This window comes from Liolophura sinensis, chromosome 11, assembly GCF_032854445.1.
Source record: "Liolophura sinensis isolate JHLJ2023 chromosome 11, CUHK_Ljap_v2, whole genome shotgun sequence".
Classification (NCBI taxonomy): domain Eukaryota; kingdom Metazoa; phylum Mollusca; class Polyplacophora; order Chitonida; family Chitonidae; genus Liolophura; species Liolophura sinensis.
Genome location: NC_088305.1, coordinates 22390570 through 22534748, shown reverse-complemented (window position 1 = coordinate 22534748; position 144179 = coordinate 22390570). Strand labels below are relative to the sequence as shown.

At 41.1% G+C, this 144179-nt stretch overlaps 7 protein-coding genes across 8 annotated transcripts; 5 read left to right on the top strand and 2 right to left on the bottom strand.

Moving 5' to 3' along the window:
* The first annotated feature begins 1320 nt into the window (after positions 1-1320).
* LOC135478073 (uncharacterized) lies at positions 1321-40209 on the top strand. Of its 2 annotated transcripts, XM_064758341.1 has the most exons (9): positions 1321-1460; positions 10081-10301; positions 19847-20092; positions 21941-22033; positions 26198-26572; positions 28418-28605; positions 29142-29271; positions 33822-33845; positions 37194-40209. In XM_064758341.1, exons 2-9 carry the CDS (start codon positions 10253-10255, stop codon positions 37277-37279), a joined length of 1191 nt encoding a protein of 396 aa, XP_064614411.1. In that variant the 5' UTR covers positions 1321-1460; positions 10081-10252; the 3' UTR covers positions 37280-40209. The 2 variants fall into 2 exon arrangements, with proteins under 2 accessions (XP_064614411.1, XP_064614412.1); XM_064758342.1 differs by lacking the exon at positions 33822-33845.
* A 6197-nt stretch (positions 40210-46406) lies between these two features.
* Positions 46407-58161, top strand: LOC135477983 (polypeptide N-acetylgalactosaminyltransferase 5-like). Its single transcript, XM_064758218.1, has 12 exons — positions 46407-46483; positions 47425-47998; positions 48645-48798; positions 49360-49526; positions 50714-50878; positions 51261-51474; positions 52214-52331; positions 52777-52962; positions 53434-53562; positions 55702-55806; positions 56815-56940; positions 57376-58161. The coding sequence occupies exons 2-12, from the start codon at positions 47512-47514 to the stop codon at positions 57526-57528; spliced, it is 2004 nt and encodes a 667-aa protein (XP_064614288.1). The 5' UTR covers positions 46407-46483; positions 47425-47511; the 3' UTR covers positions 57529-58161.
* Positions 58162-68806: 10645 nt separating this feature from the next.
* On the top strand, positions 68807-72245 carry LOC135478197 (putative ankyrin repeat protein RF_0381). Its single transcript, XM_064758469.1, has 2 exons — positions 68807-70192; positions 70417-72245. Exons 1-2 carry the CDS (start codon positions 68902-68904, stop codon positions 72243-72245), a joined length of 3120 nt encoding a protein of 1039 aa, XP_064614539.1. The 5' UTR covers positions 68807-68901.
* A 3419-nt stretch (positions 72246-75664) lies between these two features.
* LOC135478070 (uncharacterized) lies at positions 75665-79841 on the bottom strand. Its single transcript, XM_064758336.1, has 7 exons — positions 79708-79841; positions 79366-79385; positions 78690-78822; positions 78185-78207; positions 77226-77358; positions 76157-76173; positions 75665-75879 (listed from the first exon to the last, which is right to left on the bottom strand). Exons 1-7 carry the CDS (start codon positions 79823-79825, stop codon positions 75754-75756), a joined length of 570 nt encoding a protein of 189 aa, XP_064614406.1. The 5' UTR covers positions 79826-79841; the 3' UTR covers positions 75665-75753.
* A 2227-nt stretch (positions 79842-82068) lies between these two features.
* LOC135478196 (uncharacterized) lies at positions 82069-89863 on the bottom strand. Its single transcript, XM_064758468.1, has 8 exons — positions 89848-89863; positions 88662-88801; positions 88026-88051; positions 86471-86606; positions 85126-85148; positions 84658-84790; positions 83372-83394; positions 82069-82125 (listed from the first exon to the last, which is right to left on the bottom strand). Exons 4-8 carry the CDS (start codon positions 86592-86594, stop codon positions 82069-82071), a joined length of 360 nt encoding a protein of 119 aa, XP_064614538.1. The 5' UTR covers positions 86595-86606; positions 88026-88051; positions 88662-88801; positions 89848-89863.
* A 2720-nt stretch (positions 89864-92583) lies between these two features.
* LOC135478195 (beta-1,3-galactosyltransferase 9-like) lies at positions 92584-93663 on the top strand. The gene has a single exon (XM_064758467.1). It carries the CDS (start codon positions 92584-92586, stop codon positions 93661-93663), a length of 1080 nt encoding a protein of 359 aa, XP_064614537.1.
* Positions 93664-96366: 2703 nt separating this feature from the next.
* LOC135477428 (methylmalonyl-CoA mutase, mitochondrial-like) lies at positions 96367-128553 on the top strand. The gene is made up of 19 exons (XM_064757523.1): positions 96367-96531; positions 97704-97838; positions 98835-98966; positions 100273-100379; positions 102062-102245; positions 106462-106596; positions 107870-107987; positions 109297-109376; positions 109766-109897; positions 116953-117129; positions 117876-117959; positions 118277-118382; positions 120365-120501; positions 122028-122153; positions 123294-123395; positions 124591-124731; positions 125333-125460; positions 125613-125701; positions 126541-128553. Exons 1-19 carry the CDS (start codon positions 96487-96489, stop codon positions 126621-126623), a joined length of 2241 nt encoding a protein of 746 aa, XP_064613593.1. The 5' UTR covers positions 96367-96486; the 3' UTR covers positions 126624-128553.
* Positions 128554-144179: the final 15626 nt, after the last annotated feature.

The following is a 144179-nucleotide window of genomic DNA, read 5'->3' as shown; positions in this document are numbered from 1 at the left end:
GTTTTGTACACTCTACAATATATTTAATTACACTCATGTGTTTTGAGTGGTGCTAAAATATATTATGTTGCTGTTAAATGTAAGTGATGTGACAGGGAAATAACAGCAATAATTTGACGGGGATATAACAAAAGTAATATGACGGGGATATAACATAAGTAATGCGACGAGGATATAACGAGAGGAATGTGACGGGGATCTAACAAGAGGAATGTGACGGGGATAAAACATAAGTAAAGTGAAATAAAACAGGGATATAACTAGAGGAATATGTCAGGGATATAGCAAAAGTAAAGTGACGGAGATATAATATAAGTAATATGACGGGATATAAAATATATAACGTGAAAGACATGACAAAGTGCGGATAACATGGCAGACATATGACATAAGTAACTTGACAAACGTATGACATAAATAACCTGACAGACGTATGACATAAGTAACTGGACAGACGTATTATACTTTCGAATACTAAAACAAGGGGATTATTGTTTTGGCGTAGATTGAAAGCCGTCCATGTTCGAGGCAAAAGGCTGCCATGTACGTGTAGTAATTTGAAGTAACTTATGTCAACTTCCCTGTCATTCTTCGTCATAACTGTGTTAAAATATACAGTTCTGTGTTTGTGGAATATTATACACGTAAATTGTTCTTATGGGGCCATCAATAATATAAGTAACATCGTTTATCGACTAATACTGATTACAGCTTAGCAAAAACCCTTCCGCGTTTTTTAAATTTATAATTCATTTTAATTATACCTTTGGGAACAGGCACTATATTATGTATGCTGGCTGTGCATTTCGTATACAAGGCTTGTGATAAATGCATATGTATACAACATGCGGTAAGTACTATGTACCCAGTAACATGTACAGCTGTCACTTATAACGTTATATTTAGGTGTTTATTATAGCAAGGGATGCTAATGTCCCTGACGTTATTCCATATGTCCACCATCTATTACATTATTAAAAAAAAGTTTATTAAATTTATAATCTCTTTAGTTAATATCAAGTGTGAACGAGAAACATAGTTCTAAATTGTTGGCCACTTGATGTTTCGTGCTCCGATGACGAGGCCATAGTGAGTGAATCCGCCTGCAAGCAAGGGTGAATTGCCCGGATGATCTAATGACTGGGATAGTGTTTCCTTCCGCCACAATGAAGCCGCAACAGCCGACCCCAAACTCACGAGCTCCGATCTTGTGCACCAATGCGCCGGAAAGTGACACAAGCTCGAAACTAAAAATATTTGCAATAAAAATAGACAAGCTTATCTTCACGTCACATGTTACTAGTCACTTTTAAATCGGTCACTGCTACAGTCGAAGGTACATATACCATTTTCCCAGCAGTTGAAGTTGGACTGGTATATAGAAAGTTTCTGACATCCACAACTCTTGATCTCAGTACAAGCCAGCACGCTCTATTTCTCCTGATTGCAGTCGGCATTTGGTAAGTTTGTAATTTGTGTTGTCCAGTGTGTTCAGATAAAATCTGAAAACTGAGCACTACTGTTTTTACTCAGCGTAATAATATGAATTGTGGTCGGCACTCTGCCTTTCTGTCGTGCGGTACAGGGCCTTTCCTTTAAGTCCTTCGTATTCTCTTCGATTTGATGGTTTTACCCGTCCATATAATTGAAGGATAAAGACGAGAGCACCTACATCACATCAGCCTAAGTACTCATGTTAAGAGGTTGTATCCGTGTCACCATTTGGGAACAAGCACTAAAAACACCAGTCTCTGTTTATATCTTACATACATAATACTGCGGACCTTTAACAGTTTTATTATCGCTCTACTAAGTCTTCGCCTTATTTGAAAACACATATTCTTTTTGTTGACGCAAAAATCGATTTTTGCCCCTAGCTATGGAATAACGGTAATAATGATTTTAACATTCTGTGTTCAAAGGATTTTCCTTTAAATTAAGTTGCACATGTATACTATGACTAAGTGTGTGGCTATTTGGGGCACTCGGGAGTAATATATGAGTGAGTGAGTGAGTGCTTGGGGTTTAACGTCGTACTCAACAATTTTTCAGTCATATGACGACGAAGGAATCATTAGGGTGCATGCACGTGTAATGTGCCTCCTTGTTGCAGGACGGATTTCCACCGCTCTTTTATTTAGTGCTGCATCACTGAGACGACTTACCGAAGGCAAGTAAGCCGCCCCGCCCGAGCCATTATACTGATACGGGTCAACCAGTCGTTGCACTATCCCCTTCATGCTGAACGCCAAGCGAGGAAGTTACAACTTCCTCTTTTAATGTCTTAGGTGTGACTCGACCAAGGATTGATCCTGGATCTACCGGTCCCGAAGCGGACGCTCTAAGTAATATATGAAGCACAGAGTTATATATTTCATGAGAATCACAATTTTTTTCCATTGTTACATGCAGGTCTGTACGAGTGATATATGTCGCATAGTGGAATTTACATGGATTTATTTCATTTGGGCCGTAAGTGGGGAGGTCTGTTAGCAACCTGCGGATGGTCGTGGGTTTCCCCCGGGCTTTGCCCGGTTTCTGCCCACCATAATGCTGGCCGCCGTTATATAAGTGAAATATTCTTGAGTACGGCGCAAAACACCAATCAAATAAATAAATTAATTAATTAATTTGGGTTTAACGCCCTGCTCAAGACTTCTTCATTTATATGCATTGCCGCGTTGAGATTTATGGGCGGTAAAAACCAGAATACTTGTGGTAAAGCCAGCACATTCGTCAGACACCTGCCAAATTTCCTGACTTTAAGCTGGGCAGACGAAGCAGCCAGAGCTAGATTGGAACACGCGACCTCATTGACCATGGGCCTGATAGTCGCGTCCTGCGTCGTTGACTGTCTAATGGAGAGACATCTCCCCGCCCCCCCCCCCCCACCCCGCCCCCAAAAAACCTCCTAACCCCCAGTGACGTACCATACACTCAGATTAACCTATATGTGACACCGGTGACAAATGTATACATCAATCTTCAATAGTTCCGGTATCCAGTCCGGGTCAAATCAATGGTCAAACAAGCTGTTTTTAAATATCACAGTCGTTTGAACTTTTATGTCCATGTTGTCCGTCGAGAGTGTAGTGTTCGACATGACAAATCCCACCACACAATCGGACCTCGTGTCACCTCTGAACTTCCAGCGCCACCTGTTGCATGTCGCTCTATATATGTACCCATGTACAACATAGAGAGTTCATTGCTTCGCTGTGTAGTAATTTATTCCTCTTTAATGGAGAGCTTATAGGCCAGCCATGGCCGGGATAATAGCCATTGAAGGTTGACAATGAGAAAGAGTCATCTAGCCCCCCTGCAGCCGGGGCATGTAACAAACGATTGTCCCTCAGCCAGTACGCTCTGCAAAACGCTCAAAAAGTCCCCTGCTAACTTTTTGTTATAGATGGGACCAGCGTACTTATAATGCACATATATGTGTATGCAGTTTGTAGCTGTAAGTATTACAAATGTTTCAATTGCACTATCACTCGGTTCCCCCCCAAAAGTAACTTTAATCTATCCCCCCACCCCCACCCCGCGACCCCTACCCCGACCACCACCACCACCAGGGATCATCCCAAAATAACCCCGCATCATCATATAGTAATATACTGATTAATGCTTTAGTTCTATGGTGGCCATTATGGACTATGTCATATCGATTATTTTGAAGGCCTGTAATGTAAAAATAAACCGTTGAACTTTTATTTCGCCTTTGAAAGAAAGTGTTTGTTGGACAGACGTGCACTACAGCTTGATACTTCAGCACTAAAGTGAAAAGCGTGTGCGATATCACAAAACTATAAAATAGTCCAAAACTCTAACCAGAGTATTCAAACGATATCAGGGTTAGTCGTATACAGTAATAAGTAAATGAATAACTAATTGAATGACTAAATGAATGAAGAAGTAAATACATATTTTTGGAGTTTTGGATATGTAGTTTCAATGGTGTTTCCCCTGACGCTTACCTATTTTGGTGTATTCAGTCGTTTTCTACAAGGATTGCCTGAACGTGTGTGTGTTGTTTATCGTCTGATCTCGCGGATTGTTAATATGTAAACTATGTATGTTAACCGAGTAATTAAGACTCTTGAGACTAGTTTAATTCAAACTGTAAGACAATGTGGTATATGTGCAACACACAGCGCTATGTTATTACAAAAACACTTAAAGTCTGTAATTTTACCTTTTAATGTAATGTTGTTGTTTTTCTTTACCCAGTAACGAAAATTACAACAAACGATAGAAACAGTTGCTTCCATTCTTCCACTGGCTTTTATACACACTAATTAGTTTGTTACAGTCGTTTCGTATATACAGTATAGGTCTACCCAACGCGAGGTAATGACTGGCGTCCCCTTGTCAGCGGTGTAGGAGGGGAGGGGGTTAACACGTCGACATACAGGAATGTGGCAATACGCACGCGTCGTGCACTTGTAAAATGAAAACCTCATTTTCATTGAAGTGTAAACTCATTTTTGCATTTACCTAGTATGACATATCCCAGCGAGACCACTAAAGAAAGCCCCGGATATACATACATACATACGTACGTACACGTGACTATATCGGAGGTGTGGTTCTCGGAAATGAGCTCATCATTATGTACTTATCTCACTCCATATTAGGGCAATCTCATGTGTGCTAAGGACAAGTTAGGACCAGGTCGCGTCATCGTCATTAATCACGTGCAGTCTAATTATATCTTCTTGAGAAAAAGCAATGAGCCTTTATTTTTACTAATTTTCATTCACACCTCCTTTTTAAAAACAATCAGTTTTAAATCCCACAAAAATCACTATGGTCTGCCAACAAACAAAAAAAAACATTTCTAAAACTGCAAGTATATTTATTTATTTGATTGGTGTTTTACGCCGTACTCAAGAATATTTCAGCTATATGCGGACGGCCAGCATTATGGTGGGAAGAAACCGCGCAGAGCCCGGGGGAAATCCACGACCATCCGCAGGTTGCTGTCAGACATTCCCACGCACGGCCGGATAGGAAGCAGCATGAGCTGGACTTGAACTCACGGCGACCGCATTGGTGAGAGGCTCCTAGGTCATTACGCTGCGCTAGCGCGCTAACCAACTGAGCCACGGAGCCCCTCCCCCCCCCCCCCGTAAGTATGTGCTGTAAATCGTATAGGCTCATACGTGGTTAATACATAGCTCGAAATTCTGAAATTGGAGCGGCGCTGTTGCTAGGTGTTATGACTGGTGCCGTATTTGATGTATGGTCAAGTGTCTGGTGTTCTAAGAAATGACGTTGTATCTTGACGCAGCGCACTATATATGACGTTAACTGGAGGACTCTTCCTGGTAATGAGAATTCACCATTGTGATACAATTAAAACAAATTGGAAAGGTATATGGGCCAAAGCAATAAATGAATTAGTCAATCTAGAAATAACTAATAAACGAATGTTAAGGGAATGAAAGCAATGCAATGTATCATCGCACAATTTTGGTGAAAAAAATGTAGTTAGATGCGTTGGCAAAGACAGTTATACAAGCACTGGGAATGATGGTTACAAGCATTGGGAATGATACTTACAGGCATTGGTAAAGCGTGTTACAAGCAATGGGAATGATGGCTACAAGCACTGGTAAATGTGGCTAAAACAATTGGTAAAGGTGGTTACAAGCCTTGGTAAAGATGGTTACAAGCATTGGTAAGGAATTTTACAAGCACTGGTAGAGATGGTTGTAAACATAGCAAAAGATGGTTATACAAGCATTGGTACAGATGGTTACAACGATTGATAAACTTGGTTACAGGTCTTGGTAAAGATGATTACAAACACTGGTAGAGATGGTTACAAGTGTGGTAAAGGTGGTTACAATCACTGGGAATAATGGTTACAGGCATTGGTAATGATGGTTACAATCACTGTGAATGATGGTTACAAGCGCTGGTAAAGATGGTTACAGGCATCGGTAAAAATGGTTAAAAGCATCGGTAAAGATGATTATACAAGCATTGGGAATTATGGTTACAAGCATGGTAAAGGTGGTTACAAATATTGGTAAAGATGGTTACAAGCATTAAGAATGATGGTTACAGGCATTGGTAAAGATGCTTACAAACATTGGGAATGATGTTTACAAGCGCTAGTAAAGATGGTTACAGGTATCGGTAAAGATGGTTATACAACATTGGGAATTACGGTTACATGCATTGGTAAAGGTGGTTGCAGGCATTCGGAAGGATGGCTACAAACATTTGCAAAAGTGTTACAAGCATCGTTAAAATGGTTATACAAGCATTGGTAACGATGTTTATACAAGCATTGGTAAAGGTGGCATTGGAAATAATGGTTACTGATGCTGGTAAAGATGTTGAAATAACTCTCACGATGAAGATAGGCTAAAAAGCCCAAAAAAAAAGGACGAAAAATACTTTTCATATATCCTATAATGTGTGTAATGAAAATGACAACTGTCACGCATGAGAAGGCCTAGATGACATACAGTTCAGTTACCACGACCTCTGCCATCAGGGTTTTGAATCAGCTATACGCTATGATCTGACAGTTTTTAAGTACACGCTTAACTAACACTTCCACACCTTCGACAAGCGACGCCAGGTATTGGGACTTCTTTTACAGATTTCCTTCTGTGCGCTTCACAAATGGGTATCATGTTATTCTACATCATGGTCACTGTATATATTACCACTCTGTTTTTATCATCCACCACTTACAGCGTTTTCAGAAAAGCAACATCTTAACAAAGTAGAGGGGCCTACTCCCCTTTGGGCGGACAAATTCGAGAATGAGCTGTGTTCTAAACACTCAGGAGAGGGTAGATACTGGGTACGTTTACTTGCTTTACATCGAGCTGTACGTTCCTGTCGCGATGACGTCACGCTAGATTGCGTGTCAGTTTGCAATTATATGTGTGCAGAACACGTGATTTAACCTTTTGATCTCGGTCTTTATGTCGGTAATGAGATAGTTATGGTCTCATTTGGCTACAAATGGTGAGGAACAGAGAAGCTAGCCCGGTGTATTCAGATCTCTCATATTCATGTTGAATTACTGTTAGTTTAGGTACAGAGGTGCAAGCTCAAGTCTCAAAGTTACATTACGTAAAATTATGTTATACAGCCTATATACATATCATACCACACGTCAGCATATTAGTGAAGCGTACAGAAGCTGGGTGAAAATAAATAATTAAATAAATAAATCTTAACGCCTGTAAACGGAACAGAACTATGGCCAAGTATATCAAAGTGCCGATCATCCGGACACATAATCTTTCTCTTATGTCCTGCCTTTCCATAACAGCTCAGCTTTACAAAATGCATACAATGGCATGTGTACTGCAGGTCATATACATGTAGCAGCTGTGCTCAGACCAACAGCTTGAGATAACTGAGAAGTGGCAGAACCGTGACAACCCTCCCTCTATTGCCCCCACCCCACCCCACACAAATTACCACCGCGTCGCCCTTCACCTTTACCGCACCATGTCGATTCGTTCTCCATGGTTGCTATAATTTATAATTATTCTGTAAGCCTCAATCCTCATTTAAAAAACATTTTAAGAAAAATGGCCTATCAGTCAAATTCAGAACGTCCGATTATGTTCATATATTTCAGTTTAGAACTTATTTGACTGCAGGGGCCTCCGTGGCGGTTAGCACGCCGGAGCGGTATAATTACCCAAGAGCCTGAGGTCGCTGCGAGTTCAAGTCCAGCTCATGCTGACTTCCTCTCCGGCCGTGCATGGGGAGGTCTTGCAGCAACCTGCAGATGGTCGTGGGTTTCCCCTGGGCTCTGTCCGCTTTCCTCCCAGCCTAATGCTGGCCGTCGTCGAATAAGTGTAAATATTTGAGTGCGTGAGTGAGTGCTTGGGGTTTAACGTCGTACTTAACAATTTTACAGTCATATGACGACGACGGAATCCTTAGAGTGCATGTAATGTGTGTCCTTGTTGCAGGACGGATTTCCACCGCTCTTTTATCTAGTGCTGCTTCACTTCCTTCGCCAAGCGAGGAAGTTACAGCTTCCTCTTTTAACGTCTTTGGTGTGACTCGACCCAGGATTGACCCTGGATCTACCGTTCAGTAAATATGTGATTGTTGTATAACGCTATTCTGAAGAATTTTTTTAACTTGTACGATGATGGTGTTCAGTTTATGTAGCGTGAGCTATATGCAAGTTGTCCCTACATGTGTGTTTTGTGACAGTAGCTGTGGATGTCTGACCTATGGGACAGCTCATGGGTGACCTTTATTTGGGGAATTGACCCGCCACTGACAATATATATGTATATATAGTATAATAGACTTTTTAATGCATGTAGATTTACTCAGATGTAAACTATATATAACGTTTGTGCGTGGACGCTATGCTCCAGCTCTCGTCTTTCTATTCTCATTTAGGCGTCTACCGTCAGTTTTTACAGTGAAATCATTCACTAGAAACAAATCAATTATTGTGAAAGGTGTACTTATATCTACATGACATGGAATGATCGAGGTTCCACTTTTATATAGAATCTACTCTTCAGGAAAGCAATTGGAAAAAGTTTTATAAAATTAACCGGCGTAACCATATCCAAAATTCACACTTTAAATTCAGCTTGCTATACCAAAGAAATAGAATTCAATTTTGATCGGATATATTCACAATGGTATAGATACATGTCATGTATGTATGTTTGCCGCAAAAGGAAAACGTATAGTTTTAATTCTGCAAGCCGGTAAAAATATGTGCATTTGTGAATGTGTCGAATTTGTATAATATCATATAGGTATGCAAATATATCCACGGATTTTAGTCCTACTTCTATAATCTATAATCCACTGATTTAAACGATAGTTGGATGTCATTACAGTGAACTTGACTACAGTTTTTGAACTCCACGGGGCGCTTGCACAAAGCCATTGTATAGAGTAAGCTGACTGTAACTACCATGGCGACAAAAACCTATGTTGCCACTGCGTTTATAAACAACTTATAGCTGGGCTACGATTTCTTTGTGCCAGAGGGCCCTGGTCAAAAAAAATTCCGCGGGAGTACTTTAACTCGTCCTCAAGTGAAACAAAGTGGACAAAAGACTAAATATTTTAAAAACTTGTGTATAAGAGGTATATAAAATATAACATGTCTAGCAGATAATTAAAGATTACTGTGATTCCTTAACATTTTCGCAGGTTTGCAAGGTGTTTATTCTGTATTTATTTATTCTGTTTATTAAGTATATTCTGACGGCATTATTCCGTGTTGACTGATAAAAATATACTTTTATGAAGCCCTGAAATTGGCCAATCCAACCAGTGTAGCTTTGTCTAAAAAATCTAAATACAAATCTGCATAAACTGCATATGCGAAAAGCTTGAGGAATTTGGGTATATACTGTTTCATCCAATACATTTGGCGAAGACAATTTAAACGGGAAAAGACTGATATCCTAGAACTACCATCACGTCCTGGTCCAGGACACGAGACAATAACAAGGTTTCCTCTTATACATATGTAATTCTATATTGTACTCCGTGTTTCTTGTCCTATTTCTATGGCACCATCATTCCCCTTTGTCATAGAGGCCTTAGAAGCTATCTGCTGTTGTCAAACAAAGCTGAAATCAGTTTTGTACGCTTTCAGTCAAGTTGCAGTTTGGTGTAAGGGCAAACAGGCGACATTCGTCATACATACAATTCGCGAATTCACTTTTATATCCGTATATATAGCAACGATTTTTTTTTATTATTATTTATTTTTTAGGTAGGCGTGAATAAAAAAATATGTAGGCGTGAATTAGAAAAATGTGAAATAAACCATTACTCAACCGGAAAGGTTTATTCATAACCTCCCTTTTTTAAGTAGACACTATGCGTAGTCACAGGTAATGTTGCGCGTTTCAGGCCACGTAACACAAAGTCCAGTTTGGGAGATTAAAATCCTATTGCCTGTGTTATTCTTGGACTCTTAAAGCATCTCAGCTTCAAGAAGACACCTAACCACAGTCCGGGGGGCAAAGGACCCCCTGTGGGGCTTACGTGGGCCCCGGCAGACCAGTTTTACAGCTTGATACCTTTGTCTACCTTTTTCTGCAGGTGCAAATCGGAGTTCTTTCGATAAAGGAGGTTGAATTTGTCCCGCGCGCGGCGTGACGTCACTCGTGACCCAAGCTGCCAGTCCTGTTTGGATAGGCTTCTCCACTGCAATTTCGCCGGTGCTACTGTGGAAGGATTTTAAGGGGTGGTTTTAACGGGAAAGAGACGGACGATGGAGAGACTCGGAGCTTTACTAGTGTGCGCCTTTACGCTACAGACAGGTGAGAATAAATTGGTTCATTTTGTTTAGTTAGGAGAGCGGTGTGTAAGGATTTAGACAGCAAGAAAATCGCGGTGGTTTTGCTGAGTGATCTGCCGGTATGCCATGAGCACGCTGTGATTATGGCGGTGTTAGCTGACCTCCACAACTCATCACATCGCGCTGAGAATCCTGCTCCAAAACCTCGCCAGCCATGGAACTGGCCAACAGGTTTCATTCTAGAAGGCAATGCTACAGCCTGTTGGCGAGTTGGTGCGTCAGAAATACGACGTGTTGCGGTGTTTCTAAGCTCAAGGTGAGCCGGCAGTATACGTGGGTTGGGCGTAGGAAGGTTTAGCCGCTACTTCTGATACAGTCCGTGCCCGCCAAACGCTCCCGGCGTCTCGCTGTGTTTAACATGGCTACACAACCAGACTATACAGAATCACTCAAGCGACCGGTCTCTCTTACACATTGAACATCTGAATTAAAACTCTGAAAACCCTAGGAGTAGAAACAGAATACTATACTATTAGTACATGTCTAGGTCGAGCTTCTTAAACCAACACGAAGTCGTGGGAGTATAGCGTATTATGGAGACGGCACTTAATACATTTGAAATGGTATACCTGACCTAGGTGTGTAATGTATTTGTGTACCTTTATTTGTTGCACAATCTCCTAACTCTGATTTTGATTTTGCCCTGTCTTTTTTGCTGTTGCTGTGTAAACTCTGTATTCATGCTCTGGTGCTTCACATCATTGCTCTGGCTCAGCATATATAAATATTAATTGACCCAGGCTGTTTGTATGTGTGCACTCTGCTTGTGTGCTCCCCTGATGTACATACTCGTCATGCCCCGTGGTAGGTAGATCACTGCGTGTGTGTGTACATATATTGATTACAGTCTAGAATATAACACATTGCAGATAGCACACAAAACTAAACACAAGGATATTGTACCTTCCATACAGTAATAACCGGAAATAGTGATATTTGCCAACAGATGAACAGACAAGTGTTGATCCCACGGTTTGGGGGGTGGGGGGGGATGGGTGATTGAAACAAATATTTTTTGTCCGTTATAATGGTAAAGTACAGAGTTAGCTGAAGCTAAACAATACCCCTAATTAACCTGTAAGCCCCACCTTTATGCTCTCTGGTTAGATGAGTCAAACATCTTGCTTCATGTGATTTTGTCATGATACACTGGGAGGTAGCCTAGCACAGTCTGCTTATTAAGATGGGATTCAAAGAAGTGTCCCTGGATGTAGGCAGAAGGATCATTGCACAGTCAAGTTCTTCTGCAAGATATCTTATAATCCAATATATGACACACTGTAATTTTTTTAGCCTTTCATATGTCTCCATGTTTATTCAAGCATATTTTGAGGGCTGTATTTTGTGTAGACTGTTGGTGAATCCCTGAATTTAACTCGCCCAACCCATGTAGTTTTGTCTATAAAATCAAATTAAAAAGTAGGTGAAATTTGCTACTCCATGTGCAGAAAAGTTGAGTATAGTGTGTAATATTTAGAACTGCTTTATGGTGGACAACAAGAAGGCCAGTGTGAGGGTAGCTGACTTGGATACATGGACAGTGGTAGTAAAATGAATGAAGAGATAAACAATAGTTTCGGTATATGGCTATGACAACTGCTGCTTCCCTTGTTCATTTCCCCTTTCCTTTCCCTTTTACTTGTCCACCTCTTTCTCATTCACAACTTTCTGGCTACGTTGCTTTTTTGCTTTCTTCACCCCTACTGGCTTCAGTATACCTATTGTTAACCAGCAACACTACTGCCCCCCCCCCCTCAACACTACTGTCTCCCCCCCCTTTTTTTTTTTACATGCTCTTCTATATACACCCCAACCCCCCACCTCACTCCAGGCATTAAACACCCCACCCCCATGATTTACCTTATCTTTAAACCTTATCATTCTATTCATGTGCACCATCTCTGCCCCCTCCCCCCACCCCCCCACCCCCCACCCTCCTCATCTTGTGGTAATATTCTAGAGGTTGCAGTTGCCTTTAGCAGTTGTGATTCCTTATGACCTTGAAATACCCAGCTGTTGGCACACTTCTGGACAATGGGGTACTGCACAATAGGCCTAGCCCCACCTCACACCCTGTTACTCCGTCATTATGTCATACTGATTTATCCTCTCCTCCAATAAAGAAAGCGAATAGAGTTGGACGGTCCACATTCCTAATAGCACTGTTCCTAATTTGCAAACTGTTAGCCTTTTGGTCTTGTTAAGTGTGGGACCAGGAAATATGTCAAACTGAATTAAATTTTTCTGTGTGCCTTTGTAAACTGCATGACCCCATTCATAGGTGTAAAATAGTAACACAAACTGATGTGTAAACAGGTCGAATTTGCACAACTGGGCCAGCACCAGTGTTTATTTCAATGTAGTGTTTACATTGTAACACTTTTCATCACACAGTTTACTTTGTAACAGTTTTTCACAACACTGTTTACTTTGTGAGACATTTCAGCATTTGGTAAGTAGAATAAGCACTAAGTTGCATTTCCCACATTCCTGCTTGGTTGTACCCTGACTGTTGACTTGCACTATGTTGCTGTGTAAAATCAACATTGTTCTTGCAGTGGGAGTTTTATTAGATTCATATCTCCACAGACTGTTACTATAATTAGGTAATTGTTGAGCTAATGTGACTTGTGTTACACAATGTTTTACATATTGGGAAAAGATGTAAATATTGAATGCAGTGTGCTTACAGGATGTAGATATTTCAAGTATTAAAGAGAATAAGCCTCTTTAATTAGTGTTTAAATTTGGTTATCATTGACATGAAATTGCCACACATGCACTCGTAATCATACAGAATCATGCTAAGTTTGTGGATGTTTTGAGGGACTGTATAAATGTGTATGTAGATAATATAAACATAGAAAATCAGGAGGAGGTGAGGGGTATTTAGGCCAGAAAATCCTAGAAATTGAGTGTACAGACTTAATGTGAGGTACTGTTTAGACACAGTAGGCTGATGCAGTTTTGAGGGAATCTATATTTCAACATTTTGAAATATTTGAAATCTTTCAGCTGTGTGAAAACTTGTATAAATTAACTATTCTTAAGTCTAGCGCTTTGAAATTTTGAAAATTTTCAGCTGTGTGAACATTTGTATAAGTTAACTATTCTTAAGTATAGCATTAAACACTAATGAAATAAACCAAAGAGCTCATGGATGCATGCCCTTACCTTGTGCAATTGGTTCATTAAACCTTTTAGCTCACTTACTATGTTGAGGAGGCCACCAACCAATTATTTCTTCGATGTGAACCAAACTAATGATATTATTACATCTCTACCTAACCAATCATTCCAAGTTCTGGGCGAATAAATGTCATCTTCTAACCCCTTCCTTCAACAATTACTGCTAACATGACTAGAGGGTCAATCGAGTAAACTGCACGTTCATCTCCTGCTGTTCAACACATCCAGCAAGAAATCTGTTCATGAAGCAATTAGGAATTGATTCTTTTAACCAATCCGTCATCAGTGTACCTTCCATCCGTGTCTTCATTAACAGCATGTATTTCACATGCCAACCCTCCAACAATTTTGGCCAGTAGAGGATTAATTTCAGTGCCATATGTAGAATCACTTTGGTTCTGGAAAACTTTCGGACTCACAAACTAGACAAGGAGTATTAAAACTAACCAGTAAATTAAAACAAGAATATGATGGATTACATACAGAAAAGTAAAGTTTTCATATAAATTTCTTTCATTCGCAGACTTAAAAGATCTTAGAAAGCATCATTTTGAGTTGCATTATTTAAAGTTTCTTTATGCACAGTCACAATGTCAGCATTATAGTCTAGGATCAGAACCTTACCTGTTTTTCTTCTTACGGCTCTGAATTTAGATGCAGTTTAATAACTCATAAGATTTTGAAGGCAAATATCTATTGCTAAGATGGGAACACATTCATGTATGTGGCTCACAGGAATTAAGAAATAGATGAGACCACATTTGTTTAATTTGTCAAAGTTTGTACTGTTTTTGTAGTCTAATTTGTGGAGGATTTAGGGTGGATATATACCCATCCATGTGGACAGTGTGAGTAGGAGGTCTGTGTTAGCTACTTAAACTCTCTTTACAAACAGTTTCAAGAGGGAAAAAGATGGAAAGATACATTACTGAAGTATGGACACACAACTCAAAGAAAAGTGCCTAAAATTGGGAGGGGAGGGGAGGGGGGGGAGATTGGACACCATCTGGCCAAATGATGAATTGGATGTCCAAGTTATGGAAAGCATTAGGAGAGAGCTGAAGCAAGGTTGGATCCCTGCTGAAAGATAGAATTTCAGGGGAGCAAGTTTGAACAGGGATATTTACGGATATAAAAAAAGAATGATGTGTTGATCCCAAAGGCATTTATGGACACCCTATATGTGTATTGATGGAAATGGGTTATATGGATACTTACGTTTTGTATTGATGGGAAGGATATTTTTGGACACCGTGAAGTGTTACTGTTACTCTCTTACATAAAGCCCTGTCGAGGTGTTATATAAGAGTTGGGTAAAATTTGTGTGCTGTTTGTGACCTTGGACTTATCATTCAGTGTCAGATATTGCCAGTAATGTGTATGACAGATAAGACAGTAAATCTCATCAGCTGTTACAGCTGGTGTTGTATCCAGTGCGTACCTTATCATTTTGATCTTGTCCCATATTAAAGGATGCATACATGTGATAACTGCAGTATAGTTGACATGCCAGGAATTTTGAGCTGTTAGGAATGTCCAAAAATTATACTGAATAAACTATGTTACAGAAACATGGGAGCTGATTTATTGTCAATACATATGTTAACATACTGAAGTACACCACCAGCATCATAAGTAGTACACACTGCTATATGCAGACATGATTTTTTTCCGCTTTTTAGCGGAATTCCGCTTTTTCTTTGTTCAGTTTCGATTAATTTACCTGTTTTCCGCAGATTTTTCTAGCTTTTTTCTCATGTGCATATCATTTAGGTTATTTTTAGCCTTGATTTGGGGTAGACCCCTTCAGTAGCCTAATGGTTAGAGCGTTGGCCTCAAAGTCGGGAGACCTGGAATAAACCCTCCGACAGGGTCATACCAAAGACTTCAAAAATGGTATTTGTTGCTACCCTGCTTGGTGCTAAGCACTTAGAGGCTAGAGCAAGGAAACAGGACTGGTTGGCTGGGTGTCAACTGGATGGGGTGTCATATCTGGTGTCTTTGGCATGATACTTCAGTGGCAGCAGCACTTTGGCAGCATGGACTCATCCTGCCACAAGAAAACACAATATGTATGTACATGTATGTACACACACCTAATGGATCCTCGTTGTCATATGACTGAAAAAATTGTTAAGCATACTGACATACATACACTGATTTTGGACCTTTGTACTTGTGGCTTAGGTTACGCAGCAGATCAGATAGGCTTAATGCAGTCCGAGCTGAAAAGGGTAGTCATGAACTTTAGATAAATTATTGTATTTATCCTAAAAATCTGACCACCCAAAGAAAAAATTACTTTGGTGTTAAAAACCTTTTCAAAGCAGTTAAGATATCGTCTACAGTGCACCTTGCTCGTAAATCTCAAAATACCCTTCTGTGATCAGGAAGACTCTCAGCATAAGTATCTTAGTTATGAACAAAATTTTACAGCAACTACAAAGTATTAAGAAAAACCTGCACTTCCATACAATTGTAACAACTGTGACACAACCCTGCAGTGTGGCTGTGTGTGGGGACTATGACCTGTGTATACAGACCTGTCATAGATTGTACATACCACTGGGTAATTACAGCCTGAGAACAGTCATGTGGTGACAAAGGTTAAAGGTCAGGTAGATGCTAGTGCTGGTTTAATGTGCTGCTTAACTTCAATCATTATGCAGTTAACCCCTGATGCCGTTTTCACCCTGGCCTTGGTCCCCCTGTTCACACTTCCTAGCCTACAAGTCTCCATACCAACCAGCCTGCCTGCAGGAATGTCAAGAGTTGTGGCCAAACACTTCATTAATTAATGGGCTAATTGTCTGTGGGTGATGCTTATCACTGCATACATCATGGCAGATGTCAAACAACTCTTGTGGGAGTTATCTCCTCTTGGCAGGACAAAGTAGGGTTTTTTTCTGGAGGTTTTATACATATATGAGAATGTGTGTGCAAAGGCCTAACTGCATGGTATGGGGTGAAGGTGTGAGGGATAGTCTAGGAGCAACTTAGATATTTTAAAAATGTTTGGGTTAGTTAAATTACAATGTGCCTGTGTTCCTGTTTTCCTGGTGATGTTCAAAGATCTATAGATTAAACCTACTGGCTGATTTATTCTCAATATAATATCATCTTGGGAGCTTAAAGAGCTACTTCGGTGTCAAAACATCTGTGTCTTAAAAGCAAGGTGAATTGATAAAGACTGGGATAGTCTGAATTGCTTTCCTAAATTGTGAAAATATTGCAGTGAGTTAAAACTGATATTGTACATTTCGTCAGAGTATACGGAAACAAAATATTTCTGTCCCTTCCATTTTGCCTGGTGTGACATCACCCACGAACACATGGCGTCATCAATTGCTGACGTATATCCACAAATGACGCTGTCCTTTCAAACGCTCTTTGACGTCATCCCAGCATAAAGGCCTTACTCAACGTCACATCTGTGCCAGATTCAATGTCATACAGGGAATACTATCATGTCACATCAGGAAAATTTTACTGACACACCCGAAGATTTTGTTTTTCAAGGAATCTTCAGTTAAATAGAGTTAAATAGTGTTATTCATCAAAATCCTATTGAAACATATTGTTAGGCTTACTCCGTAGGATTGCTTTCATATCAGTGTAATATTTCTACGCATATTTTCTACGTATTCTGACCAGAATTCGTCTGTCCGTTAAATAACTCCAGTAAAATCCATGAGTTGTGGTTTGTTACATGCATGTCCATCGTATACACAACAGGTCAGAATTGTCATTCAATTGGTGAATATATGAAAACATACAAAGTGTAATGGAGATAACACCACACATTGTGATTTACGCCATTCTCAAACAGCCAGCATTCTGGTGGGAGGAAAGTGAGCAGAGTACATGGAAAACAATTGCTATACCAATATCTGTATTATAAGTGAATATACTATGTACTAAATAATCAGAAACCTGATATACAGGTTGCCTACTGTAGGAAAATGTGTACAACTACCTAGGGGGGAAAAGGACGATAAACTCAAGTCTCCACTTATTACAGAAATGGCCAGACTCAACTAGTGCATTCACTATGCTACACAAGGACTTTAATTTACCTTTCATGGTGTGTCCATTGTCTGTGATTTTTGCATTTGATACGGATTGATATATTGCTCAGTACAGGAAATTTTAGTGATCATTATCAAGTCCATGCAGCTCATGCTGGTTTCCTCTCCACCTGCAGTGTAATGCTTGATGGTTACACCTCTTGTGTCTTTTCTATGACTCTTACAATGAGAAAGGAGCATTGTGAGCACAAACAGGGTTGAATGAGTGCTCTATTGTCATTTTAGTATGTACATTATTTTATTTATTTGATTCGTGTTTTACGCCATACTCAAGAATATTCCACTTATATGATGGCAGCCAGCATTATGGTGGGAGGAAACCAATGACCATCCACAGGTGGCTGACAGACCTTCCAACGTATGGCTAGAGAGGAAGCCAGCATGAGCTGGACTTGAATTCATAGTGACCTCATTGGTGAGAGGCTCCTGGGTCATTACACTATGTTAACCCAACTGAGCCACGGAAGCCCCCTATGTACATTATGCTGGGTGCACTTTGTTCGCATACATTCAGTCTTTAACCCAATCATGCTAATGGTATCTGGTGCACGTGTGGAACCCATATTACTATCTGTGCTGAATATGCTGAGTAGGCAAGATTTGTTCAAACAGTCTGGAGTAATAAGGGTACAGTGATTTGTTTCACTTGTGAACTTCATGGAGTTTAAATATTTGAAATTAAACTCAGGTGCATGAACATTTATGCTGAGCATTGTTGTGAAGTAGAGATAGTCCAAAATATGTCCAACTGAAATGTATGTGGTTGAATTGAATGTAAATATGCGTAGATACTGATATAAATTGCCCAGGTATCTTGAGTTATCCAGACAGCTTTGTGCTATTTTCTAAACCTTGTAAGCTAGAGTATTTGAATTGGACTTGCTTCATTCATAACCTGTCATTGTGGAATGTTACACTAGGTACATGCAAACCTTGCCCAGGGTAACAAAGATTTTCCAGACTTAAGTCAGGTTTAGATGTAGTCTGAACTTGTGGCATTGCTTACTCCTCAACTACCAGGCCTCCGCAATCAAGAGCGGTAGCACGCCAGCATGTCATAATGACCAAAGAGGCTCTCACCAATTTCAAGTCAAGCTCATGCTGGCTTCCTCAACGGCTGTTTGTGGGAAGGTCTGGGTTTCCCCCGGGCTCTGCTTGGTTTCGTAATGCTAGCCGCCATTGTATAAGTGAAAAATTCAATCAGATTGATAAATAAAATAAATATTCTTGAACTTAGATTTGAATTTAAATGCTTATTTTCAATTTCATCATAAAATTTACAAGACCTTTCTTAATTAACATAAGAGAATTAACATAATACTATAAATATGTACCCAAGGCCTGTAACCCTTTTAGCTCAGTGAACTGTTAAGAAGTTGAAACTATAAAGTGTGTCTTAAGTCAACTCTGTTATCCTGGGGCTTGGTGACACTGTAGGCTTAACTTCCATGACCCTGGATGCTAATTAGTAGGTAATGTCAGGGTGTAATATACATTAACTTTGTGATCCGGGCCAAGTGACACTGTAGACCCTAGGTGCTGATTAGTAGGTGATGTCATGGTGTAATATAAGTCGACTTTGAGAACCTGGGACCAGGTTACACTGGAGGCCTACCCTAGGTGCTAATTTGTAGCTGATGTCAGCGTGTGACCACAGGTATTCTCCTAGAGCTGCACCTGTTAATGGTGACAATCAAAATCCAGGTTGTCAAATGTTCTCACCTATACATACCAGCCTACTCCCCCTTACTCACCCACTAACGTTTGACCCACACTGCACCCAGTTGCCCCTGGTCTGCTCTCCTACCACTGCTGTGTAACATAGTCAACATTCACATGTTCAAGTTCCTCTATTTGCTGAATTAAGAGGTTCAGTTTGGCATATAGTTTAAAAGAACAGACAACTCTGGACAAAATGTATAGGCATGGCCAAAGTACCCCTTTTAAAGTTTTCAGCAGCAAACATTTTTATTTTGTGATGCTTCTTAAGAATTCTAGCTTAGAATTTAATTTTTAGAGTTGTATGTACGAAGTATGTGGAAGTCTTATGTATATAATCGTGTTTCCAGCCCTGCTCTGGTGTTGAATCAGTTTGATGAGTGTGTTGAAAATTCTCTGTAATTGTGCATCTTACGATGGTGTTTTCTGTAACATGTAGTGTTGTTTTCTGTTACAGTAGCGGCTGTGACACTATATATGTGTAACTTATGATGGTGTTTTCTCTTCACAGTTGTCGCTGTAACGCTAACGTCCAGTGGCTCAACCGAAGCAGGTGTGGGAGGGAACGCTGTATTCACCTGTCGAGTTACAGGACTTTCACTTCTCAGTCAGACGGTAAAATGGGCAAAAGTGGACAACAAAGACCCACGAGTTACAAAGGAGATCAGCAATCATATTAGTGTTCATGACACTGTTCATCACTCTATAGAAGCGACTCAGGAAGGCGGTGATTTCGTGTACAAATTCACCATTAAAGGTAAATGAGTATGGCACCTTTCCAACGACACATATCCAAGCATACATATTCACTAGTACAGGTAACAGAATGTACTCCATCAGAATGCCATATCATACAGTATGCACCTTTACAGTGCCATGTAACACAGTATACACATTTACAATCCCATCTAACACAGTACACAATTACAAGGTCATATAACAGAGTATACACGTTCACAGTACAATATAACAGTATACAAAATTACAATGCCATATAACAGAGTATACACCTTTACAATGCTATATAAAAGTATACACCTTTACAATGCCATATAACAGTGTACACCTTTAAGATGCCATATAATACAGTGTACACTTTGATGATGCCACACAACAGTGTACAGCTTTGTAATGCCATATAACAGATATAAAAGTGTACATCTTTGTAATGGCTTCCAACAGAGTGTACACCTTTACAGTGCCATATAACACAGTATACACCTTTAGAATGCCATGCAATATGCACATTTACAAATACCATACACCAATATACATCTTTACAATACCATACAATAATGTACACCTTTTCCGTTGCATATAACAGGGCATACACCATTACAGTGCTATATAACGGGATACATCTTTGCAGCACCATAAAAATGGGTATACTCCAGTACAATTGCTTGTAACAGAGTGTGAGCTTTTATAATTACAACTCTGTATGCATACAAGTATTCAAAATTACATTCAAGAGTCTAAAGATTCTTTAATTACTGATAGCTATGTGTAAAGGCACATGTTCACAATTAGAGGTAATCAAGCATACACCCTTTGGCTTGTTTACCTGTCAATTCACCTGTAATACTAAGGATAACTGATTGAACACCTTTAACACTACAGGTAAATGAGTACACACCTTCACAATTACCCTATTTCCTATAACTTTTGGGACACTTGGTCTTTTCATCTTAGCCAATGTATATGTAATTGTAGAAGGAATGTTGAACAACATACTCATCTCTTTTGGCTGGTAATGATATGGTAAAGAAATGTAATATTCTACTTTCAACACTACTAATATCTGTTCCAAAAGTTAGAATTAGGGTGAAGGAAACGGAGTACATTCATCAATCTTGGCGTTTGCACCTGTAGGCCATGATGGTAGAAGGTGCTTGCCTTGCAATAACCATGACACACATGGTACAGGCTCAAAACTAGGCCTTGGACAAGGAGAAAATTTGTAAATTCTCCCACTCTAGCTGTACATTGGTGGTTGGTGACAGAAAGTAGTTGATGACAGAGGCGTGGCCATTTTAGGAGCCTTAACATTTGATAGCGACCACTTGTGTTACATTAAACTGGTGTGCATATCTGAAAGTCACATATACATGTGGGAAAGTTTGTCAGTAACCTGCCAAAGGTTGATAATTTATCCAGTTCACTCAAGTTTCTTGCATCTGTAAAACTGACAGCCATCTTATAATAAGTGAAAAACTGCTTCAGTATGGCGTCAGGTAATCAAATAAATTATCACCTACATAAGTCATCCTGTATGTAACTCCCGGCTCTCACGTTGGTCAGACCTTGACCAGAGTGCCTCTACTTGGCCACAATGTCTGTCTATCCCACACTTGCTTGATCCAACAACCTCAGGTCTGCCAGCAGCCTACACAAGATCATGGGTTTCCGCTTTCCTCTCATCATAATGCTGGTCGCTGTCATACCAATGAATTGTTCTTAAGTACAATGTCAGGTGTAAGGCACCAGTCACATGAACAAATAATTCAAACAACCGACATATACGTAACGTGAAGTACCTGGAGGATATGTTGCTTTTGTATCCCTGCGCTGTCCATAATCATTAAGATGTTCTGTTACTTTGTAGATGTCCAGAAATCTGATGATGGTGCCTATAAATGTTTTGTGGAAGAAAAGGAGAAGATTGTAGCAGAAACAAAGGAGACTCTGACTGTTAAGCGTAAGTTTGTCCGCAGTGGGTAAATTTTTGGCTAACAAGATGTTAGTAAACATTGCAACAGAAACAAAGGAGATTCTGACTGTTACACATAAGGTTACCTGCACCGAGTGAATTTTCAGGTGACAAGATGTTAGTAAAGCTATGACAGTGGGTTTTTAGTACATTTATTAATGTATTTCATATAAAGAGCATCAAGTAAATCTGCACTTTTAGAAGCACCTGAAGATCTTAAGTGTTACCTTTGATGCCAACATTTGTATTTTGGGAGTAGGAAATTACTAAAACTTGACGAGGCCCAGTATATACGGTGCATATATCAACCAGAATCTAGCAAAATACATAACCTGAAAAGTGTCAAACTTTGGATGATACACAGTAAGCAGTTTGATTTACAGGCATGGGAATTTTCTGTCTTTAGACGTAATTCCGTCTTTTTTTTGTATGAAAATATCGTTTCTGAGATTCGTATAAATCAGGTGAGAAAATGGGGGGGGGGGGGTGAAGAGCTTGAATCTGACCTGAGCAAGAGTTTCAAACCTGCATTGACTTTATTTAATATCTGTAATCTTTTACTTCATCTGGTCTTCCGACTTCCCGAGTTGCGCATATCGGGCATTCGTGTACTGCCGTAAACTGAAGTGATATTTGGTTGTCGCAATCCGGACAACCCCATTCCCATAAGACACGTACAGAAATGATACAAATAGAAGTGGGGATTGACCTGCCTTCGAGAGCGAGTACAGTTTTCGGTAGTCGTTAAACCGGAAATCGCCAACCGCGTGTGCATGAAGGTCGGTCCGTGAAGGTCATCGTCGTCCGGAAAGAAATTGTATCGATCGATCAAAGATAGATGTGAGTACTCCCTGAATTTCAAATAGTCAGAAATATATCTTCTTTATAAATGTGTAAATGTAACTTTTGTGTGATTTTCTGCGTGTTTTACACACAGTGAAGATAACATTTCTAAATCTGTCTCCTCTGCTTGATACTGAGTGAACTTCTCCAAAGTTGTCTCCCCTGAATATCGGATTACGAAAACAGCAGGCTTTTGAATTGATTGATCAAGACAACGAAATATTTTTATTCAACAAATCTGAGTATTTGATTTATGAATAGTGAGACAGATTACATTATAATTAACAGTGTTAGTAGTCTCCTATCGGCGGAATAGAAGGGGACTTGCACTCTCTCTGTCTGACCCATCTCTGTAGGCTATCTATTCTTTCTAATTTTATTTTTGTTTTACTTTTTGATATTTTACTGAAACTTGGTATACAGGTCAATTATGAATAACTGTCATATGTTGCATAACCAATTGAAGTTTAAGAAAAATTTGCGATTTTTTTTCTCAAGGTAATTACCAGTTTTCCCACTTTCTGAGCTTAGAAAATTTCACACAAAATAGGAGAGTTTTCCATATGTTGCTTTGCATTTAAACAACATTTGTTTATATTTCAGATACTAGTAGTTGGATTGACAAGCATGTCAATCAACAGGGTAATTGTTGAAAGGGGAAAACAGGATGTCAAGGCTATTGATAAAAACCTTAAAAACAAATGGAACTGGAACTGGTTGGAACGCTCTGTGGCTGGCACATTCCTAGATCATTGCATAAGAAAGCTTGATACACCAGGCATGGCTTTCTGTATATGGTGCGCATCCGACATTAATTATGCCAGCAGAGGATGGAAAGCTATTGAAAAGCATTGACACCTGGGTGTGACATTTGCCATTCCTCAACGTTATGTAGCAACCAGATGGCTGTCGGTGTATGACGTAAGCCTAGACACTATACGAATGCTAGATGCATTAACAGTATTTTATTACTCTTTCTTACCACAAACAGATCGTGTACATTTCCTTCGCCTCTGTGTTGAAGTTTACCAGTGAAAGAACGTGAGTGAACTAGCTCTTGCTCATATCAGACAGAGTACTCTTCAAAAAAAGAAAAAAAGCGAGGAAAGGTCGACTGACAGAGAAGATTTTCTTGAAAAGAAAACAAACGCAGCTGAACATGATGTTCTACTCTGATGTCCTACCACTGGTGAAAAAGTATGTGATGGTCTTTCAGAACCCAGAACCTCTCATCCACAAACTCCACGATGAACAGTTGCAACTGACAAAAGACTTCCTGTCCTGTTTCTTCCCACCAGAGAAGGTCAACAAAACCTCTAAACAGCTGAAGTCGCTCAACCTCTCTGACAAGGATAATCAACTATCAGATGACCTGGTTTTCTTTGGCGGCGAGAAGGTACAGAAAATCCTAAAAGAAGCAAAGAAACAGGACTCGGTTGTAGAGGATTTCAAGAAGAAAGCCAAAGCTGCCTATATTGCTTGTGGTGCTTATTTGCTAAAGAAGATGCCATTTGGCAATCGTCTCCTAAGAAACCTGTCTTCACTTGACCCATTATGCAGAGGCCATAAACTTGCCATGAAGTACATGGAAAACCTGCCTACAATTGTTACAAACGTGCTGAAAGAAGAAGAGAAAGGTTTGTTTTCCTCGGAAGTGAGGCGGTTTCATGTTGATGACAGTCTGCCATCTTATGAACCCAATACACGACTGGACACATGGTGGACATTAGTGTTCAAGAGTGGCAAATATCCGTTATTGTCAAAGATGACAGCAGCTTTGATTGGGTGTTTTCATGGGCCACAGGTTGAGAGCTCATTCAGTGTGATGAACTACGTACTGGACAGTCACTCAGCCAAAATGAAGATTCCCACATTCAATGCCATACAAACTATCAAGTACACTCTCAAAGCAGCTGACAAATGTTCTGTTGATTACTTCCGCAGAAATGATTACCTTCATGATCCTATCAATATGAAAGTTGTCCAGACCATACGGGGAGCTGCAAAGGATTACAAACAAGAGAAAGAGGTGGCTCGTTTGGCGTTAGAGGAGAAAAAAGCTGTACACTCCGTAACCCAAGAAAAGGCAATCAGCAAAAAGCAATCCGTATTGTTGGCAGGGAAAGCTTCCAAACGGGCTAGGAATGCTCACCTTCGGGGTGTTCTGGAGAAGCTAGCAGCTAAGAAGAGGGCAGGGGTACCAGCCACAGATACCAGTCCGAGGAAGAAGGCCAAACGTGTTTGATGGGATGGGAAGCTGACGGTGTTAATATGTATATACAATTGTTGTAAATAATCAGTAAAAATGTTGTGACCGTGTGAGGCTATGGAAATGGCCCTATCCGTGAATTTGTAAATATGTGAAGTCCTGAGTGAACTTTCCAGAAGTGAAGGTGTGTCATTGACCAGAAAAAAAGCGGCCAATTTGGAAGGTAACATTTGTGAAAAGTAACTGACATCTGAAAGCTTTTATTGTATGTTAGGGTAACTAAAGAAGATCCAAGAAAAACACTTTTTTTTTTCACCTATGGTCACGAAACATTGTTATTTCATCTAAAATTCGCCTACCGGCGAGAGGGGGGCGCTGCCCCCCTCCCGTACTCTTCCCCCACTCAAGCGCAAGCGCTCTCAGCACCGCCGCTATCGCGCCGTCAATTTATCAATCTGTTTTATTTTCACCTGTTCCCCATGCCTGGATTTAAAGGTTAGATATACTTTACAAATTCTGGTTTGATTTTAGCTAAGTGTGCTTTTTTTCTTTTTTACAATAACGCCCTGATAAACTAACAAAATGGCTCCAAGAAGCAGTCATTAGTTTTCAAGGTGGATGGAAAAAAACGTATGGAATTCTCCAGGCCATTGAAGAAAATCCTGATCCAATTTGTGTACCATTGTTTGTTGTACTTAATCAGTGAATCTAGCTAGATTACAACTGTTTATATAAATATATCCAAACTTATGGTTTTGTTCAGCACAATAAGATATACAGCCTTTACTTGGGAGCTATGAAGTGGATAAGACAAGAATTCTGTGTACATTAAAAACCCATATTATGTGTTTAAGGGAAATGGAGTCGACGTTGATTGGTTGACAGTGTAGATAGGGTTTCCTGGGTTAAATCTTGTGACCTCGGCCAAGCTGGAATAAGTGTATTGTACCTAAAATTCAGCTTAGGCAAGGTAATGCCTGGACATGCTTGTCTCTCAAACAAGCCAGCCAGGATCGATTCTGCATTCCTTTAATGGACCATGTACATAAACCATTTTAATATGAATACCGTTCAGCTGATGTCTGTTCCTCTGTCTGTAGAGCCTGTGGCCTCGCTGGAGTTTCAAGTGGGCCCATATAAGATCGACTCATCAGAAGATGGAGTGCAAGAGTTTGAACTGGATCGGTTTGATCCCAACCTGGTGCTGAACTGTAAAGTTCGCGGCAGTAACCCCGCCGCCCAGGTCATGGTGAAGATCGGTGAAACAGACGTGACACCTAAATTGAGACGAGAGGATCAGATGGTCACCAATGGCAAGACGTTAGAGTCCATCAGGGCGTACAACACTGATCTTGACAGCACAGGAGTGTATAGTCTTGACCCTTCTGTTGTTGGGAAGGAAATGTCATGTTCAGCCTGGCTGGAGGGAGACGAGGGGAACAAACGGGAGGCCAAGGCACTGTTGAAAGTCAAAGGTGTGTATGTGGGCAGGGGGAGAAATAGTAGGGAGCAAATACGATGCTAGCTAGTACATTTACCATATAGGTGTTGTATTAGAACATCACATTTATTATCACAGCAGAAAATAAAATCTGTTTTTTTTTGTTTTTTTTTTAAATCTGTAGATCAGCTAGCAGTGACAAGTGATTTCTCATAATGTGGATTCTACTAAGCCCTTACCAACAAGTATCAGAATTGCCCCTTTTCAGTTAATACACATATTCAGTATAAAAGCTCTGCAAATGAAGGTCTACTTATACTTAAATAAATAGTGATATTTTTCAGAGTAATGTAGAGAAAGGCATTCATCCAAAAGACATCCATTTTTCCTTTACCATGAGGGACACTGTCATCATAAAACTGCCAGTTCTATGTCCACTGAGTTTGGCTCAACACCACCTGGTTAATGATTTCAGTTATTAGAAATTGGTAAAAAATTCTTGATCTAGTTCTAATTTCGTCTCCTTTACATTAAACTGCAGTTCATTTGCATGCAATTTTCACTGAAAACCGAATCTTTCCTTATTTTTATGAGCACCAATACCCTGTAGGACACCATGACGTAAACCCATCACATCTATAAATTCCATCTGAAAAGTTTTGTAGGTCATGCAGGACTAACTTCTGTTGAAGAGTGAAGCAGCTGTATGAGTTGTCTAAAGTCTGTGCCAGCTTGTTATGTTGACTTGCCCCCGTCTTATTCACCAGTTTTTGCATATGATGCATCCTACCAGTTTTGATTTGTTCTTGTTGATTACTTTTGACCTTGACCTTGAACTAGCCTGAGCATGTCGCATGGACAAGGAAGCATGTTAAAATTGTTTCATGCAAATCTGTCATTTTTTTTCTTTGTTGTGACCAGCAGGATTTGACTATTTGTGGCACAAAATTTTTAGAATGAGTTTTTCTGTTTTTAATCGTCAGATTCGTGAGGTACATGTATGTTTTAAGGTAGTGTTCTCTTAAAATCTTGTGAAGTTTTCGTCTCTCTGCGTAGTTAAGTGGCTTATGTGTGGTGAAAACAGTAACCAGTCAAATTTCAGGAGCAGTCATTGGTTTCAAGAGCATTAGTTGCTGTAGTCCAGCTTTAATCGTTATCTTTGCAGTCTTATGTGGACATAGCTCTGTTCCTCCACCCTGAAAATGTGGCCAGTCAACTTGGGGGGATCATTTCAAGCTTAAACCAAAAAGCAGTGGTGTAACTATTTTGTATGGTTTGCCCTCATTATTTGCTTAGTACAAAACTTGTTGAGCTGTAAACATCGGCTGTCATCAGTTTGTGGAATCCTGTGCTGTAAACATTATCTCTCATCAATTGATGGAATCCTGAGCTGTAAACATTAGCTCTCATCATTTGATGGAACCCTGTGCTGTAAACGGTCCTCTCATCATGGGGTAGAACCCTGAGCTGTAAACATTAGCTCTCATCACTTGATGGAATCCTGAGCTGTAAACATTAGCTCTCAACATTTGATGGAATCCTGAGCTGTAAACATTAGCTCTCATCATTTGATGGAACCCTGTGCTGAAAACGGTCCTCTCATCATGGGGTAGAACCCTGAGCTGTAAACATTAGCTCTCATCAATTGATGGAATCCTGAGCTGTAAACATTAGCTCTCATCAATTGATGGAACCCTGAGCTGTAAACATTAGCTCTCATCACTTGATGGAATCCTGAGCTGTAAACATTAGCTTTCGTCATCGTTTCATGGGACTGTGGTGCTGAAGCAGAGAACATAAAAACATCACCAGACCCCCAAGTTACTGACTGGAGAGCTATAAGGGTAGGGCATGTTTGTAAATGTCTTGTCATTTACAGAGCCCCCTAAAGTGGAGTGTGGGAACGTCACGACGAGACCGGGAAACCGACGAGTTATGATTGAGTGTACAATCAAGTCCCTTGTGGAACCCGAGAAGATCTCCTGGTTTGTGGACAATGAAGACAACCCCATGTTTGTGCCTGCCACTGATGTGCAAATGGGGGAATATCGTGCTAAGACATCAAAGGTGAAGTCAAGAAAACCTTCATTTGTGCTTTGTACAAGGAGTTACTAGCTTCCTCTCCGGCCGCACACGAGAAGGTCCGCCTTCTCAGCCTGGTTTCCTCCAACCATAATGCCATTGCTGTTGTATAAGTGAAAAGATTTTGAGAATGGTGTAAACACCAATCATGTAAATAAATAAATATTAAAACTTATGTTCAAGTTATTGGAAAAAGATTAGATTCTAGGTATAGAAAAAACTTACTACATAGCAACAATCTGGCAAGCTACAGATGACGTTTGAGTTTCGGGTCATTTCATCTGAAGATGATGAAGACTTCATACATGTAATGATTCTCTCCTCCGGGGTTACCTCCCACCATAATTCTGGCCTCCACCATGTAAGTGAAATATTTTTGAGTCTGAGGTAAAACACAAAGAAATAAATATAAACATTATCTTTTCCTCAGGGATTTAACACAGGTGAATATCAGTTCCTCCTCCAATGTTTAAATCTACCGTTTCCTCTGAATTTAAACATTTCTTTTCATTTCATTAAAGGATGGAGAAAATCAGGTGAAGGTATCACTGGAAATCGGATTGGTTGCAGAGAAACATTTTGACACGATATATGAGCTAAGAGCGAAGGTTTCTCAGAATGATTTGTCCCATGTTGTCCGACTGCACATGAGTAAGTTTTTAGTTGATTCCTAAAGGCTAAGTATAATGAACATCTAATATGCATATTATAGTATCAAACAAGCATGCTTTCGTTCAGGATTTTTACAGGGGTATTTACTGTAATTTGAATTCTAACTCTTCTTTCAGGCAATTTTTTTTTTTGTTTTTTTTTTTTTTTTTTGTATGGTTTTATGTTTTTTGTCATCAGCATCAGTAATGCTTATTTTCAGGCTGCCAAGATGGAGTTTGCATGATCTTTCCTTTGCATGACTTGTGTATATTTGTGCTTGACATATTATCTTTTAATCTTTTGTATGACTATTGCATGCTTTTGCCATGTTTTTGTGTGTGTGTTAAACTATTTGAACTGAATGTTTATTGGTTGTCCTTTAATTTGGTAAGCTCATGGGTTATGTTCTATTGGTTAATGTTCGAGATTTACACGTACTTGTGGGTACTGTATATACCCTGTTGCCTACCCCACATGTACACTCAACTTGTCAGATTTGGGGTACCTGTATCTTTCTGTTATATTCCAATATTTCACGAGTTGAGAATTAGATCAATCAGCATGGAATTCTTTTCTTATTCTGGCGGAAAAAAATCAACATGGACAGAAAATAATCTGCATAGTGCTTGTTAGCAGAGCTCTGGTTTTGTTATTTTTTTTTTTATGGAGCGTCGATCAGGTTTGATGTACTAACTCATTTGAATCTTACCCTTACTGTTATAGGATAGTGATTTTCTACATCCATATGTACACAATGAGTAATAATGAGAACTTCATGTAATTAAAGTTTGAAGTTCTACTCACAGGTGAAAAAATATTGGCTCAGATCTGAAAAATTTGTATAATCTGGTGTCTCATAGACATTATTCCTTCACACGAGAAAGAGGGCAAACTTAGATAAGGCACCACTCTCCTGTTGAGTACAAAGAGCTATTGTGTTTGCCCTAAAAAATTGGAAGGGAAAAGTTCATTTTTTGAAGCAAGATAAAAACGTGGAAATGTTAAAGGTGCCAAATCTTCAAGTTTTCTGTGCAAACCTCAAAACAACCTTTCCAAGATCAATCAGCACTCAAAATCAAGCAGAATATTTAACGTTGTACTCAATACTTATCTCCAAGTTTGTGAAGGATAAGTACTTATATTTGGAGGTCACAATTTGTGAGCTTGTCATCATAATTGGCCATCTTTCGGCACTGATTTTGTGTGGATGCAGGAAAATGCGCAGTGTGTATAATAAAATGTCAGTTATCAGACTGTCCCCCACTCCATCAGATGTCAAGGTGTTCCTGAATGCCCCCCCCCCCCCACCCAGCCCCTCGCAATCAAAGGTCAATCAATCCACATCCCCCTACCGACTCTCCTCACCCCAAGGTCGTTTTAAAGACTGAATTCTGTGATGTATGTAGCTACCCATCAGTGCAACCTTATCAGAGCTCTGGTTTACACTGGCTGTATTTTATGTTCGCTGTTTATGTACAAATGTCCATTAATTTTGGCTTTTGTTTTGCTTTGAAAAGATGAAACTATCATTGTAGAGGGTATGTATGGTTATATTATAATATTTAATTTGTATTTCAGCACAGTCTTTTTGTTAAGTTGGGCCTGGTGTTAATTTCCTTTTTCTTTGTGGAGGGTTTTATTTGTAATTTTACTTGGCATTGACATGCATATTGTTACTCTGTGCATATTGTCTACCAAAGGGGTTTGGTAGATAGTATCCACTTTATGGTAGAGGAGCCAGATTGCTGTCTATCAAGCACAAAACCTACCGAAAATGACTTGGGCAAGTTCTACTGTGCGGCAGCATGATGATAATACTTTATGAAAAGTATGAACATTATAATGTACAATACACATGTGCCATATTTGACACATGTTGACATCATGTTTTTGTGTTTTGATGACAATTGTTTACAGTTATTTTCAATTATTTGACCCATTTGTGTTTACGTCTTTGGCACTAACAGTTCCAGTAACATTGTTGCAAAACTTTTTAGACTTGTGTACTACGGTTAAGACAAAATCACACTTTTTGGGGATTTGTTCCGTGGGAATTTATATTAGTTAATTTAAACTTGCCTTTTGGATTCCTACTCATGTACTTGTATGTTTAAGTCATTTGTCTTGATATTCTTCATATGTGAAATAATTCATCAAAGAAAGTACTAAACAGGTGTTAAATGTGTAAGAGGTATGACTTTTAACCGGTATTTGTTGCAAGCTTATTTCGTTACATGTAAACTTGTGCATAATTTTTGATTGTTCCTCGTTTTGATTGTTGTATTCCTTCATCTGCATGTGATGCTGGCTTTAATATTGGCTGCTCCTCTTTCATGCTACAACATACGCGATTTCAACAAAGAGTGTGCCAGTAGAAAACAGGAAACTATTTAGGACAGCAGATTTAAGGAACCTATTAGGTGCTACACACTACATTCAAGGGAGAATGAAAACAGCCCAAAAATGCACGTCCTCTTTACATATATATAAATGGACAGAAGCCATAAGTCTCTTCCAGATCTTACAATGGTGCGGGGGTGGCGGGTACCTTCTCCATCAAAAAATTCAGCTTTCCTAGTTGAAATGACTGTTCTCTTCCAATACATGAGTAATACATGAAGAATACACTACCAGCTTGACCACGAAACATTATTCGAAGTGTGTTCGGATTTTCTAGAGTGTCCGAAAGAATGACCTATAGACTTCACAGCTTAGGCCTGAATTGTTTAGGCGGGAAAAGTTCCCGATTTTCACAACAGATAAGAGCTAATAAGAAAGAAGTGAATAACTATCATACGATAGTATCCAAATATTATGAAATTATTTTAGCCATAAGCCATTACTGATTTTTTATATTGACATGTCAGGTGTTAATAGTATGAAGCTAGGGAAAATCGGATATTTTGTATTGTATTATAGTTTTGCTTTAGAATAAGATTGCTTTGGTAGCCTAAAGTCGTGAGTTGACCATTCATACATGTAATGCTCAGTCAACCGTTTCATTTGGTACCAAATTAAATTGTTATATTTCTAGGGAAGGTTTGCTAGCAACCTGCAGATGATCGTGGGTTTCCCCCGGGCTCTGCCCGTTTTCCTCCCACCATAATGCTGACTGCCTTCGTACAAGTGAAACATTCTTGGGTACGGCGTAAAACACCAATCAGATAAATAAATATATTTCTAGGCTAAAGGACTGGCGGTGTGGTATATGTAGCTGGGGTTAAATTTTGGGTGTTGATTCCTCCAAAGTTACAAAGGTGTTGTGGGCATGTCGCATGCTAAGTGCTTCCATATGAAGACATCGTGACCTAAGCTCGATGTGGTTTGGGCGTGAAATCCTCTTGATAGAAGACCACAGACAAACGCCCTGCGAGAGAATTCAGTAAAAATAATAATTTACAAACAGGTATGCACGGGGCTGTTTCAGACCCAGATTGTTGGTGATTGTTTGGATCCATTCAGTAACGGAGGAACAAATAAGTTGAAGTGTTATGGTTTCCTCCATTATGTTCAAGCTGTTGTTTGAGCCTTCAGCATGCTGGCTTCTGTCGTGTGAGTGAAATATTTGTTGAGTATGGCGCACAACATTGCTTTGATATATAAGACCTCAGGAAAATGCCCCCTCCCCCCTTATAATCCCCTATCCACCCTCCACCCACCCCACCCTTTCCACCCTAACCCAAAGAGACTTATAATCTGTTAATCAAAGGAGAAGTAAACTGGGTCGTTCCTGCTAGGAACGCTCATGCCCACTGGCGCCTGATCATGCCCAGCTGATTTTAACATCAAAGTGATGATATTTTTAAAGTAAAAGAAAGCTAAAATATGAAATAAGGTTCATCATACAGACAACTGAAAACTGTGTGTAAAAATGCTTGCATTTATTTTTCGGATTTTTTTAAAGAGTATCAAAAGGCATTCTAATATTTGAATACTATGATGGGCTTTATGAACTATACTGACGGCATCTAGGAACTCGGATCACCTCCCTGATGTTCACTTGAAAGAAGGAATTTTTGGAACATTATTTCAGTAATCCTTCACTCATAGGTAAAACGAATTATTCCAACATTCAGGGTCGGAATTACAAGTGCTTTTTGACGTCACAGTTCCTAAACTTTGACAGTATGGTCCATAAAGCCCACCTTAAAATTCAGATGTTTGAACCCTTATAACTCTCTTTACAAAAACCTAAAAAAATAAATGAAAGAATATTTATGCATAGTTTTAAGTGGTCTATTTAGTGGTGTCTACTTCGATTTTGAGTGGTCTTTTCCTTTGAAGCTGAGCTGAGTTTATGTATGATACAGTTGTGGATGCACGTTCAGATTTCCGACGGCTTCAATCAGCGTCCCTCCCCAAAACAGACTACGTGCAATCGCAGTGCCCTAGCATTTGTACAAGTCCATATTCCAGAAGTATGGCCATGTATGCTGAAGTCCTGCTAGTTTCCAGCGGTTATTGTAGTTATGACGTCAGCATTGCTGTAGTTGGCTACGCTAACATCTTTGAGTTGATTGTATAAAGTTGATTGACCCTTCACTTTTCAGGCATGACAGAAACCACCACCCCAGGTTTGTTGACTTTAAATTCAACACTCCAAGAAAGGCTGCATTTGGAGATTGAATTTCGCTTTCTGTTTCCATTTATTTGGCTTTCCCGTTTGTCTTGTATGTGCTCAGTCTCATGCTTCTGTATTATTATTATGATCATGACGATGATGTGTATGTAAAATATCGTAGAAGCATACGTTATGTTAGTGTTGATTTTATTTTTCCGCAGACTTTGTTTTGCTCAAGTTTTCAGATGTTTTCTTACCGTATTAATCAAACGATTGAAGCTCCTACGGTTGCAGTCCTCCACATGAAAATTCGGACGACTGAACTGGACCAGTTATCGCCTAGCAGTTGTTCACCTCTTAATACCAACCCAATTTAGCCTACTTCATAAAATTAAAATCCATAATTCTTTCCTTCATGGGTGTGGAGTACTGTTGACAGTTTTGTGAAAACTACTCACATTTCATTCCATTTATTCCAACGAATTTTGAAATGTATATACATTCAGAGTTCTTTTATTATCGTTCTTCTTGTTCTGATATTGTTCTTTTGAAACCATGTTTCGGAAGTGTGAAAAACAAGACCCAAATAGTCTGACGGAAAGATAGAAACAGTGCCCTTGTATTTGTGAGTGTTTTTGTTTCAGTGGACATGCTTGGTATATGAATTGTTTACCTATATATAATTTCTCCGTTTGACGTGAGCTCTTCTGTCTAAAACAATGTTACATATTTGTTGCTCTTATAGCTTTTGGATATCGTTCTATAGTTCACTATGAATTGAAACTTATGACTAAGCCTTTTTATCTATTTTTCTTTTGCTTCTGCTTTTACAGAAGAAAATACAGGTGAATGTGCATTTTGACTTTTTGTGGGTTACTGTTTGTGTCGTCGTCTAAGCCCAAAAACCTTGTACCTCGTACCTCACTGAAACCATGACAACAAGACTCAAAGGGCTGCCAAATAAAGATAACAAATTAAGCCGTAAAGACCAATAAACGTGTTAAGAGAAGATCTTAGTTGGTTCGGTATATGATGAAAACAGTTTGTCAAGATTGATCCATACAAGCACCAGACGCTTTAGTAATGAAAACGAGATGTACATCGTGATTTGTGAAATTTTGATAGTCTCGGTGGTTCATGCCCTTGTTGTAAGGTCTGGTTGTCAAGGTTACGCCTAATACTAGCAGTCCATGTCCCGTTATAATTTAGAAGGTGCATTGATATTTAACTCCACTAAATCAGTATGTTTCTGGTCAGATTCTTAATGACGTGAATTAGTAGTACACGTACGTTACTTTAATTTCGTATACATGTTGTAAACTGAACATAACGCCTTTAAAAACGAAATTGACTTTTAGGACTCTCTCCTGAGCGCATTACTATGTTAGATCTCTTGTGGTGTCTACGAAGACGAAGTAATAAAACTTAGAAAGTCATTGTGGTTCTCGAGGAGCAGTCTTCATCCACCAAACAATGTCCTTCGCTTTTAGGCTTGGTCGCATTTTGCTACTCTCTTAAAACTGAACTGATATCACTTACATAACATTAAATTTAACATGTTGACATTTTTGTAGTGTAGTAGGAAAAGAATTATGTTAGGTTCAGACTTGTTACAAATTCAATAAGTTACGTAACAGTGAATACATGTAATGTAAATGTGTCTTTAGTGAAATTCGCACATTATGTCACAATTTCCTGGCAAACATTTCCCGATGTAACATTTTAAAATGCTTTCACTCATATTTTACAGAATTTAAATTTTAACACGTGGAAAATGTAGACACTGCGCGTTTTAAGAGAGTACGCAAAGGGCGAATGGCCTTTGAATAAGCTTTGATTTTCCCTAGTGCATTCTTCAGCCAAAGCTTCCCATATCACCCTGCTAAATTTAAGGTGTAACCGACAAATTGGGTAAATAATTCCAAACCAAATTTCGCCATTTTCTTGCTTATGCAGTGCGCTTTCCTTCGCTTTGTAATATTTAAAGTAGTTGCACTATCATGCTAATTAAACTGATGCCATGGCACTTTACAGTAAATACGTTGTACTTAAAGGGCGCTTGTGGGTGGGATTAAGCGCACATCCGAGTTCAAGTATCATGTTACATATCACATCCCAGAAAAGCAGCAGTGCTGTGGGATTAGAATAGTCGCCAATTCCAGTATCGACATGGACATGAAACTGCAGTGGACGATATCTCGCCATCGGGATTCATACATAAGGACGTGCAACGCAACAACGTGTGCCCCCATGTTGCCTGACTGCCAGGGTTCCGAGCTAGTAAACCAGGCGGTATGGAGTGTTATTTCGCTAGGGACAAAAAAAAATCCACGACAGATGGATGATTTCTGATTCGGAACAACTAGGCTTCTGGCTTGCTTTATGCTGCTGTGACAATTTTCGCAAATCTGAATTTTATTGGAAAAAGTTCTGTAATGCCCAAATTCCGAGGAACCGAACTACTTATTATTAGCGGAATAACTGCCTAGATTCCGCATCTTTCGGATTTATCCGGCATTGCTCTCTAGCGCTTTTCTAGGCGAGGTGCAAACCAGGACGAAACAGGAAGTAACGATTCCTTCCAAACTCTCGGAAGCTCCTACATGTAGTTGTTGAGGTGACCTAAAAGTGGGTAGGAACATTGCACTGGCATCAGTACAAACTGTTTATCACGCGTTGTCAGTGGTCTTTTTGGCTTTTGATTTTTGTTTTTTTCATTGTTTTCACTGTGTGTGTGTTTTGTGTTTTGGGATAAGGTTCATTGTTCGGAAGAGGTTTACTTCTTGATTTATCTTTTTACAATCCCTGTTCTAATGTCTCTAATTTTTTCTCTGATTGTCTCATATAGCTGTCTTTTCAAAATAATAGATCATATCACCTAAATGTACCTACTTAACAAGAAAAAAGTGTAGTTTGCTGTTTATTTACCGCTTTTAAAGATGCAAATGTCAGAGATTTATCTTACTAGCAGTCTACTGCTTCATTTTAGACCAAGGCCTATATACGTACTGGTCTACGGAGTCAGTTCAGACCAAGGCTTATCTGGCTATTGGTGTTCTGCACCAGTTCCAAGCAGGGCTTATCTGGCTGAAGGTTAACTGTGTTAGTTCAGAGGTGGGGATCTCTCTGACAAGCGGTGGACTGTAGCTGCAGCAGCCTTTGATCACTGAGGGAGCATGTTCTACTCCGCCTCCTAGCCGGTCCACTGGAACGTAGTCCCAGTATCAGGCGTAGTTGATGGTTTCCTCAAACCACTGTCAGGGTTTCGTCCTAGCCTTAACCGTAAGCCTGTCCAATGTCTAGTAAATTTGCTGTATTTACCATCTGTACAGTGAGTATTAACTGGCGTGTCTTTTTACAGGAGGCAGTATTGGAGGTCAAGGAAGAGTTACCATTGCAACTAGCCTACTGGGGCTCGCTGTCTTGGCAGGATGTTTACTCATGTGACTGACTGACTGAAGATTGTTATTTAGCCTGTAATTTCTCATAGTTCTGAAGCTTTGAAAAGTACAAAAAGTAATCATTCCAGCGTCTTGGGCAAACCGAATTACAAACATGCATGTCTTTAAATGTAGCATAGGGAGACGAATGCTTTTGGACAACTGCAACGGATACATACAGATATAAAGTGCTCAGATATGGATATGCTTTCGAATTTTAATAACTGGGAGAATGATCATTTTATGTGATCACAAAGAGTTGTGGCACGCACAGTCTACATAACGTTGTGAGGTACTTTACAATTTCTTTTTATATGAATGTCCTCATCGATAGAATGTTTTAACTGCATTTTAGCGCACAGCAAAGTGCACGGCTAGACCCTTAGTTCTTTTTAACAAGGAGGGATGTATGCATATTATGTAGACACTATTATACCATAGGGTTTGTGTGCAAACCAAAGCTCTTAGCCTGTCCACACCATCCATTTATCATCGCTGTAGCAATGAGGAGATAATAGTTCAACATGCTGGTTGTTAGGACCAGGGGCGTCTTACATGGACGGGTACATTGGAAGTCTTTGGCAATTTGTGGTGCTTTTTGTGCTGTGAAAATTACATTTTTTTTGTCCAAGAATGTGGAATTTAGTATGTTGATGCGAATTGTGTTCCGTGGTTGGGAGGGTTGGCTGGTTGTATTTTGTTGTTGCTTTGTCTTTTACATTCCCCCTCCCTCCAAGTGGAATAGCTATTTGCGCCGGATTTCTTAGAGATTCTTTGTTATGAGAGATTTACTTGTCATCTATAGTAACTGTTTCACCGGAAGTTTAGGAGTTTTACGCAATTGTGGAATTAAGAACCTATTTTGTTTCTTTGTATACATATGTTTCTTTTCAAGTAATTTTGTTCGCAGAACCGGTTCGGTTGGTGCTTTTCTGCTTTTATTCTATTGCATGATAAATTTGTGAGTTTCAAACTGCCTAGATTATGTCCGTTTGGTAGACGGTAAGCTGAAAGACTACTGTTTTGACGTCATTACAATCTGATTATGTCCATTGATGACGTCATTGTGTTGCACCATGTCATTGCGATATAGACACAGTGAAAAAGTTGGAAAATAGATTACTCTCTCCAAAAAAACTGCTTTTACAGAGTGTAGGTTTTTTTTCCCGATATGTTAATCGAACAAACGATTACTAGTATTCTGTGCTAGCTATACAGAAGCTTTTTTGGAAAAAGTTAATCAGAGAACGCATTCGGTGAATAATATGAATACTCGCATTTCCATTCTGTTTTCAGTTTCAAAGCTCAAGGGGTGTGTTTCTTCTGTAGAAAATGTGTCTAAACATGTTTCATTGTATTGTACTTTGTTCATACATACTTTTTTTTTACCATAGTAATTGTTTTGTTCACTGAAAGATGTTTATACAAATTTTTTGTGTACATACATATATTTTTGACTACTTGTACGAAAATTACGATGGCTTGCTGACCTCTCATAATGGCTACATTACATTCCATCGCGTCCGAAAGATAGCCCCTATCTATATGATGCAAATTCAGCTCAGTTATATATATAAAAAACAAAAAAAAAACAATTGCGCCATTTCCTTCTGCTGCTGCAATAAATTTAAACCATAATCTTTACCTTCGTGCACAAGAGCTTATGCACAAAAAGACTGATGATTTCGGCACAGCGCACTGACGCCTTGTTTCGGGTTTTTTTTCTGCTAGCATTCCTCAGATGTCGCCCAACTGAATCTACAGCAGATTATTCTCTTGTTCTAAACTGTAGTACCTATTCTCACTGGCCCAGGGAAAAGCCGGGGGTAGACGAGGTGTTCTAATACCGATTTCCGTGTTATCCTTCCGAAGACACCATTAGAAGGAAAAGCCTAGAAACTAGTGGACATCAAGAATGCCCAGCTGACAAGAACACGTGATTCTCAGTAGCCCATGAAAGAGAAATTTTCCCGAAGTCGTTGTTTTGTTCAAAAGTTCCAGGTCATGCACTCCTCATTATATCGTTCAGGTGCCATATTTTAGGAACTGTTAAAATTACATGCGACGAGTAGAATAGACATAAAGTTGTTGATGTAAACGATGTTGTAGAGTTTGTTGAACATTGTAGAATACCTGTAACTGTTGTTTGGTGAATCGTGTAGTCGCCTGTCTGTGGTGGGTCACGTGTTGTGTAACTTCCCCGGGTTTTTAGACCAGAACAACCTTTTGGCTTACGTTAAACCCTGCAGAGCATATACAGAACCGAATGTTAATTTAATTGGCATAGCTTTGCGTGTCGACAGTCTTGGATTCCGGTATCGATGGTAATATAGCGCTCCACACCACCTTCCACAAATGAAGCCTTCGTATAACGCCCATCGCTACGCATTTACCAAAGGCAGCTTATTTGCCTTTTGTCAATTAGTAGGTATTTGGCTGAGAAAGGTACCTCGCTGAGAAGTTGGAGGGCCAGCCAGTACTACATGGGCTCAAGGGTTTAGTGCTTTTCTACAACTATTTCATCACCTGTTCACACCGTAGTCGTACTAACAGAGCTAGGTGGCTGTGTGGTGCCCGGACCATGCTCTCCCCTGTTCAAGTCTTTGTCCCGAATTTTAGATGATGCGGATAGCAGCCACCCGGATGTACCTATCGTACTGGTTTGTTTACCAGTATATTATAGAACCAGTGATTTGTTCTTTGTTTTCTTTTTTCCTTCCGCCCTCCATGCTTGATTTTTATTAGCCACGATTCAGTTTTTAATCGAGAAATGCATAACAAAGGCAAGCAGTTTTAGGTTAATAGATCTAGTTATTTAGTATTTCAATTTTTGCTTATCGGACCAAATTAACTATATAAATATATATGTATATGCGCAACTCTTCGGATTAACTTCATGTTGTGTATTTGTCTTAATAAACATCCTTTTTAGAAAAATATTAGCATTTGAATATATTTTGTCTTGTGGCTCTTCTGGATGTCCCCATCAACTACGGGGAAAACCGATCTAGTTCGAGAACACTTTTCTAAATCCAGACATCAGTAATTTGCTACTCGCTGGTTATACGGCGTGCCAATCGTGTATGACGAAATTACGTTTTAGATCGAGCGGAGTGGGATCTTTCGTCAGTTATTTGCCGAAGACTGTCCGTTTTCTCCAGGCAGTGGGGTTTCCTTAGTCCATTAGATATCTGGTGTGTTCTGTTTATGCTGAAATAGTCCGTTACGGTAGATCCACGGTCAATCCCGAGTCTGGTCACACCTAAGACCTTAAAAAAGGAACTTGTGAATTCCTCACTGGGCCTTTAGAATTAAGCTTATTGTGCAACGACTGGTTGACCCATATCAGTATAATGACTCGGGCGGGGCGCCTTACTTGCCTCCGGTAAGTCGTCTCAGTGAAGTAGCACTAGAGAAAAAAAGAGCGGTGGAAATCCGTCCTGCAACAAGGCGGCACATTACATGCAATCTAAAGACTCCTTGTCATATGACTGAAAAATAGTTGAATACGACGTTCAACCTCACTGACTTACTCGGGCAGCAGTACGAGTCTTTGTTAGTTTCGCATTGTCGTGGATTCGTGGAACAATGTGCTCTCCAGTGCCATGTGTAATTCCGAACCCGGTTAAATCACGTCTCGTACCTGGGAACGTCATGGACATTCTCTACCCGGTTTCCTCTAAGCGTAATGTTTGCTGCCGTAGCGTAAGTGCAATAAGTAAAACAATCAAATAAATAAAGCGAACATAACCGGACAAATGTAGGTGGTGGAAAGGAAAAAAATCTTTTCATATGTTCTCAGTGGTATTTTGCCGGAACAGGACTAGTGAGTACTGTAAAGTATTACATTTTTATCAAAAGAAGTCATTAGTACAAAAGTTTCTATGTTGAAAGAAAAATCGTGAAAACGAATGAGGTCTGAAGGCTGCTTGGTCCACTGGTGTTTAGCCTTTGCATTATATTTGTCAGTCATTCGCTTTTCTTTGCTCTCCTTTTTTGTTCATCGTAAATGTGAGAAGCACTAATGCCTCCGGTGTAAATTGATTTTATTTATTTGATTGTTGTTTAACAATCAAATTCTCGGTACTTAACTGTTTTTCACTTATACAATGACGACCCGTTTTGCAGGAGGTGGCGAAAGGAGTGCCCAGGGTAAACCAGTAACCCTTGGCAAGTTACTGACAAACTTTCTCACTTTTTCTGCGCATATGCCCGTCATATCGGTGGAAGACATGTTGTCTTCAGGGAGTGCTTATACTGCGCAAATGGCCACGAGAGCTGGCAAATCTATAGAACTTTCCTAAAACTGGTTTTGAACCTGCACTTTATGTGTTCAAAAAGTCTATTTCTTTTAGCCTGTCGCCTAAATTCGGCTGTTTGTAAGTCATACTTTATTCAGTGACACGTAGAAACAAGAAAATGGGCGACTGGCGAAAGAAATAGACTGTAGCGATTGAACTGGAGACACATTAACATCTCGGTCGCTGCCCGTCCCGCGGTGTAACCTGCGGTGTATACCCGGAGATTTCTGACGAAAACTCGATCAGCGTAAATCTAATCGAATTTTAGCAATTATTTTAGAATACTAATAAGACCCAAAGCATTCCCTTTCTTAGAACGCCAGCTTTGCCCACGAACTTGTTACCGTTCACAATCGGTAATAAAGTTTCTAAAAGTTATGTAGCTGGTCGTTAGAATTATTTTAAACATAATATTTAATGAGACGTAATAATTGAGCTATTCTTTGTAAACTCAACAAATTTGACTTGATTAGTTAATGTGGATTTTTTTACCCCCAAAAAAAAAACAATTTATAGCCTATTTAATGTCTGGGTGTTATGTACATGTAGAAGAGAGAAAGGTCCCCATCGTAAAGCGATACTCGTCCTTTTGTGTACGTGAGTGGTTGACTATATATGTATATATATCTGAATGACATCTGTTGCACGTATTAATGTCACTGGGGTAACGCAGTGGATAGCTTTTCCTGGGTAGTGGTGACTCCTTTAGAACTGAATTCACCATTGTTATCTTGCAAAGAACGAGTAATACGTCACCATAAGACGTCATCGTAAATGGAGCAATCAACTAATAGACTACATAGCTTAGGACTGTATTATTGTCAACGGGAAATACCAGTTTAAGCTGGATAGACTGTAAACGGCGTAAATCGCTGAGTCAGCACATTGTCACAGCTCGTTGAAAATCGATAAGGTGTCAGTTAATAACCGAAACGACCCGGAGCTGTTCGCGTATCTGCTGTCATAATTTATTTGTTTATTTGACTGGTGTTTTTTACGGTACTTAAGAATATTTCACTTATGCGACGGCGACGCGTATTATGGTGGCTGGAAACCGGGCAGAGCCCAGAGGAAACCCACGACCATCCGCAGGTTGCTGAAAGACCTTCCCACCAGAGAGGAAGCCAGCATGAGCTGAACACGACGCACTGGTGAGAGGCCCCTGTGTCATTGCGCCACGCTGGCGTGCTGACTCCCTGGGCCACGGAGGCTGTCATAATGTTCGAAAATTTTACCATTTTGCCTGAATACGGAGAAATAGATTACACGTGCAAAAGTAGGTCACTGCTGAATACCCGCTATGAAAAATGAATACGTAATTTCTCTGAATGATCATTTACATACATATGTGTGTCTCGATTATCAAACATCACTGCAGTTCTTCAAATGATCGACTTAGGGAAAGAGCAATATTTATCAGTGCGATGCACCGACGTACATGTAAGTCATAATTTGATATAAAAATATTTATTCTCAACCCAATGTACCAACACAAAACGTTTTAATCCCACCAATGTTTATATATGCCACAAAGACAGTCATCCTACAAGACCAGCAGATTTTCCCTGTAATATTTTAATATGATTTGAAACTATGGAGCAGTGAGAGTGCGAGCTGATTCCTATTATTTTGCTTGATTGCTTCAAAAAATTTTATGATCCCATCCAAAAAGGTTTAAAATGTGTCAAGACTCCCAATTCCGAAAGTAGTATTGCTTGGCGCGGCGCAGTGACCAAGGAGCCTCTCACCATTGTGGTCGATGTGAGTTCAAGTGTAGTTCATGCTGGCTTGCTCTCAGGCCATACGTGGGAAGGCCTGACAGCAACCTGCGGATGGTCGTGTGTTCTCCCCGGGATTGTTAAATAGAGACCTTTAGTTACAACTTGTAACTTTTAACTTCTACCTTAAGGTCTCTAATATATGAAGGACACCTCCTCGCCCACAAAGATGCCACGAAATACGGCGAGATTCTAAAATGGAAGAGAGCAGCTTGGAGTCATTTTTATCGACTTTAATATGTGGAAGTCCGAGAAATAAGTCCGCGAGGCAGAGCGGGAAGATGTAGGCATTGACGGACATGATGCTGGTGAGGAAAGTGCTAATGGAGGTAACATGGAAGACGTCTAGTAGATAATCAGACAGATATGATATGACAGGCCTTTGTCCATGAAACTTAAGGAAAGCAGTGCAGCACGTGACAAAGAAGAACATACTCTTCGTTTGTAAATATTCGAACTCGATCCTCACGATTATTTCTTATTGGGCGAACGTAGATGAAGGGGAGATAACCCGCGGATCGTATATACTTTGTGAAGATACCGATTCGCTCGCTCATTTGACAGTTGCTTTTCCATGTTCACGATTAGCGAGGCAATAATGGATAGACACGCACGAAGAAGCTAATCTAAATGAGGTACAGCAACAAAACATAACATATAAAATGAGCTTAACCGTCTGCATCTTAAGCTATCCACCGGGCTAACTTCGGATTATAATCATGGGATTTTAAAAAGTAGCTCCTGGGTCGGGTCATACCAGACTTGGTGTTTGACACTGACTCGCTTGGTGCTCAGCACTGAGAGGTTAGAGCAAGGAAACAGGGTGATCCGGTGTCAGTTTAATGTGAATGGGTGGGTCTGGTGTCTTCTGCATGATTCTTCAATGGCGGCAGCACTTTGGCGGTATAGATTCGCTCTGCCACAAGAAAGCACAATATATCTACACACACCTAATGACTCCTTGCCATCATGTGACTGAAAAACTGTTAAGTATGACCTGTTAAGTGCGAACCCTAACAATACATACCGGTACGTAAAAATAACTTTATCTCGTTTGCCTTCACTGTGCTGAGTGACATCATAACTTGTGGTATTTAACAAGCTTTCGGTCAACGGACCAACCAGTGCTGTTTCCTTGCTCTCACCTCTCAGTACTGAGGATACAGCAAGTAACAATTGGCATGGTATACAAGTCTTTGGTAGGTACCGATTGGGTTTTATCCCGGGTCACCCGACTTCGAGGCGTACTCTCTAACCAATAGGCCACCAAAGACCACTCTAAAATGAAGTATATATCAGATGAAAGACCATTAAAAATTGTCCAGGAAAATAATTGGATTTATCTTTTTTTTTTCAGAATTTTTCTAACCGAGAAAAATTGTGTTAAAGATCTATCATAGATCTATATGTACATGCATTTTGGAGGATGAAATGTAGCAGTCTTATGTGTGTTAAGTAGCAAAAACCTTATGCTACGTCACTGATTCCATTGTGGGTCAGAACAGGCCAACATGGAATAAAATATTCAAATGCATATTACTAGCTTAAACAAATTCTAAAAAAAATAATCCAGCTATTTTCCTGGACAGTTTTTAATGGTCTTTCATCTGATACAAACTTCATTTCAGAATGGTCTTTGCTTTTAACCGACATTATTTACTGTTAATCGCACGCGTTTTACCCTGGAATGCTGCACGTGACACATTCTACAAGGAAATTGATATACTCTGATGTTTTCGACAATTTTTGTAGAGTACGCTTGATTCTGGTTTTCTGTCATTAACATGATATTATAATGATGTAAAACTTAAAAAAATATTTTTCTCCGTTTTATACAATCATTGCATGAAAAGCTTGTGTGAATAGTGTTATTTGGTGTGTTTGGACAGTAATCGGTGAAATAATCTCGTAAATGAACTCTCTTTTGGCTGCAAACCTGCGGATCGTTGTAGTTATCCCTCTGGCTATGCTCGCTATCCTCTCACCATGATGTATTGACGATGTGGCGTTAAGCTATAATCATTCATTCATTCATTTCCACCCCGATGCAAGGCGGCGTTGAACCATAATCATTCATTCATTCCCACCATGATGAGAGGCACCGTTAAGTCATAATCATTAATTCATTCCCACCATGATGAGAGGCACCGTTAAGCCATAATCATTCATTCATTCCCACCATGATGAGAGGCGGCGTTAAGCCATAATCATTCATTCATTCCCATCATGATGAGAGGCGGCGTTAAGCCATAGCTGCCTACCATGGTCTATTACCGAGACCGCGTTAAGCAATTCATTCATTTCCGTAATGGTGGCCACCGTCGTATGAGTGAAATAATCTTGGGTAGGGTGGAAAAGACCAATCAAATAAATAAATAAGTACATAAAATGCTATCATTTGGGTGTTCTTTTCATTACACATTTATGCTAGGTGTTCTAACAAAACCACAAAATAATACATTCGTGAAAGCTGAAAACACACAGTGAATTCACAATTGTATAAAATAAATTTTCAATGGATCTCGTGCAATCAAATGGGTAAATTTAAATAGGATCAGTAGGCAATAAATCTTGCAAAATAGCATGATCAGTTCACTTTGATATCCTCTGATTGCGTTTTTAACTCAACGTCATCTACATTTAATTACATTTTTGTCATTCTTTAATTTTAGGATGCATTTTTTTTTTTGTGAAAAGGGTTCCTCTCATAACATTAAAGGCGGTGACAGGTGCAGCTATCCGTAACAACTCGGCAGTTTCCGTCAAGTAACAATCGATACCCTTGGGGGCAATAAATATTGGCCGATAACAATGACGGCTTAGATTAACTCCCCTAACGTGATGAGACTAACGAGTAACATGTGCAGCGACCACCCGTTGTTTTACTCAACTGTTGTCTCTCTTGATCGATTAGAACACGTTGCACGGGATTACAAATTTAGAGGACAGAATCTGATCTGAGGCTTTCATCGAATTAAGGATTGCTCCGGTTTTCCACGACAACAATTCACCTATCACGATACTTGTCCACGGATAATTGTTGACCCCACCGTGCTGTGAGCATTTATTTCAACACCACCGAAGAGTATCAAATCATGGGATGTCCGTTTCATGTATGATATTAGGCCTACGGTAAGTTCAAGGCAGTTCTTCTACGTTTGAATTCTATGTGGAACAATTCAACATGAAAATGATGATATGACTGACATTTAGTGTTGAAAAAGCAGCCATTCAAAACGGTTTAGATTGTAAGCAAAATCATATCAGTAACTGAGTCTGTGTTATTAATGTTTATTTCACATAAATACCTATTTAACATCGGATACAACTGTTTGTGTTTGGCCGTTATTAGATAATTAGATTATTAAATAATTTGTTATATTGTTGTGTTAAAAGTGTTCAGTGAGTCAATGCGCCTATAACAATGGGCTCTGTGAGTAACTTCAAACTGGCGTCAACTGCATTTTTCGAAATACTGAATACCAAAATGAAGATTGCATGTAGAAGTAGCCCCTGAAAGCATTAGACCAAAGTGACGACAACATGTTAGAAGTAGCCCGTGAAAGCATCGGACCAAATTGAAGACTACATGGTAGAAGTAGTCCATGGAAACAAATTATATCAAAATGAAGACTACATATAGAAGAAGTCCATGGGAGCATTAGACCAAAATGAAGACTACATGTTAGAATTAGCTCGTGGAAGTATGAGACCAAAATGAATCTTGTTGAGATGAACTGCCAGTTTGTCTCATGACACGTCTACTTAGCGTTCGACCGATAGTCTTTCAACGGGACAGTCAGTTTGTAAAACACAAATTTGACGTTTGTCAATTATATTTGGATCTAAGTGGCATCTAGAGAGTGCCCCTGCTCTCAGATGTAAATATATTTGTGGAAACATTGGGAAACTATAATCATACAATCAGGATTCACGTGCATTATTGTTTTGCAATACTACTTTGGTTCATTTGAAGAAACTTTTTGTCTGTGCAATTACCAAACTGCACCGTTAGAGGGTAAATAATCTGTGACAAGAATCCACTTTTGTGTTAATATATGCATCTGTTTCAGGTGGAATTTTTGACAAAACACTGTGGCCCAATGACCATGCAGGTATAACCTGAAAAAATATACTTTCGAGGGACCCCATATGAAGATATGAAATCTTTCAAAACGATTACGGTGGCTGTGACCCTGGTGTGGCTCTTTGGTATTTTCATATTTTTCCAACGACCAAACCTGGAAGAGGACTTGGAGAGACTGAAACAGCGATTTACAACGAAGGCGCACGTCGCTATTAGAAATGAACTGAAGGATGCCCGAGATGCTGATATTCTAAGAGAACTCGTGCTAAGGGCTGCTAGTCGAGATGCCTTCAGAAAAGATATATTAAAACACTGGCGAAAGGAAATTGAAAAGGATATCTTGAATGAAGGGAGTAATAACTTGGAAAAAGCGGGGGATTCTACCGGCAAAAAGCATACTTTGAGAGAAATTCCGCAAAAATCACTAAACCAGAGCGATGTTGGTAAAAGCCGAGGTCAAACACTCCCTGTAGACAAGACGGTGGCCATTGTTCCGGAACATCAACAGCGAAAACAAGAAGCCTCATCGAATGAAGACTCGTACGACCCGAACGCCCCAGGTAAGACTATGCAATCCTCATACTTCAACGTCTACGGCAAGACCATGCAATCCTCATACCTGAACGTCTTCGGTAAGACTATGTAATTCTCATACCTCAATGTCTCCGGAAAGACTATGCAAACCCTATACCTCAACGTCTCCGGTAAGACTATGCAATTTTCATACCTCAATGTCTCTGGTAAGACTATGCCATCCTCATACCTCAACATCTCCGGACACTGGTTGTGTCCCGGTGTCAGTATAATGTGATTGCGTGGAGTGCTATGTCTGGTGTTTCGGTATGATACTTCAGGGGCAGCACTGAAAAATATATTTATTTATTTAATTAATTTTATGTTTTACGCCGTACTCAAGAATATTTCACTTATACGACGGTGACCAGCATCATGGTGGGAGGAAACCGGGCAAAGCCCGGGGGAAACCCACGACCGTCCACAGGTTGTTGCAGAACTTTCCACATACGGCAGGATAGGAAACCAGCATAAGCTGGACTTGAACTCACAACGACCGCATTGGTGAGAGCAATATGGGTCATTGCGCCGTGTTGAGGTGCTACTCCTCTCGGCCACGGAGCTTTGACTAATACGGTCGCATGTTTGAACGTAGCCCTCGATTTTTTAAATAACAGTAGATATTGCTTGCAGGAGAGGGAGGAAAACCAGTCATCATCGTTCCTGAAAAACTGTCACCCGAAGAAAGAGCGAAATATGATTTGGGTTGGAAACAGAACGCTTTCAACCAATATGCAAGTGACAAAATCTCGCTTCATCGCCACCTGGGTAATTTACTAGAACCTGAGTAAGTTACCACCGTAGGGTTAGTTAGAATTATTGAATAAACTGTGTAGCTTATAAAACAAAAACAAACTGCTTTGCAAGAATAATTTCAATGCATTTTTATACTGAACTTATTGCAAAACTGATGTCATATTATTTTATTTTTCAAACATAAATTGATAATTGATTTTAACAACAGCCCTTTTTAATATAAGCATGCGAAGTCCATGTAAAAATATCAGTAAATGATGCATAGATTATACAAAGGATTGTTACAGGACTTTTATGACATTTGATTATTTAAATTAAGTTACTTTCCTGGGTATTTTCATCTGCGTTTGTTTTGATGACTGCATTTTTTTATTTTAAACACAACTTGTGTAACACAATATCCAAATATGAAGTGTGACTGGCGTTTACGCGCATGCGTGTCGAACTATTTCAGTTGGCACTGGCAGTAGAAAAAAAAAGAACTAAACATATAACATCGTAGAGGGCCTGGAAGCTGACACTAACATCAAGTGTATAGCCTTATTACCATTTCCCATTGTATAAATTGACTGGTTAACTTGTTTCCCCATAGGTGTAAGCTGAAGACATATCGAGAAAATCTCCCCGTGGCCAGTGTTGTCATCATTTTCCATAACGAAGCCATGAGTGTATTACTACGCACAGTGCACAGCGTACTAGACGCCTCACCGCCACATCTGATCAAGCAAATTTTTCTGGTTGACGATTGCTCTGATAGAGGTAAATTGACAGCTGCTTTATTCTTAAATACGCTATATACACTACCAGAGCCAACTAAAGTTCTCTAAAAGTTAAATATACATGTTTGTCATACAGTGACTGTAGTAATAGATTTCGCCATTATGTACCATATCCCCATCACTAATCCCTTGTATAGAATGCCAGAGTCAAATGCTATATAGCATATTTTTAATACTTGTACTAAATTAAGATTAACTAGTTCTTCTATGGTGTGTAATCAGTGGTACAGTTTAAACTTTGCAATGGTCAAGTTCTGATCACGTCAATATGTGATTTTGTCCACCCACGGTTGGGTCAGATTAGTAGAGCCACACTGTTGTCAAGCTTTGGAATAACTCAGTTTTTCACGAATGATAAGGAGCCAACCAGTATTAGCAGCATCGCTCCATTGAATGAACTGGGGCGTAATCATTCGTGTATATGCTATCAATAGAATCTGGTAAAAGGGCTACACGCTTGTATACTCGAACTTTAACGTCGCTTTATTTACTTATTTATTTATTTACTTATTTATTTAATTATGTGATTGTTGTTTATCGCCATAATCAAGAAGTTATCACTTAAATACTGTAGCTGTCAGCTTTAAGGATGGTGGAATCTTAAGTGACTGGGGTAAACTATAGACATTTGGCAAGTTACTGACAAACTTTCTCACGTATGACGACCAGACTAGCGCCTGATATTGTCTGAAGACAAGTGGTCTTCTACGAACACACGACTGTGCACACGACCACAAGGCCAAACGAGCATTGTCGAGGGCTTTTCGTCACGATGGCGCCAAGAATAATGAGAGTGAGGGAATACAAAAATTCTCCTGTCAAAGACCGGGATTGAACATGCACCTCGGGTCTTCTAGCAAATGAAAGGCAAGCGTCTTAATCACTCGGCCATAACACGGTACTTACGTTATTATGCAATTTTAAGCACTGTTCCGTTATATTATGACGGTGCCTCGTGTGTTAGGCCCATCGTAACCCCGGCACGTTTACCGTACTGTCTCACTGACACAATCTGACATAGTCAAGAGACACGTATCACACTTTGCTCAAATCGGACAAGCGAGTTCGTCTACTCTTAAAGTCAATGACGAGACAGTAGCATTTGGTACCGTCATGCAATGTATTGCCAATACATTCAGTCACTGTTGTTCGTTCTTTGTGTTTCAGAGGAACTGCAAAAACCTCTCGATGAATACCTTCTGAAATTACCAAAGGTACAGGTGCTTCGTCTGCAGTCTCGTGTCGGTCTTATTCGAGCGAGATTACATGGGTTTTCTCACGTGACTTCCGAAGTGGCGATATTTCTGGATTCTCATTGCGAGTGTGTGGAAGGTATTGCTATTTAAATTGCCTGATGAGGAAAACTTGTCAAGGCGTTTTTTGCTTAATTTTCACACACCAATTCTATAACTGAATTTTGTTTGTCAAAAACAGTTCCCATCCGCTGTGTTTGCGGATGTTTTTACATCACGCGTGAAAGACTCGTTAATTCTTAACGCTGAGAAGTAAAAATACTCTTGCAGTACGAAGTGTGAATTTAAAACATATGAACAGATTTTGCAGGTAAAGCCACAGGCGATAAATCTGATTTTATTCAATTTCTAGAATTTGTCTAATAATTAATAATTTAATTTAGTTGTTAAATTATAGATTTGTTAATGTAGTGTGCTCGGTTTCTTTATATCGGGTTTTGGGTACATCGATGTGTTTCCAGGTTGGCTGGAGCCTTTATTAGACAGGATAGCCGAGAACAGTAAAATTGTGGCCGTACCCGTGGCCGATATCATTAGTGCCGACGACTTCGGATACAGTTTCCGGGGCACCAACGATATCTTCCTGGGCGGTCTGGACTTAGACCTGAACTTCTCCTGGAGGACAATACCGCCTCGTGAATTCACGAGACGTAAAGACAAGCACGAGCCGCTCAGGTTAGTCAAACAAACACGAGCAGCTCAGCGTAGTGAAGTCAAACACGAGACGCTCAGCTTCGTGATGTCAAACACGAGACGCTCAGTTTAGTGACGTCAACCACGAGCGACTCAGCTCAGTGAGGTCAAACGCAAGTGGCTCAGTTTAGTGACGTCAAACACGAGCCGCTCAGCTAAGTGAAATCAAACACGGGCAGCTTAGTAAAGTCAAACACGAGCAGCTTAGGTTAGTCAAATGAAATCAAGTCATTCAGTTTTTATTGGTATATATATATAGGCTTGGTGTTCTACGTCGTATGTAACAATTTCTCTGCCTTATGACGACGAGATTTTTTTTTATGGCAAGGCGAGTCCATACCGCCCAGTTGCTGCCGCCACTGAAGTATCATGCCGAAGACACCAGACATGACAACCCGCCCGGTCACATTATTGTAACACGGGGCCAGTCAGTTCTGTTTCCTTGTTCTAACCTCTCAGCGCTGAGCGGCACGCCAGACAGCAACAAACGCCATTTTTAAACTCTTTGGGATGGCAGGACCCGACATTGAGGCGGATGTTCCAACTCTTAGGCCACCGAAACGGCTTTCGTTCCTGTTTACCCTATACTCTAGAATTTCTCACCTAATTGACGGCAGTCGGTTTTAAGGATAGAGGAAGCCGGAGCCACCAGGTTACACCACAACTCATTGACAAACAGAATATTTGTCCTGAATGTGACTTTTTGTTTTTCGCTGTACAGAACACCAACTTTCCTCGGCTGCTGTTTCGCTATAAGTGTGGACTTTTTCAACCAACTCGGCACATACGACGACGGATTCGACATTTGGGGAGCAGAACATTTAGAATTATCGTTTAAGGTAAAACGCTGAAACAGTATGGTATAATCGTGACAAACAGTATGGTATAATCGTGGCAACCAGTATGGTATAATCGTGGTAAACAGTATGGTATAATTGTGGTAAACAGTATGGTATAATCATGGTAAACAGTATGGTATAATTGTGGCAAACAGTATGGTATAATCGTAGCAAACAGTATGGTATAATCGTGGCAAACAGTATGGTATAATTGTGGTAAACAGTATGGTATAATCGTGGTAAACAGTATGGTATAATCGTGGTAAACAGTATGGTATAATCGTGGCAATGATGTAAAGCAAACGTAGAGAGTGGCACAAGGTGTAATTTTGTCCTCGAATAGCTTCGATAATGACTAAAGATATAGGTAAAGATTTAATATATAAAACACTCTCACAGCTTTCTATACGATGACCATAAAATAAAGCGACTTTAATTTGTTCAGACGTGGATGTGTGGAGGATCGCTGGAGTATATTCCCTGTTCTCACGTCGGCCATCTTTTCCGTACGAGAAGTCCCTACACATGGCGCAGTAATGTGGATGCTCTTCGTCGGAACAACCTCCGCCTGGCAGAAGTCTGGATGGACGAGTACAAAATGTTTTTCTACGACAGGATCTTTTACAAACCAGTAAGTATAAACCCGTTGTGGGATACATGTGTGCTGTTACGTGTTTTCATCCGGGGTTTGAGCCAAGCAGCAAATGGAATCTAAAAAAGGAGAAAAATTACCCAAATGGCCCGATATAGAACTTATATTCCGTTTGTCATATTTAAATGATGAATTATGAAATTTGGCCCAATCCGGGTTCTAGCCCCAATGCGATTCTCATCTTAATAGTTAACTATTTCACCTACATTTAGTCTGTATACTACACCATAGCCATCAAATATCATATTAGCTTAATAGCTTGGTGTACACTTTTTTTGTTAATCCAATAAAAAATTCAGACTTATTCCAGGTTTATAACGAAGTCACAGTCTCAGTCAGTCTTCCAGATTTTCATTTCCGTATTTTAATTGAATAGAACAAGAACGTTGCACAGGTTCTACCGTCATGGTTAGCTCACCCAATTATAAATATACATGTATTGTCCCTCAGGTCGACTATGGAGATGTATCATCAAGAAAACAGATCCGTGAAAATCTACAATGTAAGAGTTTTGATTGGTATGTCAAAAACATCTACCCAGAACTCTATCTGCCAATCAATAGCCAGGCAACGGGAATGGTATGTAATCGTTTGATATGATAATTTCAGAAGATACAAAATCCTACCCCTACGCTAGTAAAAGTAACCAGTTAATGTTATATCATTGACAACTATTGACGATTTGGCAGTTATTCGAGATATCTGCGCAAGTGAAACTTGAAATAATTATCACAGTTATTAGTATGGCTTGAATTTGTCTTTGAATGAGATCCCCTAGGACTTTTATTCACACGAAATGTTCCCTAGACACAATATTTATGCTGTGTTAATCAGTAAACAGCATTTAACAGTTCTATTTTTAAAAATTAAATTAAAATCGGAGCCTCTCCCTGTCTTGCCGACCGCGGGGCCCCGGCCTGGTGACGTCATGCCAGTAACACGTGGCGGGATTATTACTGACAAGTGCTGCAAAGCATTGCTGAATCCATGCATTAGGCTTACCCGCTGTGTGCTGTTCCAGAATTAGCCACGGTATGACTTAATCTATAATTACCCCTTCGTGTACACTTCTTAATGTATCAGCATCCTGAAAATATTGTAAGTAAGTTTGGAACAAATCTTTTGAAAGATACCAGAGTAATTTTAGATCCTTGAAAAGCCTATACAGCATGGAGACGGGGTGATACGATGGCCGATTTTCGCTCACGTACCGGCCACTGTGAATGACGCAAACCCGTTCCCGTCTGAATTGGACATGGACACCCGAGGAGAATTTTGCAAGGTTTCACAGTCCGCAGTCTAGAAATTTTTATAGCCATGTCGGGCGATACCAGCTGCGACACGAGGATCCATTCTGTCGGGGGAGTGGACTGTGAGTTGTGGCGAGCTAGAATGGTCTGTCGATCGCTCAACACCCGTGAAAGTAACAGTCAAGCTCATTTTTTTTATGTTTAATTTTTAGAAAGTATCACCGGCAAAAATAAATAAGGCTTGAATTATACTGAATAGAAACAAGGAATGATAAGACATCTAAATGACAATTTAAACTTTGTCTGAGTCCCGTTACGGACATCAAGGTATTGCATTCTGTGAGGTATGACGCCCTGTGAACAGAAGGGCCGCCCTGTAGGCTTGAGGATATTGTAGGGCAAAGACTAGGGGCTCCTTACAGTTCGCGCCTCATCCTGCTGTTTCAAACAAGCAAGTAATTAAACAACTTCTGCAATCCGGGAGTGGAAATCCCAACTTCTTTCCTTTTTTATTTGGCTTTTATTGCGGGGCGGAGGGGGTGGGGGTATATAAGCCCCGTTCTTATACATGTACGACTACGATCGATGGAGTCCTCCGTAATGAAAGGGTGTTTGGTTTGTGGCGTTTTTAGGCCATGTATGTAACTGTACAGTACCCAGCGTTGTTTTACTGCAGTCGCAAACCACACCATGGCGTGGAATGATCAAGAAATGAGTTGTAAAAGTACAGCAATTTTCTCCTGTGGTCTGTGTTGTACACATAGGGAAGCCTACGTGTCTGCCAGGGAATGTAGCGCCGTGACGTCGCAAGGTCAAGGGTGGCTCGACCGTACTGGGTAGATGTTTCGATGCCTGATCGCCAAATTCTACCCTTTTTATTCACTTTTCTATGTTTTAAACGATCGAAATGGATTCAGCGGACATTTATCTTTATCAAGTTTGTAGTGAGTGCTTAGGGTTTAACGTTGTACTCAACAATATATTAGTCAAATGACGACGAAGGGATCCTTAGATCGCATGTAATGTGCCTCCATGTTGCAGAACGGATTTCCACCGCTCTTTTATCTAGTGCTGCTTCACTGAGACGCCTTACCGAAGGCAAGTAAGTTGCCCCGCCCGAGCCATTATACTGATACGGGTCAATCTGTCGTTGCACTATCCCTTTCATGCAGAACACCAAGCGAGGAAGTTACACCTTCCTCTGTTAAGATCTTAGGTGTGACTCGACCCAGGATTGCACCCTGAATCTACCGCTCCCGAAGCGGACGCTCTACCAACTGTGCTATCTGGGCCGGTATATCAAGTTTGGAAGGCCCAGCATTGGGGTTTTACTTTAAATATACAGTGTTATATTAGTAACAAAGTCGATACTGGCGCCATACTAGTGAGAACAGCTCAGTGTACTGCACTAGAGTGGAAGTCAACATAATTCCAGACGCACAATCTGTAGTCTTGGTCTCGTCTGTAGATCCAGCAGAAGAAGAAGCCACTTTGCCTGGAGTCGTCCGTCCAGTGGTTCGATGTGGGCAAGAGAGCATATATGACAACCTGTAACACCGCTTCTACCATACAGGTAGGTCAATCAGTCAATCATTCAATCAATCAGTTGATCGGTTAAACCATTGGACGTATTGTATCTAGCTATAAGGCTCTACTGTATCAGCGATACCCTCACTCATCCAGTATATCAATCAATCTGTAACTCCGAATTGTTAAAAATCAATATTTCCAGTCACATGTTCGTGTAACTCCAGCACTATATTGTTGCTATAATGTACTAATATTTGCAATCTGCAATGTCCCAACAATGTCTGTTAAATTGTAGCATTATTTGCAATTTTCTATCATTGTCTGTCGTTAAAATGTGGCAACGTTTGCCCTTCACTTCTCAGCATTATCTGTCGCTAAACTATAGCGACGTTTCGCTTCCGCTCCCTAACATGGTCTGTTGTAAAAGGGTTCGATCATTTCTCTGCCGCCCCAGTCACAGCAGTGCCCATTGTTAAGTGTAGCACCGTGTTTATGCTGTTCACCAGCGTTACCTATTGTTAAAGAGTAGCACCGTTTTTGTACTGTTCACCAGCGTTACCTATTGTTAAAGAGTAGCACAGTTTTTATCCTATTCACCAACGTTAAAGAGTAGCATCGTTTTTATGCTGTTCACCAGCGTTACCTATTGTTAAAGAGTAGCACTGTTTTTATGCTGTTCACCAGCGTTACCTATTGTTAAAGAGTAGCACCGTTTTATACTGTTCACCAGCATTACCTATTGTTAAAGAGTAGCACAGTTTTTATGCTGTTCACCGGCGTTTCTTACTGTTAAACTGTAGCACCGTTTTTATACTGTTCACCAGCGTTACCTATTGTTAAAGAGTAGCACAGTTCTTATGCTGTTCACCGCCGTACCTACTGTTAAAGAGTAGCAACGTTTTCATGCTGTTTACCAGCATTACTTATTGATAAGGAGTAGCACCGGTTTTGTCCCGCTCACCAGCGTTATTTATTGTCAAGCTGCATTCTCATTTCTCTGCCGTTTCTCACCATGTTAAACTGCAGCATGATTTCTCGATCTTTCCCACAGCACTGGACTCTGACAAAGGAGAATCAGATCAGGAGAGACGAGAACTGTCTCGACATCAGTCAAGACAATTTTCTTGTTGTAAAGACATGTGGAGATGCCGCTGGATCCGTGTGGATGTACAGACAGGTATCCCCCCCCCCCTCCATTGTCTTTCTTTTTTTTTCTTTACGTATTTATTAATTGTAGTTTTATTTAATCGGTGAAAATACTTCCTGATATAGTTTGTCGCGACGATATGTGTGATGTGTCTACAGCAGAAGATACAACCAGTCGTGATACGACTGAGCGGAGCGCGATCTATCCGGAAAGTATGCTGTGATCGCATGCATTTCAGTTGGCCCATACCCAAGCCCACGTCTCCTAATGCTCTCCTTTCGTCGGCCTTTTGTTTAAATTCGAATTTTATTATTGTGACAAGTAACTCTAGAAGTAAATTTGCCAGTCTGTAGTTCAGTCTTTTAAATCTTTGGCACGCTAAGAAGTGCTAATATCGGGCAATCGGGAAAATCTTTGTTCACCATTTTGTTTTTATTTCTCCATATGATTTTGTTTAATTGCCAGGATGATACCATAGCACATGCCCAGTCAGGCCTCTGTCTAGAGATGGATTTTGATGGGAAACAAGTGAGCATGCAGAGGTGTATGGGTACTGATCGACAGCTGTGGAGCTGGGAGAGACGGCGACTTAGGCTCCCCATGGCGGAGAAAAGCTAAAGCTCGGCGTGTGTGTATTGCAAGAGTGAAATGAAACATGGCTGACATAAAGACTGGGACAGACGATGAGTATGAAACATTATGCCCGGGAAATAAGAAAAGGAACTATTATTTATCATGTGTCATCTATGGAACTGATAAGTTTCACTCTCCTTTCGCGGAGGTTTAGCATTGCAAGAAAGGCAGTATTTTTTCAGAGGTTAGACTTAGACATCCACAAATGAACCACAAAACTGTCAGCCCACGCTGTAAAACCTGGCTCACAACCGTAAAGTACGGAGCAGCTCCTACAGGGTACTGTAAGGCCATTGTCTGTGCGGCACGGATTCAAATTGCCTCAAACTACAGCTACCGCATAGTACTGCTCAGGTTTTATACCTGGCTGAGTTCTGATTTAACAGGTCAGAACAACCGCAGTACCGCACAGCCACGGCGTTTGCTTGGTACAGTGACTCAGCCCCCAGTGTTCAGTAATACTTAGGCATAAAGGAATGCCAAAGCACGAGAATACACTCAGACACCGTTAACAAGTTACTAGAAATGTGCCAACTACTAGAGTTTTATTCTCCCACACCTAGATATATCTTAACGTTCACGAGAAAATACTTTTTTCAAGCCATTGTAAATATTCCTTTGATTTTACCCAACAATATCATTCATTAAAGAATATCATTCATGTACAGTTAAGCTTGTATTTCTTTGTGTTCGCATGCTCTGTGCCTGGAACGTGTGTGGAACCTACTATCTGAGTCTCCGGCAGGTGTGTTTGCATGCTCTGTGCCTGTAAGGTTTTGTGGTGACCAGTACTTACTGTCTGAGCCTCCGGCAGTCCAGGTGTGTTGGCATGCTCTGGGCCTGGAGGGTTTGTCGTAACCACTACCTACTATCTGAGTCTCCGGCAGGTGTGTTTGCATGATCTATGCCTAAAGACGTGTCGTAACCAGTACCTACTGTCTGAGTCTCCTGCAGTCCAGCTGTGTTTGCATGCTCTGTGTCTAGAAGGTGTATGGCAAGTAGTACCTACTGTCTTAATCTTTGGCGGTCCAAGTGTGTTTGCATGCGGATGCTGTGTGTCTGGAGAGGTTGTCGTACAGTACCTATTTCCTGAGTCTCAGGTAGTCCAGGTGTATTTGCATGCTCTGTCCCTGGATGGTTTGTCGTAAACAGTACCTACTCTCTAAGCCTCAGACAGTCCAGGTGTGTTTGCATGTTGTGTGTCTGGAAGGTGTATGGTAACCAGTCTCCGGCAGTCCAGGTGTGATCGCATGCTCTCTGTCTGGAGGGTTTGTCGTAAACAATGTATACTGTCCAACCCTCAGGCGCCCCAGGTGTGTTTGCATGCTCTGTGTCTCGAAGGTGCGTCGTAACCAGTACCTACTGTCTGAGCCTCAGACAGTCCAGGTGTCCAGGTCTATGCCTGGAAGGTGTGTGGTAACCAGTACTTACGGTCTGAGTCTCCGGCAGTCCAGGTGTGTTTGCATGCTCTCTGCCTGGAGGGTTTGTCTGAGCCTCAGACAGTCCAGGTGTATTTGCATGCTCTGTCTCTGGAGGGCTTGTGGTAAACAGTACCTACTGTCTGATTCTCAGACAACCCAGGTGTGTTTGCATGCTCTATGCCTGGAGGGTTTGTGGTAAGTAGTATATACTGTCTGAGCCCCAGACTATCCAGGTGTGTTTGCATGCTCTATGCCTGGAAGGTGTATGGCAAACAGTACCTACTGTCTGAGTCTCCGGCAGTCCAGGTGTGTTTCCATGCTCTGTGTCTCGAGGGTTTGTCGTAAACAGTACCTACTCTCTAAGCCTCCGGGAGTCCAGGTGTATTTTTCATGCTCTGTGCGTGGATGGTTTGTCGTAAATAGCACCTATCTACTCTCTGATCCTCAGACAGTCCAGGTGTGCTTGCGTGCTCTATGCATGGAGGGTTTGTCTGAGCCTCAGACAGTCCAGCTGTGTTTGCATGATGTGTGCCTGGGAGGTGTGTGGCAACCAGTACCTACTGTCTTAGTCTCCGCAGTTCGGGTGTGTTTGCATGCCCATGCTGTGTGTCTGGAGGGTTTGTCGTAAACAGTACCTACTGTCTGAGCCTCAGACAGTCGATGTGCGTTTGCATGCTCTGTGCCTGGAGGGTTTGTCGTAACCACTACCTACTGTCTGAGTCTCCAGCAGGTGTGTTTGCATGATCTATGCCTAAAAGACGTGTCGTAACCAGTACCTACTGTCTGAGCCTCGGGGAGTCCAGCTGTGTTTGCATGCCCTGTGCCTGGGGCGTTTGTGGTAACCAGCACCTACTCTCTCAGTCTGACAGTGCAGAGGTTTTTACTTTAGATCACAGTGTCCGAGGTGGGTAGCTAACTCATAATATCAGTGACCTATCTCGTCATTCTTTACTTGATCACCCATATATAAACATGAATCTTTTTTGTGTTATAGGTCAACTGATAACATGACATGAATCTTTAAAAATTACGTCAACCAATGATATGCGGCCATGAATTAGCTGTCGTGCGAAGAATGTTTTACCCAGACTGTAGCATTTATGTCACTGATTAAATTACCCATCACACTTACCTCTGGAAACACACTGGCAGTATGTTTATCCACTTGCAGACTGGTAGGAATATTATAGCAACAATCTTCAAACATTTTGAACGAATTGGTTGATCGGCTGTTGTTGTTGCTGCTGCTGTCTCGTCTCGTGTTTTTCACTGCGAGTTATCGAAGATACAAGTCTATCTTTTTTCAAATTCGCCGCATTTGCCTGGCCAGCCATCTGAAAAACTTACGTCTCAGTTGAGTATTTCAGTTTAACATTTCCTTGATAATTCACTTCTCCGGCACTCACGTGGAGTCAGTCAGCTGTCAACTGGATCACATTCCGTAAACCGTCCAGTAATATTTTGTGTGGGGATTTTCCCTCTCTCCCAGACATTTCTGCAATTTCATTGGCTCTCTGATAACTGGGTCACGAAGCTGTTTTAACGGAGAAGGGATCAATATTTATCAGTGGATGATGGAGTAAAGAGTGACGAGACAGGAAACTTAGCTGGATTTAAAGGAACTGCACGCTCTCCAGATGGTACATCTTTTCTGGATCTACTTGCATAAAGGCCCAAACGGTTTCCTCTCTCGCAGACTAGACAGGAGGGATAGTTTCAATTTTGTCATTGCAAACCATCCTTACTTGTACAGCAATATACCGAAGGGTCCTGCATATGGCGTGTACATATTTCGCCTTGTAGCATTTTTTAGATCCTGCGTGTTGTGTGACGATTTCAATCAACGTCACAAATTGTTACTGCAAACAACTAGTGTGTCAAGGTTATTCCATCGTACGATTTTTTAGTTTTACAATGAATTTAATTTTCTTGCAAATAAATATGAACAGAGCTCTCAGAACAAAGATTGTGTGTAATTTCGCTTAACCCGGGGCTAGGGGCTGTATATTTACAGTGTTCAACTGTATCGTCACGTTGGATATATGAACAGTTGCAAGCCAAGTGCATCTGAGATACACAATTTGTTTTTGGCAACTGATGTTCTGGGACGGTACACGATTTGAATACTGATTTCACTCAGTCGCCTCGAACATACCTTGCGCCCTCTCAATGTCCCCGAAAATTTTTGACGGCTTCTCTTTGCATAATTCCGTCCCATATTTGTTCTTTATACAATTTCTAGTTCTTCGGGGCCTCCGTGGCTCAGTTGGTTAGCGCGCTAGCGCAGCGCTATGATCCAGGAGTCTCTCACCAATGCGGTCGCTGTGAGTTCAATCCACCTCATGCTGGTTTCCTCTCCGGCCGTACGTGGGAATGTCTGGCAGCAACCTGCGGATGGTTGTGGGTTTCACCCAGGCTCTGCCCGGTTTCCACCCACCATAATGCTGGGTGCTGTCGTATAAGTGAAATATTCTTGAGTACGGCGTAAAACACCAATCAAATAAATAAATAAAATAAATTCTAGTTCTTCGATGGTTTGTGTTATACGTTGTTTTGGGTTTTGGCATTGTGATCTTTATTGGTTAAAGGCTGATGTACGCATATCTGTTTCGACGTATACACTGACGCATGGTCGTGGGTTTCCATCGGGCTCTGTCTAGTTTCCTCTCACCATAATGCTCGCCGCCGTCGTACAAGTGAAATATTCCTGATTACGGCGTAAAACACCAACCAAATAAATAAACAAAAGTTGGGAAACAAACCAGGAATAATAGCTTACTTCCTGTTTTAGTTTTATTGTGCATTCCTTGCGTAGGTCATACTTTCGGTTGAATGTCATGCTCTAAAGTAATGTGTAGTCTATTCCCTAAAATGCGCTGGACGCCAGGCATTGAACACTGAGTATTTCGAGGTTGATTTAAGGGTGTCGCCTCCACAAAATAACATCATATTTATTTATTTATTTGATCGGTGTTTTACGCCGTAGTCAAGAATATTTCACTTATACGACGGCGGCCAGCATTATTGTGGGTGGAAACCCACGACCATCCGCAAGTTGCTGGCAGACCTCCCCAGGTACGGAGAGGAAGCCAGCATGAACTGGACTTGAGCTCACAGCGACCGCATTGGTGAGAGGCTCCTGAGTCATTACGCTACGCTAGGGCGCTAACTAACTGAGCTACGGAGCCCCCCCCCCCTCCAAATAACATCATAAGTAAGATTCCTAATTATATTATGAGCTGCAGACTACATGTATACAAAAGATACAACCTCTTGTTGACAGATACCAGATAAACTTGCTGACGTAAAGCTGTAAACCAACAAGAAAAGTCGTCTCCTGTTGCCAATTACCAGACTAACCGATATAAAAAAATGACATCCAAGCTAGCTATATGGACGAATAAAGACTTCAGTGGTTGAGATTAAGGCCTTGCAGTCTACAAGAAAGGTGATCTGGTTTCTGTGCTCGATACGACAAGCAGGAGGGCCATGTTTTTGTGTGTAATGACATGGGAATAGATTTATACTAGGTCGATAAAGGCCATTAAATCTAGACGAATATAATCGTTTATCTCTGTATTATTATTATTGTGGATGTTGTTGTTGTAATTTATTATTACTATATTATTATTTGGTCAACAAACTGAGAGGTCACTAACCCGTCCAAACTACGTTTTATAAAGATACCCAAGGGAAAAATCTTCACGCACCAGTGAACCTGAACATCGTAGCTCTCAAGGTTAATAAATATACGTGTATGACGTTTGGTGAAAGTGCTAAGGGGAGATAACACTCTCATAAAATCATGTGGTTCACCGATTGTACAAGTTGCATAGCGGAAAGCACAAAGGCGAGTTAAGGGGCAAATCTATTATGTGTTGTATAGTAGGCTTACATACCAGAGCTTTTTGAGTATTTGGCACAGTTACAAACCGGTGCAGGTTGTCGAGCCCGATATAACAACACATAGCTGTACGACTGGTATACTTACCTGTATATGGGTACAGTGCATTGACAGGTGACCTCTTAGCCAGAGTGCTGTGAGCTTACTAGTACATATATATAGTCAACATTAGACATGCTTAATAACACGTCCTACACTGACTGTGGATCAGCGTGGGTAGCCGAAATATAGGCTGTAAGTATATCAGATGGCCGCTCTATTATCACTGTTAAGGACTTATACACCCATACCCCAGGCTGTAAGTGTACGGAGGCCTCTGCTACGTGACTTCAGCCAGCGGCCGATTGGTATAACGTATGTAGATTTACATGGTGGAATAGTTACCATGGCAGCCATTGTTGTAGGTGTCGCGTCTCCACTGTAGTCACGTGCGCGTAACATTAGATACACGCACACATAGTGAAACGGGATCATGCAGTATACTGTATACAGTACATAACAGTATTGCGACATAGTCCCGTCCCTGTGCAGTTTACTGTATACAGTACATGGAGATGGAGTTACATACATAGTTCTCTCTCCGTGCAGTATACTGTGTATAGGACACGGATGTGTGGTTACAGACATAGTCCTCTCCCTGTGCAGTAAATTGCACACAGTTCTTGGAAGCGTGGTTACACAGTCCTCTCCCTGTGCAGTATACTGTATACAGTACATGGAGGTGTGGCTACAGATATAGTCCTCTCCACGTACAGTACACTGTATACAGTATATGGATGATTAGCTAGACATAGTCCTCTCCCCGTGCAATATACTGTATGCACTACACGGAAGTGTGCCTAAAGTCATATACCCCCATATCCCCATACAGTATGCTGCATACAGTGCATGAAAGTGTGGCTACGGTGATAGTTTTCTCCCCGTACAGTATACTGTATACATTACATGGGAGTGTGCCTAGATCCTTATTCCTTACCCAGAACAGTACACTGTAGACGTTACATGGAGGTGTGCTTAGAGGCGTAGTCTTCTCTCAGTACAGTATAATGTACACAGTACATGGAAGTGTGCCTAGAGTCGTATTCCTCTCAACGTGCAGTATATTTTACACATTACATCGCATTGTAGCAACAGTCAAAGTCCTCTTCAAGTACAGTATACGTATACGTTAATTGGAAGTTTGGCTTAAGTCGTAGTCCTCTCCCCGGACAGTGCACTGTATACATCGCATGGAGGTGTGCATGTTCATTGCTCTCTCCCCATACAGTGAAATGTATACAGTACATGGAAGTGTGCATACTCATTGCTCTCTCCCTATAGAGTGCACTGTATACAGTACATGGAAGTGTGCATACTTATTTCTCTTTCCCGATACAGTGCATTGTATACAGTACATGGAAGTGGGCTCTCTCCCCATACAGTGCATTGTATACAGTACATGGAAGTGTGCATACTCATTGCTCTCTCCCCATACAGTGGAATGTATACAGTACATGGAAGTGTGCATACTCATTGCTCTCTCCCTATAGTATACTGTATACAGTACAAGGAAGTGTGCATAGTCATGGTTCTCTCCCCATACAGTGCACTGTATATAGTACATGAAAATTGTGACTACAGTCATAATCCTCTCCTTCTACGGTATACTGTAAACAGTACTTGACATATGAGGTACAATCATAACCCAGTTTCCATTTCGCCTACATCGGACATCAGGTTAATAACGTTTACACTACACCTCAATACCTCTTTTCGTTTTTGAAGAAAAAAATAACGGGTACACCACAGACAGGGAAATAAAAATCAGAATGAAAAAAAAGTAAATTTCAGTGTAAGCTATGTGTATATGTCCCTTAATGATTAGTGCTACAGAATACTCTCTCTGAATGAGAATCCCTGTTGTTTAAAGACAGGCTATAAATGTGTCAACAACAACTACGGCTCAATGGTAAAAGCATATTCTTACCAAAATTAGAATAAATATGAATTTAAAATATATATATATATATATATATATATATATATATATATATATATATATATATATATATATATATATATATATATATATATATATATATCCGATGAAGATGGAAGTGACGTCGTGTGTGTTACAGGCTGTTGAAGCCACTCTTTATTTCTTCAGTTCGCTCGTTCTGGTTTCATAAGACGTTTACCGAAGCAAGTGTAGAAAACTCCTAACCACACTGAGTCCCTCCCACGGTGGCCCTGAGATTATCATACACTTACCGGTTCTTCTATAAAGACTGGTATATATACATACATTCGTATTAAGCTATGACTGATGCGCCCCTCTGAATGATTCACGCGAAGCCATGAAGTCATCCATGCACTGCCAACTTAATGTTTATTTTTGGCGCGCGCGTCACTCTTGCACAACACCTCTGAATAACGGCCTGATATGCAGGTCTGGGATCCGTAGTTTAGTTCAGGTACAACCCTGGTCTTCACAGGACGCGAGGTGAAACACATGTTCACTGTACTCTTTAAAGCCTACTGTGTAGTACACAGTATTGTCGCAAAAGTACACAAACTGTGTACCGTACCACTAGTACACAAGTCATTATGGATGTACTCGTTGGTACACAATCGTTTGTAGAGAGTAATTAATACCCCCCTTAACGGGCATTTTCCCTTCACAGTCATGTGACCAAGTATGTTCTCGTGTTCAAATCGACGTTTCGTTGGATGTGCTGCAACGTTACGTCAGGAAGATTGTCACGTAGCTGGTCACGTATGACGGTTTCTCCGTGTGAAATAGAATATCGCAAAACGTGACCGCGTGACACATTAATGAATATGACGTAAAGTACAAATGTAAAAGTTGTGAGTTAATAAAATGTTTATGTAGTAGTAATAATAATAATAATAATAATATCATTTATATGTAACTGTCATCAGTTAAATCACATACCGGTACATGGAAAATGCAATTTAAAACTGTCATAAACTAGGCTGTGTTTTCACGAGTATGCTTACTTACAAATTTATGTGGATAACTGCCATCGATTTTAAGGTGTTTCTCAAATCGATGTACACTTGAGCTATATCATTTAAATAATATTACATTAGCAAATGTAATGTGCATAAAGATGTTCTAGTTTATCATACGCCCACCAAGTTCATACCTGGTAACATATCCGGTGACATATCGCTATAATTCTATGTATGCTTAGCATAACTTGTGACACACGTATTCACCTGGTATTTTCTGGCCTTGACGGGTCGTCACCGACGGATCATTAACGATGTTAATGCTGCTTGGCGTCGTGGATACAGAGTTCGAATCCGATAACAACCTTAATATAAAGTAGAAGTTTAAAGTTGAAATCTTGGATTTTACTTGCGCGTGAGAAAGTGTTTCATATTTAGTGTGAAAAATCCCCATAAAATATTTCATGTGTGCACTCTAGGTCATTGGAGATTTGAAGGAATTTTCCATCCACCATGTCGAGAAGACTTCGATTTAAGCTGTGAGTATAACCGTTTCTTACTGTATTTATTTATTATTTCATTCATTAACTAACTAATTGATTAATTTAATATACCGGTATCGGTTTTCAAATTATTAACTGCTCCTCTACTAGCTGCGGTCTTGTGTTTCTGCTCCTATCAGATTATCGTTTTACAACATTGCCTGACTTGTTTAACTGGAACGGTTTCAGTTGGTAATAACGGTAATTCTAAAGGTACTTTTTGCCTTGGCGGTTGTGCGTGTTGATTTGCCGATTGGTTTTGTGTTTTCATTACTAGTAGTTAACTGTGTTTACTTAGAACGGGTTCTGTTTGTACCCATGGCGGTTCTGTCTTCAACTATAGTCTGCTTATGTTAGCCAATCGCCTATTCTCAATTATGCGTAAAATCTGTCATACTCCCTCCCATAAATACCTTTAGTCAGTGACACGTAACAAGATAAGCTGTACATATTGGTATGTTGAAAGTCCATATTCTTGCAAAGAAAATGAAGTGAACACTTTATCTAATTCATAATGTTAAACTGCATAAACTCGGTTTCTGATGCAAAAACGCATTGCCTCGATTTTTTAAACTGTATTTTCGTTGTAATAATATGGACGTCCAACATATCAATGTATAGAGCTTGTGGTATTACGTGTCACTATAAAGGAATGGCGATTTTGGTATCGAGTATAACTAATTTTACACAGAGCTTAATATAGGTAACTGGCTTAAAGAAACAGACTAGAATCCCACTACATGTATTTGCAGTGCAGCATTTTCTGTAACTTTACATTTGTCGCCCTTTGTTCCCAGGGCTCTCGCTGGCCCTGTAACCGGAGCTGCCTTAGCACTCGTCCTGGTCCAGTGTAATAGTGTCTTAGAATCCATACGTTCAAATGGTTAAAGCCCTAACTTTAGAGGTTTAGAGGTTTGTATGAGGTCTAGAGGTTTGTACAATATCTAGAGGATTGTGTGATTTCTAGATGTTTGTGTGATTTCTAGAGGTTTGTATGATATCTTGTATAATATGCTATCTAGAGGTTTGTATAATATCTAAAATATCTAGAGATCTGTAAGACATCTAGAGGTTTGTATGGTATCTAGAGGTGTGTATGGCATCAAGAGGTTTGTATGAGATCTAGAGGTTTGCATGATATCTACAGATTTGTATGATTTCTAGACGTTTGCGTGATATTTACAGGATTGTATGCTACTCATTGTTTTCGGTTTATATGCATGTATTTTGGGCTCTAGCTTGTTTGTTCCCAGCCATGTCTCTACCGCCTACCCACGAGGATGATTCTGATTTTACCCCGATAATTCTTTCATTTTAGTTGCGAATGCACTGTTTACCCGGGAGAGAACACTGAGGAAGATGCTGGCCAATCAGCATCAACAGGAAGTGATGACACATCTGAAAAACAGTGGTCTTCAAAGAGTGTAACGCCAAGGAAGGATTTGGGGTGCATATCGGTGTTACCTTCGTTTTCGTTACTAAGTAAGTGTTTTGTTATAAGGCCAAGAATTGGGTTGTTTACTAATAACTCTACAATACTGCTTTTGACGGAAGCCTTACAGTTCGTTCCGCCAAAATACTCTCCTGTCGACGATGCCCTTTAATCTTATTCTTATAATTTTATTCCCTTCAGGGAAAAATGGCTACAAGTCGTGACATCTTTCATTTTATTCTGTTATTCTCTTTCCCTTTTTCTCTTGCACTCTTAGGATTAAACATTTCTTTCGACAATTTCATACGACTATCCTATCTCGTTGTAAGAGGCCAATCTTACCACCAGGAAGTTGATAATGCTGCTTAAATGGAACTTCTGCCAAACCATGGAATCTTAGTTATTCACAATGTATTCTAACTACTCCATCATTATATTACACTATTATTAGGAGTAAAGAATTATTACTCGTTTCTGGATCACTTCGCTTTCCTTTCCTGTGATATTTTGGGGTTTTTTGGACACAATTTTTTGCTTAGGAGAACACTAAGTTTCTAACTAGCAACGTTACAATCAATGATTTAATCAGTTATCTTTGTACGTTTTGACAGTTCATTAGCTCTACAGATTTTAGCCTAACCCTCACCTGTATTACTTCTGATGATTAATTTTTTCTTCTTGAATGTTTTCACAAACCCAGACGAAGTCGGTCCCGTTAGATCGGTGATATCCGACGACATCCGGAGCCTTCAGCAAGCATCCCGTAAGGGCCTTCTGGATCCCGAATATCTCCACTCAAGGGACGGAACTCCGGCTTTAACAGTGGCTACAGCCTTTAATAACTGTACGATAATGAGGTTTCTAATGGACGAAGGATTTGATGTTGACACGGTGGCGCCTTCTGGCCAGTATAAAGGATTATCTCCCATCCACGTGGCATGTGCGCTTGGTCACACGTCGGCTTTCAACCTGTTGACAGACCGTGGTGCAGACGTTTGCGCGAAGACTTTTCCAGGGGGAGAGGACTCAGGGCCATCTGACCGAACAGGCCTTCATCTCGCTGCACAGCGAAACCATACCTACCTGTGCAACGTGATTGTCAGCATGAACACATCGGTAGTAAACATCCGCGACATGCACGGTCTCACACCACTACACGTGGCCTGTATACATGGCCATCTCAGTGTCGTCCGCCTGGTCTTACGTTCTGGCGCTAACGTTAACATTCAGGACAACAACAACATGACGCCGCTGCTCCAGGCAATCCTTCACCGACAGCTTCCATCAGCGAAACTACTGATGGCCAAGAGTGACCTTAGTGTAAAGTGTAACCTAGAATTCGGAAACGGATTGGCCCCTCTTCACCTAGCAACCGTCTTGAGGGAAAGTGACCTTGTTCAGGAGCTCCTTGACCACGATAGCGACCCACTTCAACTCGCTGACAACGTACCAGTTAACGCATGGATGTACACCCGAGAGCGCCTTGGACCCATGCATATAGCATCTCTAAACGGAGATGTGGACGTCTTTGAACTTTTATCCCGAAGAGCGATAATAAAGGACGCCGTCACTAACCGCGTCTCTCCACTTTCCTTAGCCGTAGCTAACAACCAATACCAGATGGTGCGGTACCTCGTGGCAACAGGAAGTGACGTCAACCACCGCGTCACGGTGGATGAAAAGGCCGGATATACAGCTCTGCACGTGGCGGCGGATGAAGGACGTACGGACATCGTAGAGTTTTTACTCCTTCATGGAGCAGATCCGAATATCCGGACACTCACCGCATCCGGAATGCCAGACAAGTCAGCTTTGGTACTAGCATACCAACGTGGACACTTTGATACAATGAATGTTCTGCTATCCCGGACTAAGTTAGAGTTGTGGGAACATCGGGAAAGTAATCCTCTGGTGGAGGCAGCTGTTAGAGGTCAAACTGACCTGTGGCAGGAACTGTTGAATGCCAAGGTCCAATATCTGCGTGACAGAGGAAAACTGAGAATCACGGAGCCCGTGGTGTTCGATATCTGCAGTGATCATGAACGGCCATATGAAGCATCGGACTCACTGAGCACCCCCGATGATATCACACGGAACGACGCAGGAAACGTGGTCATTCGTTTAGCGGCCTCTCATAGATATGTCCATGTCATGACCATGCTGTTCAAGTGTCTTGATCCCGATCAACCAATCGATGAGCTGCTCCATCTAGCGGTTGCAGACCACTTAGCTTTCCCAGTTCTCTCCCTTCTTGTCGTTCACGGCGTGGACACGACATGTAGGAATGAATTCGGCTACTCCGCTCTTCACACTGCCACTGAGCACAACAACATTGCAGCCGCTCAAGCCCTCCTCCTGGTCAATTCTGCATGTGAGTGGCCTATTAGGAAGGGAGGTAAGTCTGACCGGTAGGATTGTTGGTAGAAGTCTGCATCATGTTCATTTGTTGTGTTAGAAAGGAATTCTGAATTTTACATGGATAATGTAAAAATATCGATAATTAATACGAGCTTCTGAAATGAAAATAATTTGAGGCCTGTTACGTTGAAAAGCAGTTCAACTTGCGATTATTTCATGCTGTTTTGATAATGGAATAATAATGTTTCAGTTTTTTTCCAGATTTACACCTGTCATTTATGAGCCACATTAATGACTGCGATCCATTGGTCGTGAATCTAACAAACAGGCGAGGTCAGACATCGCTACATTTGGCAGCGCGCGGTGGACACATCCCCCTCATCGAGGGCCTCCTCTTGGCGGGAGGTGACGTCAACATGGCGGATGAGGAGAAGGTGACGCCATTACACCTGGCCTGTTCGATGGGCCGCCTACCCACAGTCACTCATCTGCTTCTGGCAGGGGCAGATATAGAAGCGAGGTGTCAGTGGGGTTTCAATAAGCGCAGTAAATTGACAGATGTGACTGCCTTACATTTGGCCCTAATAGAGAAGGAAAAAGCTGTCGTCGAACTATTGTTGGCCAATGGCGCCGACGTCAACAGTCGCTTCGAGTCACGGCTACATATGTCCACGACAGGGCTACATATGTCTATTTGCAATCGCGAGTGGGATGATGTCAGATTATTGCTGTGGGCCGGAAGTAGCACCAATATTGCAGGTAGGGACCGCAGCACGCCTTTGGTGGAGGCACTGAAGCGCCAATCACCGCTGGATATTACCAAGGAGTTGTTAAAATGCGGTGCTGACCCTAATGCTGTGAGTGGAGATGATATCACGGCACCTCTCACATTTCCGCTAGAGACCTTGGTCAATACACAGTTTGTATCAGGTCGCCTGAATCTTCTGTTGAATTACGGGGCGGACATAAACAGGAAAGCTGCTGACGGAAAAACAGTTTTACACAAAATAGTCCAACATTTATCCACGGGTAACCGGGACACCAGAAACCTGGAGACCCTGCTGAAGCTGTCTCGGGACATGGAGCGACATATCAGGGCTGCTGATATCCAAGGCTTGTCCGAGCAGTTACGATGTTCTGTATGTGATTTCACATCAGCGGACTGCGATGGGAACACTATTCTGTATACGGCTCTAAATGGTGACAATGACGCGTGCGCGAAGTTAATTTTGAAGTATTGGGAGAACCAAGTGGTAACCAACGGAAGTGGCGACAGTTTGCTACGTGTAGCAGTCCAAAAACGAAGCCCAACAATCGTGCGGCGGCTTATCGAATTAGGCTGCGATATTCACGATACAAAGGCATGGGCGGAAGTTCTGAAATCAGCTGATGAAGAAATGATTCGGATTTTCTCCGAGTTTGCACAAGGGGTTGATATAATACTTCCTTTGAACTCGGAATTAACAGTGTATGGAAATTTGCTCCACTATGCACTTTTGCGTTCTAGCGAAATCTGTTTCAGTACGATTCTCTCCTTAAAACTTGCTCACATTAACGCCATGGACTCTCTTGGCAGAACGCCATTTTATCTGGCTGTGGCGGAGAAAAGACATAGTGCCGCTCTCACTCTCCTGGCAGCGGGCGCCTCCGTGAGAAAGGCACTGGAATACAGGGAGCCGACTGGGAGAGACCTGTTGCACACAGTAGTGTGTAATTCTCAGAAAATGTTTCTCTCCTTGCTTGTTCTTCACACTCCAGATATCGATCGTACAGCGGCTAGGTTTGAAGAAGAGCAGGACGTCACAGCTCTGCACATGGCCGCTATTATCGGCAGACCAGATGTGGTAGACATCTTACTTCGAGCAGGTAGTGACGTAACGCGTCTCACGGCCAGTGGGAAGGACGCATCATTGTTGGCCACTGAACGTGGACACGAAGTTATCAGACAAGATTTAGACTCCCACCCAAAAAGAGAAAATAATGCTTCAAAGGCCCTAAATCTCCCTCTGTCTGTAGCAGAGAGAGAGTTGATACTTTGTCCCCGCTTTGAAGATGTTAACAATGACATTGGAAAGTACACATTTAGATAAAGTTTTCTTTACGTGTACTTTATATGTTTACACTTATATATGATGAACAGTATATATATATATATATATATATATATATATATATATATATATATATATATATATATATATATATATATATATATATATATATATATATATATAAATGTTTCTTTTTGTTGAAAAAGTTTTTCCCCTATCTAATTAATAAATCTATTGTTTGATGAATACTGATTTCACTAGTTCTTCTTGAAGGGACCCCTTGCAACTAGATGGGAAATCGCTCCCAGCCGTTGGCGAAATGACGCATGGGCTTCCCCTGAATGCGGTTGTACTTGTTATATAACACGTGTAGCCGATGAAAGAGGGGAAGTTAAAATATTCTTTGCTAACAATCAGCCTACTGCATGCCGTTAAATGCATAGGATAAAAATCTTTTCCGTCTAATGTTGGTATTTGAAACAAATTTTGTCTTGCGAAGTATGCCGTGAATATATGACAGTGTCTTTGATAGACACTTATTACGAAGTTAAACTGATAAACAAATGCCTCTGTTCTCTATGTAGTTGTACGATATACTGTTATATAGTCGAAGTAAATAGCGTTGAGCTTCTACTGGAAGAATCTGTATAGATTTACATGAAAATATAGCTTGACAGTATATGAAGAAATAAAAAAAAGAATTTCTTGTGTGGTTCAAGTTATCCTCCACCCCCCTCTCCATTACCTCACTTTGTTAAAGTGAACATGAAGTCTGCCATTATATATACACAGAAAAAATAAATTAGGACACAGTTATCAAAAAAAATATATCTAAAAATTCTATAAAGTTTTGAAAGCCGAGAAGATGAAATTCAGCATTGGGGATATGGCACTGACGGAATTCACTCCGAGTAGCCGGGTTGTAGAAGCCCTTATGAACATGGCCAATCACCAGCGCTGAAAGCGTCACGTGATAATTGGCGGTCACGTCAAAAAACATATTAGCTCTCCATTGTCAGTGCGATTTCTTATAGTGGATAGACATATATTGATGCAATATTTTGGAATTTGCGGTCAGTTGAAGTGTTACAGTGATGCATTTTGAACCACACACTTATGAGCAGGGAACTGAAAACGACTACTCGCATTATTTTTCCTTACCAGATTTATTACGAAAATATCTTCCCAAAATCTGAATAAAGAGTCTGTTATCAATCAAAAGGTTGTGCTATGTTCGGTAAATTCCCTGAAGTCGGTACAGCCAGCTAGGCAAATGATTACACCCATGCATGACGAAGGTGAACAGGATCGCTAAAACACGACGCTTGTTTTCACGAACATCGCCCTGACCGAGCGCCAAACTAAAAGAAACGTCGCCCCTGGAACACGGAACAGAGCTGATATTCTTTGCTTGGGTATCATGGGTTTTTCGTTTGTATTGTCTCATTGTTAAGTACTGATGGTACGGCAGAGCTCCTAGGTTTTGTGACGTCACTCTAGATAGCTATCACATGGCAAAATGGCGTTCCCAAATAAGTGGCTAGTTACTGACGATAGTTTGCTATTTACTTTGTTGATAAACGGTGTAGAATTTTTTTAATATTTTCAGAACATTTCTTGAATACGGCGTTATTAATAAATTCAGCTTTAGTGACTGACTTTCTGTTCACTGTAAGTACTGAAAAACACGTATCCAGTTATACGAATCGAACTCGTTATCCTATTCGACACAACCTTTTTAAGCTAACAATGCTTTAAAAGCCATGAAATATTATGGTGAATGTAGAGTTCCTCTGAACATCCAAATTATTTCATTTTTTGTTTTGGTGTATAAAAATATGACTGGGTGAACCTATACGCTATGGCTTACTATTCCCTAACTAGAGACCAAATATGTGGAAATGATTTCGGATGACGTAATCATATTTTAATTATGAAGGCAATTCCCGAAGGAAAACGCCTAAAATAGCAAACTATGGCTTGGACCCTACTTTTGTCTTTTGATGAAACAAAAGTATAAATTGCATCACTCTATTTTTTTTTCACACACATGTTGTCCAGTAACTGTACTTCATATTGATATAAGCTTTACTTGTTTTTCTGCATGGAAAAAATTACACCTCACTGATGCACTGAGCTGTCTAGTTGTAAGGAGTCCTTTGCCGCGGAGGCCGGAATTGTATCCATTGCATAGTACGTGTGATTTTTGCTTTAACTGAACACCGAAAGGCAATAGTGTGTTAAAATGCAAGGTCTTACTTTACAGCCACACACCGATGTGTAGCCTACATTTGTCATGATATCAGCAGCGTTCAGAGTGGTCTTAATCTCCAACAAAATTGATAAGCAAACATCAAGATATGGAAGATCGAGAGTAAGCTGAATAAACAAACATCAAGATGCAGGAGAACGAGCGTAAGCTGTAAAAACAAACATCAAGATGCGGGAGACCGAGCGTAAGCTGCATAAACAAACATCAAGATGCGGGAGACCGAGCGTAAGCTGTATAAACAAACATCAAGATGCGGGAGAACGAGGGTAAGCTGTAAAAACAAACATCAAGATGCGGGAGACCGAGCGTAAGCTGTATAAACAAACATCAAGATACGGGAGACCGAGCGTAAGCCGTATAAACAAACATCAAGATGCGGGAGAACGAGGGTAAGCTGTAAAAACAAACATCAAGATGCGGGAGACCGAGTGTAAGCTGTATAAACAAACATCAAGATGCGGGAGAACGAGGGTAAGCTGTATAAACAAACGTCAAGATGCGGGAGACCGAGCGTAAGCTGTATAAATAAACATCAAGATTCGGGAGAACGAGCGTAAGCTGTAAAAACAAACATCAAGATGCGGGAGAACGAGGGTAAGTTGTATAAACAAACATCAAGAAGCGGAAAACCGAGCGTAAGCTGTATAAACAAACATCAATATGCGGGAGAATGAGTGTAAGTTGTATAAACAAACATTGCCACGTGAAAAACTGATGGTAAGCTGTATAAACAAACATCAAAATGTGGGAGACCAAGCGTAAGCTGAATAAACTTCAAGATGTGGAAGACCGACGATAATTTGTACATGTTGCTGCAAGACTTTCCCACGTCCGACCGAAGAAGAAGCCGTCCTGAGCTGCACTTGAACTCACAGCGACCACTTTTGTTGAGAGGCACCAGAGGCATATGCTGCGCTGGCATGCTAACCACTCTGTCACGGAAGCCCCTGTTTACAAAACTTCGATGGATTTAGAATCACGATATGAAGAGAGTTGAGGGACATTCTTAGTAGGTATTTATTTATACATAGAAAAAAGATAAAACCTTGTCGATCAGCAGCCTTGGACGTCGTTTTAAACTTTTACCTGGTCCGGGTGAGAATCAGGTAATATATGGATCAGAAAACTTAAAGATCGCTCAAGTGAGTGATGAGAAACACACCATTTCTATTGGATACAACTGAGTTTTATTGAAGACTGCATCCTCCATCCTTTTTTTAATCCAAAAAGCCACTGATTAAGTCTGAGCTAATCAATGATGCCACATTGAAGCATTTACTGTTTGGGCTGGGTACAGACTGGGCATCCTGGGCAAGAGCGGCCTTCAAACTGGTAAGTCGTGCTTTGGGTTTGAGCGCAGTCAATTAGGGGTAAACAAGGGAGAAGAGGGCAGGTGCGTGGCTGAAAACAAACAATAAACACACAATTTCTCCGTCTTTTGCTGAAAATATGTCGGACACCCAGAAAAGTTTGGTTTAATACTGATTCATACATCCTGAAAGAAATGTGCACGTTTTTAATCGGTGAGTTTCGGTGTTAAACTGTGAAAGCTTTCAGACACTATGGACTGCTTTATCAACGAGGGGTCGATTAAAATGAAACTGTTGGCAGAAAACTCTGTTCTTAATATCTTAAAGGGATAAGACATGATAGGTATAAATAATAAAAAAAAACTTACAGAAGTGATCACCTCGCCTGTAAACAGAACAGATTCTGAATTTAGTGGCCTTCACGCATTAAGTTGGATCTAGAGGGTACAAAACATGTAATAAACTTCAAATACAATAGATCTGTGATCAGGTCCACAAATAGTCCGGTATACTTCTTACAGCGCATGCTTTCCATCCCTGCCGCTACTAGCAAAATTTGTATAGAAATCTTGAGCTACGCCGAGGTTACTGGGATCGCGATGATGCGGCAGAAAGTGATGTCAGAAAAAAAAACTCTGTCTCCACCTTTGTTTCTAATAATATTTTATACACATGCATTCTCTTCATCTAAAGTATTCACAACTTGATTCTAACCAGCACCTGAAACAATTCTCATGATGAATGCTGAACAAATAGTTCAGCGCGAGGACAATGTTTCGAGGCTAAGCCTAACAAGCCTACTTGTGTTACACAGGCTCCAGTGGTCAAGTTTGCCCAGTGGTGACAGCGTTGTAAAGCGAGCGTAGAGAACGGCGCATGCGCTGTAACGAGTATGATGGTCAAGTGAATATGACTTTATGTCATTAAATGTAACAAACTGATGTAAAAGTGTCTAATGTATTTACTACACTAAACATGTGACATGTTTACAAAATAAACACGTTCACCGCATCATTTTGTAAACATTTCACATTTTTACTATTTTATTTTTTACTATAAAAACACTTCTCTTTAATTACTATACACAGTTGTTATCTGTACACACCAGGATACTTGTATTAAGCGTAACATAGATGAAACCTTTTTAGTGTTTTTAGTGTGTAAGTAAATATAAAATGCAAATAAACACATATAGTAGGTAAGTGTCAAAATGAGAAAACAAACCGTCATCTGGGATAAATATTGCCCAGGGACGCATGACGAAATTACTGCTTGCTTCAAGCTTTCTTGCACAAATCAGGCTTGTTTTGCTTTTCAATTTTGCTCATGTGGGGCATTATAGAGGTATCAGCTAAGCTTGGTGCGGTAACATTATCTGCGTGAAGCTTCTGAACTGTTAATAAAAGTTTTACTATTGAGTTGTTTTTTTTTACTTACGTTTGGTGTCTTTTTTGCAGTACGCACACATGGGGCATTTCTTGTCGCCAACTGTCACATAGGACATGCTGTACGGGTGGTCACATGGTCCTGGCGCTACGCACATTGGAATGGGGCAAATTTCCAAGTGAATCTTAACCAGCATGGTGAGACAGAAGACAGGAGATGGAAGACAGGAAACAGACGTTAGATATACAGAGATTCATGAAGAGGGTCTAGTTTTACCGTCATTTAGCGTTAGCATAGCAACTATGATATATGCGTGTAAATGAAACTTATGAGAATCCCCCCCCCCCCTCTCTTTATTTATGGAAGATGGCCATATAAAATTATTGCTGGTCTGAAGGAAGGCTTTTTCGAACATTCTGGGAGATCGGTACATCCATCACGTGTCGAGCAGTCGCGGGAAATCTGGGTGTTGACCTGACTCCATCAAGAATGAGGGTAACGGTTGTGTCATTAATGCAAACATTTCGGGAAATAAAGTTCATCAAATATCCACCAGTTATTATGGCGATTCTAACCTAGCAGTAATGTGATACGCTCAGTAGATACATGTGTATCTGAATCGTTTGAGCAACAATTCAATTAAAATTGCACGGGATTCTTAGTGGTCGAGTACAGCCAGTCTTAAGTGAATATAAAGATGAAATTACATCTACCTTCTGAAATAGCTTATCCATGCCGTCGATCTTGGGACAGCTTTTGTCGTTTATGTACATTCCTTAAAAGCCACGTGCCTTTCTCCAAAATAGTGTGCAAGTGTGAAAGTAGTAATAAAATCGCCAAAGATTAGTGGTTTATTCCGGGCACTCCGATTCCCTACACCAATATTATTAACCGTCATCCTATGAGTGAAAAATTCTTGATAATGATGTTAAATAAATATTAAATAAACGACTGGAATAGCAGTAATGTGTTTAGCAGCTCATTTGAAGGTTCTCAAAGATATAACTCACCAGGCCCGGGTTGAGGACTTCGCCTGAAACACAAATCGCGAAAAAAGATACAAAAATATTTGTCGATAAATTTCAGGCTGTTCTTGAAACAAGCAAAGAAATCCCGAAGAGGTATAAGTTGTTTTCATGTACTGTTTGCTTAGTGCGGTTATTATCTAGAGTTTTTCAACACTTTGAATGGAGAAATCTCACTCAGGATGCAATGAGATAAAACAACAGAGGAAATGTTTTCATGTACTGTTTGCTTAGTGCGGTTATTATCTAGAGTTTTTCAACACTTTGAATAGAAAAATCTCACTCAGGATGCAATGAGATAAAACAACAGAGGAAATTTATTGTACAATGTACAGTTGTACCTTCTGTCAGACATACTTGAAGAATTTAATTGTCTCCAAACGCCAGGTGGTGACAGGTGAACAATTACAAGACACAAGATCCGGCATAATTACTATTTGTAAATGGTTTAGTATATATATATCTTTCTCTGAATAAAATACTTCCTTACGCTGTGGTTTAAGTTGGTTCCTTTCGCAGAAGGGGCACATCGGGCACTTCATTCCCCCTATCTCTATGTAACTCATGCTGTAGGGTCGGTCACAGGGACCTGGGGCACGACACTTCGCCATGGGGCACATCGGCTGAAGAAAAAAGTTAACATGAGCTGTTCTGAGAAAAGGAGGTTAACGTCTGATGATAGAGGGACTGGTAAGTGTAAAACGTTGTGGTTTAAGTCATGGGTTTTGTCAGATACCTGGAGAAGGGTGGCGGTTTCACCCGCGCTTTATTTTACATCCATGAACGCTAAACATCAAGCAAATAGTTAATAAATAATTCCACTCGACTGAATCCAATCAACAGATAGAGAGTGTGGGTGTGTTGACCTGTCAAATATGTTGCGTAAGACATGTATTTCGTCTGAAAAGTTCCAAGACAACTTCCATCGGCAAATGTGCTAAAATTTACCAAACATATGGGTTCTGTTTAGATAACCAAAAAGGGGGAGACAAAAATTTGCAAACAAAAATTAAAAACTCATTTTTTTTTTATTTACATACTAGTATACCATAAGTTACCAAAATGAAAGTCTAGGAGTTTATTGTTTGCTCGAATCTTTACTCATCAAACTTTACTCATTAATCTGCCTTGGATAGAATGAGGAAGGAAAAGAAGATTGCACGTACCTTGACCTCAATAACTTCACCTGTGTATGCACAAACAACAAAAGATGACTGTATGTTGAATACCAAAATACATATTTTAACATATTAATCGTTATATATCAGTTAAATGTTATTTTGAATCACTCTAACTTCAGACTTTTTATCCTTGGGCATATTAGGGATATGTATTTATGTTTTACTTTATACTCTAGCAAATTAATTTATTTGCAGTTTTCCATCAACGAGAATCAAGCCATTTTTTGATATAAAAAAACTGATCGCCACAGTATTTTAAGTAATATTATGATATTTACAAATGAAATATTTGATATATACAACAATCAAATAAAAAATAAGATTTACGTGTTTTGTCTGTTTTGGAAGGACAATAAGAGCACCCCGGACACTCCTTCCCCTGCCACATGGTCGTTGACAATTTGTAAGGTTGGTCACACGGGCCTGGGGCCGCGCAAAGCACCATTGGGCATATATTGAGATGCAACTGTAAACATAGGATAGAAACCAATAAGCACGTGAAATACAAACAAGCAGTAAACATGCTGTTAATAATGTGATGAAAAGTGTACTATATACAGTATATGTCTACCAACTGCATAATTCGTTCTGGGAATCGAAAGCACTTTTCTTTATTTATGTGCACAGTGTACACGCACCCTGTTTAGATTCCTGTTTTATAATGTTCTGCTTAGGTAAGCATGTATTCACCACCTTCTAACCAACATCTAACACCATGGGTGGCTTTGAATGAATGGGCGATTGTGGCTTAACGTCATGCTGACTTTGAATGAACGAATGATCATGGCTTAACGTCATGTTGACTTTGAATGAATGGGCGATTATGGCTTAACGTCATGCTAACTTTGAATGAACGAATGATTATGGCTTAAAGTTATGCTGACTTTGAATGAATGGGCGATTATGGCTTAACGTCATGCTAACTTTGAATGAACGAATGATTATGGCTTAACGTCATGCGGAACTTTGAAAGAATGAATGGGTTATGGCTTAACGTCATGCGAGACTTTGAATGAATGGGCGATTATGGCTTAACGTCATGCTAACTTTGAATGAACGAATGATTATGGCTTAAAGTTATGCTGACTTTGAATGAATGGGCGATTATGGCTTAACGTCATGCTAACTTTGAATGAACGAATGATTATGGCTTAACGTCATGCGAAACTTTGAAAGAATGAATGGGTTATGGCTTAACGTCATGCGAGATTTTGAATGAATGATTATGGATTAACCACTCATTCATGCGAACTTTTGAATGAATGAATGAATGATTATGGCTTAACGTCACACGAGATTGAATGAATGATTATGACCTAATGACGTGTGTGACTTTGAATGAATGAAGGATTGTAGCTTTAACGTCATGCGTGATTTTGAATGAATGAATGAATGAATGATTATGGCTTAACGTCACACGAGATTGAATGAATGATTATGACCTAATGACGTGTGTGACTTTGAATGAATGAAGGATTGTAGCTTTAACGTCATGCGTGATTTTGAATGAATGAATGAATGAATGAATGATTATGGCTTAAGATCATGCATAACTTTGAGGGAATGAATGACATATTATCATTATTCTGTGCTTTACAGCTTTTGTCGGATTATTTACTGTAAGATTAATCAAACTACTGCAAACAAAAGTCTTCAATGGAAGGAAAGGATGGGGGAATCATTACAGTATAGCAAGCGTAATTTTCAGATATCGGCTGACGTAGATGAGATTATTCTTCTAGTGTTTAGTTAGGGCACGACTACAACACCTACTATCTTAACAGTTGTTTTATAAGTAATAAACAGATTTTACAGCTGAAAATGTTTATATAGAGCGCGTGTCATTCAGTTCCTCATACAGCGCGTATTACTTAGTTCCTCATACAGCGCGTGTCACTTAGTTCCTCATACACTGCGTGTGACGCAGTTCCTCATACAGCGCGTCATTTAGTTGTTCATACACAATGCAAAAAGAGCGTTTAGAAATAAACGTCCCGTCAGCGCATGTCACTTGATTGTTCATACAGCGCATGTCACTTAGTTGTTCATACACAATGCAAAAAGAGCGTTTAGAAATAAACGTCCCGTCAACTTGTTAAATATGCGTTAAACAGGTTAAGAAACGCATTCTCAACTAAAGCACGACAGACCAGAACATGTTCGAACGTGTTTAGTGTCTTCCACGTTTGCTATCCTAACCAGTCCTGACATCCAAACATGTACGTATTTAGAATCTAAATATATATTTGGCTTCGGCTTTTATCTAAGCGCATTCCTAAACTTGTTGACCGCTAAATATGTTCAGGGTGAAATATTTTTAGGAAAGAATGGTTGACCTGTACATGTAGCCTACAATGATTTATGGCGAAGTTCTCACTTACTTCTCTGTTGACCATAATCCCCGACGGGATGGAAGACTAGCGCAATAGGAAGACAAATTTTAGAATTAATTTAGAATGAAAAATTTTCTCTGGGCCTCTAAATTGTGTTTTCAGAGATAATATTACGTGAATAGGGCACATAGGCCCATATCCCAGGCCACTTTAACTTCGTCTAAATTCACGCTCATACAGAAGTATGTATTATATGTGTGGTTTCAGTCCTGCATCCGGTCGAAAATAATGTAAATAAGGTATTCTCTCTATTCCTCCGTCCCTTAACCGTTACCCTATGACTCAATTTTTCATTTCAAAAAATACCAAAAGGGATATTATCTAATCTATCACAACACACCCGCCGCAACACCTGGTAAATTACAAACACATTTAGGCCAAACACATTTAGGTTTATAGTATTATATTCTTCTGTTTCTGTAAACGAATAATAATTCTGCCTGATACGATAAGTGGTTTAAATATCTGCAGTTTTGTGCACTTTCCCACCGCGTTCTTTTGTACCCTCAGGTGAGGAGAGCTGACTTGTAGAGCCCACTACATCCTGCTATTTTGATGGATGGACACCTGCTACATGATTTTGGATGGGATGCGTGTAACGATCCTACAGGAAGTGACTTAAACTTTTCCTTGTAACTTTTATTAATGGTGTATAACCTGTTTGATCTATATCACACTCAAAATGCTACCAGCGTTTTGATTTTCTGCAGGTGGTTGTTTCTGATAACAAATCCTCTTTATACTAAGGTTCATTTCTTACTTTTAAATGTATAAAAACATACAATGAATTGGGAAATTAATAGACATAAAGCAATATAGGTTTTTCATGACTGGTTATTTTAAAATTGACTTGTATTAATCTCTGTAAATTTTTAATTTAATTAGACATCAATACCCAAAATTTATAACAACTGTGTACTTTCTTTCTGTGGTAGTATATGTACTGGGCCATAATCCACTACACTACCTTCTTTGAGAACTGGATGTTTTTGTTTAGAGTATAGCCTTTATTGTATTTTTGTTAGTGTAAAGTCTGTCATATTGTAGTTGGAACTTGTCTTAAAGCAGGTTTCACATGTTGTTAAGCATGAAACAAAATTCTGCTTTTGCATCCTTCGTTTTGTATGTAACAAAGTCACCATCAATATTTATGTTCCCTCCTGTAAAAGATCAAGTAAATCAAGGCTTACCTTTTGTGTATTATATGCAAAGTTATAAAGCGGTTTTCCTTTTATGTGAGTGTTCATTTTAACACATTGTATTAACATAGGCCGCTGTGAACTACAGAATGTGAGATGAAAACAAATATATTTCATTTGTTTTCAATTTTGTCTTCATGAGTCATTCTTAGATAGCCTGGTTTCCTTTGACATGTTTAGCGTCTAAACATGTTTTCGCCTAGAGAGAGACAAAGATGTGTGCTTAGGATGCTAAATGACTAAAAATGTTCAGGAGTACAACATATTAAGGATGTAAACGAGTACAACATAACGGACAAAATATGCGCTTAGATTTTCGTTCTTGCAGGGCAGCGAGTGTCTCTTAGTTATTCATACAGTGCATTGCACTTAATGGTTTATACAGTGAGTATCACTTACCAGATTTCCGGGCAAAACCTCACCTGAAACAGATGAAGCACTAAATGTAAAAACTCCTCAAAACGTGCTGTCAACTTTCTAATTTTACGTCTTGCTCGATAATGTTTCAGAGTTTATATATCCTCTTCAGGACTCGTAAGGGTTAAAGGAGAATAAAACGTTTTAAAAAATGACACTATAGGCTGAAAAGAGCACATTTTTTTCTATCTGTTGATGCCTGTTGCATAACTTTTCGATTTTTCCTCGCCGCGCACGTAAAGACTGAAAATGGTAAAGCAGGTCCATGGCGTTCTCCACCTTTAACACCGTGTAATTTATGCTGGGGGTGTGTAGTCTCTCAGCCAGTGAGAGTCGTTAAAACTGCCGGCTTGTTCGTGTAAACTCGGAACCTACGTCCAACATTCCGGTTTCCCGATCGTCAGGCCGAAAACGAACTGTACTGTTCACTACCTTCTGGGAAGAAGAGTTCTACCGGAACTGCACTTCGGCGGTTTTCGACGACGATTCTCCTCCTAACACAGAAGACTTCAGGACTAGTTCTTAGGCAAAATGGAGTCGCCCACAGCGGATTTTGGGGCTGACTTTATTTATAATTTATCAACTGGAGGTACATATCGGAATTTTTCAGGGTATGCACCTGCGAGGAAATGCCTACTCTTTTCAATGGTATTTGATTGATATTTAAGTTTTCTTCTCCTTTAAAACAATGCTTTAAAATGTCAATCACTGTGCAGACAGTACCATATTCCAACATCATATAGCTACATATATGTCAGGCGAAACAAAAAGCATTTGACCATAATACAACTATCCTACGTCAATCTAGTCATGTCTCAACATCGTACAACTAAGTTAAGTGAAGGTAAAACTTTCTATATTGATTCATCATATCAAATCAAGCTGATCAGACCTCGATCAGGATTTTTGGAAACTTCAGGTGCGAAAGCGTAAAGAAAAAGTTGCGAGCTTGCCACAAAAACAGGAAAACAGTACAAAATGGGAGAATCGTCTTTTTGTTAACTGAAAGTCTCTGCGTGAAAATGCATTCGAAAACTATGGAAAAATAAGTACTGTTCTGAAATAAAAAGAGTACGGTGTAAAACTACAGATAACGCGCAAATATACCTTTTTCATATCGCTTGTAAATATGTTCTCTATGACCCATCTTGAAATAATCCTATAAAATTCTCTACATGAAAATGTTAATTAACATGTCTAGAGACACCTAAATATATGTCTTGATTTGCACATTAGGAATTGTGTTTGTGTTATTCGTTGTGGCTTACGTGGGGACAACTTTTCCTCGCAGATCGGACATCCTTGACATTGGCGTCCATTCCATTGGAAGGTCGAATGTGTAATAGCTGTACAGCCAGCCTTGAAGGCGCAGTCCACCAAGGGGCATTGGATCAGGTGACCCTGTTTAGCGACAAATGTGAAGAATGGAAAACATAATGGATATACGCATTAAGTATAAGCAATTTTTTTATTCCGATGACATCGGATGATTGTCTCAGCTATTAATGCCACGTACAGCGATATCTAATCAGTGGAAGCTATAACTTGCTCAGAACCAAGTGCTAAGCATAGGGCTCAAATGCCACGTTCAAAGTTTTTGGAGTATTATTTAAAAATAAATATCGCTTTAACCAGCAAACATTCCACTGTTAAACGTTTGATTCTACAACCAGTTTAGCTATAATCACGAAAGAGTTTGCTTACAACTAACAAGAGCCAATCGCAGCAATACTTACCAGGTCTATTGGTATGACACTTCCTGTAATAATAAAAAGTAGCCAGTGAAACAATGAATTAATCTATGACTAACACGACTTGGTACATGCCTTTAGGATTGTGAGAAGCTTTTAGGTTGTGTAAAGAGCTGAGAGTCAGTATAAAACCCACAAGACCGCATCGTTATATGTTATTTTATTTATTTTATGCATTGTTATCATTGTGCTGATAGGTTGTGTCGTTGTTTACCAGCGCCCACATCTATTCTGCCCAAGATGGGGCTTCCGTGGCTCAGTTGGTTAGTGCGTTAGCACAGTGTAATGACCCTGGAGCCTCTCATCAATGTGAGTTCAAGTCCAGCTCGTGCTGGCTTCCTCTTCCGCCGTAAGTGAAAAGGTCTTCAAGCAACCTACGAATAGTCGTGGGTTTTATCCGGGCTCCGCCCGGTTTCCTCCCTCCATTATGCTGGCCACCATCGTTTAAGTGAAATATTCTTGAGTACAGCGTAAAATATCAATTACAAAAATAAATAAATAAATAAATATTCTACCTAGGAAACCGTTCAGAAACCAAAATCACCGTAACTGGTAATGACTGGCCCGGTGGCTGATATAAAATGGGAAGAATATCCCTCATGACATTGGATATATATTATGTTACTTTACAGATGACACAAAGGGGTGAAATTCATTGCTGGCAGTGTGTGTGAAGTGTTATAATATAAAACATATGTAGATGTTAACATCCCTGATGGCATTGCGTACATAATGTATATTGTGTTGTAATATAAGACATGGGTCGACATGAACATTCCTGATGGCATTGCGCACATTATACACTCTTAAAACTGGAATGTTATGTGTATAACAGTGATGTTAAGCACAAGATTTGTCATGGAGCGTGGAGTGGAAAATTTTATAATGTTAGCAATTTTAAAGTTCAAAATTTAACACTTTACAAAACGTTTTAAGACGGCGTTGTAATGTACCACTTTTCGAATGTCAAACGATCAGTTCAAAGAGATTTTTCCGCACTCTCGTGATGCGTTTCACACCATAATGTTAAGATAATCATATAATCTAGAATTATGTTACAACTTGCACAATATATCCATGTTGTTGTCCCATAAAACTTTAAGATGTTAAGATACACATTTTAAAAACACTTAGACATGTTAACATCATTTTTGATTTAAGAATGTAATATTCTAAAAACACGTCCAGTGTGAATTTTTCGTAGAGAAACTCACGCAGTACAAAGGACCTACAGTACAGGTGAAGATATGAAATGAAATTATCAACCAACAAAGCCACATAGAATTTGCGTAGCTGAGAGGTTGGCGTGTTGTGATTGGAGCAGACGTACTTTTCCCCAGGATCTGATTGCTACACACAGGGCAGCCCGTACAGTTCATCCCGTTGATCTGGAAATATGACGGCTTGGAAATGGCACAGAATCCCGGAAATGCGCAGTCCACAATTGGGCACATCCGGAATTTGGTCTGCAACGGAAACGAACAAGCTACATTGGTTATACAACTTACACATGAAATACATTTAAAACTTTCACCTTAACTGGCGTCTTTTCATGTGTTAGCAGGACACAAGTTTGCGTTTAAATTTATGGAAATTGGTACGTTTTTAGAAGTGATATGTTTTTTTCTTCATTTTTCTCTTTCACTATGTTTTATAGCGTGTACATCTGAATAAGAAGGCGACAATGTTTAATGGATTACAGCATGTACAGGCCTATCTGTCCCAATATTTCAACCTCCTGTCAAAAACTATTAGCGGGAATACACCTGCAACATTCGAATGACACAAAGTCATAAAACGAAAGTGTGAGACAAGTGTATTTTGACTGCGAAATGGCGAAGACCTATCAAGTTTATGGTAAGGTCCACTTAACCTAAAGCTCTATTTCAGAGCTGTGACAATGTCACACTGGAGTGACCTCCCTTTGCTGGCTTACTGTAACTAAACCTGGTCATTCTTAAACGGTGGAGATTATTAATTTCAGCAAGGCCGACAGCAGAATTCATTAATTCTGCACTAAATTATGCAACAAGTAGTATCAGTGTGTATGGATATTTATCGATCTATATTGAACAGGAGGAATTATATTCATGTGCAGTGGTTTAGAAAGGCATATACCGGACATGTTTTGCGTACAATTCACATTCGCCATTGGAATCTAATTTTCCAGACATACCACGAATAGTTCAAATCATCACCTTTCAGTAACTATCAGGCTAACGTATTATATTTAGAAATTTAAATTAATATGATTCTTAAATTTGAAAAACTTCTAATGCGACCCACTTTATAAATTTTAGAAACTGTATTGCCGATTTGTAATTGTAAAACGCACACGGACGAGGCATATATTTTGTGAGAGGTAATAATTTTGATTATTCTGAAATAATAGCAAAAATTCGATTGGATTTGCGCTTATCGATTTTTGCCAAAAAAAAATCCTGTATAGCCTCTTTGAAACATCGACGCAGTAGTCTACGTCACAAGGACACCTGATTTTATTGTCACAACGTTGTAACCTTTATAGAGGAAAAATTTTAGGTAAATTTGGGAGCGGTAGATCCAGGATCAATCCTGGGTCGAGTCACACCTAAGACTTTAAAAGAGGAAGTTGTAACTTCCTCGCTTGGCGTTCAGCATGAAGGAGATTGTGCAACGACTGGTTGACCCGTATCAGTATAATGGCTTGGGCGGGACAGCTTACTTGCCATCGGTAAGTCGTCTCAGTGAAGCAGCACTAGATAAAAGAGCGGTGGAAATCAGTCCTGCGACAAGGAGGCACATTACATACACCCTAAGGATTCGTTCGTCGTCATATGACTGAAAAATTGTTGAGTACGACGTTAAACCCCAAGCACTCACTCACTCTTAGGTGAAACACTCACCAGGTCGATAGGAGTTCCAATTTGGCCTAAAAATCAAATAGAAAACCCTGTCTGATTTGTTGTTACATAGATCAATTCCACGTACGGTCAGTAAGTTAAATTATTGAGAGCCTAAGGCTAAGCACTGATTGACTCGGTCTATGGGACAAGTGTGTTACCCTGAAACCGATGTTATACCCTGAGACAGGTTTGTTACACCAAGACAGATCTGTTACACTAAGACAGATCTGTCACATTCATACAGGTCTGTTGCATTTTGACAGGCCTGTTACACTGAGGCAGGTCTGTTACACTAAGACTGGTCCGTTAATCTAAAACGGGTCTGTTACACTAAGACAGGTTTGTCACATTAATACAGGTTTGTTACATTTTGACAGGTCTGTTACACTGAGGCAGGACAGTCACACTAAGACTGGTCTGTTACATTTAGACAAATTTCGAGTAAAGTCAATTAATAGTTCACATCTGTTGTATCTCGTTACGCAGAGAGCAGTGAACAATGGAACAAGAATGATTCCTGACGACAAAATCCGAGATTATATGAGGGAAGGGAACTGTTCATCAGTTAAACTCTGCTTAAGTCTACTGATCTACTTTGGAGAAATATATAAATCCTATCAAATTAAAAATATTTACGTTTTCCCTCTCCACTTTCATCCGCACACTTTGGACACCCGATACACTGGCGGCCGTTGATGTTCAAGTACGTGGGTTTTAATTTTGATGCAGTTTTCAAGTTGTGGGCAGTACAACATTGGGCATGGCATCTGCAGGGGCTGGGGTACACAAACGATGACATGAAGTCAGTACAATTTGAAGCAACAACCCAAACTGTTTCCAAAACTCTTTTAATATACTTTGTTTAATAATTTCCGCTGTGCCATTTAACACTGAGTAAAATACAGTGGCCTATTCGGACCACATCTAAGTGATGTATTTTGAAAGTAGTTAATTTCTGTAAAACATCTCAAATGAATTTACTTAGGTTCATTGTAACAAATCCTTTGGATTTTCCGTTCAACATAATGCGAAAACCCTTTGGAAATTATGGTCTCAAAGACTCATTTTAGACAATAATAATTTTCTGTGCCATTTCTAATAAGAAAGAAAATGTAAAAAGAAATAAATATTTTCTGGACGAACATACTTTTGTGTTTCATTTACATTCGAAAGACAAATTACTCTTTAATTTTTACTGACAAGTTTGCTCATTGCGCATTTATACAGGTAAATTGCTGTATTCTATGTATACACTACATGCTTTATCAGCCGGCGTAGAGTCTTCAGCCAGATGGCCCATGTCTCAGGCCATACCTTGCAAAGTTAATATCTATATCTAATCTAGAAACATGGCTACCTCTGCTTTCAATCGTCAGCTTACCTGTCAGCTGGCCCCATACACTTTTTGCAATTATTCTGTCAACTCTTTGAAATATATGTGCATGAAAATAATTTCCGTTATTGTAGAATAGGGTGTATGACATCAGACTACTCGTCAAAATATGTTGTATAGCAGTTATATTATTAGTATTTAACATCTAGAATCTGTGTCATGTTACAGTGTATCTCTTGGCATATGCATAGGTCAATCATATAGAATCATTTCCAAATCCTTCTAATCAATTTGCGACATACGTGACAAAGAATTGGAGGTCGCTGATAGTGTTAGTATTTGTAAAACAGAGATCTTAAACTCCGGCCAGTTTAATTCATGCTGGAGTGTTCAAAACAAGAAAGTTACTGAAACACATTTCGCCAGATATTAAAAAAGAAAATTATGAAGAATTTTTCATATCTCCAGAAGTAAAAAACCCCAGCTTACCTTTAGAATCTCACCTGAAAAAGAGAAAGAGATTTATAAGGCATCCTGAGAGGATTTAGTGCATTTCGTGAAGTTACAAGATTCGCTGACAGAATGTTGAGTAAGTATCTGGAGATGATATAGTGCATTTCGTGAAGTTACAAGATTCGCTGACAGAATGTTGATTAAGTATCCTGAGATGATTTAGTGCAGCTCGTGAATTTACAAAATTCGCTGACAGAATGTTGATAAAGTATCTGGAGATGATTTATTGCAGCTCGTGAAATTAGAAGATTCGCTGATGGATGTATGATTAAGTATCTCTAGATGATTTAGTGCAGATCGTGAAGATACAAGATTTGCTAATGGAATGTTAATTCGTGTGTTGCTTGATTTCCAAGTAAAAGGCATTTTTCATTTCTGAAAATAAACAATGGTTTTATTTCAAATGAGAAACGTTTCAACATTTATCGAGCTTACATTACAACAAACAAAAAATATATCAAACGTAATATAGAACAACTTTTCTTTGTTTATTATATACCAGTCGAAAAATCTATTCTTATTGAAACATTATATAATTAAATGTTTTATTTGCCGCAAAAGTTCTTAAGGGCACCTACATGTGTTAAGTATGTTCCCACTATTGTAAAATGAATATGGACACGTTGCTGTTCATGTACGTACAGAGGTGATACAACACATAGCAATACGAATTAACCTTCCAGTGATACACTATCGTGGAGAACTACATAATGGTGATAAGTGCGGTTTTGTGCAAATAATAAGTTACCTTGTGCGGCCATAAAAGCCAGCAGAAGAACTCCTGTTGTAAGCGGCTCCATTTCTGCTGTTGTCTGTTTTGGCAAAGGTGTTAATACGTGTAATCGTGGAAAACTCACGATAGCCTAATAGGGAAGACAGTGACACGAGATAAGCGGTGTTTTAGCTGAAAGGAATGAGCATGCGCATGCCCATAACTGGCAGCGTCAGGACAGGCAATGTTGGTGTCTATACTCGGTTCATGTCTCACTGTCGTTCTTACGGTTTCATATTACCGATTTCCGAATTTGCACTATTCCATAGGCTGAGTTTACCAAAAACAATTCTGTACATGTTATGATGGCACACGGGTTGTACTAAAACACCTTTTATACTGCTATACCCGATAAGGAATTTACAAAAACCCACACATTATCCCACTATTGCCTGTCGCTCGACTGTATCAAACCCCATACATTATCCTACCATAGCCTCTCACTTAGCTGTACCAAAACCCACACATTATCCTACCTGTCGCCCGGCTGTACCCAAACACACACATTATTCTACCATTGCCTGTGGCTCGACTGTACGAAAACCTACACATTATCCTATCATGGCCTGCCGAACGACTGTATCAAAACCCACATGTTGTCCTGTACCATCGCCTCTCACTTAGCTGTACCAAAAAACCCACACATTTTCCCACCATGGCCTGTCGCCCGGCTGTACCCAACACACACGTTATCCTATAATTGCCTGTCCCTTGGCTGCACCAAAACCGACACATTATTCTGTTCCATCGCCTGTCGCTGACCTGTACCAAAACCCACACATTATCCTATCATGACCTGTCGCTTGGCTGTATCCAAACTCACACATCATCCTACCATAGCCCGTCGCTTGGCTGTATCAAAACCCACACATTATCCTACCGTGGCCGAGAAGGAATATTGCTAGACTATCCAGTTTTACACAAAACCCCACTGTATCTTATGGTGTTATGCAGAGAATGGTCATTTCTTTATCGCTCAGTTGTACAAAAAACATACTTTATCCTTCGACAGCCGATATAGGTCGTCGCTGTATGACATGCTTTCATATAAAATCATACGGTATATAGCCTATGTACGATGGACGAAAAGAGTCATGGCTCTGTTGTCAGGTTTTACCAATATCCTCGCCGGTACGCAAACCTTTTCCGCTTTTCCCCTTCTACTAGGAGGATCTGAAAGCAAGATCTGCCAAAGTTATCAAACGCAAATTCACTGAATTTTCAGTGAAGCGCGAATTTTAATGAATTCAGTGATACAGTGATGTTTGTCTTCAATGCATAAATTGATTAATCTGGATATATGAAAACTAATACGAGAGCTGTGTTTTCTCACAGATAAACTCTGTAGTGGATGTATAAATCAATGAGTCTCATAACAGGCGTCAGCCCGCTACCCCCACCTAATGTATGCCTTACCCCCCCCCCCCCCCCCTCCCCCCCACCCCCACCCTCTTCAGACGGTATTTGTAACCAGGGGTAATCAATAGGAAACACCTGTATTGCAGTAACATGGGAGGCGCTCGACTCTTAATTCCTTCATAAACATAAAATATATACTTATATGTTGAAGAAACTTTCAGCTCTTAAATTTTTAGTTATAAAAAAGAGTGACAAGCTAAAGGTGGAAATCGCAGTCTACAGGCGAACTAGACCAAGAGGGAAATGCCCAAACATTTCTGTTGCTCGACATGTCCTGGCCAGATATTTAAAGGTGACAGATACTGTGATATTACCGCCATCGTTGTTTGTTGTCTTCGCAAGCCTCGTTCTGACTGTCTTCTTGGGTGGCTTCGTTACAATGTGACACGTTTCAGAAGCCAGTTTACGATTTAATCAGTAAGGCGACGTATATGCGCGATAAATCCCGTGGTTTACAGCAGGCTTGAGGGATGCGAAAGCTGCTCAAAGAATTGCAATTCAAATTCCTCTCTTTTCGACTCATGGCAAAGCGAGGTTTGACTCCAGGTGGAAACATGGCTCGAGCTTTAGCAGGGGTGTTGCTTTTTTTCATCTTCATTGTCGGAATGTGCATGGTTTTAACTGACTTTGAAAATGCCCAAGAGTATACTCAGGTTCAGGAAGGCCGGGCCAAAGACGAACTGATGACGGACTACGCGCAAGTCACCGATAAGATAATCAGCAACAACGCGGAAGAGAATGGAAGGAACGACACTAGTTCAGACCAAGATTCGTCAGCTGTCTTTGCAGAGCCTGATCTAAGTGTTTGTGTGGACAAACATGTCTACCTGCTACTGTTGGTGTTTTCTCCTCCGGAAAACTCTGGTATCCGGCAGGCGATCAGGAAATCATGGGGCAATCAGACAAATACTGACCACAGCTACCTGACCGTATTCGTGGTAAGTTCTGCCAGCGTGACAGAAGAGTCCTCATTACACAAAGAAATCACAGAGAAGAAAGACGTGCTCCTGGGAAACTTCCCCGATTCCCCGCAACAAACAACAGAGAAGTTCGTCCTGGCTTTGAAATGGCTTGCGCGCATCGAACATAAATGTCGCCCGTGGTTTATTCTGAAATCAGTGGATGGGATTTTTCACAACATCCGACTCTTGATGAAAAAGCTGGAAAAATCCATTCAGCAACCGTACAACGTTTACCGCGGGAAAATGGTGCGCAATGATAAACCCAACAGGAACCGGAAACACCCAAATCACGTGCCGGTTGCCAAGTACCCCAAGGAAAGGTTTCCCGATCTCATTCAGGGGCCCCTCTATCTGTTCTCGTTTGACGTCATCTTGAGGTTAAACGCTGCCGTACGCAAGGTTCACCGGATTGCCATGGAGGATGTCTACGTCGGTTTGTTAGCCGAAAAAGCAGGAATCCTGCCGTACAACGACGATAGTTTCAGCCTCATGAAAAAGACTTCAAACGAATGTATAAATGTGAAACTGTTGTTTGTTTATGACGTCTCTCCTAATGACCACAATAAACTGTTTCATTTAGTTAAAGAGGAACAGGCTCTTCACCGCTGCCAAACTTTGGTAGAGAAAGAAGGCCTTTAACTATAAAACCTGCCTAAGGAAGATTCAGTGCATACCGTGTTGCAAAATATCAGTGGATGATCATTACAATGCAGGTTCGTTCAAGTGCACTGTGATTGCATGTTGAAGTATCTTTTGAGCAAAAATTGAGCTCTGTTTAACCAAACCCACCACTCAATCACGACATTTGATCTTTTATTCTTCGGTTTAACCACGTTTTCTATGGTTTCAACCTGACTGACAACTGTTCTTAGTTGGGTGGTGAAAACATTTTCGCCTGGGTAGAAATTGTTCTCACCTGACTATAAACGTTCTCACCTCTATAGAAACGTTTCCAAGTAGAAAATCGGAGGACAGAATAAGCCTTCCTTGATCGGTATCACACAAATTTTTATATGCATGGACAATAAATAAGAATTGACAAAAACTTAGACCATATTTTTAAAACAGATTACAGTGTTTGCGTGTAGAAAACAAAAGCGTAAGCGAGTGAGTGACTTGTTTGACAGTATAACATTGATAACTGCACGGTTATAGGATTATCGTGTTATTGTTCTGTTACCATTTATCAGTGAGAGACGTGTAATAAAAATTAAATTAATACCCTTGTTACAAGACACCGGCCGTTTTCTGTACTGATATTGTTGACTTTTGGATATGATATTAATTCTGTATGAATGAGACCTGCGTGTTTTATTATTTATTTGATTGGTCTTCAATTCATTACTCATGAACTCTTCACTTACATTTCTCTGGGTTTATGGAAGAAAGGACGGGCCAGATTTGTAACCTTATAAACACACAACCGTCCTAGCGCTGGCTGTAATCATCAGCCGTAACCGCACTGAGTCATCGCGGGCTGTAATAGCCAGCCGAAACCACTCTGAGTCATCGCGGGCTGAAATCGCCAGCCTTAACCGCACTGAGTCATCCCGGCCTGAAATCGCCAGCCGTAACCGCACTGAGTCATCGCGGACTGTAATCGCCAGCCTTAACCGCATTGAGTCGTCATGGGCTGTAATCGCCAGCCATAACCCCAAATGAGCCAGTGCTGGTTGGATTTGTTGACATCTCGACAGTCTTTTCGACAACACAAAATTGATGAATGCTTATCAGTTGCGTAACTAGTTATTATTTGTTTATATATTATTTCTGACCCTTTTCTTTGGTAACTGGTGTTTTAAGTTGTTTTGGAAATGGATCTTACGACTATTGACTTGGAACGTCCGTTCGTGGTCTACGAGTGAAATGCAAATATCGGACTTGACGCCTGAAAATCGCATGAATCTTTTTGCCACAGCCTTCTGTTTCATGCGAATGTGTTCTTGTAGATGATTCCTTGTAACGGTGGGCTTACCTACTGCTTGTCGCGTGATAATAGATAGATTATTAACTCATTGCACACTCTGGCGGATTTACAGTAAGGCCTCCGTCTTCAAACTCTCAGCCATAGAACATAACGTTTTGTCTTTTACTGCTTGTGTTGTCCTTTATAGGATTAGTGACTTATACAAATGAAAGAAGCTGACCGATTTATTGACTACTTGATGAACTGCTCAGTTAGTTTACTGTATCATGCAATACATCTTTCCGAACTGTCAATCAAGAACACGCAAATGGCCAGTCATATGCAATATTGATCAACAGGATGTCTCTCACACTGATTACTAATGTCCAATCTTTCTGTGAAGTCATGACGTCAGAACTGCTTTGACTGGGAATGGAATGAAATGAAAAGTAAGGTTGTCACGAGAAGGGGAGGTGGGGCATCGGATGTATTAGCTCCACCCATTGTTTGATTACTTGCAAGACGACTGGTTAATGACAATCCTGATCAAAATCTTGACTGGTATCTAGGTCTACACCAGCTCCATTGCCTGTAAAACTGGTGACATTCAGCTTATAACACCTGAATTAACTCTTGCTGTACCGTAGCTAAATCTGGGTTTGGCAAGCTTGTACCTTGATTGCCTATCTAACTACATTGGTAAACCGAGCTTGTACCTTGACTGTATATCTAACTACTTTGGTAAACCGAGATTGTACCTTGATTGTCTATCTAACTACTTTGGTAAACCGAGATTGTAGCCTATCTTGATTGTCTATCTAACCACCTTGGCAAACCGAACTTATACCTTGATTGTCTAACTACCTTGGTAAATTACTCACCGAAAGGATCCATTTTTCTCCGGGTAAGAGGAAATTTCTAGGGACCTATAGTCAGATAAGTAAGTAAATACACGTAGATAAATAATTACCGTTAAATAAATAGAGATTAAGGGCGGTGCATGTATCCATGATTAAACATTAGCATCTTGATTTCCCTCACCTTTACACAGATTTGGCGATCAACAGTGAAAAATTCTTAGTGCGACATAAAAGACTAATCGCATATTCGTAAATAAAATTAATAAAAGGAAAGTCAGTATTTGGAAAACATTGAACTTGAGAATTGTTTGTAGGCCTATGGTTTTACAGGTTGGCCACAGGCCTGTAGGCCTATAAAGCGTAGAGCTGACAAGGTAATGACATACAGGCCTACGGTCAACAATTTATTTTCGTATTATGTCGAAAGCGTATTTAACTTTTTTTATTTAACGGAATTAAATTATCTTTTGCCTACGAACTTGTTGGTTGCACCATACAGTACTCAACGACGGGATGGCTTGGCTTGCGAAGGGAGACAACTCTCAAAAACAAACTGCTGTCCGCTGCTGGAGATCTTGAAGGTGACACCGCTGCGAAGTCACTAAAACGAAAGTGTTTTTCGAGCCTGATATGTCTTGACTACTCTGAAGCACAACGCTGAGGTTCTTGTAGCACTGCGTTCACAACACCCCGAGGATGCTGTCAGCTTGTAACACTTTGCAGCGGGGAGTCTGCAGACAGGTGATGAGTTCAACTTGTTAGAACAACAACAACGCAGCATAACGATAATGCGCCATACCACAAGATACTACAACAACCTGGATACATGCTGTATCACTCCCTACCTACTACTGTAACAAAGCATGGATTAGTAGTGGAGATAGATTTGGTTTGTTTTGAATTGTCTTGGCTTGAATTGACTTAACATGGTGATGACGTCAGTGTCGATGTCAAATCTACTAAATCAAATGTCTTCCCGTAGGGCCTCCGTGGCCGAGCGGATTAGCTCGCCATCGCGGCGCAATGACCCAGGAGCCTCCCCATCAATGTGGTTGCTGTGAGTTGAAGTCCAGTTCATGCAGGCTTCCTTTGGGAAGGTGGGAAGGTCTGCTAGCAACATGTAAATCATGGTGGGTTTCCCCTGTGCTCTACCCGGTTTCCTCCCACCATAGGCTTAATGGTGGATGCGATTGTATTAGTGAAATATTCTTGAGTACGGGTGTTAGACACCAATCAAATAAATAAATAAATAAACAATCAAAAGTCTAGTCAATGATGGTAGCAAACCATTTTAAAAATTATACGAAAAAACATGTGCTGGTACTATAGAGGGGTTGCACATGACAATAGCCAGTCAGACATATGGAGTCCTGTTACTTTAGGTCGATATAGGTGCAGTGTCCAATATGGCTGTCCAAAGTAGTTCATGCAAGCCCTCTATGGTATAGAACATTCCACTTGTTGCTATTTTTTGGACTGCTATTTTAAAATTCATGTTTACCAGTACAACGGTCAGAATCTTAAAATACCACTCTTGCTTTGATAATTCGAGGTACAGTACAAAAATAAATATTCTCCAGTGGTACACTGGTAATTCCCTTTGGTATAATTAGAAACAGACTGAATGTTTGTTTGTCACTGTTTTTTCTTACATTTTCAGCTGTGGTATATTTTTCTTCTAATATACACAAATAATACAGGTCTTTTGGACATCTGGAAATTCAGAAATTACACGTGTGTGTGTACAGTATATATGTATATAGTAAGTCAAATTTGGGACATCCTAGTTTAACATGTACTGGTGTCTTACAGCATCAAATTGACATTCACTTACTAACAGGTAAAGTTCAAGATGACCTGGACATTTTGTGCGAGGCCACACCTGTAGTAAATTTGCGCTTGTGTTTTTGTAGGCCCCAGCTCTATCCCTCTGTGTAGGGAAGAGATCCGCTCACAAAGAACCTCTTCATCCAGAATGGCAGAAATTAGCCAAAAAACAGCTGAAGGGGAAGGACCCTGAGGAAGTTCTAACCTGGAGGACCGCTGAGGTAAACAAATAGTAATGTCATATAACCATATTTGATATAAAACCCTGTCAAAGACAAAAATTAATCATTGCACCAGATTCTGAGAGCCTTATCAGTCTCAGAAAGGTGCTTTGAGGTGTTAAAATAGAAATGCTCTATTTTGGTGAAATTATCAATGCAGTATTAATAACCAGGGACTATGTAGGCTTAGTTTCACTTTTTTTTACTTGATCTGTTGAGTGTTGTTAAATGCTATATATACTCAAGAACTGTCCACTTCTGTGATGGGGAGAAGTGATCAATAACTATAATCAATATGTCAGTTCAATCCTAGCCTCGGAGAAAGATGTTCAAGATCCCTGTGACAGTCATTCATGTGGCCTTATAGTGACTATAAACATATGTCTAGATAATGAAGTTAAAGGTTGGTGAATTCCTTTGGACACATGTACGTGTTTTTTTTTCTGCTCCTAAAACACACTGCCATCATATGCATGAAATAGTGCTTCTTAGACAACAAGCAACGAGCTTACACATTCGGCAGTTTGCTTTAGTAGTTATTTTTATATGTGTGCATACAAGATATACAAGTGTACAAGATTGTGCCTTGAGATTGTCAGCCATAAAGGAGCAAGTCATGTTTTCAAATTCAGTCTCGTTGAATATGCTGTGAATTGGTTATTGGTAGGTTTCTTAAAGACTTGAGTGTTGAGTGTTGTGTTTTCCCTACAATTTCCTGTAGATTTCCCCTGCTGCTGATTGTGTTAAGCTTCATTGCTTCATAGAGCTACTCCCGCTGTGTGTGTGACATGTCTAGTGGCTGTTTTATAGTATTAAAATAAGCGGGACGAGGTTATTATTTTAGGTCCAAAGTGTTTGTTTTCTAGGCCAAAACTCTCACCTGTCAGGAGTATCTGTCATGAAATACCCCCAGAGAATATACAATAATTCATGCATGTTGCCCATTAGTTTTGTTGACACACATCTACAGGGTATTGTGTTTATTTTCTGCTGTAGGGAATTGACGTAAAGCCTCTTTACACCAAAAGAGATGTACGAGACCTGGCTGAGGAGTTGCCAGGGCAATTCCCGTACACACGAGGACCTTATCCCACTATGTATGCCCAGAGACCATGGACCATCCGTCAGGTAAATACGTGAACTCTTCTAAAAGGTCTTCATTCTGCCTGGAATGAAAGCACATGTCTGAAGGTTTGGAATCAGTAGGCAGGAGAGGGAAATGTGTAGGCATTGTCCGATTATTACGGCCAAGGACAGTAACCGATGATGATACAATGGACAATGGGCCTGCTCTTAATTACCTCCCTTGTGTCCTGACAGCAACCATGGCGTAATGTGAGATTAGTTTTCTAGAGGTGAAAATATGAGAAATGGGACCTCCCCTATTTAATAAAGCTTGCAGTGTGTAGGTTATGTCATGAATGTAAAAGACATGTTATCAGCCTTTGAGAGCTATTGATTTTTTTTTTTTTTTTTTGATTGGTGTTTTACGCCGTACTCAAGAATATTTCACTTATACGACGGCGGCCAGCATTATGGTGGGTGGAAACCGGGCAGAGCCCGGGGGAAACCCACGACCATCCGCAGGTTGCTGACAGACCTTCCCACTTACGGCCGGAGAGCAAGCCAGCATGAGCTGGACTTGAACTCACAGCGACCGCATTGGTGAGAGGCTTCTGGGTCATTACACTGCGCTAGCGCGCTAACCGACTGAGCCACGGAGGCCCCGAGAGCTATTGAAGTGAAGTCCATATTTTTCACCTTCAGAGATTGGTCAATCTGTCTTTTGTATTAATAGGGCCAGGATTTTGAAATTTAATCAAAAATTACATAATGTTAACCCTGGACTTCCCATATAAGTGTACAAAATTAAAATCTGTCTTAAGGTTAAATCCTCTACAAGCTTATGTGGTTTTTAACTCGGAAACTTGCCATTACCCATTTTACGAGGTCCCACCTAACCATGGCTTACTCGTAAAAACACACCTTTTATTTGGGAGAATGACCTTAAGGGAGGCAATTCCTGGCAGACCTATTATATCAGTCTCTGTTCCGAGTCTTAAAGCTGAGATATTCACCTGTAAAATGTACCATTGATTATTTCTGAACCTTTTAATTGCTTTCAAGCCAGACCCAAGGATTGACCCACATATAAGCCTGTACATAGAGCGCAGAGTAACATGGGATTGACTGTTTACAGTGCTCAGTTTGTATCGTTGAAGTAGATATGTTTAAATGTAGAGGCATGAGTTGGCTGCAGTTTGATAAACTACACATAAGAACTACACATATGAACTACGCCTTTGCTTTGTTTGTTGACTGCTGTAATATATATTGTCAATTAATGTGAACTTATGCCAGCATTATTCATTGATAGACTTCAATACTTGACATCTCATATTTTTTATTCACTGACTTTGACTTATTTATGCAGTACGCGGGTTTCAGTACTGTGGAGGAGAGTAACAAGTTTTACAGAGACAACATCGCCGCTGGTCAGCAGGGCCTGAGCGTGGCCTTTGATCTTGCCACACATCGAGGGTAAGCTTTAGTCAGGGTGTTAACTTTGTGGACTTTGTGAAGTTGCTTGACTTCATGTATTGAACTAAAATTAATGAATAACAGTTACAGCACGTGAACCGCACTGATGTCATTCTCAAGAGCCATACTTGATACAGATGGTTGAGAATTGTTGAAAAATATAAGTTATCCGCGTGTTGAAAAGGGTTTATGCGGATTTAAACTGGGTGTGGAATTTTAACAGTCTACAATATTTATCAAATAGAAAGCCAGTCTTGCGTGTATGTAAAGCTAAACTAATACAAGTCATGATAGCTATGTCGACTGCAGATTGGGCTGGTGTAGTGGTGTGATGTCAGTGTGCACAAATTTACCTGCACAGGTTTTAAATTTCATATACCCTAAGTGGGCATATCCTGCAGCTCTGACAAGTGGGTGTCAACATTTTAACTCAACTGATCAGCCAGTGGCAATCAAAAATCATGGAAGATGTTGGAACAAATATCTTTACATGATTTCTGAGTTTGGACAATTCAAGAGGCTTTTTGTTCTGGAGAGTTTTGGCAAAAAATTCATCAGAGCAAATCCAATCTGATTCTTGCTGTTATTTTAGAAATAACCCAAATAATTTCATTTCAATAAAACCAGCCCTCTGTGTTACCTTTCAAAATCAATAATCATGTTTCTAAAATATATAAAAGCAGGTAGCATTATAACATTTGCAAATTTTAGACTCATTTTGACACAGACAATTTGGTTAGAGGATGTGTTTTTGTTGCCAAACATCCCTGGGGTAGCCTCTTTAAATCTGCTTTCTGACATGCTTTGGCATGTATGTTTTTCACTCCAACTGATCAGCCTCAGATGTAGGTTGAAGGATGGAATACAGAAGTTGCTAGCTAAGGATGACTTTATGTTAATAGTTTCCAGGCACACGTACCAGTGAGGTACAGCATGGAGGCTTACAACCACCCTTCTGGTTACCTCCACTCAGAGACTTAACCTCTGTCGTATACCATGTATACATGGAAGTGATAAAATAAAGAAATAAATAAATACTATATTTTACCTAATATTTGGACTGTAAAAATGCATTTTCAGAAGTGCATAAAGATTTTACTAAAGGTTTTTCAGAATAAAAAATTCATCAAACTTTTAACTTTTTCAAACTCTTAAGGCACCCTATAATGTTGTTAATCTGAACCTTGGTGTAATGAAGTTCATGGAATTGCCATCTTTCTTTTGTGTGTTGTACAAGTAGTTATGATTTGTGTGTTGTACTTGTAGTTATGATTTGTGTGTTGTGCATGTAGTTGATTTGTGTGTTGTACATGTAGTTATGATTTTTGTGTTGTGCATGTAGTTACGATTTGTGTGTTGTACATGTAGTTATGATTTGTATTGTGCATGTAGTTACGATTTGTGTGTTGTACATGTAGTTATGAGTTTTGTGTTGTGCATGTAGTTATGATTTGTGTGTTGTACATGTAGTTATGATTTGTGTTGTGCATGTAGTAACGATTTGTGTGTTGTACATGTAGTTATGATTTTTGTGTTGTGCATGTAGTTATGATTTTTGTGTTGTACGTGTAGTTATGATTTTGTGTTGTACATGCATGTAGTTATGACTTGTGTCTGTGTAGTCATAATTGGTGTGTTGTAGGTATAATTTGTGTGTTACAGATATGATTTGTGCGTTGTAGGTATGACTCTGACAATCCCCGTGTAGAGGGGGATGTGGGGATGGCGGGTGTGGCCATCGATTCCGTGGAGGACATGAAGCAGTTGTTTGATGGAATCCCGCTGAAGGACATTTCCACGTCAATGACGATGAATGGAGCGGTGTTACCTATCATGGCCATGTACGTCGTAGCAGCTGAGGAGCAGGTATGTCTGTGTAACCTGCTCTGTTTGACGTCCTGGAGCCATTCTAAAATAAAAGTGTACCCACTGCCCATACCTCCGATTACATCTCTGATATACATGGACGGCATGCCCCTTTACAACAGCGACGTCAAACACGAGGCTCATGCATTACATCACCTGATCTGAGATGACTACTTTTCGCCTCACCACTGCTTGCAGTGGTGAACGTACCAAGCTGTTGAGCAGTGCACTATTTACAGGCAGACTTACCACTAGATTTTGGCATAACAGAATTCTGAGGGGATACAACAATAGTTAGCGTGAGTTCTACACTTAGTTCTTGATGCTGGATGACCCAAGGTAGAAGCTGAGATATGAAAGTTTTACCAAACCCAGTCGATTAGACTGCAATGACATCTTTTTCTCATATGCCGCCTTGCCATATGCGATTACTTCTTCAAACTCTCCTTTCATGCTGTTTTCTGTGGGAGCTGCCATGTTATACAACTTAATATATATAACTTAATATACTGTAAATGCCTTTTTATTCGCATGGTACTCACATTTGCGGATTTCGCAGCAAACACATTTCCGTGAAAATAAATGCCATCAAATATAAAACCCATGTAAGTAATTTATTATTGTAGCGTGCATTACAGTCATAAATTCGTTAACAAGGACTACAGTTCTAATACTTTTTCAAACACTTTAATTAGAAATACACATGTACCTAATTAGAATGTATTCTGGCTTTCACATATTCAGCTTAATTGATTGTCAGTTAATCTTGCTTTCTTTTAAGGAGGCTTAGCTCAGTCTGAGTATCGCCACATTGCAACATTTTTGTTGATTTATTGCTGCCGTTAAGTCAATAATTTGTACTGGGCATGTGTCAGTGAACCTTACAGCTGACTACAGTCATGTATGTAAGTGTTACCTGGTCAGTTTGATTTCCTGGTACTTTACAACTGACTACAGTCATGTACGTCTATTACCTGGTCAGTTTGATTTCCTGGTACCTTACAACTGACTACAGTCATATGTATGTCTGTGTTACCTGGTCGGTTTGACTTCCTGGAACCTTACAACTGACTACAGTCCACTGTACATGTATGTCTGTGTTACCTGGTCAGTTTGACTTCCTGGAACTTTAAAACTGGCTACAGTCCACTGTACATGTATGTCTGTGTTACCTGGTCAGTTTGACTTCCTGGAACCTTACAACTGACTACAGTCCTCTGTACATGTATGTCTGTGTTACCTCGTTGGTTTGACTTCCTGGAACCTTACAACTGACTTCAGCAATATGTATGTTTACATGTTTGTCACATGGTCAATTTGACTTCTCTGGAACCTTACAACTGATTACAGTCTTGTCTATATCACATAGTCAGTTTGACTTCTCTGGAACCTTACAACTGATTACAGTCTTGTCTATATCACATGATCGGTTTGACTTCTTTGGAACCTTACAACTGACTACAGTCTTGTCTATGTCACCTGGTCAGTTGGACTTATTGGAACCGTACAACTGACTACAGTATGGGTCAGATAATTTGGCTTGTCAGTCTTTATTCCAGTGGCAAACTTGAGTAAGTAGATTATTACAGAAATCACAAGTCCTGGTTGGTTATTTTTTAGCTAACACTTAATCATTATTTGTCACAGTATTTGCTGAATATTGCTCGTGTAGCATTCTCTTAATACAGCATAAGTCAGGTGCCTTCTGCTGGTATTAGCTATATTATTAACTTTTTTTCAGGCACCCCACCCAAAAACCTAAGCTATTATTGCTGTGTCTATATATTATTAGCTTTGTACAGGCACCCCACCCAAAACCTAAGCTATCATTGGTGTGTCTATATATTATTAGCTTTGTTCAGGCACCCCACCCAAAACCTAAACTATCATTGGTGTGTCTATATATTATTAGCTTTGTTCAGGCACCCCACCCAAAAACCTAAGCTATCATTGGTGTGTCGATATATTATTAGCTTTGTACAGGCACCCCACCCAAAACCTAAGCTATCATTGCTGTGTCTATATATTATTAGCTTTGTTCAGGCACCCCACCCAAAAACCTAAGCTATTATTGCTGTGTCTATATATTATTAGCTTTGTTCAGGCACCCCACCCAAAAACCTAAGCTATCATTGCTGTGTCTATGTATTATTAGCTTCGTTCAGGCACCCCATCCAAAACCTAAGCTATTATTGCTGTGTCTATACAGGCAGCGAAATTTGGCGCGAACGAAACCGTCGGTCGCGCAACGGTTACGTGCGGTTCAATTTGGCTAACCGGAAAATCGGTTAGGCCAACTGTCCAACGAGAACGTCCTTAGAGTCAGTGTGCATTAGGTAACTACAGATAAACTGGACTGAACAGCTTTCATAATCACAACGCGGCCAGTATGGCATCGCGTCTAAAAATAGAAACATCTATTTCAGCCACAGCCAGCTGCCTGTGCTGGTCACATGGAAATGTAATCATTCATATATGCTTTACAGGCTTTGAGATAATTCTCAAATTATTTATTTTGACTTATCTTTTCACGATCACGCAAGTAAATAAAACAAGGTTACCTTTTCATGTACATGTAGTTTAACTGCTACTCGAGCCCAAATTAGTCGAGTCTACCATACAGATTGATGGAACCTTTACGGGACCTCACCGGCTGCGTTCTGATTTAGAGCACAGGCCTGTGATGCATAGGCCTGTGACGTCAAGGTCTCTCCCGGCCCTGTAGCGAGTATATATATATATATATATATATATATATATATATATATATCACTGTGGTAAGACTCACACCATGTGCGTTGGAAACTGCGTTCATTATCAGTAATCAGGGATACCAAACTCGCTCCCCAATACCGTAATGACACTTACTGGAAGTACTTAATGTTGGACTGGGCATATTGCAAACATATAAGCCTGTATAACGGAATTTCACGTATTAATGTGCCACAGGAGTCAAGTACCAACCAGGCAACACACAACGTTGAAACACCATGTGAGTGTAAAATTTCTCTTTCTTTTGTTCACCAACCTTACGGTATGAGCTGCTAGATATAGAAAAGAAAAACAAACATAACATTGAGCTGAATACTTTTATTAATGATCCAGAATGATGCCTGAAACATAAACCACGTAAACAATTAGCGTAACCGATCGGGTTGATAAACATACGTGGCGTAACCGAATGATCGGTTAGGCGAGGCGGAAAAGACGTAACCGATTTCTGGGTTTCGCCGGCAGGCCAAATTTCGCTGCCTGCTATATATTATTAGCTTCATTCAGGCACCCCACCCAAAAACCTAAGCTATTATTGCTGTGTCTATATATTATTAGCTTTGTTCAGGCACCCCACCCAAAAACCTAAGCTATCATTGCTGTGTCTATATATTATTAGCTTCGTTCAGGCATCCCACCCAAAACCTAAGCTATTATTGCTGTGTCGATATATTATTAGCTTGGTTCAGGCACCCCACCCAAAACCTAAGCTATCATTGCTGTGTCTGTATATTATTAGCTTTAGTCAGGCAGCCCACCCATAAACCTAAGCTATTATTGCTGTGTCGATATATTATTAGCTTTGTTCAGGCACCCCACCCAAAACCTAAGCTATCATTGCTGTGTCGATATATTATTAGCTTTGTTCAGGCACCCCACCCAAAAACCTAAGCTATTATTGCTGTGTCTATATATTATTAGCTTTGTTCAGGCACCCCACCCAAAAACCTAAGCTATCATTGCTGTGTCTATATATTATTAGCTTCGTTCAGGCACCCCACCCAAAACCTAAGCTATTATTGCTGTGTCGATATATTATTAGCTTGGTTCAGGCACCCCACCCAAAACCTAAGCTATCATTGCTGTGTCTATATATTATTAGCTTTGTTCAGGCACCCCACCCATAAACCTAAGCTATTATTGCTGTGTCGATATATTATTAGCTTTGTTCAGGCACCCCACCCAAAACCTAAGCTATCATTGGTGTGTCTATATATTATTAGCTTGGTTCAGGCACCCCACCCAAAACCTAAGCTATCATTGCTGTGTCGATATATTATTAGCTTTGTTCAGGCACCCCACCCAAAACCTAAGCTATCGTTGCTGTGTCTATATATTATTAGCTTTGTTCAGGCAGCCCACCCATAAACCTAAGCTATTATTGCTGTGTCTGTAGCAATCAAACAATGAATATGAAATAATGTGTGTTTGCTTTATCCATCAGGGCGCAACTCAAGCTGAAATGGCAGGGACAATTCAGAATGACATATTAAAGGAATTCATGGTGAGGAACACATACATCTATCCTCCAGAACCTTCCATGAGGATCATCGGGGACATCTTTGAGTACACAGCTCAGGTGAGTTCATGGTGTGGAACACATACATCTATGCTTCAGAACCTTCCATGAGGATCATTGGGGACATCTTTGAGTACACAGCTCAGGTGAGTTCATTGGAAGGAACACATACATCTATCCTGCAGAGCCTTCCATGAGGATCATTGGGGGACATCTTTGAGTACACACTTCAGGTGAGTTTGTGGTGAGGAACACGTATATCTATCCTGCAGAACCTTCCATGAGGATCATTGGGGGACATCTTTGAGTACACAGCTCAGGTGAGTTCATTGGAAGGAACACATACATCTATCCTGCAGAGCCTTCCGTGAGGATCATTGGGGGACATCTTTGAGTACACAGCTCAGGTGAGTTTGTGGTGAGGAACACGTATATCTATCCTGCAGAACCTTCCATGAGGATCATTGGGGACATCTTTGAGTACACAGCTCAGGTGAGTTTGTGGTGAGGAACACGTATATCTATCCTGCAGAACCTTCCATGAGGATCATCAGGGACATCTTTGAGTACACAGCTCAGGTGATTTCATGGTGAGGAACACATACATCTATCCTGCAGAGCCTTCCATGAGGATCATTGGGGGACATCTTTGAGTACACAGCTCAGGTGAGTTCATTGTGAGGAACACATACATCTATCCTCCAGAACCTTCCATGAGGATCATTGAGGACATCTTTGAGTACACAGCCCAGGTGAGTTCATTGTGAGGAACACATACATCTGTCCTGCAGAGCCTTCCATGAGGATCATCAGGGACATCTTTGAGTACACAGCCCAGGTGAGTTCATTGTGAGGAACACATACATCTGTCCTGCAGAGCCTTCCATGAGGATCATCAGGGACATCTTTGAGTACACAGGTCAGGTGAGTTCATGGTGAGGAACTCCCCATGAGGATTATTGGGGACATCTTGGAGAATCTTATGTACTCAACAATATACTCAGTGGCATGTTTGGTTATACACTTCCATTGAGTCCATAACGTACCCCCCATAGATTTTGGTTTGCTGTTACCCTGTAGAGGGAAATGTGATGTCTACACTACAGTTTTGTTCAAAGGAGTTTCACATAAATTTAGATAAATTTAGAATTCACAAAAATTTAGATTTATGCGAATAGTTATGGTATACATGTGGTATACATGTGACACCTGAAATTGTATACGTGGCTCCTTAGCTTTGTGTGACAATAGTTTGTTTAGATGCAGTTACATGTACTTAAACCCAGTCAAATGTAAGAAATGTAAATATGAAAAAAAAATATTTTGTTTTCAGCACATGCCAAAGTTCAACTCCATTTCTATCTCGGGCTATCACATGCAGGAGGCAGGAGCAGATGCTGTTCTTGAGATGGCCTTCACCATAGCTGATGGCCTCCAGTATGTACACACAGGTAAGCTGATGGCCTCCATTATGTACACACAGGTAAGTCGATGGCTTGCAGTATGTACACACAGGTAAGCCCATGGCCTCCAGTATGTACACACAGGTAAGCTGATGGCCTCCAGTATGTACACACAGGTAAGCCGATGGCTTGCAGTATGTACACACAGGTGAGCCCATGGCCTCCAGTATGTACACATAGGTAAGCCCATGGCCTCCAGTATGTACACACAGGTAAGCTGATGGCCTCCAGTATGTACACACAGGTAAGCCCATGGCCTCCAGTATGTACACACAGGAAAGCTGATGGCCTCCAGTATGTACACACAGGTAAGCCCATGGCCTCCAGTATGTACACACAGGTAAGCTGATGGCCTCCAGTATGTACACATAGGTAAGCTGATAGCCTCCAGTATGTACACACAGGTAAGCTGATGGCCTCCAGTATGTACACACAGGTAAGCCCATGGCCTCCAGTATGTACACACAGGAAAGCTGATGGCCTCCAGTATGTACACACAGGTAAGCTGATGGCCTCCAGTATGTACACACAGGTAAGCCCGTGGCCTCCAAAATGTACACACAGGTAAGCCCATGGCCTCCAGTATGTACATACAGGTAAGCCCATGGCCTCCAGTATGTACACACAGGTAAGCCCATGGCCTCCAGTATGTACACACAGGTAAGCCCATGGCCTCCAGTATGTACACACAGGTAAGCCCATGGCCTCCAGTATGTACACACAGGTAAGCCCATGGCCTCCAGTATGTACACACAGGTAAGCCCATGGCCTCCAGTATGTACACACAGGTAAGCCCATGGCCTCCAGTATGTTTGTATGATGTGTTCTGTATTATGGGCTGGACATGATGGAATAGGTTCTGTACAGTGACAGCAATCAGCTGGTCAAATGTCTGCCATTATGTCACATAAACATGAGTGCAAGACAACTGTGACTTTATATGGAATGTAAATTTACACCTGATTATTAACGGCTACATTAACCTATTGACCCTTCTTATGACCCTGCTTACATGTTTGGCAGCAACCTGCAGATGGTTGTGGGTTTCTCCCAAGCCCTGCCTATTTCCTCCCACAGTAATGCTGGCCACTGTTGTACAAGTGAAATATTCTTTAGTATGGCTTAAAACACCAATCAAATAAATACATGAATAAATTTTCAAAGCCATTACTTCTTCATGCCACATTTGGATAAAAACAGGCCTGTGTTTGGAGGATGCATTTTAATTGTTGTATTTTTGATTTCCATGACAACATCTGGGTATGCTCACACTTATCTCCCCTGTTGTTCGTTCCAGGTGTTAATCGAGGCCTGAATGTGGATGACTTTGCTCCACGTCTGTCCTTCTTCTGGGGAGTAGGCATGAACTTCTACATGGTAACCTGTAAACCATTATCATAATGTGTGCGATCTTATCTTTCACTTCTTTATAGGAAAGCTGTAGTTACATCTTATTGCTTTTGGAAGGCTATTGTGCATAGAAAAAACTGTAACATTTTCAGTGCCAAATACTGAAAACAAGGAAATTACAGGTTATGAAAAGTTGATGTTGTTGAAGTTGGCCATTGCCAGTTGCTAGTGACATGAATGTCTTTAGTATTGGTTGTAAATCACACGGGCTCATACGCATGTGGATGTCTTCATAATACTAAACAACAGACTTGAGCTAACATTAGGGGTAACATATGATGAAGCAGCTACTCCCACCATCAGTTACTGTGTCTCACACCTAAAGACGGCTCACAAATAAGAAGTTCTTCCCGTAGGAAATTGCCAAGATGCGGGCCGCTCGGCGTTTGTGGGCTACTCTGATGAAAGAGAAGTTTCAGCCGAAGAATTCAAAGTCGCTGTTACTGAGGGCCCATTCCCAGACGTCTGGCTGGTCGCTGACTGAACAGGTATGTTATAGATAGTGTAATGGAGGAGAGATAAGGGTTACTCTTATCTGTTAGGCGTAAGTGGGATGTGTGAGAGATAAGTGTCACTGTATCTGTTAGGTGTAAGTGGGATGTGCGAGAGATAAGAGTTACTCTGTTAGGCGTAAGTGGGATGTGCGAGAGATAAGGGTTAATGTATCTGTTAGGCATAAGTGGGGTGTGTGAGAGATAAGTGTTGCTGTATCTGTTAGGCATAAGTGGGATGTGTGAGAGATAAGGGTTACTCTGTTAGGCATAAGTGGGATGTGTGAGAGATAAGGGTTACTCTGTTAGGCGTAAGTGGGATGTGTGAGAGATAAGGGTTACTCTGTTAGGCGTAAGTGGGATGTGTGAGAGATAAGTGTTACTGTATCTGTTAGGCGTAAGTGGGATGTGTGAGAGATAAGGGTTACTCTGTTGGGCGTAAATAGGATGTGTGAGAGATAAGTGTCACTGTATCTGTTTGGTGTAAGTAGGATGTGTGACAGATAAGTGTCACTGTATCTGTTAGGTGTAAGTAGGATGTGTGAGAGATAAGTGTTACTGTATCTGTTAGGTGTAAGTAGGATGTGTGAGAGATAAGTGTTACTGTATCTGTTAGGCATAAGTGGGATGTATGAGAGATGAGTGTCACTGTATCTGTTAGGCGTAAGTTGGATGTGTGAGAGATAAGGTTACTGTATCTGTTAGGCATAAGTGGGGTGTGTGAGAGATAAGTGTCACTGTGTCTGTTAGGCATAAGTGGGATGTATGAGAGATGAGTGTTACTCTGTTATGCGTAAGTAGGATGTGTGAGAGATAAGCGTCACTGTATCTGTTTGGTGTAAGTAGGATGTGTGACAGATAAGTGTCACTGTATCTGTTAGGTGTAAGTAGGATGTGTGAGAGATAAGTGTTACTGTATCTGTTAGGTGTAAGTAGGATGTGTGAGAGATAAGTGTTACTGTATCTGTTAGGCATAAGTGGGATGTATGAGAGATGAGTGTCACTGTATCTGTTAGGCGTAAGTTGGATGTGTGAGAGATAAGGTTACTGTATCTGTTAGGCATAAGTGGGGTGTGTGAGAGATAAGTGTCACTGTGTCTGTTAGGCATAAGTGGGATGTATGAGAGATGAGTGTTACTCTGTTATGCGTAAGTAGGATGTGTGAGAGATAAGCGTCACTGTATCTGTTAGGCGTAAGTGGGATGTGTGAGAGATAAAGGTTACTGTATCTGTTAGGCGTAAGTGGGATGTGTGAGAGATAAGTGTCACTGTGTCTGTTAGGCATAAGTGGGATGTATGAGAGATGAGTGTTACTCTGTTACGCGTAAGTAGGATGTGTGAGAGATAAGCGTCACTGTATCTGTTAGGCGTAAGTGGGATGTGTGAGAGATAAAGGTTACTGTATCTGTTAGGCGTAAGTGGGATGTGTGAGAGATAACGGTTACTCTGTTAGGCGTAAGTAGGATGTGTGAGAGATAAGGGTTACTGTATCTGTTAGGCGTAAGTGGGGTGTGTGAGATAAGTGTTACTGTATCTGTTAGGCATAAGTGGGGTGTGTGAGAGATAAGTGTCACTGTATCTGTTAGGTGTAAGTGGGATGTGTGAGAGATAAGGGTTACTCTGTTAGGCATAAGTGGGATATGTGAGAGATAAGGGTTACTGTATCTGTTAGGCGTAAGTGGGGTGTGTGAGATAAGTGTTACTGTATCTGTTAGGCATAAGTGGGGTGTGTGAGAGATAAGTGTCACTGTATCTGTTAGGTGTAAGTGGGATGTGTGAGAGATAAGGGTTACTCTGTTAGGCATAAGTGGGATATGTGAGAGATAAGTGTCACTGTATCTGTAAGGTGTAAGTGGGATGTGTGAGAGATAAAGCTTACTCTGTCTGTTAGGCATAAGTGGGATGTATGAGAGATAAGTGTCACTGTATCTGTTAGGCGTAAGTGGGATGTGTGAGAGATAAGGGTTACTCTGTTAGGCGTAAGTAGGATGTGTGAGAGATAAGGGTTACTGTATCTGTTAGGCGTAAGTGGGGTGTGTGAGATAAGTGTTACTGTATCTGTTAGGCATAAGTGGGGTGTGTGAGAGATAAGTGTCACTGTATCTGTTAGGTGTAAGTGGGATGTGTGAGAGATAAGGGTTACTCTGTTAGGCATAAGTGGGATATGTGAGAGATAAGGGTTACTGTATCTGTTAGGCGTAAGTGGGGTGTGTGAGATAAGTGTTACTGTATCTGTTAGGCATAAGTGGGGTGTGTGAGAGATAAGTGTCACTGTATCTGTTAGGTGTAAGTGGGATGTGTGAGAGATAAGGGTTACTCTGTTAGGCATAAGTGGGATATGTGAGAGATAAGTGTCACTGTATCTGTAAGGTGTAAGTGGGATGTGTGAGAGATAAAGCTTACTCTGTCTGTTAGGCATAAGTGGGATGTATGAGAGATAAGTTTCACTGTATCTGTTAGGTGTAAGTGGGATGTGTGAGAGATAAGGGTTACTCTGTTAGGCGTAAGTGGGATGTGTGAGAGATAAGGTTTACTGTATCTGTTAGGCGTAAGTGGGATGTGTGAGAGATAAGGGTTACTCTGTTAGGTGTAAGTAGGATGTGTGAGAGATAAGGGTTACTCTGTTAGGCATAAGTGGGATGTGTGAGAGATAAGTGTTACTGTATCTGTTAGGCGTAAGTGGGATGCATGAGAGATGAGTGTCACTGTATCTGTTAGGCGTAAGTGGGATGTGTGAGAGATAAGGGTTACTGTATCTGTTAGGCATAAGTGGGGTGTGTGAGAGATAAGTGTCACTGTATCTGTTACGGAAAAGTTGGATGTATGAGAGATGAGTGTTACTCTGTTACGCGTAAGTAGGATGTGTGAGAGATAAGCGTCACTGTATCTGTTAGGCGTAAGTGGGATGTGTGAGAGATAAAGGTTACTGTATCTGTTAGGCATAAGTGGGATGTGTGAGAGATAAGGGTTACTCTATTAGGCGTAAGTGGGATGTGTGAGAGATAAGTGTTACTGTATCTGTTTGGTGTAAGTGGGATGTGTGAGAGATAAGTGTCACTGTATCTGTTAGGTGTAAGTGGGATGTGTGAGAGATAAGGGTTACTGTATCTGTTAGGCGTAAGTGGGATGTATGAGAGATAAGTGTGATTGTATCTGTTAGGCGTAAGTGGGATGTGTGAGAGATAAGGGTTACTCTGTTAGGCGTAAATGGGATGTGTGAGAGATAAGGGTTACTCTGTTAGGCGTAAATGGGATGTGAGAGACAAGGGTTACTCTGTTAGGCATAAGTGGGATGTGTGAGAGATAACTGTCACTGTGTCTGTTAGGCATAAGTGGGATGTGTGAGAGATAAGGGTTACTCTGTTAGGCGTAAGTAGGATGTGTGAGAGATAAGTGTCACTGTGTCTTTTAGGCGTAAGTGGGATGTTTGAGAGATAAGGGTTACTCTGTTAGGCGTAAGTGGGATGTATGAGAGATAAGCATTACTGTATCTTTTAGGCGTAAGTGGGATGTGTGAGAAATAAGGGTTACTCTGTTAGGCGTAAATGGGATGTGAGAGACAAGGGTTACTCTGTTAGGCATAAGTGGGATGTGTGAGAGATAACTGTCACTGTGTCTGTTAGGCATAAGTGGGATGTGTGAGAGATAAGGGTTACTCTGTTAGGCGTAAGTAGGATGTGTGAGAGATAAGGGTTACTGTATCTGTTAGGGGTAAGTGGGATGTGAGAGATAAGGGTTACTGTATCTGTTAGGCATAAGTGGGATGTATGAGAGATGAGTGTTACTGTATCTGTTAGGCATAAGTGGGATGTGTGAGAGATAAGTGTCACTGTATCTGTTAGGCGTAAGTGGGATGTGTGAGAGGTAAGGGTTACTCTGTTAGGCATAAGTAGGATGTGTGAGAGATAAGTGTTACTGTATCTGTTAGGCGTAAGTGGGATGTGTGAGAGATAAAGGTTTCTGTATCTGTTAGGCATAAGTGGGATGTGTGAGAGATAAGTGTTACTGTATCTGTTAGGTGTAAGTGGGATGTGTGAGAGATGAAGGTTACTGTATCTGTTAGGCATAAGCGGGATGTGTTAGAGATAAGTGTTATTGTATCTGTTAGGAGTAAGTGGGATGTGTGAGAGATAAGTGTTACTGTATCTGTTAGGCATAAGCGGGATGTGTTAGAGATAAGTGTTACTGTATCTGTTAGGCGTAAGTGGGATGTGTGGGAGATAAGGGGTACTGTATCTTTTAGGTGTAAGTGGGATGTGTGAGAGATAAGGGTCACTGTATCTGTTAGGCATAAGCGGGATGTGTTAGAGATAAGTGTTACTGTATCTGTTAGGAGTAAGTGGGATGTGTGGGAGATAAGGGGTACTGTATCTTTTAGGCGTAAGTGGGATGTGTGAGATAAAGGTTACTGTATCTTTTAGGCATAAGTGGGATGTGCGAGAGATAAGCGTTACTGTATCTTAGGTGTAAGTGGGATGTGTGAGAGACAAGTGTTACTGTATCTGTTAGGTGTAAGTGGGATGTGTGAGAGATAAGGGGTACTGTATCTGTTAGGCGTAAGTGGGATGTATGAGAGATGAGTGTTACTGTATCTGTTAGGCGTAAGTGGGGTGTGTGAGAGATAAGTGTTACTGTATCTGTTAGGTGTAAGTGGGATGTGTGGGAGATAAGGGTTACTGTATCTGTTAGGCGTAAGTGGGATGTATGAGAGATGAATGTTACTGTATCTGTTAGGCGTAAGAGGGATGTGTTAGAGATAAGTGTTACTGTATCTGTTAGGTGTAAGTGGAATGTGTGGGAGATAAGGGTTACTGTATGTTAGGTGTAAGTGGGATATGTGAGAGATAAGTGTTACTGTATCTGTTAGGCGTAAGTGGGATGTATGAGAGATAAAGTATAATGTGAGAGAGATGCATGTGTGAACAGTTAGGGATAAGTATGATCTGTGAGAGAGACAGTGTAAGGTGCGAGACATACTGTAAAGTACTTAACTTTTAATTTTACCAATAATAATTTAGCACGAAAAGTAATTCCAGTGAAAAAAATATCCAGTATTGAATCATATACTACAGGTAGTAGTAATAATGAAGTGAAATCTTTGCCGGGCTGACGGGAGTTGCGCTAAGAAGCCAGATGGGCCAGCTAAATTTTTTAACAGCAGGGAAGGGAAATTATGGTTTAAATATATACAAACTCTGGTGCTAAGGCTTGGTGGGTATAAAACAAAGTGGGAGTTTATTCATCCTTAGTTTGATCAATCTTCGCTATACCCGTAAAGTGAAAGAAAAGTAGATACCAGCATGTACTGGCTTCTAATGAATGTTGCTCTGATATATGCCATCCCATTGGCTGTGTCTCCTCTGTGGTCCAATGAGTGAGCTTTTAAAAAACTGTGAAGTGTGCATAACAACACAATGACCGTTTGAGACCTACGGCTATGTTTGCAGTGTCTGACCTGCTACAGAGGACCATTAAAACTGAAAACAATGCAAAACTTTCCGTGTTGCTTGATAAAGAAGAAATTCATATGTTTTACATTGAACTGCCCAAAAGGTGACAGGTCACTTTGCCAGGTGTTTAAAAGTGCTCATCAGTGATTCGGAAAAAAGCGATACCTGTTTGAGTACTGCTCACGGTAGGTGCAAAAGTAATCTTCTCACGTAGTGATAATCTATCCCCCATTGTTTTAATCTCTAATCCAGATCACGAGGATTAGCGACACAGCAGGAAACAAAGAAGGATTAAAGCCACCCATGATGAAATGTGTTTTACATACTTGAATAATTTCGGAGATATTATATCTTGGAAAATTTTAAGATTTTAAGATCTGTTTTTCAGTATTCTCTTAAATATGTAAAAATTAATTGCCGCAAACATTATTTTGGAGAAAATTCATGAAAATTAATGCCAGCGAATAATAAGTACCTTACAGTACACGTAAGTGATCAGTTAGAGTGTGATGTACCAGAGATAAAGTGTAATGTGTGAGAGATACATGTAAGTCTGATCAGTTAGAGATAAGGGAAATGTGCAAGAGATACAGTGTAATGTGCAAGAGATACATGTAAGTATGATGAATTAGAGATAAGTGTAATGTGCAAGAGATACAGTATAATGTGCGAAGATACATGTAAGTCTGATCAGTTAGAGATAATTGTGATGTGCCAGAGATACAGCGTGATGTGTGAGAGATACATGTAAGTGTGATCAGTTACAAATAAGTGTAATGTGCAAAAGATACAGTGTAGTGTGCAAGAGATCCATGTAAGTGTGATCAGTTACAGATAAGTGTAATGTGCAAAAGATACAGTGTAATGTGCAAGAGATACATGTAAGTGTGATCAGTTACAGATGAGTGTAATGTGCAAGAGATACAGTGTAATGTGCAAGAGATACAGTGTAATGTGCAAGAGATACATGTAAGCGTGATCAGTTAGATATAAGTGTGATAAGTTTAGACAGACATGTAAATGTGATGTATGAGGGATGAGTGTGAACTGTTAGAGATAGTTATGAAGTCATTCCTGACTTCACATCTGATAGTTATGAAGTTATTCCTGACTTCACATCTGTATTCTGTATTAGATTCCGTCTTAGGGTATTAAATATGATTCAGTGCTTCATGTATTGAGATGAAGTTTTGCCTACTGACAATCTCTTTGATCACCTGGCTATCAAATTTAAGGTTAGATCACCCTCAAAAGTCAGTGGTTTACTCCTGGCACTCTGCTTTCCACCATACATAAACCGACTTCTCTGTGGCTGAGGGGTTTAGCACGCCAGCACAGGGCAATGTCCCAGGAGCCTCTTACCAATGCGGTCGCTGTAAGTTCAAGTCCAGCTCACATTGGCTTCCTCTCCAGCAGTCCATGAGAAGGTCTGGCAACAACCTGCTGATGGTCCTGGGTTTCCTCCTAAAATATTTGCTGGCTGCCGTCGAATAAATGAAATATTCTTGAGTTCGGCACAAAAACACCAATCAAATAAATAAATAAATTAAACAGCTGAATTAGAATAGCATGATTAGTGGTAATGGTTTTTTTGTGTGACAGGACCCATACAACAACATCATGCGGACTACAATAGAGGCCATGGCTGCCATTTTTGGAGGTACGCAGTCTCTACACACCAACTCATTTGACGAAGCGCTGGGCTTACCGACACGCTTCAGCGCCCGCATTGCTCGCAACACACAGATCCTGCTGCAGGAAGAGTCTGGCATCCCCAAGGTACAGCCATATTTACACTCACATTTACAGCCTCATATTTACACTCACATATGTACACTGACATATACAGCCCTATTTACAGACATATTTCCATGAGCTAAATAGTAATGTAATAGCACACACAAAAAGTGTTGAGACCACTTTTGTGTCCTAATGATTAGAACATCTGCCTAGCAATCAGGAGACCGAGGATCAAACCCGGGTCTGGTCATATCAGGATAATATGACCAGTAGGGATGTCATGTCTAATGTCTTGGGCATGATACTTCAGTGGCGGCAGCGGTTTGGCGGCATGGACTCAACACAGTATATTATGTATACACACACCTAAGGATTCATCGTCATATGACTGAAAAATTGTTAAGTACGATGTTATACCCTGAGCATTCATTCATTCAAAAAGCACATACAAGAAACATCACATAACACACAAAAAGCTTTGGAAGCGCACCCAATAAGTGCCACATATTACACACGAAAAAGTGTCATATATTACACACGAAAAAGTGTCATGTTACACACGAAAAAGTGTCAGGAAATACACACAAAGTGTCACACAATACACACTTGTAACTACCTTGCTGCATTGCAAATCAATCCTGAATTTTTTTAAGCAGACCGAATAACTACATGTACAGTATATTATTCCTAAAGAAGACATAATGCTTTCCCTATAAACCACATGCCCCTGCACATGTAATTTATAGTTAATCTTTGAGAATTAAGCGGCTTCTGTGTGTTGTCAGGTGGCAGATCCCTGGGGAGGCTCATTCATGATGGAGAGTCTGACACAGGAACTGCACGACGCTGCTCTCCAGGTCATCAATGAGGTAAGGCGTACATTTAGGTGGACAAATGAAATTATTGGCTCTTCTTTGAAAAGCTTTAACTTGGCAATTCGAGATTTTAAGTCTCCCATTATTTTTCTATGTATTAGATTAAAATCATAAATTATGGCTCTGCAGTGAACAATCACTCCTCAATTTTTAATCCTTGTAGCGCTAAACATTCTAATTATGTCTTTGTGTGAGTTTTTGTGTTTAAAATCTTAAGGCATTCAATAGATATAGGGCCAGGCCTATGCAGTGTTGATATTTTTAGAATTTTTCCCATCATGATGTCATGCTGCTGTTGTTGCTTGATGCAGATTGAAGAGATGGGAGGTATGGCCAAGGCTGTGGAGTCGGGGATGCCTAAGTTGAGGATTGAGGAATGTGCTGCTAAGCGACAGGCGAGGATAGACAGTGGCTTAGGTAAGGGGAGACAACCACTGAGTTGTGAGCTGGATGGAACCGTTTACAGTACATGCTTCCCTCTCCACCTTTCACTTTACATTACTGCCACCAATAGAAAATGTTGTACAGAAATCTTGAACAGCACCGAGGGTACTGGGGTCATGTTGATGAGGCAGGAAGTGATGTCAGAAAATACAAACAATCCGTCTCAACCTTTGTCTCTAATAATACTTTATACACATGCATTCTTTTGATCTAGAGTATGTACAACATATGATACTAACCCAAACCTGGAACAATTTTATCGATGAATGCTGATTTAATAGTTCTGTGGGAAGACACACATGATGAGGCTAAGCCTAAACAAGCCTATGTGTGTCTCATAGGCTCTAAAGGTCAAGCTTTTTTAGTGGTGGCAGTGTTGTAAAGCGAACGGTAGAGAGCGGCGCATGCACTGTAAGGAGGATGTGGTTGTGACAGAGGGTGGCTTAGGTTAAGGGAGACAACCTCAGTAGTGAGCTGCCAAACGACAGGCCAGGTGAGACAATGATTACATATAGGTAAGGGGAGATAACCACAGAGTAATGAACTGGTCGGGAGTGAATTTTCTGCGATAGACGGTAAGGGAAGTCGATCACAGGGTAATGCATTGCCAATTGACATGCCAGGATTGACAGTGCTTACTTGTAGAAAAGGACAGACATGCACAGAGCAGTGAACTGGCTGGAGGAGACTGTAGCATAGATAAGGGGAGACAACTACCGAGTTGTGAGCTGTAAAGCAACAAGCCATTCGACATCCCGCGCCTTTCTATGTGATACTAAGGTACCGAGACCGGGCCTGTGCATAGATGGGCGCCGTGCGAGGTGATTTCCCCCCAAATTTGGGGATAATGGTTGATAGAGGAGTGTCAGATATTTAATAAGTATTTTCAGATTCCATCAGGCTAAATCAGTATTAATGGTATAAAATCAAGCAACTACCTGCATCTGAATTAATTTAAAACATCCAAAATAAAATTGAACTATTTACTCACATATTAGCTAATGGATATTAAGTTATTCAACATGGTGGCGCTCACAAAAGACGGCATGAGCAGAGAGTTCGAAGAAGTAATCGCTTTTGCCAAGGCCATCGGTGGCGTTAGAGGCAAAACAGGTCACTGCTCTTCATGCGGAAGGTGAGAAAAGAGATGTCATTGCAGTCCAATCGACTGGGTATGGTAAAAGTCTTGTACATCAGCTTATGACATGGGTCATCCAGCGTCGAGAACACAGTGAAGAATTCACAATAACTATTGTTGTATCTCCTATGAATTCTGTTATGCAAAATCAAGGGGAAAGTGTGTAAATCTATTTAAATTGCCATGGTTCAGCTTGAGCATGGACGGAGATGATAATAATACCCACAAACGCCTGTAAACAGCACACTGCTCAACAGTTCTGTCAGTTCGCCATCGCGTGTAGATTTTTACATAAGGCGAAAGTAGTCATTTCAGATCAGCTGACATAATGCACAAGTATGGCGCCCAAGTCTGTTAGAGATGTAATCTCAAAGGAAGGCAGTAGGTACATGTCTATTTTAAATTGGCGACAAGCAAGGAGAGACAATGGTTTAGGTAAGGGGAGACAGCCACAGAGTAGTGAACAGGTTGGAATAGACCGCAGCTTAAGTAAGCATAGACATTTACCAAATTGTGAGTTGTCAAACGACAAGCCAGGAGAGGCAGTGGTTTAGGTAAGGGGAGACAACTACAGAGAAGTGAACTGCTGATCAACCCCACACCTTTTGCAGCTCTCTATGCTTAGCCACTCTATGCCACAAGAGACAGGCCAGGCTAGACGATTGTTTAAGTAAGTGGAGACAACCACATGTTGACTCCTAACCTAAATGTGAGCTGAGAAAAGCTAATTTACAATGCTGTGTATAGTGAACAAAGGGGTGATACTCAGTGTTGTTTTATGGTGACAGCCATTGGCTTCTGTCTGTTTCTGTTACAGAGGTGATAGTTGGGGTTAACAAGTACCGCCTGAAGGAAGAAAGTCCAGTAGATGTGCTGTGTATTGACAACACCAAGGTGCGGGAATCTCAGGTCAACAAGCTCAAGGCCCTGCGTGCCAATAGAGACAACGACAAGGTATAGTATAGTGCTGTGGGGCTGTGTTCCCTTGTAAATATACAAACATAGCCCCATCTGCAGACTGGTAATGTGGTACTTAAGAATTATAAGAGAACATCAGTCAATCACCATGTGCATTAACACTATAACATCGTGCACCCCATTGTCCCCAGGCCCAGGCCTCCCTGGATGCGATCACCGCCACTGCAGATTCAGGGACGGGTAAGCATCTGCAAGCCTGTTTGTGCCCTGCACTGCTGGGTTCTTAATGTGCTGTCCTCAATACATGTGCATGAGACAGGTACGGTGGAACATTCAGAGAGGGCTGAGGCAGTGTAAGTAGTATCCCTGCGCATTTAGTGAGGGTTCAGGGGCCGTCTTGGCCCAGGAAACTCTCAACATTTATATCACTGCAGATGCAGTTCAGGTAGAAAAACTTGGGATGAATCTGGGATAAATTGCACGTTGTCCTTTATTTATTAAGCATTTTTATCCAGCCAATGTCCTTTGGTCAATAGAAAAAAAAAAACATTATTGCAGAGCGAAGCAGGGCGGATGGGGGTAGGTTTCTTAACCTCCGCACTTTAATTTCAGAGAGAGGGCTCCAGCACCTTTCAACGCCTATTTGAGATGTCTGCTGTATGTTATGGTTGTCTATAATCCATTTCTGCAGACAATGTATGTCAGTGTACTTCTTGGCCTTGCCAACATGCACAAGCTGGACCAGAACATCTCTGGATACCTAACCTTAAAGCTTCATCTATCGTTCACTTGCTATAGTGTAATGCCCCTGATCATTGCTTTGCAGTACTCAGAACTTTTCATTGTTTTCCTCTTTTCTACCTTTACGAAGGCCCACTCTGCAGCCTTCTAATACTGTTGTGCTGTTCTCCAGGACATTCAAACATGGATCGATTTGGTGTGAGTGTGCCGAGAAGTTTTGGTTGAGTGTATGGTTGCAAGGCGAAACATACCACAAAACATCTTTGTATCCATATTTTTGCAGTGGTGTTATGGCTGTTCTAAGTCAAAGGTCACCAAACGCTTTGTTCACGTGACTAGAGTTCTGGATGTGAAAAGAAAATGAATTTAATCCACGAAAGATAGGCATTAAAGACGATTTAAACATAAAAAAGATTTTTAGATATGAAATTGTTTCAGGAAAAGATATGACAGTTTCAGTGTCTTGTACCAGTATTAGTTTAAACTTTTGGAATCTGCAAAAATTAGCATTTGGCCCATTTAGCTACATGTTATTTATCATCTCTTGCTTCTTGAGAGGAACTCAGGTGCTTGAAATAGAGCTAGGTTCAGCCTTTACTTTGCCTCTTAAAGTAAGTTTTGTAGTGCGTGGATCATTCCTGCCTCTGTGATGGTGATTTGTGTGCAGACTGGTGATGTGGTACTTGTGTATTATAAGAGAACATCAGTCAATCCAGCTTGGACCCGAGTCGCCATTAAACAGGAAAATGTACCTTATTGTCAGTGTGCTGTCATCACCATGTGCATTAACACTATAACATCGTGCGTCCCTTTGTCCCCAGGCCCAGGCCTCTCTGGATGCGATCACCGCCACTGCAGAGTCCGGGACGGGTAACTTACTGGAGAGGAGCATCGAAGCGGCCAGGAATAGATGCTCTGTCGGCGAAATCTCAGATGCCATGGAAAAGGTCTGATCTTGCGTGTCAAAGAACTCAAGTATCTATATGTACATGTACCTGTAGCGCTGTGTGGAGGGGCCGCCATGGTTAGTGTCCTACCACAGCAGGGTAGCTCAGGGGCTTATGACCAATGCGGTCACTGAGTTCAAGTCTAGTACAAACTGGACTCCTCTGCGGTTGGAAGGTCTGTCAACAACGAGGAGATGGTTATACTTTTCATCTGGCTAGTTTCCTGCAACCATAATGCTTGCTGTCGTATTCTTGAGTAAGGTGTAAAACACCTGGAGATATATAAATAAATAAATAAATAAATAGTGGTGTCTTACGGGAGGTTGACCTGAAATTGTACAAAAATTACCCCAACCGGTAGCATCTTCAAGTTTAACCCACCATAAAGAATATACTATTATGTATATGTATTTCACTGTTTCCTTTGACCGGCCCGGATGGCACAGTTGGTAGAGCGTCCGCTTCGGGACCGGTAGATCCAGGATCAATCCTTGGTCGAGTCACACCTAAGACTTTAAAAGAGGAAGTTGTAACTTCCTCGCTTGGCGTTCAGCATGAAGGGGATAGTGCAACAACTGGTTGACCCGTATCAGTATAATGGCTCGGGCGGGGCGGCTTACTTGCCTTCGGTAAGTCGTCTCAGTGATGCAGCACTAAATAAAAGAGCTTTGGAAATCCGTCCTGCAACAAGGAGGCACATTACACGTGCATGCACCCTAATGATTCCTTCGTCGTCATATGACTGAAAAATTGTTGAGTACGACGTTAAACCCCAAGCACTCACTCACTCACTCACTGTTTCCTTTAGCTTTCAGAGTAATTCTATCTCATGATCAGAGTAAGTGACTGCACTGCAGTCGCATGAGGGTCACTCATGTCATATATTTTATGCATCCTGTCATTGAGGAACCAAGTAGCTAATAGTGCTGAACATACCTTGTTGAGGACATACATGTAGAAAATATATGTAACCAGATCAGTGGAGTAACTATAGGTGTAACCAGATTCATAGAGTAACTCTATGTGTAACCAGATACACTGAGTAACTACATGTGTAACTAGATACATAGAGTAATTATATGTGTAATCAGATACCTAGAGTAACTACATGTACAGAGTAACACTTGTCTGTTTGGCCAGGTGTTTGGTCGCCATGTGGCCACCAGTCGGCTGGTGAGTGGAGCTTACAAGTCCGAGTTTGGGGAGGGAGAAGAGATTGCCGCTGTCACCAAGAGGGTTCAGGTAACAACACAAATTTCACGTGAACATGTGCAGTGTGTGAGTGTTGTGAATGAGAGGCTGGGGGTTCAAGTCCAGCTCTCGCCGTTTTGGCTGTGGCTACAAGTAAGGGTGTTTCTCTGGTACCTGGTAAATTTGGGCTGGTGTACTCCAGACACCCCCCACATCAATGCTTTAATAAACCATGCACACATGTCACTCTGCTCCACAGACTCAACTGTAGACACCACCTCTTTGACTGACTCCACCTCTTTGACTGACTCCACCTTGCTCCTAGATTGTTCTTGACTGCCTCAGCCATTTTCACGGTGCCCCCTTTGTTACTAAGGTGGCGATTTGCTCTCTGTGCACATATACAGTGTAAAATGATTGTTTAAAACATTGTCAAAAATGAACATATTTTAAAATAACATTGAGTTATATTCCTTTTGTTTTTTATTTGATGATTGTTTAATGCCATATTGAAGAATTTTTTCAATTACATTACTTACATGATTTGTAGTCAGTTTTCTAAGTGGAGGAAACCTGTGTGCCCAGGTCAGATCAGTGATATTGGGCAAAATACTTACAAACTATCCTTCATGTCAAGTGTTTTCTAAACATGCTAATTGATCTCCATGGCCAAGAGGGTTAGCACAGCGCAATAACCCAGGAGCCACCGCACTAATGCAGTAGCTGTGAGTTCAAGTCCAGCTGATGCTGGCATCTTCTCCAGGCGTATGCATGAAGGTCAGTAACCTGTGGAATTGTCATGGGTTTCCTGCCAGCTCTGTCCCGTTTCCTATCATCATAACGCGGGGGACTGGAGCATAAGTGAAGTATTCCTGAGTATTTCTTAAAACACCAATTAAATAAAAGTAAATAAATAAACATCCTAAGTATATTTGACATAATTGCTCTGACATTGCTTTTTTCAACTTCAGTTTATTATCCTTTAAACAGATATATGCCCTGAAGCTCCTTATTGCTGAGCATTGTTAGAGACCTTAACATTCTAGTGAGCTAGTGAGTGCGGTAGTGAGAAGAAATATAGCAGGATGGTTTCTCTGAGGCTTGAAGCCCAAAGTCACTATTGGAACATGTACACGTATTAAGAATGTGGAATTAAAACCAAGCAGTGTTGAATAGTTATTGGATAATCTGTATTTATTTGTGTTCAGTATAGGCCCCTTACTTCTGTTTGTCTGCCCTTATGTAGGAGTTTGCGGAGAATGAGGGTCGACGCCCCCGGATACTGGTGGCCAAGGTCGGACAGGATGGTCATGATCGCGGTGGGAAGGTCATTGCCACAGGGTTCGCCGACCTTGGATTTGATGTTGACATTGGACCCCTGTTCGCTGTAAGGAAATCCCCCGTAAACTTTAGATTTGTGACATGTCTGCAGCCAGGAGTTTAAATAAGACGAACTTTGAGGAAGCAGTATAGTATGGGCATCAGTTCTGAAGCACCCCCAGCAATATTAATGGCAAGAGTTTCCGGGGCTTAGCTGGCCACTGGACCCTCGCCGGATGGGGCTTGGATACTAGCCCCGTCATGGGGAAGTATACCAGCTGATATTAATGTTCTAAACGTTATGTAACTGTTTGGGTAAGAGCTTGTTTGGGTTGATTCATCTGGACTAGTTATGCCTGATAAATTACAATTACCATGACAGTGTGTTATTTTACCTAATTCTGCTTATTAGCCATGGTGCCAGGGGGCTTGTAAATTGTAACTATTCACTAAGCATTTACATAGGCATGAACAGTTCAAATAAAATAGTTACTGAGTTAAATTGACATGAAGCCGGATTTCACCATTTACGCTTAACCATTTGTTTTATTTATTTTGGTTGTCTTCTATATTATGTTAAAGCTTACCAATATTACTGTATCATTTGGGTGCCTGTTGTATGTAAATATTGACATTTTTCATGTACGTGCAATTCCCTGCATTTCTAGACCCCAAGAGAAGCTGCCCAGCAGGCAATTGATGCAGATGTCCACGTGGTTGGAATTAGCTCTCTGGCTGCAGGGCACAAAACTCTTGTACCTGAACTGGTGAAGGCTCTCAAGGAGCACGGGCGATCGTAAGTATCAAGGGTAGTACAGTGATCGTAAGTACAGAGAGGATTGCAGTGATTGAAGTTTCCCAGGTATTTTATTGCAACAAAAGCAAGCCTGTATTTCTTAATCGTATTGAATTTTGAGGATGTCTGCATATGGTTGTTTGTGGTTTCAGTGATATTGTGGTTGTGGCAGGAGGAGTTATCCCCCCTCAAGACTATGATTTCCTCTACAAGGCAGGCTGTGCGGCCATCTTTGGACCAGGTCAGTCGGGGCTATATTCAGTGAATATACCAGAACTTTTTTTAGATTTTTATGCTTATTAGCCTTCCAGGCACCCACCGCCATAGCTTGTACAAATAGGTGGAGCGTATTATGGACCAGAGATTTTCACCATCCATATCCCTGTTCAGGCTATATCGCCAGTGTGTTTTTTATCATATGCAGTTTTGATTTGGTGTGTGTACATAGATACATAGGTAACAATGTCTTTTGACTCACATTTCACTGTCCCTGGGCTTGGAAGAAGTAAAACCATTTTGACACAGCCAGGAGTGGATATTTGATCTGGAGTTGAATGACATTTGTATGCAGCCTCAGTCAGAAGTTCACTTGATCTCCATCATGGAAGTCAAACTTTCTTGTTTTATGCTGTACATGTGGTACACAAATAGAACTAATAGAACTGTTGTTTCTTGACTCGCCTCGAAACACAGTCCAGTACATTTAGTATTTTCATCAGCTTCATAACACCTGGTTCAGGTCATACCAAAGACTTTAAACATGGTGCTTGTTGCTGCCTCAATTGGTGTTCAGGTTAGAGCAAGGAAACATGACTGGTTGGCCTGGTGTCAGTTTAATGTGACTGGGTGGGGTGCCATGTCTGGTGTCTTTGGCATGATGCTTCAGTCGTGGCAGCACATTAACAGCATGGACGTGCCCTACCTCAAGGAAACACAGTATAAGTACACACACCTCATGACTCCTCATCTTCGTGACTGAAAGATTGTTAAGTAAGACATTAAGCTCCAAGCATACATACATATATACATACATACATACATCGACTTCAATTTTAGCTACTTACCTTTGTTATTTTCCAGGGACCCGAATTCCAGAAGCTGCTGTCCAGGTTTTGGACTTCATTGAAAGCGGACCTTCTAAAAAAAATTCCCAGGCAGCTTGAAGGGTGTAAACACAGATGGCAGTGCCTGACTCATGCTAGTGATTGAAGGGTGTAAACACAGATGATAATGGCTGACTCATGATAGTGATTTAAGGGTGTAAACAGAGATGGTAATGCCTGGCTAATGATGTCATTAGTGATTCATGTAATGACAGATGGTGTCTGTACCAATAATGACGGAGGCAGATTAACACACACACTCCTCATGTACCATTAGCTATGCCCAGGGACACATTGGTTTAATAATAGCCTCCTGCTTCAGGTGGTAGCTTACCCTGTTTCCAGCTTGTTGTGTTTATGGCCTGGTGGTAATGCTACATTATCAGTATCTCCGTATCAAGTGAACTTTCTAGATACAGGCATCCTCAGAGGAGTAGATATCAGCATTTTGTGCTCCTTTGGACAATCCTGTTTTAATATACTATACACATTCATTATACCTCTTGTATTTCTTCTCTTTTTGTTTTTAAATTATTGCATCGTGTCAAAGAGAATATATACAAATTGAATGTATAATGGCGCTTTTAGTGTCAAGCAGGACTTTGAGCCATTGTTACATCCAAAATTCCTTGTATCGCAATGTCTGAACTGTGTCTTTTGTACACCACAGTTTCATCTCAGTATACAACTAATTGACCTTTAGTTAGGACTAAAGACGTGTAATGGACACCTGTCTTGTGCTCATCACTGAGAACTGATCATGATTATTTTTGAAGATGCATCATGTGTAACTGACACCTGTCTATAGTTCATCACTAAGAGCTGATGAAACACAGGTCATCATGATGCATCGTGTGAAACAGAAACGTGTCTTAGAGTTGACCAGAGGGGCCTCCGTGGCTCAGTTGGTTAGCGCGCTAGCGCAGTGTAATGACCCAGGAGTCTCTCACCAATGCGGTCGCTGTGACTTCAAGTCCAGCTCATGCTGGCTTCCTCTCCTGCCGGCAACCTGCAGATGGTCATGGGTTCCCCCGGGCTGTGCCCAGTTTCCACCCACCATAATGCTGGCCGCCGTCGTATAAGTGAAATATTCTTGAGTACGGCGTAAAACAACAATCAAATAAATAAATAAAAAGAGTTGACCAGAGAAACACCTTCATTTGGTGTATGTTAGTTTCACAGTGAAAATGTACAGCCTGCTAGAATCAGCAACATACAATACCATACATGTACATTTAGTGTATGATATGCTTGTACATGTGATTGTTACTAAGTGTACAAAGGTAAATACATATATGTTATCTACACGTACCTACATATAATGTCAAGTTTTTCTTCCTTGAAATTCGGAATTACGTGAGCAGGGTGTTAAGCTGTTCTTGTGGGATGAAATAGCTATTATGGAGCGACGTTATGGAAAAGATGAGCATTCTCTGTATCGCATTTAGTACGTGAACCTTATACTTATGTGACTACATGTCCAAATGATATTTTGCTTAGCCTCAAAAAAAAAAAATTCCGATTTTTGAATCATATTATATTAAACCATCGTTTGTCTCCAGTGAGGTTAGCTGGTGCAAAATTGTCTTGCCAATATGTCTATATATATTTTAACGGCACATGTTCATAGTATTCAAGATAAATGTTGTTTATGTTTCTTACTTGTGTAGCTTGTTGTTACTGTTGTGATTAAGCAGCTGTGTATGATGTTGTAGTTTATGGTTCACATTGTCTTGTATATACCGTTCATCTTTGTAGAATTAAGATCTTTATTGCTTCATCCCCCTGGTTGTGTTTCTCCTTTTCTGTTTATTATTGTGATCACAGATTTCCTATTCCACCTGCAATATTCAGATCACTGAATAGTTTGGCACGGGGAAGTATACTGCTCTAGTCTGTGTTCCTTCGCAGCAGATTTGCTGGTAATCAGGTCCCGACCGAAATCCTGAAGATGCATCAAAATGAGATGTCAGAGAAGGCAAGGATTGAGAAAAGAGTTGCTAAAGTGAGGTTTTAGTTACGGTATCAGCCGCCTGATTCGCATTTGACCGAAAGTGAATTAGCTAATACTGGTATTAAGTCATAGTTTATGTTTAAATTTTCAGCCAATACAGTTCAAAGACAAAGTATAATAGCAGCAGTTTTAGTTCATATTTAATACAGTGGTACACAACTTTTCTTGTCACACGTCACGCGAGACGCGCCAAAGGACCATTGAGTACAGCTCCTTCAGCTCTTTCGGGCCAAAACCGACCATAGTTGTGCAACCCATGAGCGAGGGGACCAGTGGGTGACCACGCTGTCTTGGCATGTGAATTTCGTTGACGTCCGCGCTATGCAACCCATGAGCGAGCGAGAGCGAGACGGACCAAAGAGCGACAGGGTAGCAAAAACATCGGCTTGTAAAGTTTGGTTGTTCAGCTCCATTTGGCGTCAAAACTGACAAATTGGTGAGCTCCATTCGCGCCAAAACTGACCAATGGGTGAGCTCCATCCATGCCAGAATTGACCAATGGGTGACCACGCGGTTTTGGCGCCTGAATTTCCATGACGTCCGCGTGAAAGGGATAAAAGGAAGGTGTGTGAAGAGAGCAATCTACTCCGGCTCCCCTACCTGCCTACACAACGCCAGACCACGTTCAACCCAGAGAGAAACGCTACGCTGTCAGTATGAAACGATCCGCTTCTGCTAACCCTCTGCTGCCAGAGCCTGCCGAGAAGAGGGTGTGCCTGCCATCGCCCGGCGAGGCCGTGACCAAGCTTCAGCTTGCCCCGTCGCAGTGGGTTGGTGTGCGTGATGACAAGATGGTTGAGATTCTACAATGTCCCACAGACCCTGACTGACCCAAGCGTGTCGTTCTCGACTAGAGGGTTGGGCTAGGTTGAAGGCACTGGCTGCGGATATCTCCGAGGCGGGCTTGACGGTGCGTCAGCCGTTATCCAACGACTGGTGTCTCTCCACTTTGACCACCCCTGATGGCGCCATGCTTGTCCACGTGAAGAAATGGAGAGCATACCGACCCGACGGTCCCGACCAAAGAAGGTGTCACCCTCACTACCTCACACACTGGCGAAACCTGGTAGAAGCCATCCCAGTTGATGCCATCGACATGTTGATGGTAGCAGCCGAGGAAGAGGCCGCCGGCACCGGTGGTGACTGGGGCGGTGATGATGACAACAAGGTGAAGGCGGAGCCCGTCACATTCAGCCTGGAGCTGCCGAAACGGCTTCGCTGAAGTCAGAGCTGGAGGGGGAGCTGACTCACTTGTGGAATGCTGGCGACGTGGCTCTCCACCCCTACATCCTACAGATGCAGCGCAAAGCGCACCCGGGCGCGATCGACGAGACCTTCCTTCCCCCCTTGCTACAAGACCGAGAGCTTGCTGTCAGAAAGAGGGGCCCGTGCTCGTCAATTTCATGCACCAGGTTCGCAAGGCACTATCACTTACCTTGGGAGGCGGGTAAGGACGTGAAGTAGCAACTGCTTTAGTTTTTGGACGAGACGCCTATCAAAAAGGCCAACCCTCACTTCGCCCGGATGTACGTGGAGTATATGGCAGTCAACCTACCCAAGCCCTCCATGATTGGTCAGAACCAGCCGGCAGACGGGTAAGCGCTTTGAACCCCTTAACCCTCGCCACTTTTGCGTGTCGGCCATACTACTATTACCCCCCTTGCCCGGGCCTACGGTGATCATTCTAACAATGTCTTTTACAGGGATGTGACCAGGTTGTGAGCATTGACCATTGCCAGGACTTTCATGGTGGTGATTCATTCACCAGCATCACTACGAGACATTTCTCGCAATGAAGAAAAATGACACACATCATTATTGGAGTTCACATGCAAGAAAAAAAAAAGAAAAAAAAATCTAACGTTGAATCCCCGGTCTTCATGTTGGTTATTTCTCGCCTGCAACGCGTGTTAGTTGTTATTTATGTATTTATTATTATTATTTTCGCTATGGGTCATTCACCGTAAGTGAATTTTGATTGATGGCTGCATGGCTTGGTCGCTTACGGCACTAAAATGACGGTGTCTTTTCTAGCCTGAATAAGCTGCGCAGCACGCCCAGGTGGAAAGAATGGGTGGATGCCGTCACCGACCTTCAAGGCTACACGGGTGTACGCCGTAGTATGTTTGCGGATGGTAATGTCAGATCAGGGACGTCTGCAGGGTCGTGCGAGCTTACACTGAAGACGTCTGCCGACATGTCAAGGATCCGCGGCCCATTCAGCAGTATTATTTAGAGATTGTTTACACCACGTTAATGTACGAGGTACGACTACCCTCCAACCACGCTGAGCCACTACCCCATAGACGCTCCGTGTTAAATGTATGTACACTGGTTTAAAAAAAATACAAACAGGTGGTTTTTATGTTCACGATACACTGGCGTGTTTTGTTATATATCTGTCTCACTATACATGGACACAGGGACGACACCAGACTAAGCCAGCAGCAGCCAGCGGGGTCAGAGAACGCTCGCGGGCAGAGACTCAGACCCGGTCGATACCGATCTCCATGTATTGTACTACGACCCCAACAGTCCAGCGGCGTTCAGCCCTTGCTCAAGGCAGGCCGGCAACATGGACTCAAAGTGACTCGGGCCTGTGTGTCGGTTTGGCTGGCCCAGCAGAACACGAACACAATGCACCGACCTGCTCGACGGTGCTACCCCCGTAACCGAGTTGTGGTTGGGGGGTATAGACAGTCAATGGCAGGCGGCCCTGGTCGACATGGTAGCGTTTGTCAAAGAGAACGACGACAACCGTTACCTACCTACCTGCATCGATGTCCTCTCCGAGTATGCTTGGGTGGCCCCACTGCGCACCAAAACCTGTGCTCGTCTGATCGAGGCGTTTCAACGCATTTTCAAGACGGGACGTCGACCGTTGTACCTGCAAACGGACGAGGACAAAGAGTTTCTGAACAGACCGTTCCAAGGACAGCGGGGTGTTTTTGTTTCACACGTGTAACGAGACCAAATCATCCGTGATAGAAAGGTTTAGCTGTATTTGAAAGGACGCATGTATAAATATTTCACCTCTCACAACACTCGTCGGTACCTGGACGCCTTACCGGCGCTGGTCCGCGGCTACAATCGAGCGTATCACCGGAGTATACGCGGGCCCCTATCGAAGTCGCCACCTAGAACCAGAAAGAACAAGTGCGTCAAGCCTTGTACGGTCCACCCACGTCCAAACGATCGATGTACCGTTATCGCGCCGGCGATCTCGTGCGTATAAGTTAACTGAAAGGGAAATTCGAAAAATTGTACCTTCCGATTTGGAGCACGGAAATATCCCGCATTGTCCGCACCCACCCTCGTCAGCCTGTCTTGTACACACTGGAGGACTTGAACGGAGAACGGTTGCTCAGGGCGTTTTACGAAACCAAAATGCAACCGGTGACGGCCGCGGCAGACAAGTTTTATCGGGTGGAGAAGATCTTAAAAGGGAACACCGCAAACAAAAACTATACTGTTGGGTAAAGTGGGTCGGTTATCCAGCCAGCTTTAAATCTTGGGTGCCAGCCGCAGACGTCAAACGTATTTAACCCAAGGATGACGGGGGTAATTGTCACTCCCTATCGACCTATCTCAAGAGCTCGATCAGTGGGTACAAGGCTTGCGCGAGAATAAAGGTACCGTGGCAGCCGTGCTCGGAGTTCTCTTGTGGAGTTTTAGTGGGTTGATTGGCCGCGCTCCTTCAAGACCAGTCGACCCTTTAATATCTTCCAGTGCAATTGAACAGGACGCTCCTCCGTTGGTTCAGGAAGACTTTGTCCCCGACGCCGCCGCCGACGTCGTCACCACCACCACCGTCTTCGCCGAGTGACACCGCGCGTCGGCTTGACAGCACTGTCCCGGGCGACTCCGCTGGCGTCACCGACCACCCGTCTATTATTCATCCAACAGGGGACGGCAGCCGCACCAGCGGGAGTAGCAGTCTCTATTTTGCCCTCCTCACCCGCGGCGACCAGCAGCAGCAGTCGCAGTAGCAGTCCGTCTACCTCGAACACCTCCTCACCTGCGGCGACGGCGGCGGTGACCGCAGCAGCCTCCCGCACGGTACCTCACCCTCACCCGAACGACCAGCCGAACTGACTCACCCAGTTTCTCCTCCATGGATAGTCGATTGGAGCACCCGTTTACCTTCATCGTCAGCAGACCAACGGGGTGTGGAAAGTCCGTGTTTGTGAAACAGTTTGTGGCGCACGCTCAAGCTCTCATTTACCTACCCCCGCAACGCATCGTCTGGTGTTACGGGGAATGGCAGCCGTTGTACACCACGTTACTCAACGTTCAGTATGAAGTTGTGCCCAGCCCGTCAGCATTTGACCCAGGGGAACGGACGATTTGATGGCTGAAGCGGACGAACACGTGACAAAACTCTTTACCAAAGGCAGCCACCACCGCAATATCAGCGTGATGTACATCGTGCAGAACTTGTTCAACAAAACCAAAGATCATCGCACCATCAGTCTGAACGCACACATCTTGGTGTTGTGTAAAAACCCTCAAGACGCGTCTCAAATTACCACGATCGCTAAACAAATGGCTCAAGGGCGGACGCAGTACGTGCGCGAGGAGTTTGTAGACGACACCGCCGAACCTCAAGGGTATTTGCTGATGGATTTCAAGCAAGCCACACCCGACCACCTGCTACTTCGCACCCACATCATCTTCCTCGGGGAGATTCAGCACGACTACCTGCCCAGTTCATAAAACTTCGTACGCACGATCTGCCGAATCAGTTGTTTCCACGTCAACCACCCGAGAAGTCACGCGGGCTCCAATGCTACGGTCCCTTTATGTCCCTGCTGACTCGAACCACCCCTGCCATTCGACGCGTCGTGCTGTGCGGTGACTATCTGGGTTTATTTCGGTGTTTGTGTGAATGTGCCAAGAATGTGTTAAATGGAACTTTCCACTATCGCGGGCTCAGAAGGGGAAGTTACAGCGGCACAAAATGGGCCTTCACATCTTGGTCAAGAAAAATTTTCCCCTGTATAAGAAAGGACGGATCCTTCAACGCGATAGGTTTCTCATTCCAGCGTTGCTCAAACCCATCCTGGGGCCTCCGTGGCTCAGTCGGTTAGCGCGCTAGCGCAGCGTAATGACCCAGAAGCCTCTCACCAATGTGGTCGCTGTGACTTCAAGACCAGCTCATGCTGCCTTCCTCTCCGGCCGTACGTTGGAAGGTCTGCCAGCAACCTGCGGATTGTCGTGGGTTTCCCCCCGGGCTCTGCCCGGTTTTCACCCACCATTATGCTGGCCGCCGTCGTATAAGTGAAATATTCTTAAGTACGGCGTAAAACACCAATCAAAAAAAAAAAAAATCAAACCCATCCTCGCCCCCGTCGCACCAGCCCCCATCGGTGGCGTCGTTAAGAGGATGGCTAATGGGAGGTAATGCAGGACGCGAAGAAAATGGCCTTGGTCGAGCCGCGACTCTTAGTCACGCTCACGCGGCCACCACCCCCGTACCACGTCTCTCTGTACCCGGTCGCAATATTGTTAAACCCCTCAACACGCTCGACCAACAGATCCTCCACGACACGACTCTCTCGGACGCTGAGAAAATACAGCGGTATCACCACACCCTTCAATAGTACTGTGCGTTTCAAGATCAAAACCAATGCCACCACCACCACACCACAGCGACCCACGGGACAACAAGGGCGGCGACCCGGACTGCGTCCGTCTCCAGCCCCGCTTAAGCAGAGTCTGTATTAAATACCGGCGTCAGATGGAAAGACGGTCAGTCCGCCCGGAGATCACCTCACCATCATGTTTTACGTGACGCTGCCCAGTAAGAGATCACTCGACTATTTCCCCAGCAATTTCACTACCCAACTGCCACAGCCCATGCATTTGACTGGTGACTTGGAATGTGGATTGATAGAAACACAGCACCCCTGGACCTGGTTCAACGTGCGGCAAGACGAAGTGTGGTATGTCTTAGACTCCAAAGACGACCTACACCGCGCTAAGCATAAGTTAATGTTGCCAGCAGGCCATTACCCTTCACCCAAAGACTTTGCCATTGACTTGATCGGCTTGTTGACCGACATACACATCGCCTCACTCAAGGTTCACGCCTTGATTTGTTGTTCAGTTTTGATGATGTGCAGCGGAAAGTCCTCTTGCTGCTCACCACTTCCAAGGTGTCTTCATCGATTTGGTCGACGGAACCGTACATCTCCAGTTACGTGCGCGTCTTCGTCAGGTCACCGATTTTCACATCCACATGCCGGTCTTGGTTTGTCACTGTTTTGCCATAGCCGGAATTTCCCCGGTAAGAGCCTTGCAAGGGTCGGCGTCTCCTTCTCGCCCGGCTTGGGTGACGGCGTCCGCAAATGTTTGGTTGGCTCGCTCGGACGTGTACTCCATCACTTAGTAGGCGCGGGTCACTACCAACCAGTGAGCGAGATACTGTTGCACTAACGGGGTCGCCAGCAGAATTTCCGTGCTAAATATACTCCCGATCAGCATTCGCCTGGAATCGGGCATAATGTCATGCCACTCCGCCATGGTGGGGGCCTACGTCATCCCTGTTCACATCGATGATTTTTAAATATGGACGGACATTCCGCAAGTCCGTTTGCAAATGGTCCGGCACGTGGATATCGCATTCGGCGAAGCCAAACAACCGGCCAGGACGACAGCCTCCACTAGCTGACCCAGCGTCTTAGGCTGTCGCTGTAACGGGGGTAAGCCGTACTACTACAGAAAGGCGCGCAAGGCCGGGTTCGTTTTCCGCAGGCGAAGAAACTCGCACTCCCATATGGATATCGCTCGTACCGCTGTCCCTTGACGTACGCCTCGTTCGTGTCCACTTCCAGGCGCAAGTCTTGAGGTGTCAACCGTCGCCGGTCGTAGCGCAGCTAACCCTGGATGGGTGATTCAGGTGACAGCCGTGGTAGTGGTAATAGCAGTCGTAGAACTGGAAGACGGTGGGACGTCCGTCGATGTGGGCGAGCCCGTCTGCAAAGAGTTTTCTATCACTGACCCGTTTCTCGGTATGGTTCAGTCTGTGGTGGATGGGTACCGTCAGCTGGTACGACTGCCAGCCATTTTTCACCCAGACGCTTCGCGGTGCCGGAGGGAACGAACTTCTCCCCGTATCTGAAGTCAGCCAATAATGACGAGTCTTGGGGAAAAACGGGCGTCATCACCAAAGAGAGATGTTGAATGCTTCCATTGTGACCGATATGGTCATTACCGACGCGAATGTCCTCTGTACAAAGGGAAACGTCAACACTTCTCGGGAAAAGGGGGACAACCGACCCAGAGGGGCGAGGGCCGGTTGTAAATTTAGGGCTACCACAACAACAGATATCAGCTTCACAGAAGTTAGACAATACAAGTTTTAGTACTTGTAGAGAGAGCTCATCGGGGTTGAACATCACTATAGTCTACTATACTATAGTCACATAGCACGGTGACTGGGTGTAAAATATCTGTGGCGTGTGATGACGCGACACCCCGCGCGCAGTGTCTCAGCCAGCGTCCGTGGGGGCTTGCCGAATATTTATAGTCTAGTATAGCTGTAGTATCAAGGAGTATAAAGTATCGTCTAGTAGAGTATAAGTATAGTGCAGTATATTACTATAGTATAGTATATTTATTTATTTGGTTGTTGTTTTACGCCGTACTCAAGAATATTTCACTTAGTATAGTATAGTATCGTGTAGTATAGTTTAGTACAGTATAAGTATAGTAGAGTAGAATATAACTATAGTAGTCACATTCCGTTTAAACATTGATGTGAAACAGGCATTGTCTGTGTAATGTGTATATATATATATATTTGGCGGGACGAATTTCTTCGTCCGTGTTTGCAACCAGGGAATTCACGTGGTCTCTAGCTTCTAGATTGTCTAATAGAATACCTTGTGGTAGTGAAGCGGTTCTGTAGATGCAAAGGTAACGTGAATAAATTTACACATGCACTGATCTCAGCTCATAATGTGGGCGTAAAAAATGTTCATAACAGCAAACGAATTGGTATCGACAGTCATACTTTTTTTAATGTGTGTGCAGAAGCAAATAGCGGCGAGCGATTACCTAGCGAGCATTATGGCATCGAGAAGCGACGAGTCGAACTGTAGGCCTGATAAGCTCGCGAGAATGTCCCAGAGTTCGGCGAAAATTGGAGAGCTCTCATCTCTCACCGCTGTCAGGCTCTAATTTGTTTACATTTTTTAAACATGATTAACTGTTTAATTCTCATCAATAACGATTTCCCCAAGTAAAATGAACAAAACAGAACACGTTCAACACAGCCTATAAAATCTACCAACCCATTTTTTCGCACTTTCGGACATTAAAAGTGTCGCAACACGAACCTACCACATTCCGTTTAATGATGTGGGCTTAGACTAGCCACACAGCGCCATCTATGATGTCCAATAATTATTATTTTATTCCATTTTACATAAAAGGCACCAAATCCAGAGAATATGGCCACAGAAACATGTTAGGCAGCAAAAAAAAGGTAAAAAAAAACTTAGAACTTGCAAGCATACGGTTATGTAACATTCACTGTGTCACTTCGAAAATAGTTCCCCAGAGAATCTTATGTATCGGAAATTGGACCATTCATAGTACAAAATACGGTATGTGTTTATACTGCTTGATCGTATCGCGTAGCCGAGTGGTACAAACTGTTCGGCATTTACAAAACAATGTGTGGGTGGGTGTGTCACTTACCTTTTCGTGTTCAGCACGTCCATGCACTCACCAATCCCATAACCGGTAAAAGGTCTTGTCGTACCCATCGCATGGGTACGTTTTTTTCTTTTTCCCATGCACCTTGTGTTGCCGAACCAAATGGCCCCAGATGGGAAACGCCCGCCTTCAGGCACATAAGCCTCGCTCCTTCCCCCTCCGCGTGGTCATGCCGCAGCCACTCGTCCCGCCGGTAAAATGTCCTGTCGCATGTTCGGCAAGTAAACTGGGACCTCTCCCCCTCGGCGTGCTGTGCCTGCTCATACCACTCAACATCGTGTACTCCTGATAAGCCCTGATACCATAGCCTACTGCTCATTGTTTTTGCCATATCGCAACGCAGCAGATACTAGTTCATGGTATAAAGTAGATTTTAAAGCTCCCTATGGGTTTCTGGAACACCTGATAATTTTGCCAAAATTAGATGCGGTCACTTTATACATATGTAACTGATGCCAGTATGAACTATCGTACTGTGTTCGTGTAAGTTCTTCAACAAGAGCAATTTCAGAATCTGAAATGCTTTCACAAACCAGAATGTTGTCCACATGCTTAGAAACAAAGTTATCATCAAATGTCTCCCGATCACTGATGGTGGAGTTGGTCTTGATAAAAAATGCCACGGTCCTGTTTACATCCTTCTGCAAGTCCATGATCCTTGTTAATCAGAGATGTCTGCACCTCAACGCGAGCTGCAACAATATGACAGTCTGTATAAATAATTATTGCGTAAAGCAACTTCATCACGGTCTGTGTGCGACCGGACAAGAAAAAACGGAGTTTGGGGCAAATTCCATTAAACTTTCCCCAGGTCTATATACTGCATATGTGTCAAGCGTGCTGTCTTGTGGGGCCCTGGGATCAAATTGTGTAGTGGTAGATATCTGTGTATCGAGGTTTCTTGTAGAATTCTTGCCGAAAATATGTTTTTTAATTTTTATTTCACTGAGAGGTTTTGGAGCTACTGTTAGATTTCGCGGAACAACCTGTTATGGATATGTCCATGTGCATGATCTAAATCCACAATTTCATTGTGACCCAAGGGAACTTGATGTAGTGGCGAGTACACCAGTCAATTAAAGTCGTATGCGTTGAAGTATTCGGTCGTCGGTTGTATGTCATTATGCTAAGCCCGCAGACCTGGTGGAATCCAAGTGAAATTATTTATTTATTTGATTGGTGATATACGCTGTACGCAAGAATATTACTCTTATACGACGACGACCAGCATTATGGTATAAGGCTAGTATCAGCGACTTACAGGCCATGTAGTCAGAAACATTCTCCACAAGACACATACCAGTCCCCAGCTTATAGATATGTAGATCATCTATCTGTTGTGGTTTATGGTGCTACTTGGAAGAGACAGGATTGGTAGACCCTTAAGAGAGACAGGGTAGGTTTAGCTAGTGGACAAAGGCTTGGAGACGATCCATGGACCTTTTGCCACGGATGTTTGATTGGTCGAAGGGAGGTAAGCAGGAAGGTAAACAGTTATACCGCATATTGACTCGTCAAATGTACATAATTTTACCAAGACAATACTGATGGCCTTTTGATTGATAGCGCGGAGACAGGTCGAGATTAGAAATAGTCGACAAATGTAGAACACAATTTCGAAGGCTGAAAATAGACAATATCACTACACAAATGACATAAAAATGCAATGTATACTACTAAAAGACAATATTGTTAAAGTTAAGACTTTAAATCACAGTATAGCACGGGTTTATAGATTGCAGGACATGCTTGTAGAAGTTAGAGCTGGATATACATGTAGGTGTGGACATGCACTTTTATTTTATAACTTCGCTAAATGTGCATGGGGTAGTGTAGTTACGCGTGTTATATCAGACAGGGTAGTGGTGAATCCTATGTCAAGGAGAAAAGAAGGATGAACACGAGTGCAATTGTACCTCATGATACAGATAGGGAAGATTGGCAGATACAAATTACCTGCAGGCACCCAGAGATACACTTACTCTCCACGAACACATAGGCCTATGTTGATTACACCACAATGTGACGTAGACACTACATTCCTAACCGTAACTTCAGGTCGTATTTGGTAAGGCCCCTACATTACATACACGTACATATGAATTATTGGATATTTATTTGTTTATTTATTTAACTGGTGTCTCACTTGTACGACGGTGGCTAGCAATAGTGTGCATAGTTCCGTGTACATCAGTGTATGGATGCATGCAATCAACCTAGAGGCTAACGGCGATGTTTTTGCTCAAACTCCGCGGCTGCGGTAGGCGATTATAGATAAAGATTGTGTTTAAGACTCGTATGCCTGCACAATGTATGCCTGTCTGCAAACTAATCGGTGCTCATACACTGTAAGAATTGAATGCAAATTTACAGCCTGAAGTCCTGTATATTGTTACATTAAATCATGTTGTATATATTTTACGCCATTTTCCAGCACAGTTCTGCACATATGTGGTGTAATTTTATTCTAGTCGATGTGTATTTACAGCATTGTGTGTAAAACTGTAGCAGTTTTGACCATTTACTGTGCACTTTCTGGTAAATGTACACTGGTTTTCTGGGTAGATTTGTTAATGTCGATTTTGTTAATTTGGATTGGAGTTAACTGATCATTTACAATGGTATATGTTGAAATATACTACTATTTTGGGTGTAAATATTAAACAGCACATCATATAAATATACAGTGAAAAGAACTGGTCACAAAATTGTCAGCACTTTTCACTGTAAAATTACAGTGAAATTTGTTACAGTGTAACCCGAGTTCACTGATGCATGCATTTCGCACTAACTTTAACCACTGACCTGATCTATCGACTTGTTAGATACTGGGTAGCCCGAACTCATGGTCTCATGTTAGTCCTTATGATTTGTAAAGCCAGGGCCAAATTTGAATTGGTTAGAAGACTGACAGTGTTGGTCACCTTAATAGGAAGTTATGAAGGCACGATTTCACGTACTATCTTCTGTTTGCATCCAGTTGTATTCACTTCTAAAATGAGTGGTGTATATCTGGCCTATGGTGAAAAGATGAGATTTAGACGACCACTAAAACTTCTTGTCTTTCACTGGACTTCTCATGTATATGTGGTAAATAACATGCCTGATTATGCCATTTTTATGCTCCATATTATTACTGGTTTTTAGCAGAGAAAATCCCTTGTCTAAGTTTTTTTTTGACATATATATATATATATGTTGTATAAACGTAGGTGACTTCATGCATGCAGGCTTATGATTCTAGAAGTCCATTTTAACATGTCAGCTGTCCCATAACTTCTAAAGGTTTTAAATGAATGAATGAATGATTATGGCTTTACGCCACATCGGCAATATTTCAGCCATATCGTGGCGAGAACAAGGTGAAAACAAGAGACGGTTAAGGTCTAAAGGTTTTAGACTGTGTTGGTGTTAAGGAAGAAAATAAAATTGCAATCCTTCGTCTAATTGTAGAGTTTTTCGTTCTCTACTTATTTCATTAAACGGAAAGACGTCTCACGCTTTAAGGGCATATGGCGATCGATGTGGTGACGTGTTGCATGTGTACGAGTAAATCAGATGACAACTCACTCAAGATTGAAAAGTTTAAAGCAGAACATATATCAGGCTTTGCTAACTTGTCACACTGACTTCACTCCATGCCGTTAGTTGTCAAAATAAAAAGATAGCCTTATTAAAATCAGTTTTAAAATATGTGAAAAGTGTAACAATAAAATATGTAAATTTGCCGGGATTTTATTAACATGGTAGAGATGTTCATAGTTTAGAACGAATGATTGAACGAAATATTATAGCTTACAGCCACATCGGCAATATTTTAGCTATAGTGTGGTGAGCTTATAAATACAGCTTAGAAGGGCCAATCAGAATCCAGCTTGTAGAGAGTCAAATGATGCAACATAATGAAAGCTACAAGTATAGATAACATCTCTATAGCTTAAGAGGGGCCTCCGTGGCTCAGTCGGTTAGCGCGCTAGCGCAGCGTAATGACCCAGGAGCCTCTCACCAATGCGGTCGCTGTGAGTTCAAGTCCAGCTCATGCTGGCTTCCTCTTCGGCCGTACGTGGGAAGGTCTGTCAGCAACCTGCGGATGGTCGTGGGTTTCGGCGTACGGAGTACGGCGTAAAACACCAATCAAAAAAAAAAAAAAAAAAAAAATCTATAGCTTAAGAAAGGATGTGATACAGATCATTGTAATGTAGAATTTAACCGACCTTGCACAGAAGAATGTTTGTATGCATACACCTGAAACATGGGGCTTTTAAGGGCTCAAAAACAATAATTTTTACCTCGGGTTATACTGCTGAACAGTCTGCCAAATACAACACTGTTTGTTATGATCTAAGCTAATCTAAGGTTCAAGACAAATTACTTGGAGTCAGTCATCACGTTCATTGTTATAAATGGTCATCCTTAAGGAAAGACAGTGTAGGCTAATCTTTTTAGTTCAGGCTATCGCACTATTGTTCCTTTGGTGAGTCTTACTATTCATCGGACCCCTTCCAAATCAAAATATGAAACTCGATTTTACAATAGGACCACCACTGCGTTCAATAGCATTGGGAATCAGCTTTACACAAATTTATATCAAACCCTGTCCATACTTACTCCTGCTTCTTTGTTTATGAAGAGCTCTCGTAATTTTAATTTAGGATATAAGAATGAGTATGAGTTACCTATACATCCTCAGCTGTATTATAATATCATAATTAGAAATAACTGTGAAAACAATGGTTGCCCAGATGAAACCACAAAAATATTGCTTCATTGCTTTAACCCATTACAGCTCTGGGTTTCACCATTCTCTTTATCTTGAGTTTCATAAGCATCACAATATTTCAGGAATTGATCAAATGTACAAGACAAAATGTTCTCATTTACAATCCATAAATGCCCGAGACTGGGGAGCTGGAAATTTTTCCGAATATATCCAAATATCATCGTATGATGATGACTATTTTCTGAAAATAAACTTTACATGGGGATCCTTTTAACTAGCTGTATATATAGTAACACTAAAAAGCTCATGGACGTTCGATTTCTGTGGGCCTCAATTTTCCATAAGACCTTTAATCCGATTCTCCACCCCACCCGACAATACTAGCAGCCGTTGTATACCCGATACCGCTTTTCGCCCTTTCTTTTCTTGACTTTATACAAATCTCTCCAAACTGCTGATGTTTAGTCCATGTGATCATAGTCATTCTTTCTTTAGTTATATACACTGTATCTTGGAAAAGTTGATTAAGGCATGCTATAGTCGATATATTTTGTAACCATATTATGAGATTTACATTACTTAATAAAGAAGAGATCATAACAATCTGGCAATATACTTTAGAAACCTTGAGAAAATGCAGAAATAAGAGAGCTGTGCTGTGAAATTCCCTCGTCACAAAGATGTGTACATCAATGTAACTTCGAATGCATGTCGCATGAAGCATAAGACAATTTTAAAACTGAAATGCATATTGCATATTCTCAACAGCTATACTTTTTGTAACTTATAGCATATAAATTGACAGCCAAACGAAACTTTACAAAGAGTTCAATCAATTTTAAAAAAATAAGAAAACAGGATGACTGAAGTTTCATATATTGAAGAGACCAATGACTTTAGGTATTGAAAGTCTTGAGTAAGAACGGACAAAGCAGCCCTCAAATCATTTCACAAGTGAACAAAAAAAGCATGGGCAGAAAAATATTCATTCCATCTTGGTTAACAATGGGCAGAGTATACAAGAAGTTGGTTATTTTTAAAATCAGTCAATATCAAAACCAATCAATATCGCGTGTGCTCACCCCTTGCTTCAATGCATGCAAAAAACTCTCCGACGCATAGAAAAAGTCAGTCGTGTGATGAGATGGCGCGGGATTCGTTGCCATTCATCTTGGAGAGCGAATGACTGTTCTTGTCGGTTGGCTGCAAGTTGTGGTCAGTCACTCGACGACCCATAATATCCCAAAGGTGTTCTATGGGGCACATATCTGGGGAACGTGCAGGCCACAGGACGTCGTTAGCGTCCAAGAAGTTCTGCACAAATCGAGCTGTATGGGGTCTGGCGTTGTCATGCTGGTACAGGACATCACGTATCTGCTGTTGAAGGAATGACAGGACAACAGGACGCAGAATTTCATCCACGTAACGTCGAGCTGTTAGGTTTGCGTAGATGATGACCATTGGTGTGCGTTCCTCTCCACAAATCCGACCCCACACCATCACGGATACCATACCCAGGACCCTCTCGCGTTGTTCTGTAGATAGGCCAACTCTTTGTGTGACTAACAAGGTGTTCGTCAATTACCAGGGATCAACACGACAATACTTTTCCATTTGCGTGCAGTAATTAAGTATTTGCATATGAAAAAATTACTCCAAAGAAAATACACTAAGACATGGTGCAGACATTAGAGGACAATGTTCAAACATACAGTACAGTGAAAGAGTGGTGTGCCGCTTTCAAAAGGGGCAGAACCAGCACCAAAGATGAGCACCGTCCTGGACGACCATCTTAGGTGACGACACCTGAAGAGGTGAATGCAGTGCTGTAGACACAGTCATGGAAGACAGAAGAATGACTCTCAGACGTATAGCCGAGACTCATGGTATCAGCAAATCATCAGTGGAACGAATCATGCATGATAAATTGAACACGAACAAGGTGTCAGCGAGATGGTTCCCAGAATGTTTTCAGAGGAACAGAAGCGACGGAGGGTCCATGTCTGTCAGGAACTTTTGACTGCATATTGTGCGGACAGAGAGGGGTTTCTCGGGCATATTGTTACTCGGGATAAAACCTGGGTTCACCATTTTGATCCAGAAACCAAAAGCCAAAGCATGCAGTGGAAACATCCCGGCTTGCCAACACCCAAAATGT

Coding starts and splice junctions, on each gene's coding strand:
- LOC135478073 (XM_064758341.1), top strand. CDS start 10,253: ATGGAGAGACTCGGAGCTTTACTAGTGTGCGCCTTTACGCTACAGACA. Junction 20,093..21,940: donor GTACAAATTCACCATTAAAG/GTAAATGAGTAT, acceptor GTTACTTTGTAG/ATGTCCAGAAATCTGATGAT. Junction 22,034..26,197: donor GGAGACTCTGACTGTTAAGC/GTAAGTTTGTCC, acceptor CTCTGTCTGTAG/AGCCTGTGGCCTCGCTGGAG.
- LOC135477983 (XM_064758218.1), top strand. CDS start 47,512: ATGAAATCTTTCAAAACGATTACGGTGGCTGTGACCCTGGTGTGGCTC. Junction 48,799..49,359: donor GGTAATTTACTAGAACCTGA/GTAAGTTACCAC, acceptor GTTTCCCCATAG/GTGTAAGCTGAAGACATATC. Junction 50,879..51,260: donor TCATTGCGAGTGTGTGGAAG/GTATTGCTATTT, acceptor ATGTGTTTCCAG/GTTGGCTGGAGCCTTTATTA.
- LOC135478197 (XM_064758469.1), top strand. CDS start 68,902: ATGAACACATCGGTAGTAAACATCCGCGACATGCACGGTCTCACACCA. Junction 70,193..70,416: donor GTGGCCTATTAGGAAGGGAG/GTAAGTCTGACC, acceptor GTTTTTTTCCAG/ATTTACACCTGTCATTTATG.
- LOC135478070 (XM_064758336.1), bottom strand. CDS start 79,825: ATGGTGCTTTGCGCGGCCCCAGGCCCGTGTGACCAACCTTACAAATTG. Junction 78,208..78,689: donor GAACCAACTTAAACCACAGC/GTAAGGAAGTAT, acceptor TTTGTGTTTCAG/GCGAAGTCCTCAACCCGGGC. Junction 77,359..78,184: donor AAGTCCTCAACCCGGGCCTG/GTGAGTTATATC, acceptor ATGCTGGTTAAG/ATTCACTTGGAAATTTGCCC.
- LOC135478196 (XM_064758468.1), bottom strand. CDS start 86,594: ATGTGCCCAATTGTGGACTGCGCATTTCCGGGATTCTGTGCCATTTCC. Junction 84,791..85,125: donor GTGTCATACCAATAGACCTG/GTAAGTATTGCT, acceptor GTCGCTAAACAG/GGTCACCTGATCCAATGCCC. Junction 82,126..83,371: donor AGGTTTTGCCCGGAAATCTG/GTAAGTGATACT, acceptor GTAATTTACCAG/GTGTTGCGGCGGGTGTGTTG.
- LOC135478195 (XM_064758467.1), top strand. CDS start 92,584: ATGGCAAAGCGAGGTTTGACTCCAGGTGGAAACATGGCTCGAGCTTTA.
- LOC135477428 (XM_064757523.1), top strand. CDS start 96,487: ATGCTGTCAGCTTGTAACACTTTGCAGCGGGGAGTCTGCAGACAG. Junction 98,967..100,272: donor GACCATGGACCATCCGTCAG/GTAAATACGTGA, acceptor TTATTTATGCAG/TACGCGGGTTTCAGTACTGT. Junction 124,732..125,332: donor ACATTGGACCCCTGTTCGCT/GTAAGGAAATCC, acceptor CTGCATTTCTAG/ACCCCAAGAGAAGCTGCCCA.